The sequence below is a fragment of the Leptosomus discolor genome, chromosome Z (assembly GCF_034619465.1).
Source record: "Leptosomus discolor isolate bLepDis1 chromosome Z, bLepDis1.hap2, whole genome shotgun sequence".
Classification (NCBI taxonomy): Eukaryota; Metazoa; Chordata; class Aves; order Leptosomiformes; family Leptosomidae; genus Leptosomus; species Leptosomus discolor.
This window is the reverse complement of record NC_141419.1, coordinates 766,856-905,631: the sequence shown is the minus strand read 5'-3', so window position 1 is coordinate 905,631 and position 138,776 is coordinate 766,856. Positions and strand designations below refer to the sequence as shown.

The window sequence follows — 138,776 nt, the reverse complement described above, 5'->3', positions numbered from 1 at the left end:
CTTGCCGTTTCCCACCAGCTGTCTGGCTGTGCCTGGCTTAGGGCACGCCCGTGGTGGGGACCCAGAGCCCTTCCCTTCAGCCCTTTCCTCCTGCAGAGACGCAGGCTCCAGGCGGAACTGGCCATCCGTCCGTACTCACCCGCTGAGATCCCCTGTCCAGGCATCCTCGTTATCTGACTTGCTTCATTTCTCAACGTCTGCATGCCAACATCCAAACCTTGGGTAGAGCCCAATTCGTGTCCACCCCAGCCCATTTAAGAGACACCAAACCAAATCACGGCAGTTCAATCTGAGGTTACCATCAGGACCAAATTATCTTTTTTCACTCGTTAGCAAAACAAACTCTAAACTCGCCTCCCCTGTTTCTGGCTGGTAGAGCAATCTGACTGTGATCAAGGCTATCTGTAGCACTTGTGCTCCCATCTATGCCCTGGAAGATAAGTCCTCCCATATCCACAGTTCCCAGGATTGCTCATTCCTCCTGGATGAGGCCTTCTAATTCTTCCATTTTATTACTCATGTTCCTGGCATCAGTACAGAAATACTTGAACTGTTTCTGCCTGGTCTTATCTGAGCTCTCAGCCGAGGAGGTGCCGTCCGTTTGCTGGCTGGAAGGCCGGCCTGACGTCGGCTCTTGGCAAGGTAAGCGCTCTCCCGCTCCTTGCTGCTCTCCGCTCTTCCTTTCTTGGTTGCCCTGCTCCTACTGACGTGGTCATCTTCCCGCCGTGTGTATTCCAGGCAGGGTGCAACCAAGGCCAAGAAAGGAAACACTCACTGAGACAGTCGCAAGACCCATCCACAGGGAACATCACTACTTATCTTCCTTCCTCCTGATAACCTGCTTTTAATATTATCTGCTGCAGACTCACCCTTCGCAAGTTCTTTATCCACTTTAATTCTGTGATCCCATCTTCTCGAGGTTAGCTAATAATTTCCCATGGGCGCTTTATCCGATAGTTGTTTAAATCTACACAGACACAACGCAGTGCCTTGTCTTTGTGCAGAAAAGCCGTGGCTTGCTCAGTCTCTGACAAACTACCTTTGGAAAACCCATGCTGCGTTTTATTCCATTTTTCCATACATGTCAGCGACTTTAACTGTTGTCCCATTTAACATAACCTCAAAAAACCACATACATAACAGTGCCCAGATTATCTATCCTGCATTTACACATTAAGAGACACGCTTTACAGTCTTCAGTATGGTGGCAACGCCTTGGATTGACTCCTTGCTACCAGTTCTGCTCCTTCATGAGCCATTTCTTCCAGGACTCTGAGGCGGAGGTGAGCTGGCTCCCCCCCAAATTCAGTGCATTAAAGTGTTGCATCTTCCTTCCCACCAAGTCAGCGGTCACTTCCATTTCCAGACCGTCAGTCCTATGTCCAAAAAGAGCACCCTCACCAAGGCCAGTGCAGAGTGTTCAGGCAATGTGAAGGCATGGCAGCAGCATTTTCCCCACATCCTCCCGTACTTATCCAAGACTTCTGTTGTCGTAAAGCCCACTTAGTGGTTCTGCCAACTTCAGCCCCAGAAGAGTAGTTCCCAAAGTTACTCGGGAAAACCCCACATTTAAGAACAACTTTTTTTCCACTAATACTTTCCAGTGGCAAATCTTCCTTCATGATCTCAGATCACCTCCACTGTGCTCACTCCTTGCCCTTCTCAAAAAGGCAACCACAGAAGTCCTCTGGAGTCTTTCTGCTCTTTGCTCATCTTCCCCACCCTGGCCTACACATCCCTGACATGTGAAAGCAGAAACCTGCCCACTCCTTGTCCCTGCTGGGAGGCCCGCACACCTTCACCTGCTCTGTCCCCTACCAGTCTTCTCTGCGTGCCCCCTTCAACCTCTGTTTCTCGGTTAACGCTGTTATCTCCACCTTTATTCTTTTAGGACTAGCTGCTATTTTATCTTTTATGGCCTGCCCTCTGTTTCTCCTCCCTGACCTCTGGTCCACCAAACCTAGGTCTCTGTTCCATTTTCTGGTCTACTACCTGCCTCCTCCTTGTGCCTTTCGTTTCTAACCCTGTCTCTGAGGGTGTCATTCCTTGTTCAGATTGCCTTTCAGGTCTTTTCACGCAGCAGGTATCTGCAGTTCTTGGGTTTTCTTACAGTTCCTCCTTTCTTCTTCCCTATATTGTTTCAGATCTCCCATTTCACGCCACCATGGTATCCAGCTGTCCCTGTACTTTCGGGCCTTCCTTCCACAATGCTCTCTGGACACAGCCCCACTTCTCTTGCAAGCACTGGGAGGACGAGGCGGTGGGCAGCACTGGGGTCAGAATAAGGGTATTCTCTTCTAGCTTAGATCGGCCTCACCCCCTGTACCTCACCTCTGTTCTTCCTTTTCTGCGTGGCTGCAAGTGAGAGGGGAATCGGGCCATGTAATACACACAGCAAAGGCCACACCACTCTGACCCTGCACCACAAGCAGCCCACTTAGAAAAGAAAGACACTGCAGGACATGTGCAACCACACAACAGCTGGGACACTGAAGTATGAGATATCCATCCCATTAAAAAGCTGAAAGATAAAAATCCTCCTCTAGCAGCATTGTTGTTTTCAGGAACACCTTAAAGACACTTTGATTTTTCATTTCTCATGTCCTTGTTATACAAAAGCAACAGAACAGCTCTCCACACAAGCACCATTAGCTACTTAACACGCCAGGCCGGAAGGAATAAAACCTGGTTTTATGGCTACCCTTTGGGCCCAGCTCATCCAGCTATGCAGAGACACGCCAAAACCCGTTATGTATCATCACCCCCGTAACCATTTCCACAGAAGGGGCTGTTGTGAGATGATTGTATCATTCAGGACCCCCACGATCACTTGTGGATGTGGAAATCATCCGATTCCATCCTTCTCTTGAGGAAAACAGAATAAATGAAGAGCGAGCTCCAGGCTCATTACAGACAGGGTTCAGCAGGCTCAGCCTTCCTGAGCCACCCAGATGTACAACAGCGTAATTTGCTCTCTATTTTGTGACATAACCACAAGAAACCCTGTCTACAAGCCAGATATCATCAGATGGAGGATTTGCTCGCCTACAGACAAGTACATCAAACTCAGGATAAGCCAGACCCAGACGCCAGACCCAAAAACACAGCGCAAGACATTCAGTGTTTCCCAGCAGTTGTTCATGTTGCCATTTCTCTGCTCCTTGCCTCCTGGCCCCTAGGCTGCTTCATAAAAAAGTTCCACAGTGAAACCAGCCAAAGTCGAGAATTTCCAAGAGATGTGAAAATAGCAGAATGTAAATTTTGTGGAGGCTTGAAATTTCAAGTGATTTACCGGTGTCAAACCCGTAAAATCAATTTGGCAGGTGTTCACTAGTTAAAATTAGTTTTAACTGAAAGCTGGAGGCACTATTGTGGGTGTCTTTGAGCATTGTTTTGGATGCGCAGGGCGTAAGCATGACTGTGTGCACACAGCGCATGTACGCACGCTGTCGAGTGTAATCCTGCCTTGCGCCTTGTAAGGCTTTGGGCGGATGCTCGCAGCTCTCTGCGGGCTGGAGCCGTGCGGCTGCTTACTGCAAAACAGCATTTGCAAAGGTTTTCTGGCGTTTAAAACCCCCTGCTTTGCCGCGGGCCTGGGGTGGTCAGCGTGCGGTCAGCAGAGCGACGGGGGCAGGTCCCTGCCCTGGTGCAGCGACAGTGCCTGCAGGGCTGGTCCCAGGATAAGCCCAGCCGGGACAGTTGGGATCAGGGGGGCAGCAAGAGCGAGAGAGACCTGAGGAACTCATGGCATATAAAGGCAAACGGGTTCTACTCGCCCTGGCCAAGGCAGCACTGGCCCGTGCTGCTTTCCGGTGGCGGAGCTGCCCTCCCAGCAGAGAGGTACGAAGAAGCAGCCTTCAGAAAGCAGGTGTGGAGTCCTTCAGGACATTTTGCAAGAGAAACATTGTGAACTCCATTGCCCCCCCTCAAATCCTCCTGTCATGTTCGTGTCTGACCTCCTCCCTGCCCTCTGGGCTTGTGGCTGGAACGAGAACCCTTCCCACCTCTCCTGCTGCTGCTCTGTCGTGGGGCTGGAGCCATGGGACGCTCTGACAGTGGCTCTGTCTCTAGGCTAGGAACCACATCCCCAGGCAGGCTGACATTCGGGACTCCTTTTGGGGGTTTCCAGGGTCCTTTGCTCCCGCAGTCCACTCTCATGTTGGCAAAGGCTCACCAGACCCCTGAGCAACCCATGCTCTCCTCTGCTCCACGCCTCCAGCATGGACTTCCAGTCTCCATCCACTCCTCTCCAAACACAGCATCTCTGCCCGGCTCCTCATTCATGCTGGGGCTCCTCTTCTGCCTGGCAGTTCCCAGGCAGGACCCATTCCCAAATGCTTCCTGGGGATGAGAAGCCGCTCCAGGACCCCAGGCCCAAGGGAGAGGGGTCGGAAGAGCAAGACGTGCCCAAGTCCAGGGCTCTGGGCTGGCTCCGTCACAAGTGGCAGCAGGGCTGGACCAACATCACTCCCATCCTTGCTCCAGGGTCAGCAATGGGTCCAGAGGGAAGGGCAGGGAGCCCTTTATCTCCCCTTTTGGAAATCAAAAAAGAAGCAGAAATGGTTTGGTTTTCATTAATATTTTTCTTCAAAAGTTTTCTGGCTTCCCTTCCCTTCCCTGTCTTCTGCCAATATTTCTTCGAGGGGGCGGGTGAGCGAGGAGCAGGGAACGTCTGGCAGGTTTTTGTTTTCAATTTGCACAAACCGATTTTTTGTGTGTGTTTTTTCTCTTTCTGGAAATTCACCGCAGACAGGCGCTTCCTGCAGAAATCATCATTTTCAAGGGGAAAATATCTCGCAAACACGTTTCGTCCCTTTTGGTTTGCCCCAGGCCTGCAAAACCCTGGGCTGGGCTGCTTCACGCTCCTGGTTCTGCCATGCACCAGCCACCAGCAACGACCAGCACCATGTTCCCACACCAGCCCTGCCTGCCCAGTGCCTGCCGCCTGCCCCTTTGCTGCCCAGCACACCGCTCCCCGTGCTGTCCCACCGCTCCCCGTGCTGTCCCACCGCTCCCGTGTGGCTCAGGCTGGGTTCGCCCGGCTCCCGTGAAGCCAAAGACACAGAGGGAAGCTCCAAGCCTGGGTGATGGACAAGACTTTTGGGTTTGGCCAAGAGAGGGGTCATGCTGGTAGAGCCCCACTCGGCACCCTGTCTTGCTGGGGCAGAGATGCCCTGCCTCGGCAGAAGGCCACCCCAGATGTTTCACCGGCTGTTCCCCTCGGGTTTTCTCCCTGCTTGCAGCGGCACTGCTGCCTCCCCAGCGCTCTCGAGGACGGGCAGGCGGAGGAGGCTGCAGCTGGGCAGGGACACCTCGGAGGAGCGGGTCCATCTGCCGCTTGCAGACCCAGCATCGGCTTTGGCCTCTCCCCACCTGGGTCCCCAGTGAGCCCCGCACCACGTGCCGAGCAGCACCGGTCAGACGTTGGCCCATCTGGACCTGGGCTTCCTTAGATGAAGTTCTCCGGTCCTGGAGTCTGCGCTGGAGGGCAGGCAGAGGGGTAGCCAGGAGTGTGAGGTTAAATAATTCATTCCTCATAAATCTTTCCTAGAAACAATTTTTTTCTTCCCAGGGAGACACATTACCACCTTGCACACGCAAACCTGACCAGGAATTATAAGAGCAGGTTTCTGCAGCAGCGAACAGGGCAGGGAGAAAGGGAGAGAGGGGAAGGAATAAAATATAGATTCTTGAACTCAGACCTGGGAAGCGGCAAAGCATCAATCTTGTTAAAGGACTAGTGTGGACTCTCCAGCCAGCCCACTTCATCCTGACTCCTGACAGGCCCCGATGATTTGTGCCTGCTCAGCAGAGGAGAAGGCCCATAACTCACCCGCCGAGACGGCGTGGGATGGAAGCGCGACCCGGCGAGCGGGGAGTGACTCACCGTCCTGCCGCGGCACCGGGGCTCCCCGCGTGCCCACCGCCCCGGCCAGCCCGCCGGCTCCCGGGACAGGCGTGGGGTCCGTCCCCATCCTGTACCCCCAGGGTGGCACAAACGCCTTGCAGAGCGTGGCAGGGTTTGCTCAAAGATCTATGGAGCTCGTGGCGGTTTTAGCCATCGCGTGGTCCGGGTTATAAGGGGCGGGGGGGGGAGGTGGTGAAATTCCTGGGTCATCCCAATTTACTCTGCTGCTTGCCCAGAAAACAGGCACAGCGGCTGTCCCCCATCTTGCAAGATAGAAAGATTTGCACTTTACACCCAGCCCTCGCTAAACCGGAGGAATCCTGCCATCGCTTCTGACGGTGGCAGGTCGAGCCCGCAGGGCTCTGCGGAGATGTGCTGAGCATGGTTATCATCTCCGAGATGGACGGTACCTCTGCTCTGAGCTCTGCCCGCCAGTACCGGGACTGAATGGTTGATTAGTGCAGAATCCCGAGCAAGGAGAGGAAATTCTCCCTGGAGCCCTGCCAGGCCAAGACCGCATCCAAAAATACATCCTGCCATCCTGCTCGGAGCCCAAAGGTTTTTGGAAGGGAAGCTGCAGCTGCTTCGCATGCGAAAAATAATAGCATGCCTGAGATCCCTGCATCCTTGCGAGCAGCGCTGGAGTCACTTTCAAATCACAGCGTTTATTCCAAAAGAGAGATGGGGAGACGAAAAAGAAAAAGACACACATGCACCACCACGGATCTGGCAGGCAAACACAGCTCCAGGGCTTCTGTTTGCCCATCACAGGAAGATTTAGTAGGGGAAAAATATAGGCTGATTAATTATGCAGCCGGTTTGGTCCATTATATCATAAAACCCAGCTGTGTAGGACAACCTTGGAGATGCTACCTCTCCAGCATTATCTCAGCCCGGAACCAGGCGCCTGGAGCCAGAAGAAGCCGTCTCGGCACTGAATCCTCGCCGCCGCGCAGAGCGATAGCATCTTCCGAAACCCACCTTTTCCGTTGGAGATTAGGAGTGCAGTGAACTTTGATATTGTACCACTGCTAATTTCAATCGGCAGGCCCCTCACTGGTGTCACCGGAGGCCTCGGGTTCATTCAGAGAGCTGCGGCAGCTCGCGAGGGGAGGAGGGAAAACAGCCAAAGACTCTCCTTGAATATTAATGAAGCATCAAAGCTTTTAGCTGCATGGCCGTGTCTGAGCGCGACTGCTCTCCAGGGCTCTGCTATGCTTGGCACAATAAAGCCTTGGTAATTATTTCCAATAACTAATTTAGATTATCATTAGCCCCACATTGGAGGCACAGAGAATGCTGCCCTTTCAAACACTTGAACCACTGAGCCTCAAAAATAAAACGTTCGCTCTCTGCAAAGAGATCTTTGCCAGCTCCAATAAATTAGAATATATTTGTGTGCGTTAGCGCCTGTGGTGGCTCAGGATAATGAGAGCAGGTTGTGTCTGGGAACGGAGGAGAAGGCGGCACCTCCCCTGCCCCCCCCTCCCCCCCCCCCCGCCTCCCCCTGCTCCGCACGGTGCACATTCCTTCGGGCCCCAATTTGTCCCCATTATCCTCCCGCACCCCCCAACCCCAAATCACCCAGGCCTGGCAGCCGACCCTGTCACAGCCAGTAATAGCCCATTAATCACTCCGTGCCTCAAAAGAAAATGTCTGTGCGGTGTTAGCAGCCTCTGCCCCAGCCCTCCCTGCCAGCCCCGCGCCAAGCCGGGCTCTGCACCCCACGGCGGACGCTCTGCCCTGACCCTGCTGCCTCCTGCAGCCCGGGGAGCTCCAGCAGCTCTGCCCACACCTCCCCTGAAAAGCCCAGGCAAAGCTCCCCAGCTCCTCGGCCGTCTGTGCTGCCATCGTGTCCAGCCCTGGGCACACCCAGGAGGGTCCCAGCACTGTGGTCCCCAGCACTGTGGGACTCTTCCAGCCACTGTCGGGCTCATGGAGCAGCACACGCTGCCTGCTCGCCTGCCTGCTCACCCGCTGCCACCCACTCTGCCTGCATGGAGCAATCCCCGGGCAGCAGGGATGTCCCGGGGAGGAGGTGGGAATGCGGCACACCTCCAACCCACAGCCGGCCAGCTGACCTCCAACTTCCCCACGGCGAAGGCGAAGCTCTCGGTGCCCCCCCTGAGCCCAGAGCTGCCCTGCACCCCCTGCCTGCGCCGAGGAGACCTGCCTGTGACTCCTGCCTCTGCCACCGCAGGGGCCTTGGGACCTTGGGTGAATCACTTCAGCTTTCACAGCCTCCGTTTCATCAACCGTGTCATTAGGCTAATGGTAATTAATGCCTGCAAAAGGCTTTATGCTCTTCAGCTGGAAGGTGATAGTGAAGGGTAAATTATTGTTATTACCATAAACACAGGGTACCTACCACTTACCGTGGGTGGGACCTCCCTTCTGACTTGCCTCAGCTCTTCTTGGACTGGGACCAGGGTCAGGTGTGAGCTTCGCCTCCTCCGTCATTTCCAAGTGAACCTGCGTTTGAGGCAGGCATGGCTGGGTTCTGATCCTGTTTTCATGCAAAGACTCAAAAAATAAGCGTTGAGCTCATCTCATGGAAGCGGGCACGCTGCAGCGCCGCCGGGGTAGGGTGTGAGAGCTTCCTCCACCATCTCCACGCCCGTTCTCCAAGGGGGTGGTCACCTTCCTCTCACGGCCTTTGGTACCTACCCTTTTAGGGGTGAAACCGGCTGAGCTGCCCCCTACTCCAGTACGAAACACGGATGTGCGGGGATGCGTGCGTGCGACGGGGAGCACCTTGTGCGCTCCTGGCAGGGATGCAGCGGGCAGCGTCCGGCAGACGCGCAGGCAACCCGCACTGCTGACCTGCCACGCGCTGAAGCGGCCCAGCACAGCCACTGTCCCTGGAGCTGCGGACACCCAGTGTCCCCACGCGCCTCTCGCGACCAGACGGGACAGCAGCTGGCAATGGGATGTCAGCAAACCCTTCAACCCCCGGGGACCACAGTTCTGCGCATCCCAAATCTTCCTGGCTGCCACTTGTCCACCCCTTTCTCCATCACGGCCCCACATCCCGACGCCCTTCCCATTGTTGTCACACCACTTCTTCCCACTTTCTTGTTAAACTTGTTTGTGGCTCAGATTTGGTTGGAAGGTTGATTGACTTCATTATTTACTTTTTTTTTTAAGCTTCTATTCCCTATGGACAGTTTCAGTTTTCATTAAAAATCTTTCATCAGAATGAGCCAAAATTGTCAAAGCCTGATTTTCTGGTTTTTGATTAAATCTGAAATCTGCGGTGGAAAAAAAATAATAGATATTTCCCTCTGACCCTTCTCCCCCCCCAACTCCCCATTTTTATTGAAATCCTTAAAACAGAAAATTCCTGTGGCTGATCCATGGGCTTGCCTGCTGCATGGGATGGAGTGGGGACTCATTCCTCCCAGGCAGAGAGAGCAGGAGCATCGCCTGGCCACGCTGGCTCCTCGCTGACCCCACAAGCCCTCCCGAAGGCTAAAGAGCAAGTTCAGATCAGGGACGTTGCGCTCGCTGCCACCCCGGCTCATTCCAGGGGTGAACGGCTGGTTCATTCGCCTGGCTGTTGTGTCCCAGCTGGGGCAGGAGCAGCATGGCCCGAGCAGGCACGCTGGCAGCACCAGGCGCCCGCTGGCGGGCTCTCCCCAGGCTGCACAGCTCACCCGCTCCGTCCGTCCAACCGCTCCCTGTCTTTGCGGGGTCACAGCAGTGACGGTGGTGGGGACACCTGGAGGTCCCAGTCCACCCTCCCTCTCGGAGCAGGACTGCCACCAGCACCAGGTCGGGGTGGCCGTGGCTTTGCCTGTGTCTCTGTGACCCTTCTCTGGGCTGCACCACCCTCCTGGGGAAAACGGTTTTCCTCACATCCAACCCGAACCTCGCAAGCCGCGACCCGTGGCCGCTGCTCCTTGTCACGGTGGCTGCCACAGCCAGGAAGAGTTTGGCTCCACCATCTTTGTATCTGCCCTTCAGGCAGCTGCTCCTTCAGGAGCTGTCGCCAGCTCACCTTTCCCCAAACTAACCCAGCCCAGCTCCCTCCCACTGTCTTTGCAGGTCGTGTGCCCCAGGCACCTCACCATCCCTTCGCTCCAGTTTCCCCACGTCCCTGTTGAACTGGGAGCCTGGCACTGGACACAGCACTGGAAATGCAGCCTCACCGACGTTGCACGGAGGGGATAACTGCCCCCATGTGCTGGCTGAGGCTGTCCTAGCACGGCGTGGTGTGTTTGCCTCACGGGCTGCAAGCGTGCGCTGTTGGCTAGTGCTCAGTCCGGACTCCTCCAGGTCCTCCATAGCTTGCTGCTCAGCCAGTTGCATCCCAGTCTGGACCAGCACATGGGGCTAATCCGCCATGGATGCACTACTGTGTACTCCTCATTGCCCTCAAGAGAAATCAAGCAGCTCTGGTTGAACCACTTTTCACCAGCAGCTGAACCAGCTGGTGTGCACCAGAGCTCGCAGCCCCCGATTCCTTTCCATACTTGGCCTGAAGCTGTTCCCCAGATCAACCTCCAGTTGAACGCATCGTTCCCACCTCGTGCTGCGGACGCACACGTGGCACCATGAGCGTGGCACCTTCAAAGACCTTCACAACCCCCGTCGTTCATAGGTGGGCCGGGAGCACTTGCCACGGCGTGTCGCTCCGAGGGAAGCCCCGCAGCCCCGCCGCTGTCCGTGCACCCCTCCTGCCTCCTGACCGCGGGGCCTGGGTACGTGGTCTCGGTTCACGCCATCTAAATCGTTAGCTACGAAATGTAATTACCTTTCCTCCTTCCCCCTCCCACCCCGGTTCCTCTCCCTCAATCCCAAAGAGATTTCTTCCAGCCCATGTTAATGTTCTTGGAGGAAATGGGTTATCTTTCCTGTCTTTCCATATGTGCAAAATAGCAGCTCCTACCCCCCTGGCTCGGCACTGCATACTAATAGGGAGGAGGCTGAGATTGAAATGTATCAAAATGAAAGAACTCAGCTTTGCTTTTGCATCCTCAGAAGCCTTATTTTGCTTTTTGGGCCAAACATATTGTGCATTTTCTATAACAATGAACTTATCGCACTTAAAATGATAAACTGAGAAGGCACTTTCCACAGTAGACTAAAATCCTGCAGATTGACTTCAACTCTCAAATATTTTTGGATACACGTACATTTTTCCATGTATCCTGCCTGCAGCTAGTCTTTGTGTGAGCGCAGCAGCTAAGCCCCGAACGATGGGACCTCTCACCGCTCCCCCGCCGTGTCCTTGCTTCTTGGGCAGTGCCAGGGCATTAGTTACCCTGCACAGGACTCATCTAGGATTACTGGAAAATGTTTATTTTGCCACTCTAGGGTAACTCCAGTCCCAGCCCTGTGCCCACCCAAGGCACAGGGGCTTTTCAGCCCCCCACCTGCCAGGACATCCCACCCAGCCTGTGCAACCACCCGCTGAACCGCACTGCAGAAATCATCCCCCTCTTGAACACCATCCCTCGGGTTCCCAATGAGCAGGAGGCATGGGAGAACCTCTGGAATACTAAGCCAGGCAGAGATCCCTGTAGCTTGGCTCTCTTGCTAAGCAGGATGAGACAAGAAGTCTCATTTGCCTAATGCCCCACCACAGCTAAGCCGCCACTGCAAAATCCCAAGCTAAGCAAACATCTGGCAATTGCAGCTGGAGCATTTCCCTGTGTGACAATCAGTGAGGACAGCAAACACACCCCCTTGTATCCCACACTGGCCAGCTACATCCCAAAGCCTCTGCATCTCCTCTGCACTCACCCGGTGCCACCTCGACCTCCTGCAATCACCTTTTGCAGACACTTGGCTGCACATTTCTCCAGACACCAGAGGTCCTCCATCACCTGCATCCACCACAGCCCCACCAAGCAGCATCCAACCACCTGTCTCCAGGGACCGTAAGCAGAAATATGCCTAAAACCACACCAGATATGGTAAACCAGAGTTGTCCTTCTTCCCACAGACTGGCCAAACGTGGCAGGATGCTGCGTGGGGAGAAACCCTCAGGACGCAGCAACCCACAGGCAGTTTGTCAGCCAGTCCCTTTAAGCACGTTTGGTGGCACGGAGAAATAACCACCCTGTAAAACTCTCCGGAGTTAATTCCTGGGAAACGAGAGTGCCACGCCGTGGCGAGCGCCCGGCAAGCACAGTGAGCTCGCCCCACGGATCACCCCGGGGCGGCCACCCCAGCCCACGGCCTCCAGCGAGGGCGAGAGCCAGGGCGGCGGGAATCTGTATTTTGGCACATAACCTCCATCCTTCACCCTCAGAAATGAAGCGTGCAGGAGATGAGAGCAGAAATGCCTTCGCTGACAGGTTCGAATTAAGAGATTCCAGCTTTTTATAAACAGCCTTTGGATTTCCTGAAAGTTGCAGAGCCGAGCATCATTGGTATGCAGGATGTGTTCTGGCTCAAAGGTACCAGAACTAATGCTGTCCTGTTAATGAACTGAGTGAGTAATAGCCATGGGTATAGAAAGCTTATGTCTGAAACTAATCCTAGTTAATGAATCTATTGTTACAGGTATTAAATGGTGACAGGGGGTTTCATCCATCAGCCCTCCATTAATCACAGCGTCCCCGCCTATGCTTATTATTTAGAAGCCAGCAAAGGGATCTTAATGATATTAGTAATAGACCGGTTGTGGTACGTGACCTAGGACAAGCTGGGGATTTAAGGTGATAAGTGTCTGATCGCATAAGGCATTTTAGAGGTGATCCAAGTGGCTTTGGTCCCCATGGTGTGTTATCTTGTCTCTGCCAGCTCGCGCTGCTCAGACAGCGCGCTGCTCCGAGAGCACCAGTGTGCAGAGCCATGGTGGCCGCGCCGAGAGCCTCCCCTCGGCGGCTGCTGCCTGCGAGGAAACCCGGCGATGGCACAGGCGTCTGCCCGCGTTCCCCAGCAACCCCCCCTGCAGACACACACCGGGTGCCCAAGCATGCAGGGGCACAACGTGGTTCCTGATACGCTCACAGGGTGCACGCACGGGCACGGGATGAATTTGCCTGCACAAGTAGCCAGGTGTGAGCCCACGTGCATGAGCACAACAAACACCCACACACCCACGCAGCCTCGGAGCAAATGACTCAAAGGTTTCTCTGGAAAGACGCAAGGAGCATCTGATATTCTACGCTAATTCTCCATCTGGACACTCTCGGCATCTATGTCGGGGTGGGATTCATCTCACTGTGGTCCCCTAAAGTCAGAGATGTTTCAGCCCCAGCAAAGGGACACCGTCATCTCCAGGGCAAGGCAGGCTCTCTGAGAGGGCCAGGACAGTGTCTAAGGTCAAACAAGCCACCACCTTCAGGGACGGTCCTTTGCTGCCTGCCCGCCCGGCAGCCTGCACGACCGCCTCCGACGGCACGCCCCGCTTCGGGTCGCTGATGGCAGGAACGAGCCCCAGCTCTGCACGCCTTGGCCCCAAGTGGGCTCTCAACGGGGCCATGGATGGCTAGGTTCGGGAGAAGGTCCTGCTCTGGAGGGTTAAATAGCTCCTGTCCATTCTTCCCCAGAAGACTACTGTACCCTGAAGGTTACTTCTCCTGAAGAACACCGTGGTGGCCCTGGCTGAGGGACGTATCCAGAGCCACTGCAGCCAGGCTCACGGGACACCACGGCAGCAGGGCCAGAAGGTCATCCTGGCGAGGTGGGCAGGGACGCTGTGTAAGCCAGGGGCCTGCCCTCGGGATCCGAGTGCAAAATCACAGCTATAAAAGCCTGCCATAAACGAACAACCCAGAGGTCCCCACGTCTCTGCACAGCTTTCACCTTCAGCCACCACTGCAGTTCCTGATCTCTGTTCGAGAGAGAAAGCTCCCCAGTTAGGTGGGTGCCATAACTGCAGCAACCCTGCTGATCTGCTGCAGCTGATGGAAACAGAGGGATGCCCAGACACCACACAGGCAGTGTGGCACTGGAAGAGCAATGGTCCCACAGTTTGGTTCTCGGGCACCCAGAGTGCCCCTGAGGTGCTGCCAGAGCATCTCCCTGCCAGGCCAAGGCTGTAGGGAACAAGATGTACTGATCTGATGACCAAGTGCAATGACTTCAGAGGTGGCCACTGATTCACCTGCTCAGGGAACACCACAAGCGGCTGAAGAACACTCCAGCAGAGACCAGCTCTGGTAGGAAGCTGGGGGTGAACCCATTCCTCTCTCCCAGCAGATTGAAAAGATGAGGTGAGTACTCAGCACCTGCCACCACGAGAAGCTGTTGGGGGAGCTGTGCTGTCAGGACATCTTGGGGCCACTTAGGAGGTCAAACTGCATGGTCCAGCCGCCCTGGAAATCGGTGACCCTCCCCTCTTTTGTGGGAAGCCAGAAACTCAGATGGGCGCTGAGATCATTTGCAGAAGAGGAGGTGCTGAGGACTTCTGTCCCCAGCAGGGAAACCTGCTCTGGCAGCGGCTGTGGGAGACCTGTGTGATACCCACTGTCCTGTTCTGGGGGAAGAGCCCAGCTGTGATAAACACTGTGCATCCAGACACCGACTGGGTATCCTCGGCGTTTCTTCCCACCATGCCCATTTCGCAGGGTCATCCTGTGCTGCCTTGGCGCCAGCAAGCTGGGCACGGACCGGCTCTGGAGACCTGCAGGGTTGATCAGTCCTTTCCTATTCTCTGCAAGGACTCAGAGCCCTGAATTTCCATTAAAAAAAAAAACAAGAAAGATAATCTGCCACTTGGTTATATTTTTAGGTTAATAACAGATGTGTAAACAGAAATATGTCTCATCTTCACAGGTATTCAGAGCCAGGAGCTCACCACTTGCCAGCGTTTAAAACAAGCCCAGATCTAACCCGATAAGCTGAGTGTAAACCCAGATCTAACCAGACACCTTGCCTTGCCAGCCACACAAACATCACCCTGTTGTGCTGCCATTTGCACAACACAGCCCCACATGGCTGGAGCCCAGCAGCCAGACTTGGGAGCCTGCTGCTCCGCAGGAGCCAGCCCCAGCCCCAGCCCCAGCCCTGCTAGCTCCCCACAGCCTGCCCTGTGCCCCGGGTGGCGGCTGCAGAGCTTGCCAGGGCAGCTGATACCAAAACTGCCCGCCAGCAGGAGGGTGATCCCTGCAGCTGAGCACTCACCCAAACCCACCTGCCACAAGAACGATGTGGTTTGGGGGTTTTGTTTTCTTGCAGTGTTGAGAAATTGTCCTCGCTTCCCTGTCTGCTCCAGAGGGAGATGAATGATGGCTCCAAGGGCTACACTACCACCATCAGGACCCAAAAATCCAGGGGACTGCCTGGAAATCTCTTTAAAAAAGGGAAAGAAATGTTGGTGCCTTTTCTTTGTCAGTCGGTACTCACAGCTTTCTTCCCCATCAAGAAGGAAACTGCCTTTATCCAGCAAGGAAAGCTGAGATCCTCCCATCACCTGCTTCCAAGAGCTGGAGTTTTCAACAAAATCCCCAAGACTGCAGGGTCTGGCAAGCAAGGATAAACCGTGGCCAAGGCTGGCCAGAAAAAAGAAGCAGGGGCTCGGTCTCCCCATGCTGCGTGAGCCCCGGCACCAAGCAGGTGGATACCTGGTCTCCCGTAGTTCCATGCTGCACTAGGACAGCAGCCAGCAGAGGAGGAAAAAGGAAGAGGAGAGATAATTATTAGTGATTGAAACTGATTGCATGAAAGAAGGACAGATGTTTCTTGTTGTGCTTGTGTGCCTGAGGCTACAGAGCCATGCAAGGGACCGGGGAAAACTCCTTCTCAGCCTGGGAATGCTGTGGCACTGAGCTGCATTCAAACGAGGACTGAAATCTGCACACACTTTCCCTCTGACTCTTGCAAATTCACACAAGGTCTGGTTAAAACGCCAGTCTCCTCATTTCCCCCCTGCAGGTAGGAGATGTCCGTATAGGCACCCTCTGGCCATGGACCACAAGGCTCTGCAGAGATCCCTCAGCTTCCCTCCATGCCCCCAGACATGCAGCCATGCCAGTAAAGACAGGGCACTGGGAGATGATGGGACCGGAGACAGTGCAGCCAGGTCTGGCAAAGCAGGCAGAGGGTAGAAATTTTGAGGGCAGCATCGTATAAAGGCACAGGACAGAAGGCAGGGAAAGCTCCTGGTCATCCTGCTGCTAAAGCAAAACAGACCTTTCTGTGAGCGCAGGAGGGTTTACCAGTCATCATCCTCCCTGGTAGCACCCAGGATGGGGGATCCTGCTGCTGCTTTCCTTCAGAAAGGACGGGTCACCCAGGGGGAGAGCCAGCTGGTGTCCCCACCACGCAGAGGAGTTGCTGTTGAGGGGACACAGAGCCCCCGCGGTGTGTCGTGGGCTGCAGAGCATGTTTAATGCTATAAAATATGTAAATAGAGGGCTTGTTTTAGCAATGTGACTGATGGTGGTGATGTGCTTTTGGCACCAGTTCAGACGGCCTCAGTGCCAAGGCAGGATGGCGCTGGAGACGCATTCAAGGAGCCGAGAAGGGGACTTGCCCCACCGTGAGAGGAACCAGCCGCCTCCAGCATGGCGTGGCTCCCCTGGGAGGACCTGAGCTCCTCCCCTGGGACCCACTGGAGGGACCATCCGGACCCAGACCCGCATCGGTTTCCCCTGAAACAACCGAGCCCCTTAGTTTAAAGGGAGGCTTGAGGGAAGGTCCACGGGCGGCAGCGGGGCTCAAACCGGTGTGGGCCTCCCTTCGGAAGGAGTGAAAGGGGGGTGAGACGGACTGGGAGAAGGTGCCAGAATCTCCACCCTGGAGGTGCCAACACCTGCGCCTGCCACCGGCGGAACCGGGGGACCCTCAAGGAGAGGAGGGCCACCACCCCGGGGGACCCGCAAGGAGAGGACGGCCACCACCCCAGCAGTCCCACGGCCCCGGGCTGCCCCCAGGGCTCCCCGGGGTCACCGCAGAGCACGGCACCGGGTGCCCCGGGGGTGAGCGGGGTCCGCGCCCCCCGCCCCCCGGGGGTGCCGGCATCCCCCGCCCGGCGGCCCCTTCCCCGGCCACGGGCTGCGGAGGCCTCGGGCGCGCAGGGGGGAGGGCTGGGACCCCCTCCGGGGCCCCCGGGCTGGCGGCAGGGCCGGTGCGCCCCCCGCCCGGCCCCTCCCCGGGGCAGCGGCGCATCCGCGGGCGCCCACCGCCCTCTGCCGGGGACGCTCCCGCGGCCGGGAGGCGCTCGGTTGCCACGGAAACGGGATGTTCCGCTCCTCGGCGCCCACCCAGCGATGCCTTCGGCGCTGCCGGCCCCGGGGCGGGGAGGGGGGCAGCGCCCACCCGGGGCTTCGTGTCACGGGCGGGCGGGGGAGGCACCGGGCTGGGCGAGGGCACGGCCGCCCGTCCCCTCTACACCCCCCCCCGTCCCCTCTCCCACCATGAGCACACACAGCCCCCCACAGCCACCCCCACCTTAACCCCTCCGACAGCGCCGCGTGGGCCTTTCCCTGCACAAACCCCCGGCCCTGCGTGTCCCAGTCCCTCCCCAGCGGTCCCCTGGTCTGGCACGGCGCAGGAGGAGGTCGAACCCTTGCCTCTGCAGTTTGGGGGAAAGGCACCCGATCTGCTGGGCTTCGGTCCTTCTAGGCCTTTCCTGCTCGTTTCGGGAACACCCAGGGACATACGGCCTTTGGGTGGGTTCGCAGGGGCCTGGTGGCAGCCAGGGACCAGCCCCTGGGGCTTCTCCAGCCGCTGTCTGCCCTGCACTGCCATACCAAGGCAGTGCTGTGTCCCTCCCGCCACCAAAAATTCCCCTTCTTCTAGCAAGAAAGGGCACCGAGGAAAGCGTTGTTCCCCCCGCACTGCAGATAGCCCCTGGCTATCCCGTGTCGCACTCCCAGGTTGGGCTGGTGGCTCCGTGCCTTAAGGTGCAAGCAGTGAGCTCTCCCTGCCCGTCCACAGCTTTCCTCTGCCCACGGAGCAGCTTCCCCAGCCCCGCAGGACTGCCTGCCCGGGTCTCCTCTCCACACCAAGCGAGAGCCAAGCACAGCCCCCAGGGCCCCCCTGGGTCTGGCTGCTGGCCTGGGTTCGCTGGTGAGGAGCAGCCTGTGGGACAGAGAAGAGGACAGCAGCCAGGGCTTGGAGCTGCCCCAGAGAATCCCCAGGGCATTCACCTCCCCTGCGGCTCCGCCACAGCGGCCAGGCCAGGACAAGCCACCACCCGCCTCTGGACGCCAGCAGCGCTGAGCCCATGGCGCACACAGCGCCGGGGAGGTCTCAGCGCGGACGCCCCACGCACTCGGCAGGAAGGTGAAGCACTGCAGTCCGCCAGCCACACTCTCTGCCATCCCACCCCAGGCTCAGAGCCCTGCTCCATGCAGCCGGTGGGATGGCTGGACTGGTCCTGGCTGTACAGCGCCACTCCAGGACCACAGGTCCTGCCCAGGACAGCCGTGGAATACGACCTATTCAGAGGCTCAGCTCATCCCACCACACCCCCCTGCAGCCTGACGCTGCAGCGGGAGCCCAGGCTGGGCCGTGTGTGCAGCTGCCAGTTTTGCTGAATCTCCGTGCCTTTCCTCAAAGGATTAAACCACTCACGGAGTGACAGAAGAGCTGAGGCTGGAAGGAAACTCTGGAAACGGGCCGCTGCAAGCCCTGCTCAGAGCATCTGCACACGTGTGTGTCACCAGGTGCATGCCTGCGCACGCATGTCTGGCCATGGCACGCGTGTGTGTCCATGTGAGCATCTCTCCCCCTGCAGCTCTCTGCCTGGGATTACAGCTCTCAGCACAATGCAGGCAGGCAGAGAAGTTCTGTAATTTGAAGGAGCTGCTTCTCCAGGCGTCAGTGCTGCCTTTGAAAGCACATGAAAGGCACGCAGCTCGTGAGCAACCAAAGCCCAGCTCAGGGAGACAAACGTCCTTCTACGCACCCCCTGCCTTTTCCTGCGACATGTGTGATCTTCCCCGCTCTCCTGGGCACCGGCGTTTGAAACGCTGCTATTGTACGGGGGCTGCGGGGGTTTGAGAGGATTAGTGCGCCTGGGAAGGGCCTGGCTTGGGTCGGGAGCTGCCGGAGACATGTGCCTCACGCCCTGTGCCGTGGGGAGAGCAGCCACGCGCCAGCACTGGCCCAGGGGCCTCGTGTGTGGGGACACGGGGAAGAACACAGGCCCCCCGGCACTGCCCCCACACCTCCTGCCCCTCTTCTGGCCTTTTGCGGGGACCAGCAGTTGCAGCCCCAGCTCCCCCCGCAGCAGGCAAGGGCAGGGCTGTGCACCCTACCCAGGGCTTGCCGCGTCCCCCCACGGTGCCAGGCTGGCACCGATGCAGACGTGGACCATCCTCCGGCAGGGCAGTTGAGCCCTCAGACCTATGGGGGGCTGTGCCAACTCTCACCCCTGAGGGTCTGATGCTCCCACTAGACCCTACCTCTACTTTGCAAACCTGCTTTGGCTGCACTGACCACGCTCCAGGAGACCTGTGGCGTGGTGCAACCTTCTCCTTCCGCTCCCCAGCCCAGTGCCCGAGCACAGTTCTGCTTCCTGAACCTCCAGGAGATGAGACCATGCACGGCCCTAGCGTCTCCCACCCGTGGCATCCCCCAGCCCCTGCAAACTACCAAGTATCCACCAGCTCCTGCTCCAACCTTGGCTGACCTCCTCTGCAGTCTCCCAGGACCAGAAATCAGGCCCTGGGCCAGAGCGAAGCTCCTGACAACGGTTTAATCACAACCAAAACCTTTCTGCAGGAAGTTTGGGGTTTGGGAAACCACTGCTCAACTTTTGTCCTGCTGTAACTTGGTGTTCCCGACTCGTCTCAAAAAGCCTCTTGTTCTTTCATCACTTCTCCCCTCACACTGGAGAATAATATTTTCTCTCACACACTGAAATTAGATCCTGATGTTTCTGCCAGCAAGGCTTTTCAATAACTTGCTTATGTTCCTGGATGTAATTGCCTGGCAGACGTTCGGCCCCTGTGCATTCGGGGGCGAGGGCGTGTGTGAAAGGAGACCCATTAATCCCCCACACCAGAGCCGAGCCCATTTCGGCTGCATGGCTGGAGCCCAGAGGAAGGAAGGGCAGAGGAGATCAGAGGGTGAGCATGGGGCTGGGACAACCCCTCAGTCCGGCACCGCGACGATGGAGGAGCTCTGGAGGAGGCAGGATCCCCAGGCTCAGTGGGGCAGGCTCAGCGTGCAGCTCCCCAATGCCCATCAGCAGGTCGGTGCAGAGCTCAGACCCCTCCCCAGCAGCTCACGGGGGGCCTGACCCGCGTCCCAGCCTGGAGGGCTCTGACAGTGGACGAGGGATGCCAGCAAGTGGGGACAGCAGTGTCCCTGCCTCCATGGCACCCTGCTAGATGCAGCAGCAGAGGAACGCCCCCAAAGCACTACAGTCCCAGAGATGGGATTAGTTTCTGGGGCTCCCCAAAACCACAGCTTTCCCGCTGGTGGCCGGGCAGGCACCGGGAAGCCCTGACGGTCCCAGTTGCTGAGCATCCTTCCAGGTTGCCGCAGCGTCGGACCAAGGTGCCCCGGGGAGCGGGCTAGCCTGGGTTGCCGACAGCCTGCCAAGCAGGCAGCAAGGAGCAGACAATTCCTGCCAACCTGGTGGTCCATCTGGCAAGCTGTGGAGCAGTTTGGCAATCCCCGCTCGGCAGCAACCTGTGTGGCAAGCTGCTGAGGACTCAGTGAGCCTGGAAGCCACGGGTGCCCATCTGCCAGCCTGGCAAGCGCTGGGCAGTGGAGGATCCCCAGCTCCCAGCGCCAGTGGGGTGGAGCTGGGAGGCAGGCAGGGCATCCCACAGGTCACTGCCAGGGATTTCAGCAAGTCTGGCAGGGGCTGGAGAGCCCCAAACACTGTGTGAGCCACTCTCGTATCTTGGGAAATCACCCAAGGGAGGAGCCTCCTTTGCCCGCAGGAAATCACAATTCCCCAGGCTGCAGTTGCAAAGTTGCCCTTGACCCACAGCTCCAGCCAGGCCACTGCAGCTCTGTACCAAACGGCTGCTGCATCTTGCGGGTTCCTGGCCATGCAACCATCTTCTGAGGCTCTGGAGAGCTGCTGCACCCGTGGCACCGCCTGCACCTTCCCACACCCTCCCTGGGCACGGGTCACCCATGCCGCCTGCCTGGCCCCAGTGCTCAAGACCACCGCTCCCCACAATTTCCCATTTCAAAGCTTGGTGACCCATCCAAACCGTGATCTCCAGTACGAGGGCTTGGCGCTGGAGCTGCTGTGCGCACCGAGCCCCCTGTCAGCGCAGCCCCCCGTGGTGGGGACCGCATCACTGCTGAACATCACATCTCGCCGTGGGCTCTTCCAGCTGTAGAGCTGAAAGTTTTGAAGGCACAAGAAGTTGTTTATAAACAATAGGGAAATAATATCTGTCTGCTCATATCCTCAGAAGTATCAGGGTAATTTTCCTTTGGTTTTTCCAAAACAGCTCATCCTCTGGCGCAGACAGCATGTGGGAATCTCAGCTGGATGTTTCAGACAATTACGAACATCTAAAAAAATGGATGTAAGTGGTCTCTGGCATCAGCTGCAGCGGATTCTTAAACTGCTGGTGGCTTACTAATAAGCATCAGGATGGTCACAGCTATAGCCCAGATCCTGGAGACTTTCTGCACATGATGAATGTCGAGTTGGAGTGTGCTCCTTTGGGAGCGGAGGTGCTGCCTGGCCCGGAGGTAGTGGGGTGCAGCGTTACCCCTGAGCAACCCTTGCAGATGAAGATGGAGCCTGAGCCAGCGGGTCCCACACTGCTGGTGTCGCTGCTGACCTCCTCCCAGCACGAGGCTGTCGCAGACCCCCAACGCCTGCCCCGCAGGTCGCTTCCTGACCTGGGCTCAAACCAGCTCCCGCTCTGCTGCTCTTGTTCAGAGGAGGCTTTCAATGACTTCAGAGGAGGTTTGCAGGACTGGGGCTGGTAACTTCTGGCTCAAGCCCTCCCAGATACCGCACAACCCAGCTGCCCCGGACAGCCCGCATCCCCAGCCCAGTCATACACCACCCCCCAGTGAGCAGAGCATCCCAGGGCACGGGGCGGGAGACCCGTGTGCACTGGAGAGAGCCGGGCCCCACGCACCTGAGCGCCCCTGCAGCCCCTGACAGGGAGGTCAGGCTTTTTCCAGCCCTGTCCCCTCTGCTCAGGAGATGCTGCTGCTCAGCCTGGGCACCGCAGCAGGACTGGGCGGTGAAGCCTCCTCAGACCTCGGGGCCAGAGGACCAAACAGAATCTGTCACAGAGGCACAGAAGGAGGCTGCGCTGTGCAGTGCGCAGTAAAGGACAAAGCTGGCACGGTGGTTAGTCCTTCCTTTGCTTGGTTTCGAAAGAACACACATTGCAAGCTTTTTCTTTTTTTTTTTTTTTTTTTTTAATCAGCTCTTGGAAACTGTGTCTCTTTCTACCTCCAACAGCCTGAATTCCTGCCCGCACTTCTTGTGGTTTCAGCTGGCTGTAAAAATGCCTACACCGGGGAGAAGAAAGACCGTTCGCTCCTCTCGCCTGAACCACACTTTCCAACAGTCGCTAATAATTCATGCCGTGATCAAGTGTGTGTAATTTGGAGGTATTTCACCTTGCGAGCGCACTGCCACCGGGAGCGGGGGCTCCCACGGACAGCCGGGTGGCAGGAGCCCACCTCTCCCCTTGGTCCAAGCAGGAGCTGCCTGGGAAAGGTCTGGCAGGATTTATTGCCTCCTAGCAAGGGGCAGCAGGCGGATGCTCGCTGTTATTAGGGGCTGTATTTCTCTTCTGCAGCAACCTGCAGCTTTTACCCCCTGCAGGAGGGCGCTGCTGCCATCCCTGGCTAGAGCCCAAGAGGGCAGAAAGAGCTCCGCTCGGGCTCACACAGCTCCAGCCTCAGCCCCCTGCTCGGACACGGGGACCTGCTGCGCGGGGAGGGCACAGCACCGCGGAGCTGCAGCCCGGTGTGTGCGGGGGCACCGGGTGGCCACAGGACCGAACCCCCCTGGGGCAGCTGTGTCCTCCTGTTCTTGCTGCCAACCTGCCTGTCCCCTTGGAGGGCAGAAGCACAGCAAACAGGACCACACTGTGGTCCAAGCGCTCTGATATGGGGAGAGCTGCGGTAGCACAGCCTGATCCTGGATCCCTTCTCTGACTTCTAGGTCGGGGATTACAATAAATGAACCGTCCATATTAAAAGAGACACCATCCATGCCACACCTTTGGCTGTTGTAGGGCCAAACCAGCCAACTTGCAGCCTTTCTTGAGTCAAAGAGCGGAAACTGAAGGCTTTGCATCACAAATGTCTGTTCTGGATGTTCCCAACAGGCCTTTCTGCAACACGATGTGTAAATCAAGAAGAAAATGACAGGACAGTGCAGAGCCTGGAGTGGATCCGGAGAGTCTGGTCATTTGGTGTGAGTGATGAGAAATGTAGCAGGCAGCTCCCCAAATCCTCGTGCTGGCTCTGTTTCCCCCTCTTGGGCACTAAAAATTGTCCAGCACCAAAGACTCAAATAAACTACTTTATTTCCTAAAAAGCATCCCTATGCCCATCTGAGAAGAAGCTCTCCAACCCCTCAGTGGTCTTTTAATACGGCCATGCCCTAGGCTCTTCAAAAATCAGCCTCACCTTAACCCGCCTCTCATGGCCAGCCCAGACCTTTTTCCAGGCTGTTGCACCCGATGATGGATGCAATCAAGGGTCCTTTTGGAAGAAAGCAGAGGAGGCAGCTGGGGGCCGTTTGGGTCAGCAACCAGGTCTTTGGGATGTGAAATCTGCTGAAGGCAGCACCGCAGCTTCCCACCTCCAGAGCACTGCGGTCCCCATGGAGAGCCCTTCCTCCCCCGGCGGCGGCCACGGCACGAGGGGTTACCGCTGCATGGGGCAGTGTGTCTAGCTGAGGTGGCTAAAATGAAGCCAAAGGGAAATGTCGCTTTAAGGAAAGTCATCAGCACATGAAGAGGCTAGAGTGCACCTTGAAAAATATAACAAGAGGTGGGTTTGGGTTTTTTTCCCCCCAAAATGGAGAGAAATGGTCTCCTGAAGTATTGCCATAAGCGCCAGCCTCCTCTTCAAGTGGAGGACCCTGTGCACCGCGTCACACCGTGCTGGGCCCAGGGGAGCTCCCACCAGGCGCGGGGCCGGGGACACGGCACGGGGCTCTGCCTGGCACACGCGGTGTGAAAGAGCTCCAGGTTTCAGGGGGACTTGAGAAATCTGCCGCTGGCGTCACTAATATAATGAGCTCACTGCAAACCGGGCTGGCTCCGCTCAGTGCTGGGGGCTGGAGCCTCACGCTAGCGTGCCCCAGCAGCGATTCAGAGCCGCGAGGGCTCCTCGCCACGACCTGACGAACGGAGCCGGCCCCGAAAGCAAAGGAACAGCCCGAGCCCAGGCGAGGTCTCTGCGCACCAAGAAATGCAGAGGCTGGGGTCCCCCGCGGCACCACCTCCGTCCTGCTCCCTCCCGGTGAAGCACCCATGCCACCAGCTCTGCAGCACGGCGGCAGCTTGGGCAGGGGAACTTTTAGAGGCAGAAAAGAGATTAACAGGCTGTGGTTAAGTTTTAAGCCTCTTAGCCATGCTGAGTCAGTCTTGGACTGGGTTTTAGCACACTGGCCAGGGTTAGTTCCAACTGGGTGTGTTAGAGCATCCTCTCAGACGGAGGAGCTAGAGGCGGGGATGGCAGTGATGCTCACAAGAGCTTTACTACTTTTGCCAGAGCTTCAAAAGTGTCTTTCTCTCTGCTTGGCCTGAAAAAAATGCCCTCAGCTCCAACAGTGCTTCATCTCAGACCAGCTCCAAGAAGCAAAGACCTCTCTGGTTTTGCAGAAGGATCATCTCTCCGCTGCCCTGGGCGCCAAGTGAGCCCAAGATGGAGCTGCCTCAGCCTCTACCTTACCATCTGGCACAGAAGAGCTGAGGAACATAAACCTCCCCCAACCCCAATGCAGCAGCACGAGCAGAGCTTTCTGGTTTCCCAAGGGAGGCTCGTGGATGACCATGGCACCCTAAAGCCTCTCCTGGCTCCCGGGTGCCCCCACGCAGCCCCAGCTTGTCCCACAGCTGCCCAGGCACCGCAGGAGACCATCTGTGTGGGGCTCTGCTGGGCAGCTGATCACAGAGCCACAGCTCTGGGTGCCACCCCGAGAAGACCCACCAGGAGACCCCGCGCCAACTGGGCAGCTCGACACGGGTCACCCAGGCGCTGGGACAGAGCGTGTGGAGAGGTCTGGGTGCAAGGGCTCTGCTGGCTCAAACACGGCGGGGGCTGGGGCTGGGGCTGGGGATGCATTAATGCTGGAAGTGGGGTTGTTTTAACTCCTTCCCTTCTGAGGATGGCTTCCCCCCAAGGGGCTCAGTCAGGCAGTCACAGCCCATGCCAACGGGCACGGGGGCGAAGGCGGAAAGCAAGACCCGCTCCTCCCATGGCAGCTTCCACTCCGTGCTTCCCAAACTTGCTAAACTCTGTTCAAACTGCCAGGCTTCAGGGCAGGTTTACCAAGATTTTCCCACCCTCAGATTAAAGCCAGTCTCCCGCAGGAACACCTTCTTCCCCGACCGGCCTCGTTTCACGTCGCAGAAGGCAACGCAGCTCCGATGGCAGCACAGCACACAGCACAGCACCACTGCATCGGGTCTGGATGGGGATGCAACGCCTTTGAGCACCAAGTGCTGCCTCGGACCATCTCACAAGCCCTCGGGGAGATGGGCACAAGCTGGTCATGGCCAGCCATAAGGGCACGCAGGAGCAGTGCTTGCTGTCTTGCTGTACCCCCGTCTCTCTCACATCCCCTTCAGTACTCACAGCCTGTTTTTCACAGCTTCACCTACTTATTTCCTTCTCCGGGACTAAGAGGAGAGTCAAGTCCAAGCCTTTGAAGACTGCTTTAGCTGGAAGGGAGAACAGCAATCCTTTTTAAAACCTTGATATCATTAATTCCATCAGTTTCAAAAAATAAGTTTTTTCCTACCCTGTTTCATGTGTTGTTTTCCTTTTCTCTTCTAAGCATTTTCTCCCCCCTTTTCTCTATCCTGCGCCCTGCCACTGAAACTCTGTACACTGGGAAGGATGAAAGCAAGACCCCAAAACTGTCTTTTCTTCATTTCCAATTTTGTCAAAATGGAAATGTGAAAAATAGTCTTCTCCAGGCTTTTTTTCCTTTCCCTTATTTAACAAAAGGCACTGTTGCAAGGGAAACATAACTCTGAGCAGCTGTGCTTCCAAGCTGCTTGGCACCACCGGCGTGGCTCCTACCTACGAAAGCAGATGGAGAACCGCAGTACCTGTGAGGTTTTTGTCTCCTATCTGTTTTTCTCTTTCTCTCTCATGGGTATCATGCGCTTCTTTCATCTTTCAGACTCATAAGCCCCACTGGAGTTGTCCCATGCATTGCTGTACTTTGGCTCTGCCTCCTCAGACATTTTTCCCATACGCCGTCAGTATCCTGATGTGAACTTACACATCGGCAGATCACTTTTTCTAGGACACTTTTGGGCTTGTTGCTTCTCCCTTGCTAAAATTCCCCCAGGTTTTTTCCTCCTCGTTGCTCAGGCACACTCTTGTATCTCTTCCCATGCTTAAATTGCCATGGCCACTGACAGATACAGTCTCTCAGAAAACACTTGATCTCCCCTGAGCCCCTCCTGGAGCCCATCTCGCGCTGCCCTTGCCACGCAGACACGTCACTCTCCTCGGGATCATCAGTGGGAAACCACTGCCGGCCGTGCTCGACAATGCCACCAGCAGCCACCAGCTGAGCCCAGCAGTATTTTGCCCCTAAAATAAGAGACGCTCCCTAAGGGGGAGGCAGAGCTCTTAAAAAAGAGCCATTTTGTGATTTTCAACCATTGTGTGACCACTACTGTAGTGGCTTCTCCACCACAAGATCTGGGTCAAGAGGGACCTGCCCTTCCCTGCTCTGCCAAGGACCCGTGGGATTTTCGCTTCCTTTACATCAGGAGCACTCCTCACCTCTACTCCTCTGGCTGATTTTACCTAACTGTTGGAAAGCAGGATCAGGAGCTCGAGGCACTGGCAATGTCCATCCTCTTGTCTCCTGCAGGCCACCACAGGCTACGAGGCTCCGTGTCCAGCACCCTGCAGACCTCATGCCTGTTGCACTGCTGGTGACGCTGTAATAAACAGTGAATCCAATAGCAGGTATTGGTGAGCCGCGTTTTGTTCTCTGCAAAATGTTAACACAGAAAAATCTGCAGCACTGTGCCAGGAAATCTTTTTATATCTTATTTCCAGAATGCTCTAATATCAGTTTATATCTGCAATTCAATTAGTGTTCCGAGAGGCAGATTAGCATCCCCAGGTCCCTCCGTTCTCAGCAAAGCAAGTTCCCATGAAGGGGGCATCCTGCACGGCCTTTCTCAATGGCTCCAAGTGGATCAAGGCAAGACCCCAAAGACACAGAGAGCCCCTAAATAACCAGGGGGAGACTTTAGACGTGCCTTGAAACACTCTTTGTATCATAAAACAGCACTTAACTCCTCCTGAAACCAGTAGTGGGGTGCAGCATGCTGCTTCACCTGTAAATCTGCCTGCTGTTTAGTGCGTGGTGTTCGGGCTCTATAGATTTCAAAATATTAATCAAATCAACGTCATTGCTCCGTTGTACATGTGGCTTTGGACTTCATGCTCACAGAAGCGGTAGGATCCTGCAATTAAAGAGCGTAACAAGGGAGCTGGTCTTAAAAGACACCCAGAGCCCTGTGGCAGAGAGGAGCCTTCCACTCCCGTTGTGCTCAGCTGACACTTGCCAGCACCAGGGAACTCCTGTCCCTCAGCCTTTCAGAAACAGCCAGCCTGGTAAGGAGTGCCGGGAGCCAGGAAGGAGCCTAATATCAGCCTTCAGGACCACTTACCCCACTGACGTCCCCGTCTACCCCAGCCTGCAGCCAAAGCAGCACAACTGGAGCTGGAAGAACAGCTCCATGTGGGATATACCCAGTGGACTCTCCCTTTATTCGAATAAAGTTTATTTTACAGGACTCCTCTGTCTCCATTGTGAACACTGACCACTGGTGCCAGGATTTTCTGCTCCGTGCCGTGCTGCAGGGTGCAATGAGGCAGCAGCTCAGGGCAGCTGTCGCAGCGCTGGCAGCCTGGCCACGTTTGGGGTGCCCGTGGATGGCCAAACTCCTTCCCACAGCGAGCGGTCCCAGCGAGCCCATCGCCACACGCCCACCCGCCTGGCCCTTCTTCCACACTCGCGCGTGGCTCCCCGTCTCCTGCACGCTGCGGCGCTCGCCCCTTCTCCCCACCCCGCTGCGCCTCCCCGTGCTCAGCCGCGCAGCACCCCTCGGGGCGGCAGAGCGGTGCTGCCAGCCTTGCTGCAGCCTGCAGCTCCCCTGCAGCGAGGGAGCGTGGCCCAGGCTCTGGGCTCTGCAGGTGCTGCACCGCAGGGCAGGGCAGCTCGCGGCGCCGCAAGGGGTGCGCGGTGCAAAGCAGAGCAATGCTCCAGGCAACGGGCGGTGCAGGCAGCAGGCAGTGCAACCTCCCACAGCGCTACAGGCAGCGCGTGGCGCAGGCACTGCCTGATGCAAGGCTGCGCGCCCCGCTGCAGAGCAGCGCACAGCGCGAAGCACTGCGCGGCGTTGCAGGCAGGCGGTGCAGGGTGCAGGCAGGGCAGGGTGCAGGCAGGGCAGGGTGCAGGCAGGCGGTGCAGGGTGCAGGCAGGGCAGGGTGCAGGCGGTGCAGGGTGCAGGCAGGCGGTGCAGGGTGCAGGCAGGGCAGGGTGCAGGCGATGCAGGGTGCAGGAGATGCAGGGTGCAGGCAGGGCAGGGTGCAGGCAGGCGGTGCAGGGTGCAGGCGGTGCAGGGTGCAGGCAGGGCAGGGTGCAGGCAGGCGGTGCAGGGTGCAGGCAGGCGGTGCAGGGTGCAAGCAGGGCAGGGTGCAGGCAGGCGGTGCAGGGTGCAGGCAGGGCAGGGTGCAGGCAGGCAGGGCAGGGTGCAGGCAGGCGGTGCAGGCAGCGCACAGGGCTGGCAGCGTGTGGCGCTGCAGGCACGAGCAGCGCTGGCAGAGCGGCGTGGTACGGGCAGCGCAGGGCGCTGCAGGCAGCGCGGGCACGGGAGGTGCAGGCAGCAGGCAGGGCGGGTGCAGGGCGGGTGCAGGGCGGGTGCAGGGCGGGTGCAGGGCGCTGCCAGCAGCGCACAAGGCCGGCAGTGCATGGCGGAGGTGGCACAGGGCGCTGCGGGTGCTGGCAGTGCCCAGCGCTGCAGGCAGGGCAGGTGCAGGCAGTGCCAGTGCAGGCAGCGCCCAGGACTGCAGGCAGAGGAGGTGCAGGCAGTACCTGGTGCTGCAGGCAGTGCCGGTGGAGGCCGGGCCGGTGCAGGCAGCGCCCAAGACTGTAGGCAGTGCCCGGTGCTGCAGGCAGGGGAGGTGCAGGCAGTGCCCGGTGCTGCAGGCAGTGCCCGGTGCTGCAGGCAGGGGAGGTGCAGGCAGCGCCCGATGCTGCAGGCAGTGCCCGGTGCTGCAGGCAGTGCCCGGTGCTGCAGGCAGTACCCAGTGCTGCAGGCAGGGCCGGTGCAGGCAGTGCCCGGTGCTGCAGGCAGTGCCCGGTGCTGCAGGCAGTACCCGGTGCTGCAGGCCTCCTTCTGCCCCTCCACTGCCCTCAGCCCCCGAGCCGAGAGGTTTCGCCCCACGTCGAGGCGTTGCATCGGCAGCGCTCCGCCCCAGGCCCCCCGAAGGCTGACCCCCGAGATCCTCGAGCCGCGGCTCGGCACAGGGGCCCCAAAACCTGAAGCCGGAGCGCAGGCGGCGGGCACCGAGCGCCTGTCCCACCCCCAGGCCCCGCACAGCCCTCGGGGGCAGGTTGGGGTCCTCTGGTGCGCGGTTTGGGCGGACGCAAACCCTGCGTGAGCCCTGGAAAAGAGAGAAATTCTCCCGTGAGTCTCCTAATGGTGCTGGCAGGGGCTGAAAGCAGCGTCCCGAGGAGACCTAGGACATGAGGTAGGAAAAGTACTTTTGAAAGCAGAGACAGCTCCATTTCCGTATTGAACAGCCTCATTTCCACGCCCGTGTGAACCAGCTGGTAAACCAGCCCTGTAAGCCGTTTACCAGCAGGACTGCACAGGAACACCTGCCCTTTCTTTAACGCAGTCCCTGTGTTCTTGTACGTACAGATGGGCGGAAAGTCAGCAAGTGGCACACCCGTAGGAAAACGAAGTGATGCCCTGGAAAACCCTCCCACAAGCCCAACCGCAGGAGCTCCCCGCGGCCCCCGGTGCCCGCCCGCGCTGGGAGCTGCATCCCCACAGAGCCCAGCCGCCCGTCAGTAATCGGAATGAACAACCCGCACAAATTAATTCACCAAAACGATTTTTCCAACCAGCTTTCAGCAGAGCGCGCACTCAAGGATCTGCTGCAAGGGGTGACAAGAAGGCGGCGAATGCAGGCTAGAAATGGTTGCCAACTGTGGATTCAGCAAGCCAGCGAGCTTGGCGGGGGGCAGTGCCCACAGCAGGCAGCTGTGTGGCACCACGGCTGATGCTGCTGGAGCAAGGAGCTTGCAGCGAGGGCTTCCCTGAAGCAGGGGAGCCCAGAGCACTGCCAGCTGCACGGCAGGGACCAGGGCTGGCCCCTGCTTTCCCACCATCACCAGTTACAGGAGTCACCCCCACCGGGCCAGGGCACCGCAGCAGCCAGGCACGGGGCGAATGAGAGTGGCTGAGATCTGTCGGCCTGGGAGAGGCTTTTCACACGCAAACAGCAAATGGTTTTATTTAATTTGGAAGAGATGAATGGGCCGAGCAGCTACTTATACCCACGGAGGGGCTGCAAAAATTAAAGCCAAAAGTAACCACTAGAGACCATTTATTGCAACTTTCATCTGTCATAGGTCAGTCTTGCCCAAATACTCTCTACTGAGCCCGGAGGCTGTACCGAGGCCAAATGTTCCAATCCTGCCAGACCCAGCTGCCAGCAGAAAGGGACCAGCAGGGCCACCGGATCAGGTGGGATCTACCATGATCCCCCCAGGTGAACGTGGCAAACCAGGCGCTTCGGCTTCTTGCTGAAACCCCTCAGGTCTCTACCAGCCTGACGAACAGACTCCGCCCGGGGTTCGCGATTGATTGAAGGACATCGGTCAGGGCCAGCAGAGACTCTATCATAGGTGAAAGCAGGGTCCACCGTGCTCCTTCTCCAGGTGGGACAGTCCTGCAATAATTTGGAGAAAGGCAAACCCAGAAAGGCACGACAAGTCTTTCTGCAGATGAAAACAGAAGCTCAGTATGTAATATTTAAACATAATCACTGCTTCAGTGCAGGAATTCCCCAGGGTCAGCAGGGAAGGGGTAAAGCCCAAAACCATGACTGAGAGCACTGCCCGTAGGGAGCTGTGCTGTTTCTCTGGCCCTGGTCAGGCCGCCCCAGGCACTGGCAGCTCTTCCCGCTCTGCATCACCCCCGTTCCCATTCCCAGCCCCTCCATCTCACTGCACCATCCAGCTTCTTCCCCGCAAGATGCGCATGCCAGGGTGAAGATCTTTCAGCTTTCTGTGCCGAGCGTGAAGAGCTACTTGACCTCAAGTCAAGGATGTGTTCCAGCCCCCAGAAGACTTTTGTAGCTTTTCTTCCAACCCTCTTTTGTGCTTCTCCAGGCCTCATAGGAGGCTGACAGCAGAGCTGCCGCAGTGTTCCCATAATAGCTTTTCCAATGCCGTGTGAAGGATCTAGGTCACTCCTGCCTTCTTGCTATTCCCCTTTAATAAACCCGATGTCAGGCGGATGCACAGAATGACTCTGAAGCCGCCCTGAATGATGCTTTGTGAGACAGTCTCTCATCCTGGGGAATGTGTTTTCCTGGCTCTCAAGTGTGGTTTTGTGGATGGCTCGTCAAACACAGCAGCTGAACGGGGACTATTTAATGGTCCTGATGGTTTTGTAGCAGTAACCTGTCCTGCTCCGTCTTTTTGTCATCTGCAAACTTTACTGTAGATTTTATGGTTGTCATCTGCGTCTTTAATAAAACGACTCCATAGCTGTCTTTCTAATTTCTAGTCCCAGTAGGAACAGTATCTCTCTCTCATCTCAAGGTGCCGGTGTCAGTAGGGCACTCTGCCTTGAACCCAGAGAGAGCTAACATTTAACGTTTCTAGTTTAGAGCATTTAATTATTTCCTTGGTGGTACCATTTCACTTAGTGTCAGGAGGATGGAGCCGGGCTCTTCTTGGTGATGGCCAGTGACAGGACAGGGGGCAACGGGTGCCAGCTGGAGCACAGGAGGTTCCACATGAACATCAGGAAAAACTTTTTCCCTGTGAGGGTGGCAGAGCCCTGGAACAGGCTGCCCAGGGAGGTGTTGGAGTCTCCTTCTCTGGAGACATTCAAAACCCGCCTGGACGCGTTCCTGGGTGACCTGCTGTGGGTGGACCTGCGCTGGCCGGGGGGTTGGACTAGGTGATCTCTCGAGGTCCCTTCCAACCCCTGACAGCCTGTGATTGTGTGATTCTATGATTTCCACACTGTCTTGTATTCAGTCTCCCCATCTCATGGTGCTGCCAAAGTGCCTCCTTAAAACTGCTCCAACATGGCCTGGACCAGCGTGGCTGTTTTCACCAGCCCCAGCCTCACACAGCAAAGACCATGAGTTTGTCTGGCCAGACCTACTTTCCACGCCAAAAGCCGTTAATTACGTTGTTTAGCCAATGCTTAACTGTAGAAACTCAGTTATCCTTCCCACCGTTTGATCTGGGTTCGTGGCTTCCTTTCTCAAACCATCATGACAGTTTTGTAATCCCCCAGTCCCCTGGGATTTTTCAAGTTTCCAGGGTCTGCTAAATCTCACCCTTCACAACTCAAACAGCTTCCCGGCCAACTCCCTTGCAAGTCCCGGGTTTGGCCTTTCCAGAGCGTCAACTTGCAAACATTCAGTGCCACTGCGCGTGCACCCTCCTCTGTGCAAGATGACAGACCTTCCAAGGACAACCAGCCAAGCTCGAGCCGTACTTAGGTGAACTCGTAGCAGATTCAGAAAAAGAAAACGTCCAAAAAGATATGTAAGACCTTCATTCACTTGTGGACTCTTTGTTTTGGTTTGTTGATTATGTCTTCTTCAAATTAGCATAAAGTAATCAATATATTTTGTACTCTAAAGGGATATTCTGTTCTGAATATACTAGAAAGGTGCTGTGCTTACTGGGAGGGTGATCCCAGCCAGCAGTCTGTGAATTTCTTGCTTTGAAGGAGCTGCAAGCTATTGGTCAGATTTGGGGGAGCAAAAATTTGGTCAGAAAAATGGAATAGAGATTGGGACTTCCTGGAGACACTTTTTTTGGATAAAAAGTGGTCACAAGACTGGGGGGACAGCAACAGCTGGCATCTCATCCTGTTCACTGGAAAAGGAGGGGGGAAAAAACAGTAAATCGAAGATCCCAAATTGATATGTACGTGTTGAAGAGCAGCAAGGGCAAACAAACAGCAAGACATATAAATAATAACATTTTATATTGATCCAAGTTCAATGAGTTCAACATGACCCTGAATGTAAGCAACGCCAGAAATGCAAGAGGCGGTTCAAGAAAAGGTGAATCAAATGGAATCAATAACCTAAGCTGTTTCCTCATTCCAATAGTTTATTATGGTTACGGAAAGAAAAATCTTTTGCTTGAAATTATCTACAATTATCTACAAAAAGCAGGTGTTGTGTTGGGAAAAACAGTGAAAAGGAAAGAAGGGAGAAAGTGCCAGAGGAGGATGGAACACGAGAACTTTCCCTACTAAATTAAATACAGGAAACAATCGGTTTGAAAGTTTGGATGGGGAGAAAAATCCCTTTTTTTCTTTTTCTTTTTTTCGTGCAAGAGAAAATTTTCATCCAGTTCCGACCTGCTTAGTGCTACCCCTGCGTGCCAGGCGTCGGCGGGCAGGACTTAGAGGCGTGATTTCTGTTCTCCCACACCCAGCCGCGTCTGCAAGCACTGGGAAGCATCCCTCCGCTCTCCTGGCATGAGGCAGAGCACGGCCACAGGCCACCGAGCAGCAGGCCACCGTGCCCCGGCTCTGTCCTGCCCCGCGGCTCGCTCCCCGGGCGCGAGGCGGCTCACCCCTGCCCCTTCCCGCCGACCGAAGGACGGACTGTCCCGCAGCGCCCGGCTGGGAGCCGGCGAGCCAGCGGTGACGGCGCTAATGACCGGCCGCAGCCGCGGGTTACGGCCCGGGGAACCGGGGAGCGGCGTTTGTGCCGGAGAGTGGATCAAAGAGGCCTCTGGAGCCGCGAATCCCTGCGGGAGGAGGAGAGGTCGGCTCGGATTAGGACGTGCAGTAATTTGTGAAGGGTACGAACAGAAGAAACAAGCTATTAGGGAAAGTATTCGTGGCTGGCGGGATTAAAGAGCAACAGTGGGAAATGTTTAGGATAAGCCAGGAACAAAGGATATTCAAACCTGTGTGAGTCCCTTCATAGACACAGGGAGTTCGTTAACAGCGGTAACAAATCAGGTGTTCGATAACTTCCCAAGTTCTGCTTTTGCCGAGAAACTGGATCACTTTTCCTGTAACACGGAAGGCGGATAAGGCACTTGCACGACTGCTCTTAGCCAAGGAATTTAAGCAACGTACACCCAAAATAAACTTGTTTTTTGCACCTGGGCCTCGATAACCCAAACAGAAGCATCCTTAAAGAGTCGACAGAGGTATATAGCAGGGTTTTGAAATACCAGACATCTGCTGAGACAGGAACAGTGCTGGTATAGAGCTGTTTTGAAAGCCTGAAATCAGGTAATTATGGGCTGGCTAGTTTGATATTAGAATAACAGAAGGATGATATATGTGTACCCAGGCTTGGTGGGGTGCTAAGCTACAAAGGTGGGGTGGGTGGGATAGGCAATCGTGCTCAGGAAAGCAGCAGCTCTGGGAAGAAGTTAGGGGTGAGCAAAGCAGACCTAAACTGCAGGAGTGACTCAACAGAGGGGTTTTAGTTTAATTTGGGTGCATATACTGGAGAGGAGGGAGCATGGTGAGCAAGGGGGGTGTGAGCCCTGAACACAGCACAGTGACACCCTGGCACTTTGCACCCAGGCTTGGCATCCACAGTGGGTGCGGAAAAGATAGAAATAGTTGAAAAGAGCCACCAGAAACAGGAGAGAGATGTGTTATAATGAGAAAATATGTTCCTTCGCCTCCCAAGGAGACTGCAGGGGTTTGCATGGGTTTGCAGTGTGCAGCCTTGCTGTGGAGGATCGCTCTGCGATCTGGCAGGGAAAGGAAAACCTGCCTGCAAACATTTGGGACACCAAGCCAGACAATTTCACGCCACCAAAAGAGATGACTGCCCATGAAGTCTTCAGAATCAAAATGGGCCCTTTGGGGAAGACATGCCCCAGCTAAATTCAACAGCTGGTCTCAATATGAGCCTGCTTTGGGAAAGGGAACGTACGGGAGGTCCTGCAAGGTGATCTGCTGCTTGTCAGGGCTTTAAACTCTGTAAATAACCTTTCCTCCTGCATTTTCAAGGCACAGGGAGGAAATTCCCACTTCCCCTCTGCAAGGGAGATGTCGGGTCAAAAAATGTATCAATGAGAGCGCCAGGATTACTGTGTACACATGTTCCTTTAGATCATCCTCCTCTGCATCCACCCATCCACCCATCCACCTTTTTATTAAAAATCAGGTCCAGGATAAGAAGGTCGTGAACCACGGGACGGTAGGCTTTTGTCTGTCAGCACACGGTCTATATTTATATCATCCATGCCAGATTCAGGATCAGTTTCTGGCAGAAAACAAAGTCAACGATATAAAGGGAACACTGCAAATAGCGGGAACCAGCCTAGGAGGAAGTTTGGTCCCGGACTGCTGAGAGGCACTAACAAGGGAGGAACAGGGAGGGGTGAAGAACAGCCAGCAGGAGGTTTCCTTCCCAGTCACATCGCCTTACGTTTGCCTCCACCCTCTCCTTCTGAAGGCCCCGCTCCAGCCTGCCTGACACCCCATGCATCAGGGTATCGGTGCCCTTTGGTAGGCGTCAGCTCCCGGCCGTTTATCGCGCTGGCACTCTCCAAGGGCTGGCCCAAACCAGGCTGCGAATGCGCTTCGGCTTTTTTGGCAACACTTCATAATAAATGGCAAACCATTTCTGCGGCTCGTTTCCATTGTAACATTAATCAAACTGAATTCCTGCGGTGCTCATATGGATGTCATATGTAAATCCTTCTGAACTCGGCTGCTGCTAACTCCAAATTGAAGTGAATGGGGAAATTTCTCTCCTGTTTCCATCTTGCAGCTCTTAGCTCTCGCACATTTATTCCATTCCCGAAATCCTGATTACTGTGGAAATGAGGAAATACCAGAGTTGATGAAACCCATGAGGAGCATTGATAAGACTTCTGAATTTATAGGGAAGGTTCTCAGATGCCGTGTTGATAGGCAGCAGTATGAAGCTCTGGAAGTACCATAACTGAGTGCTCCACATATTAAAAGCCCTCACCAGCGTTTCTGGCTGGTCGTCCCCTCATTGTGAGTATCTTAGGGACAAGAGGTTTTCCAGGCCAGTGCTCGTCTTCAGCAGTGCTCAGTACCACCGTTCAGAAAAAGACATGAGAAACCTCCAAACAGTAGTTCTGGAACAGCTCTCTCTCCCAAAGAGTTTTCTCCCCAGACCTTAGAAATCCCACCCCGTTCAATGAGGTGTATGTCTTTATTCTTCTTTTTTTTTTTTTTTTTTTTTGTGGAGAGACACAGGCAAATAGAGGTTGTATTTTGCTCTGAGAGTACTGATCCCTTTTTTTTCCTGACAAGGGAGTCAAAGAGCTGTGGATGAACTGCTGCACCCCAGAAGTTAGCTACTGGCCAGGCAGAAGCTCGTTTGGCCTTGGGCAGGATCTTAAGCCTTGCCTAGGCTGGACCGAGCCCAGCATTTGAACCAGGACAGCGTCAGCAGCAGCTGAAGACCTCTTGCCTTCAGTAGTTGGAGGCCACTGATCCATTTCTGTTCCTTGGAAACCCTCCTGCAGCCTTCAGGCCAACACTGGAAATGGTATTAACTTCCCCGAAGGGAAAGGGAAGAGCACAGGAACGGGCTGAGGTGGCTTCAGACCCTCCTGAAAGGTTGCTCCATGGGCAGTGGTGGGAAGGTTCCCCCTCTTAGTGCACTACTAGAGCCCTTGCTCGCCATGTGCCTCCCTGCTCAGCATCAGCACAGGGTCTTGGCCAGGACCAGGAGGTACCACAGACTTGGCAGCAAGCAGCGAACAGATGAATCACGGCTTTACCTTCCCTCCATCGCCTCTAACAAAGCTCCTTACTGTAGGAAGCCCTGTATTTGGCAGAGCTTTCTCAGGCACAATCTTTCCAAACTCAACCAAGACCTGTCTGCACCAGGGATGCTTCCTTCTGATCTTTTGCTTCGGTTTTGACCTGAAACACACAAGTTTCCATGTAATCCCTGAGAACAAGAAATCAACCAGGGAGAGGCTCAGATGTTGGCCATGTCACCCCATGCACTTTGGAAAGCGTTTAGGTGTTTCTCCCTGAGAAGTCTTGTCATATGTCTGTGAGTCACTCCAAAATGATGTCTCCATTGTCCCAGTGAAATATCTGGGTCATGAGAAGTCACTGTTACCCAGCAGGGCTCCCTTAGACCCACTGACCATTCACATGAGCAGCTTAGAAGATGAGAAATGGATCTCCAGAACCCCTTTTTTTTTTATTTTTTTTTCTCCAGGCAATCCAGCAAGCAGAGAGGACATGATGTGAGGGCCTGCTCTGTCCCCGGTGTGTCCCAGACGGGCATGGGGATCTGTCCCCAAGCTGGGGCTCACAGCGAGGGTCTGCCCTGTCCCCAGTATGTCCCAGACAAGCACGTGGGGGGTCTGTCCCCAGGCTGGGGCTCACAGCGAGGGTCTGCCCTGTCCCCAGTGTGTCCCAGACGGCCACAGGGGGGTCTGTCCCCAGGCTGGGACTCACAGTGACGGTCTGCCCTGACCCAGATATGTCCCAGACGGGCACGGGGGGGTCTGTCCCCAGGCTGGGGCTCACAGCGCGGGTCTGCCCTGTCCTCAGTGTGTCCCAGACAAGCACGGGGGGGTCTGTCCCCAAGCTGGGGCTCACAGTGGGGGACCACCCCGTGCCCAGAGGGTCCTGGGTGGGCATGGGGAGGGGGTCAGCCCCATGGTCAGAGCGCGGGGTGAGGACGGGGGGGTCTACCCCGCGGCGCTGCGGGGGCAGTTCGGGAGGGCCGAGGCGGGCCGAGACCAGCCGAGCCGAGCGAGCTCGGCTCGGCTGGTCTCGGCCCACCTCGGCCCTCCCGAACTGCCCCCGCAGCGTCGCGCCGCGGCGCCGTCCCGGGCGGCAGGGGGCGGCGCGGGGCCGGGCCGGGCCGGGCCGGGTCTGTCCGCGCTCCCTCCCCCGCTCCCCGCCTTCACTGCGCATCGGAAACATGGCGGCGGCGAGGGACTGAGCAGCCCCAGCGCTCGGCGGCCGCGCAGGTGAGGGGGGTCGGGGCGGGGAAGGGACGGTGGGCTACGGCCTGGCCGGGGCATGGAGAGGCGTCTGCCGGAGGCCGGTCGGAGCGGAGGGGGGGGGTCGGGGCGGGTAGGCCCCGCGGCAGGCCCGGCGCGGAGCCCGCCTGTCAGCGCGGCCCGGCCGCCGCCTCACCCGCGGGGCCGGGGCCGCGGTGGCTTCGGGCGGGAGGACGGTCTGTCACCGCCCGCACCTGTTGGTGTCCGCCCCGCACCGCCCCGGGGCCTCCCCGCGACCCCCGCCGGCAGCGGGGCAGAGGCCCCGGGGGGTGGGGGGCTGCGCCGGCCTCCCACGCCTGCCCGTGGGTCGCCTGCCTCTTCCCGGGAGTGTCGTAGATCCCGGTAAAGCACCTTGGAGGGGCTTTGTTGTTCTTTCAGGTGTCTCCGGGCAGGGCTCGACCGGGACTGCCCTGTTGGTGCGGGGGGACGGGGCGCAGCGGCAGCTCCTCCGGCAGCACCGGGCCACGGTAACCGTGTTCACCCGAAGGCCTCGGAGCGGGTTTTGCGGAGCGCCTGAGCCTGCCCCCCCACACACACCCCGGCGCCGTTTATTATCTGCCGGACACTCCTTGCATGAAAAGGGAAGCCAGACCGAGCTGCCGGAGGATTTACAGGAGGTGGCCCCTGCCCGCGGGTTGTGCCCGGGGAAGGTTTGTGCCCGGGGAAGGTTTGTGCCCTTCCCTCCCCACGAGCCCTTTAGGATGTCGGTGAAACCCCCCCCCCCCGTAACCGCGGTGTGCTCTGGAGGTGGACAACGGTGCTCTGAGCAGGACCCGCCGGCAGGTCCCTGCCGCTGGAGGTGTCGAGGGTGACCCCGGGGACCGTACGGAGAAACCCGGTGACCACCGTCCCTGGGGAAACGCCTGCGCCTCCTTCACAGCCCCCCCGAGCCGAGCGCTTGAGTAGCGCTGGGAGTAAGACAAGGTTTGAGCTTTTCGTGCACAGTAAGATGTTTAAAAATGAATACGGTGTCAGGCTGGCTCCTGCCACACGTCGTTCAGGTTTAATCCGCGGGCCCTTTGAAGCTCCCGTGTAAAACCGTGGCAGCAGTTCGGAGTCGCGGCGGCTAAAGGTAGAGATAGCGAATCCGAACAGGCAGGCTGAGTTTCGGGTGCGCCGAGCAACTTGGCTCGCTTTGGCCTCGGGTGTTTTAGGTTCAGCGACTGAGTGCTAAACTGATTATTTCCATGGCTGAAGTAAGGATGTGGAGACCCAGCTCCGGGGTGCCCAGCTGTGATTTTGGGCTGTTTCTGTTTACTGTTGTTGTTTATAGTAAACACCGTGCACTGAGTGGCTGAGGAGAGCCATGTGGTAGCTCCTCTTCCAGCAGCCAGTAATATTGGGGGAAAATATTCTCCCACCTCACTTCAATTGCCTGAGCGACGGCGTGCGGCAGGTTGTACCGAGGCTGCTGGCAGAGGGACGGCCGCCTCTCCTCCTCCTCTCTGCCTTCTTCTTCTCTTACCCTCACACTTGAGCTGGCCGGGCTGTGGTGTCCCCATGCGCCTGCTGGAAGTATTTGGAGTATGGGATGGTGGTTTCGTACCTCCCTTGCGCTTCATAGCAAGCGCCAGCTTGTGGCTTGGCGCTGATGTGGGGAGTAAAAGTTGGCTCGTGGGGGGCTCAGCTCGGGACAAACTGCTGTGGTCTGCAGCCTTGCAGGGCCCACGCTGTGCGGTTGGGTAGTTCAGGATCTGCCCAGTAGATGGTATGAAAATGCAGACAGAAATAGGGGAGTCCTTTACAGTGGGTAAGAGGGAAATAGAGGTATTTCAGTGCTATTTAAAGTATTTATTTTATTAAAGTTTAAAGTGTGTTTTGTTTGAGAGAGATATGCTGGCCCTCGGTCCTCCTGTTTCAGTATTTACATCTTAGGAAATGATAAATCTATATCTTGATAATCTCCTTTTTAGTCAAATACTTGGTATTAAGTAAATCAGGTGATTAGCCCATTAAAAGAAAGCAAATGAAGAGTTTAGAACCTGAGCCCAAGTGGCATCCCCTGCACGTTGTGAGCCTTTGGCCTCTGGTTTTCCTGTGCCTAAAATTTTAATAATGTTTAACTTTTGAGTCGTTTCTCTGGGAACTTGGTGAATTTTGCAGCACAGTTTGGTGTCTTTCAATGAAAGATGCTGTTAGGGTATAAAATGATGATGTTATTCACCAAGTAGTTGTGTTTCAGGCTAGGATGCGAGTGGTCTGGGGGTTGTGCCCTTGCCGGACAGTTGACTTGAAGGAGTCTCTGAAGCTTTCTTTCATAGCTGCAGCACAGTGTGTCTAGAGAGGACCTCCAGAGATGTCCTCGTCGTTTCCCCAACGCGGGATAAGGTCAGGTACACATCTAAACCCTTCCTGAGTAATGTTTTTTCTTTTAAGGCTCTTCCTGCTGGCAATTTCACATCCTGTGCCGATGATGCACACCAACACTCAGGCCTCCTCACCATTAGAGATATTTTTGTGGTGTTTAAGCTACATCTTTGTGTTGCACTTTAAGCCCGTTCGTTCTTCTCTGATCTCCAGGGCACGTGGAGAACACTTTGCTCTGTACATCTCTGCAGCTAAATTTGAAGCATTTGAAGACTTTTTTTTTCCCTCTTCCTAAGCTGAACGAGCTCTGTTTCTCAGCTCTTTTCGCTCGGGCTTGTTGTCTGCACGGCTGATCTCTGTCCCTCTCTGGACTCCGCTGCCGATCCGCGCGTTCCTTAGAGGGCTGTGGCCAGGCTGGGCTCGGTAGGACTGCGTTAGCTGAGCTGCTCTGGGCCGGTCGTGGGCCCACATGGCCCCGTCTTGGGTGTGTTTGAGCGCTGTCGTGTGAAGAAGAGCACAGGCCCGATGGTTGTGTGTGTGCGTGTGGAACTGCGTTTGTGGCAAAGGACCTGGCGTGCTCGGTGAGCTCCTGCTTGCGAACCCCGGAGCGGCGTGCTGGCGGTGGGGGCGCCGAGCTGGTGCAAGCTAAAGCTTGGCGTGTTGGGGTCTGTTACGGCCATATGTTTGCATCTCGCCCCTGTCTTTTTCCTTTTCTTCATGTTGACTACAACAGAAATTCAGTTGTGATGAGACAAGCAGATTTTGAGTCATTTACTCGTCCCTTTATGTTTGAAAAGTTTCCTAACAAGATGGCCAGGAGGGGTCCGTGAGAAATGAAGCAAGATGCATTGAGGACAGAGCAGCAGCTTCACTGCTAGCTTTTTTTGCAAAGCGGTCAATCTCCTGCATGTGTGTATGTTTTATATAAATCAGAAACGTGCCGAGGTAGAAATCACCCCCACTATGAAACTGTCAGTGTAATGGAACTATAATTCTGACCCCCTCCTTCACCCCAGCGGTACAGCCATGTGCACTCCAAGCTGCCTGACATGAACAACGTTTCGTCCCACTTTATTTGCAGGATGGCAGGGTCTAGTCCTAAAGGAAAATGACTTTTTTTTTTTAGATGCACTTCTGAAGAACTCTTTTCTTAACAAGCTTAAATATCTGACACTTTTATAAAACGCTTGCTCAGTGTTTGAAGTGTTAATGCCGATCTGAAAGTAGCAGGAAGCCCATGAAATCTCCTGTCTGTATCACCAGGTCTCACTGGGCAGGGGCTTGGAGCAAACAAGACTCATCTCTGTGTAGTGGCCTGAGCTGGTGGTGTCAAACCAGTATCTGGTGGGGGCACCTGCGCACTGGAGATCACCGCTGCCTCTCGTTTGCGAAGCTGTGCTCCTTGCCGGTTGCCCTGCTTAGCCGTCTCCGTAATAGGGAATTTTGGAGGTAGCTTCAGTTGTGAGCTCTCACCAAGCGGGAGCACAGGGACGTCACTGCAGCCTGGCTGGTGCTGAAAACTTTAATTCCCAGAGAGCTCCACCTGCATAAAATTTCCTTTAAAAACTAGACTAATACTTAGCTCTTTTGCAAAGGTTTCAGACAGACAACCACTCGCAGCTTTAGGCGCTGTGATACATGGTATTGCAGTCTGCAGGGTTCACTCGGGCGCCGGCCAGATCTTCCTGCCGCTGTAGCAGGGATTTAAGCAGAATTTGTGTCTGTGCCTCTGCTCTCCCTGTGCACAGTCTTCTGGTTTTATGCAGACTCATCCTGAGCAAAAATCCAAGAATTTGTCTGTGACCTGAAGGAAAAGGTGAATGTCCGTTTTGCTGCCTCTGCTGTTTGCACAGCAGCCTCGTCCAACTGCCCAGATGGACAGGGTGGCGTTTCGAGCTGCTCTGGAGGAGTCCACCAGCACTTCTCTTCCCGAGATCTGCCTTTATCAGCAGCTGTAAGTCCCCCTTACAGCTCCACTGGCGGGCTGGGAACTGGACATTGGAGATAAGCAAACAAGAGCACAGATGAGTCGATACAGCCATTACCGACACGAGGGAGCTGGCAGGAGAGTTCAGCACAGGACTGATTTTTTAATTTTTTTTTCCCTGGGACAAGCTTGTGCGTCTGAAATGCATACATCCCTCTGCCCTTCTGGCTCAGAAGTTTTCTGTATATGTTGTAAATCGAATGGCATTAGCACCAGCCAGAAGCCTACCTCCTTCTGGAGGTGCCTCCTCCCAGCCGATGGGCTCAGAGTTACCCAACTCCACTTGGCTCTTAGGCTTTCCAGACTGAGACAGCGTGAACAGTCCAGAAACCTCCCTGTGGCTCCGTTTTGTTTTTAACAGCGGAAACCATAGGAGTAGATGCCAGTGGAAATTTTTGAAGCTCCGTCTTTGCCCATTGAGAAATACGCAATTCCTCCCTTCTCCCGGCCCTTCCAGCTCCGGACACTGCGTCGGGTCCCTTCTCCAGCACATGGTGGTGTGGGAACGAGTTTGGTTCACACATTGCTGGAGCGGCATCTGCTGCGGTTAGCTTGGCGTGTTGGGGGTAGGCGCACCCTTCTGCGCTCCCCCGGGGTGCTGCTCGTGGTTGGCTCCGGGCAGAGGTCCTGCTGGGAAAAGCGGTTGCTTTCCAGCAAGGAATTTGTGTCTTGGAGGGGGGAGCTGGAGGAAGCTTGTGCTGTTTCTTCCAGTTCAGCGTTGGCGGAGTGCTGTGCAGGGGGAGAAGCCCAGCCTCGCTTCGACCCGCGGCTGGTTTGCACCGAGGGAGCCGCCGTCCCTTGGGGAGCCGTCTGCCGTCGCCTTGCCCGCCTGGGAGAGGCCGTGCCGCGACCCCTCCTGCGGGCCAGAGCCCAGCGCCGGCTTCTGGCCGCCCTGACCCCCCCTGGTGCGACGGCCTCTTGGGCCTCTCGGGCCTCTTGTTCCCTTCCCTGTTGCGGGTGACCCCCTGCCTCCTCCCCCTGCGCTCAGCCCCCTCCGCCTGCGTGTGGAGCGGGGGGACACGCGTCCGGCTGCTCTCCGGCGAGCGGGGGTGGCTTGGGCGCCCTCCTGGCTGTTGGCAGTCGAGAGCCTGCCTGGGCCGCTTGCCAGCGGCTGCCTGCCCTCCCCGTGTCCCCTGCCGCCGGCGGGCAGAGCCCTTAGGAGGCCGGGCTGGGCTGCAGGGGGACGGGGACGGGGACAAGCAGCACTTCTCCAAGGCGAGAGCCTGGGCTCGGCTCCAGCTCCCGGCGGCACAAAGCGCCATCCGCGCCGTGCTGCCTTGTGTCCTGGCGTCGGCCGCTCCACAGAGGTCACGCTTTGGGGTGAGGTGGGCTCCCCGAGCTCGGGCTGGACGCGCTGGGTGGGCTCTGCAGCACGTTCTTTCCTCCCCCGGCGGCACACGGGAGGTGGGAGAAGTTTCTGCCCCGCGCGCACGGAGCGTTGTTTCAGCGAAGGCGCGGCGGGCAGGCAGAAGAGCTGATGAAGCCTGATGGGGGTCGAGGAGGAAGTTGCACCAATTCCACTTTCTAAAAATAAGTCGAGTGAATGTTCCCGCAGCCCAGAGGCTGCCGCTCTCTGTACGCTGAGTTTGTTGTTCTTTTTTGTCTTGTTCCGGTAAATTTTGAAAAAAAGATGCTACAGTCCATCGAAATACTGCAGTGATCAGATAGATGCTTATAAAGAAAGTCTCAGTGTTTCTAGAAGTGACCTTGAAGGATTACGTACGCTTAGTGTTTCCTAGAGGTTTGTCTAAGCTGTTCTTAAAGATTTCCAATGATGATGATTCAGACTTTCCTCGGCAATCTACTCCAGTGCCTGATTTATCGGCTGATTCAGGAGCTTTGCTTGATTTCAGGCCAGTGTTGCTGTCCTTTAACCCTGTCATTTTGACATTTAACCTTCTCTCTGGCAGGCTACCAAAGAGAAGAAAAATTCTGTAAATGCAAAAGCAATCGTTTGTATAGATTTTGATCTTCCTTTCTGCCTTTCCCTCCTGTGTTCAGAGTCTCTGCTGGCTCTCGTGCACTGCTGTATATTGAATTACACGTGTGTGGCAGCTGGGAAGCCCTAGACCCGACTCCTCGTGTTGTATTGGCCATAACTAACAGTGCTTGATCTGTGCTGGTGTCGGTGAAAATGTGGTGCTTGAGGTGATGTGCCTTTTATTAAAATTATATATCATGAATTCCCCAGTTGTCTCGTGCTTCTCCAGCACAATGCACGTCTGAAACGTCTTACAGAGGTTTTGGTTCATGATGCATTTTACAAAAATCAGCAAGATGACATTAAAAGTCAAAACATCATATAGAGACACTGCTGATAAAACTATTGCTGACTAGGAAGGAGGAGAATATTTGTCACAGGGGGGTTTGTCTCCTTTGCCTGTGGTTGAACATTTGATGAAACGTGCGTTTGCTTGGAACTTCACAATCTGCAGCTCATTTCCCATCCCTTTCTGTGCTACAACGAGTCTTCTAGTGGCTTCAAGGCGTTACCATAACGTTTCTTCCTTTTCAGTCATTGATAAAATTGTTAGGAGGCATTTCAGGGAGAGATCTACAGGTGAAATAGGCTGTGATTGATTTTTTTTCAGAAAGGGAGGGAGGGGGGAAAGGGATGAGGCACTCTCAAATTCTTCCCTGGGATGAGAGTTACTGCCTTGCAAAGCCCAGATGGGCTGGGGTGGACTCCTAGCTGTAAAGCAGCAACAATTCTGAAGCTCTCTGCACTGCATGAAGATTTCTGGAACACAGTTCTCCTGCTCCATTGCTGTATTTTCTAGCCATTAGGATCGGCTAATTGTTATCTCTGGGGCTCCTGTGTCTTCCTGGACTGTGGTTTTGTGCTGGCAGCGTGTGACTCTTCCTGCAGCCCCGCAAGGAGAGACTGCAGCAGCAAGTGTGCACGATGCCTGGACGGTGCCCCTGCCCTCCTGTCTGCCCAGCTCCTGGAAGCTGTTGCCACTGGAGTTTTTAGTCTCATTGTGTGTTAAACCTCATCATTTTATTTCCATTTTGCTTCTGCAGAAGTGCTTGGTGAAACTCTTCACTGTCGTGCGTACCTGGAGCCCGCTGGCGTTGTCAGGCAGTTGTTGGGACGCTTGTGGTGGCTGGATGGCTCCACAGCCTGGTGAGAGATGCCCTTCTGCGGGACCGTGGGCCTGGTCTCCAGGCCTGCAGGGCTGGCGGAGGGTCCCTGCCAGGTGGAAGGCGATCCTCCCTGCTTTTTGCGGGGAGCAAGCCCAGTGCCCGGCAGCCCTGAACTGGGAGCCTTGTGGCAGCGTGATGCCGCGGCTGGGCTGGGCAGCGGCGTGCTGGTTGCAGTTGCACGGTTCCAGCTCAGAGCTGCTCCTGCCTGCAAAAGGACTGTGGAGACATCCTCATCATCGGCTCGTGTCCCGAGTTGTTCGTCAGACTCTGTAAGGAAAACAGCTCGAGGCAGTGCAGCATCATCACAGAATGTTTGAAAACTCTCCTGGCCTAGTGATGTGCTGTCAGCCCCCAAATGTTAGGATTGTTTCTAATTTACATCTGTGTTAGCAGTTCTCGCTATGCGGTAGCAGTGTAGTGCGTAGTTCCCGCGGTGCTCCCTGGGTGGTGGAAGGTTACATCTTCCAGGTTTGGGTGCTAGTAGTATTTCTGTCCTTGGGTGCAGGTTACTCAGTACAACGTGTTCTTCTGTAGCAGAATGTCTGCTGTGCCTCGTTACATACGGTTGACATGACATCATCCAGAGGATATGGGTGACTGATTTGCAACAGGTATCACCTCTAACCAGCGAGGCCACTGCCTCACTGCTCACCTGGAGCCCTTGGCCCTCACCACAAGGGAAATAACCCGTGGCAGACGGCCAATCCTCCTGGCCTGCCGTATGTCTCCAGAGATGGAGTCAAGGTTGTCATTTCCACAGTCCCAAAATGCAGGTTTTTGAGTGACTGTAGGACGCCACGTGGCTCCCAGCATGGCAGGAGGTAGCAGCTTGCTTGACAGTGAAGTGCCTGTGCCCCAGCCGGGGCAGGAGGAACTGACTCCGCTTGGGCATTATCCGAGCCCCTGCGCTGTAAGTCTGGGCCGTCCCGCTGTGGTTCCAGCAGCACGGGGAGGCTGAGGGATGGCTTCCTTATCTCGGCTCGTTCGCCAGCACCGTCAGCTTTGCCCTCGCCCTGTGCGTTGCCGGCCCAGTTTCTGGTTGTGCATGTGGCAGTTCAGCGTTACCCGCGGTGCCTGCCCAGAGGACCCGGGCTGCTCAGTTGTTTCATATTGTTGTCAGCTGGAAAATCTGTAAATGCCCTGTGATATTTTATGGCTTTGTAAGCTGTACAAAATGTCCAGCAGGTAGTTTAATGCCTAGCAGATACAGTCTGTAAGAGCGCATTTTTTTCATTAGCTCTTTGGCAGACACTGAACATACTTTCGTAGCTGCAGGATGGACTTTTGGTTGCTTGTGGTCATGGTCTTTTTTTTTATGTTGGCGTCTGCCGTATGTACATGTTGTTGCCAAAATAAGAGATTTCGTAGTGTCTTGTACAGACTACAGCGGAGGGCCTCACAATATATTTTTTAGTTTTCCAAACTCTTGGCCCTTCAGGAATGTAAAGCAGCCTAACAACTTTTTCTTTACGTAATTAAAAGCAATCTGTTCAGGGTTTCTTGCAGGAACTGGCTAGTGATTTTTTCCTTCCTGGGAATAATTCTCTTGAGATAATATTTCTGTGTACTGCTAGATTGCTCTTTCTTTTTGTATTAAAATTTACCGAAGTTTTGATGGGCACTTGTTAGAATTTCTTTGTATCCCGACTTTGTAGCCTGTAGAGGATATTTCACCTATTGCAGTAGATTTACAGTTTTGACTCCTGGGATTTTAGCTCCTTAAGTCACAGATGAGACCAGGGTTATACGCAGGATAAAAATAGAAAGCAGTAATTAATACCCATCCTCGGCAAGCCTGGCTCTTCTGGTCTCTCTTGACATGTTGCACTGCTGCAATTTCCTTTGCTTTTCCTAAGAAATAGATGAATTAATATCTCTCTACATGAGTGAGACAATAAAACAAAGATGCGTGCTTCCTGCCCTGGCACGCCGCTCCCCTCGGGGCACAGCGAGTTTCTGGGAGCTCTCTTCTCCGGCAGGCTGCTGCTGGGCTGGGGGAGGCCAGGCAGCAGCAGTAACGGCCCAGCCTCTCCCTGCACCCTCCTGGACATCGCTCTTGCCCTCTCTCAGGGACTGGATTATCTCTGTCTCCGTGCCCCGAGCAGCAGAGACCGACTTCTTTTCAGCTCTAGCAGGGGTACATCCAGCTTTCTGTGGCTCTGCTTCATACCGTGAGGGTTTGGGGTTTGGGTTTTTTTTTCATTTCTTTTGCAGATGGGGCAGATCAGTAAGAACTTTTTCTCATCTGTCCTCTGTACAAGAAGAATCAGCTGCTGGGAGTGTTGGAGGGAAGAGCTTGACTGAATCTGGCTGTACCGCTTGGCAGGGGAGACCCTGAGTTCTGTCACCCTAAGGGTATATACACTAAAGGGATCAGCTTGCCTTCTCTTCTCTGAGAAAGCAGGTTGAGGAGGGCAGAGGGTTGTGTGTGGCAGGTCTGGGAAGACTGGCTGTATGGATGTTGAGTCAGGGACAGGCTTTTGTGTACGGATCTATGAAGAATTCACCCTTGAGTGTAATTGGAGTCACCCCCCACATTGCTGCTTGCCAGTAAGGGGGTGACTGTCATGGTGCTGGACCCCAGGACGTTAAGAAATCCTTAACTCCAGTGAAGGTCACTACTTTGTGCTGGACGAGGGCAGAGAGCACCTTGCGTGCCCTAGGTACCGCGCTTAGCGATTGCTTTGGTGCCACATGAGGCTTAAGGATGGCAGTTTCGCCCGGTTTATTTTCCCAAGGGGTGTTGCTGAGCCTTCAATTTAATTGTTAGGATCAGTTATAGAGGGGAAGCAGAAGACAGGAAAATGCAATTCAAGGTGTGCATAACGGTCGTCATCCCCGCACGTCTCTAGTATGTTAGCTCGTTAGCGAGTGGTGATTTTTGTCCCCTGCCTTTTCTTCAGGGCTGGTTTGCTCTTGTCTGCTCCCTGGGCTCTCGTCTCCCTTCCTGTGGAAAGACCTTGCTCTCGGCGTCTGTCCGGGGGGACCACACTCCTCCCTGGTGCTGGAGTGCTTGCAAGATTCTGGGTAGGGTAAGGGACCGGGTCGTCTCCTTCCCCTCTCTTTCCGAGGCTCTCCTCATTTACATTTCTGTTGAGTCCCCTAATTACCATCCCTTTGGTATTTTTATTCCCCCTCAAGCTGCCTTTTCCTGCTTGTGGTCTCCTGAGGATGTTATGCTGACACTTTATCAAACTTACATTACTAGAAATAGTTAATGCAGAATCTTTTTTCAGGAATTCTGACATCCAGTTGGCAGCATCCGATGCTGCACAGGCTGTGGTGACATTTCCAATAGAGACACAACTGGAAGTCAGGCCTTTCTTTCTGGATTACCTCCTGTTCCCCTTGCTAGGGACATGGGTATATATTGTCCTCCTGGAGTTAAGGTACATTCGTCAGGTAGTATTACAAATCATGTATATATTTATCCACCTGATACTTCCTTCCCATATCTCCCATCCCATAAAGAGCTTAGTTTTTACTAAGATACAGTCTAGCAGAGCATGAGTAAAAGGTTGATTAAACATTATTTTTTTTGTAGAATACATGTACTGGGTGTTGAGCAGAGACCTGTGAAGAGTTTACATGCTGGGGCACTTTTCTGGGGCTGCACACAGTGTGTGTGTGACTGCTGTCTGGAAAAGCAGTGATGATTTACTGTGGGAGGGGTGCTGTGTTAGCTTGTGTGGCTGGAAGAGAAAGTTGTGCCTCTCTTACAGCCTGGTGATGATATGGAAACCATGCACTGTTGGTTGGTTTGGGGTTTTTTTATGTACTCCTGTTTAAATTCTTATTTAAAGACTTTGAAGCATCCTATTGTGTGCTTTTGTATGGGGTGACTTTGTAACTGTCATGGGCAGAATCCCGTCTCAAGGTGTTCTGTAAGCCGTCTGCTTTCCTTGATAGCTGTTGGATTTGGCGTGTGGCTCAGCGCAGATTAAAATAGCCGCGTTGCTGCAAAAGTGTCTTTTGCCTCCTGCGCCAGCTCGGCCTTCCCGTCGAGCCTCCGCAGGCAGGGGGTGCCCCGACGGGAGAGGGTGCTCCGCGTTGCAGGAGTGCCCTCCGGCGCGTCCCGGGTGATGGGGGTGCGGGAGCCAGCGCAGGGGCGCGTTGGGGCGCGCCGTGTCTCTGCACCTCTCTGCTCCTGGGGTTACTTTGAAAGGAAACCCAGGTACGTGCCCGTGGCCTGGCTCCCAGCCGTCGGGGTGTCGGGCCGTGGTCAGACTGTGCTGGGGTCAGGGCTGCAGAGTGCCGCAGGTGGGATAAATGTTCTCCTCTGCTTCAAGGTGACCCCTGGGTGGGGTGTTGGGTGCGCTGGCATGGCACTCTGGGTGGCCTCCACTTCTGTAGCCCACACCATTCCTCTTCTAAGGCAGAAAACTTTGACTTTTGACTGTGCGAGTCCCGCTGACACCGAATCGTGGTGACGTGGATGGGTCAGTGGCGGAAACATCAGCCGGGGGCACACAGGTTCCTTGCTTTGGCACGTTCTTCCTGTGCCGCGCTTGGGAAGGTCTTGGTTTCCTGCATGTGGAAGGGGCCTCACCTGCCCAAACGGTCAGTCCTCTGCGCTGGCTTCGCTTACAGTGCCTTTGGGAGAGCTCCACTGGCGATACAGCAGTGGTGTGGGTCAGAAATATCTCTGCTGAACACCCAGAAACAGAGACCTGCTGCTTTTCCCAAAGCTCTTTCAGAACATTGTGGTAAGCCATGGTCTCGGTGGCCTCCTTCGCAGTGGGGTGTGGTGCGTGGGCATCGCTCGCCCGAGGGGAAACAGCGGTGACGCAGAGCCTTGAAGGCAGTTCAGCAGCAGGACCAGCACTGAAGGGATCTGCTGGAATATTTGCAGAGCCTGAGGAAGCTTCCTTAACCCCAGCTCTGATGACAGGGGCTTGGTTTTGTGTGATTAGCGCAAATCCACGCCAGCGAGGCTTTGTGGTGGACCCTTCCCTATCTCCCTGGCGATGGGAGGCAGCCCAGGTCTTCGCTTCAAGCCTTGAATGCGTTACTGCCTCGGGGAGGAGCAGCATAGGATCCTCTGCTTGATGGTAATCCCTGCCCGTGGCGGGGAGGTTGGAACTAGGCGGTCTCTAAGGTCCCTTCCAACCCAAACTGCTGGGTGATTCTGTGTTCCCCCGCATGGGGAGGGGTTGGGTTTTGCACTGCTTCCTTTCTGTTTGTGCGGGGCTTTTTTAAGAGGCAAAGCAACACCAGTCTTAAAACAAAAGCAGTTCTGATTTTTCATCAATATGTGAATTTCTTTCCAAAGAGGGTTTGAAGGGCCAGAGTGCTCACTCCCACCACTACAGAAACGGCAGATGTGGAACAGGCCACCTTTAATTCCCAGCTCATCGGGAGAAAAGTCTGTATTGAGAAGATTCAGCACGTTAAGGGGCTTCCTCTTAGCAGACCCAAGGCAGACTATCTCACCTGGCTTTTGTTTTTAAAGCCCTTTCCCCTCTCCGTTCCTCTCCGCCTGGGTATCCTGTTCCCGGAGCATGCCAGACATGTTTATTGCAGCCTCCTGGATCTTCACGGAGAGCAAGGTCTGCTCACGGTGGCACATGGCAGGATGTTTCTATTTTGAGCCAAGGCCCATGCTGTTGGGGTTTTTTTTTGAGAGAGAAGGAAACCTTTATTGGAATCCTGCAAGGTTTTATTTCATTTCCTCTGCAGTCACGAGAGGTGGTAACCACTGCAGCCTCCCTCGCAGTGGTGAGTGATTCCTTCCAGTGGTCCCTGGTTTTCACTCTCGTCCTGAGCCGTTGGCTTTCCCTTGAGCTCGACTCAGCAGTGTCTGATGATCCGGCTGTCATTTGCTAGGAGGCTGACCCATCTCCTCTTCCCTCCAACCTAGAGGTGTTCAAAAGGAAGTCATAAGCTGATATTTTCATTGTAGAGACATGGTCTGTCCAAGGTTTTTTACCTGTTTCTGTCTCTCTTAAAGAGTGTTCTTCCCTGAGATTTGGCTCAGGGGCTAAGGAAGTGTGTTGCTCACGATCACATCTTCGAGACACCCCAGTGTCTTCACATCTTTCACAAGAATGTGTTTCTGAGGAGCCAGTCATGACGTCTGGAGTTTATCAGCCCACTTCTTACATGGTAGAAAGATAAAATTAGTTCCAGAGAGAGAGAGATGTTGGAAATGACACAAAATCCGCCTGGTAGAAAGCGGAGTAATGGTTTGCAGCTATCAGGTATTTCAGATCACACAAGGGGATCAGGACTCCAGATGGAAATACGAACATTCGTTGTTACAGGGTTTCATTGAAAAATTTCCTAGTATGAACGTAAGGACCCTCGAGACCTAATGAAGGGAGATGCTTTCAGAGGTGCTGTAGCTTCATCAGCCTTTGTTTGGAGCTGTGGTTTTGCACAGACAAGGAGAAATAAAACTCCAGTCTTGCCCAGGAGGATGACAACAGGGAGGAGATGAACCTGTTGGTCAAGATAAATTCTGACTCACCTCTTCGAGCTTCACAGCTGCTTGCTCTGGAGTTTCCTTCAGGTCCCATGCGAGCGTTTGTTTGTCACTTCATTTCAGTGCTCCTTGTTGGTTGTGGCTGGCTCCGAGGAGGCTGATGTTCAGGGTGGTGCTGGGGACTGTCTGCTGGTCCTTGGCTTGTACCCAGAAGAGGGGTCAGTCAGCTGGCTCACCAGAGCATGCTTTGAGGGGGAAACCCATGATTTTAGACCAGCAAAAGTTATGATGCCCGCAGGTCAGGCAGAAATCAGAGGAGCCCGGTCTGGTGTGAAAACCAAAAGAGGTAAGAAGTGTTTCAGATCACATGCTCTGATTTCTCAAGTGGGCTGAAAGTGCCTTTCTCCACCATAGACATTAAAAATGGCAAAAAAAGATGTTAAATGAGCGGGCTGAGGTGGTGATGTGCATCTGCTCATCATCTCTCTGTGCCTGGATTTCCGATCGCGTCGGGATGCACCTGGGCACTCCCAGGTGTCCCGTGGTGCACGGACAGGCTTCCAGAACGGTGCTGAAACAGGACCTGCAGCCTCCAGCTGGGGGGCTGGAATGGCAGCACCGCCCTTAACCTTCAACGGACAGGGACTTACAAGGCTGCCCTCACACTTCCCAAGGGAATGTGTAAGGGATGGCTCTTCGTTATTGGAAACATTGGTAGGGTTTGATGGAAAGATACTTGTGAAGAAGATCTCAGTTGAAGCAGAGGTTACGTGGAAGGGATTTTTGCTAGCTGGACTGGTCGTGGTGCTCAAGGCCCATACTTTTGTGGGGAAAAAAAATCAATGACTGCTTGCAGTTTGCATTATGAAAACCCATCAGGAGTCTTGATGCTGTCCCATGGGATTTCCAAGAAGCGTCATTCTCACAGTCCCCTGGCAATATGCAGAGTTTTCTTTTTTTTTTTTTTCCACAATCCTAATCTGTGGGGTGTGTATCCGACCTAATAAAACCATTTCTCAGCTTCGCTGTTGGTAGTTTTCTTCCTCTTCTTTCTGAAAACATCTTGCCTGCTGGCAGCGGCATTGTCCAAAAAGGTTTGAAGCTTGGCACGCTGTCAACAAACCTTCAGTTACCCTTTCAGTCACACATGGTAGTGCTGTGAACTGACTTGGCCTCCATCCCAAGGTTCACCATAATCTTCCTCACATAATAGGAAGTCCAAACAACCCCAGGAAATAATTCAGATGCGACTGGTGCCTGTAGTGGCATAAAGAAGTGCCTAGAAGAGACATTAAGAACCTCAGCTTTAACTCTTTTCATAATTATGCGCTCCGAAGGAGCAGAGGCTTTGTAGATAAAGAGATTACATGCATCTTACGAGGTCTGTCTAGATGTGGCGGTATCTTCCACCCACATTTTCTCACTTTTTGTTTTACTGACATTGCAGTTGCAACATTTAGTGGGAGGATATTGCAGAGCAGGCTGCCCTGTAACCCTGAAGGTCCATTCCAGTCTGGCACAGGTAAATTGAATCTCTCTCCCTTAGGGGTGATAAGGATGAGCTTTTGGAAGAGCCTGTCGGTAAGAGCAGTGGAGGGGGAGAGCTTAATTAGATTAAGATGCATTTCGGCAGCGTTTGTGCTGAGGGTTGTGCAGTGAGGCTGCCGGAGAGAGCAGCCGCCTGCGCTGGGCATGCCCTGGGATGCTCCTCCCAGCCCTGCCTGCCTCTGTGCTGCCTTTGTTTTTTGGACAAGAAAAAGGAAGATTGATCCAAGGTGTAAATCTCAGGGTAAAGCCACGCAGGGGGCCACGGCGGTGCTAACGAAACCCCGTCTGAGGCTGGTGTCCTGCCTCTGGCCGCAGCCCGGCGCTGGCAGCCTGGCAGGACGGCAAGTGCTCGGCATTCCCTTGCCAAGACGCAGCAGCTCACGTGGTGGGCAGGGTTCAGGCGGGCGCCCACCGTGCAGTCAGCTTTGGCTCGAGGTGTGAGCTCCAGCGGCCTCTGCGTTTCACGCTGCGGGGCAGTTACAGGTGCTGGTTTGCTCTCGGATGTCTTTTTTAGTGCTGCTTGTTTGCTTGTCTTGGTAACAGCCTCCACGAGGGAGTTGCATGTCTGTTGCTTTCCAGTAAACTTAAGTTTCCTTCTCCCTGGTACATCCGTGGGTTTTTTAGTATCAGGTTTGCCCTGCTGCATTGTGGAAGAGATGATTTGGAGTCCCCAGTTCACTCCCTTCACGCTGTTCATTATTTTATATGCCTCTCCTGTGGTCTCTCTTCTTTTTTGTTACTAACCAGGTCTAGTCTTTTAAATCTTTCTTTGTGTGATAGTCTCATTTTACAAAAGCTGAACTAGTTTATATCAACTCAGTTGATGTGATCTTACTTGTATCAAAGGCGTTTAACAGCTGCGGTCCCGTGTACTGATCGCGAGCTGAGCTTAAATTGTGTCAAGTTCTGCGCTGCTTTGCTATGGCAGGTGGGGATGTTTGTTGCAGCTGTCTTTAAATTTGGATGTTTTAAATGAATTAAATATGAACATGAATAATGCAACTGGTAACCTAGCCTTTCTGCAATTAAATGAAAACTTTTTCATTTTGTCTCAATGCTTTCAGATTTTGATATGCCGCAGTATTTGTACTGACTTTGCTGTCTTGTAGGAATGATGGGGAACTAGAGCCCATGACAGTTCAGTGGAGCCGTTGGCACTTTTGATATCTCGGTGAGTGGAAGTTGTTTGAAACGGTGGGAAAGGCATTTTATCTGCTACAAACGGCAGCAAACCGGTTGGCCTTTTTAGATTTTAGGGTAGCGTCCTGCTGAAATGAATTTGCACATCGATCTGTCCTTTCAGGGTGTAAATTCTGGAAAAGCACCACGCAAAGCTGTGGTCCACGCTTGCAAGATTATCTTGATATCCACAAGTAGGAGAAACACAGCTTTTGAAAAACAGGGGAGGTTTAACTCTGGTGCGCAGCTTTGTACAGTGTTGGGTTCTGGAGGTGGAGTATCGCAGCGTGTACGGGGCTAGGCACATCTCGGGTGCTTCGTTTGGTGCAAAAGTGAGGTTGTCTCGGTCGTGTGGTTGACCCAGCCGACAGGTTCCCCTTCAGGAGCGGGTTGGTGCCTGAGGTCCTTCCGAAAGATCTGTCTCTGTGGATAGCCCGTTTTTCCCCCTTGGACACTGAACTGTAGCTCCTGCTATTTCTTACTTTAAGATTATTTTTTTTAGTCTTCAGTCCCCGAACAGTGTAGAGACCCCACAGATCCGTACGGCGTGTGTCCCTGTCCAGCTCCCCTCTTCTGCCGTTCGCTTTCTTCTCTCTAGACTGAAGTCCGGCTTCTTCCCTGGGGGGTTTCAGGCTTGCTGAAGCCTATAGAGCGATTCCACTTGCCTTCCCTCAGTGAAATCGTGCGATATTGCAGGTGGGAAGGAACCTTGGGAGGTTGTCTGGGCCAGCCCTGCACGCAGAGCTCGGCTGGCTTTGGAGTCAGACTCAACTTCAAGGTTGGATCAGGCTGCTCAGGGTGGTACCTGGTGACGCGTTGGGTATCTCCAAGGACGGAGATTTTGCAGCTTCTCTGGGCCACTATGGAGTGAAATTACAGCCCGTGGGCATTGCCAGTTCCCAAGCCCTGCGTTACTAAAGCCCACCTCACACCAGGTGCAGGAGGGCTGGGCTACACGGGCTGTGTCTCCGTGTGTAAAGAAGAGCGGGCTGGGGCCGTCCCGGTCCCTGGGTGTAGTGAGGCCGGTGGCACTGGTGGCTCTGGTGGCGCTGGTGGCTCGCGTCTGCGCTGCGCAGGGCTAGCTGCTGCCGGGCAGGCAGGCTGAAGCCGTGCATCGTGGGGCTTGGCTCTGGCTCTTCTCTGCCGTTACGTGGCCCTGAAGCACACTTAAGAATTTTGCATGTTGTTTTTTTTCTTTTTTGAGTTAGGATTTTGCAGGCTGAAACCACGTGTTGCTGTCCTGTGGTGTGAGAACCTGCAGGAGAGCTGGACGGTGCAAAGCAGCGGTAGGGGACGGCGAAGGGTGGCAGGAGTCAGGCTGTGGCCATCTCACATGGACAGTTTCTGGGAAGCATATTTTGGAGCACTCTGTCTCCAGGCTGGCACCCACGTGGCTCTCAGCAGACGGGGAGTCCCTGTGCAGCCTAAGCCTTCTCCTTTGTTTTTTCTTTTTTTTTTTTAAATAGGAGCAACATTTACAATGTCTGATCCTTTTCCACAACAGGAGCTCTTGCTGGGAGCCCGCTTCAGCGTTGGCTGGGGGACCCCCGCAGTCCTTGTGCACTTCACAAGTAGTTAGAGTGACTCCCATCGCTGTCAGCGCCAGGACGGAGGGTGCAGCAGCGTCACCTCTCCTCCTGAGCTGCAGCCTTCACGAATCGCGTCTGCCCACCTCGGACACGGTCACGGATTTTTCCTCCAAGTCCTGCTGCAGGGAAGGGTTACGCGTCCCTGCCGGGTCGGGCTCTGGAGCGCTCAGGCTGAAGCAGCTTTTCAATAGGAGGCCCAGGAGCCCCCGTCCCGCACCCAGCGCGTGAGGTTTGTGACCAGCATTGAGGTCCTGCAGAAGGTCCCATGTCTGGGGGGGCCGAGGCGACAGCGGAGGTGCAGAGCCAGCCATGGTGAATGCTTGTCTGGTGCTCTCATAGAACACCTTTCACCCTGGGTTTTATGGCTGGGGGACTTCTCCTTCCGTGACTGCTGGCTTTTAATAAAAATGACTGAAGAAAATCATGAAAAGAAGCATTAGAAGTTGTAAATGAGCTTTCACGTGTAGATTACCTTCCGCTATTGAAAGGAAAAGAAAGTTTACTCTTTTCACAAGTATGCACAAACAAACATGCTATTTATGAGAGGGGCAATAAGAGACTAGTGTGTACCTTTGGAGTTGGATTAAGAAGCACCAGCGTTTTTTTTTTTCCTTTAGTATTTAATATTCCTTTAGTGTTTTCCTTCTCAGACTATTGCTCAGTGTTGCAAGCACTGTCTATAAAGGCTGTAGTTTGTGGCGTTTTTATAGAAAATTAAACTCCATTTCTCTTAGGTTTGGAAGAAAGCTGGTTTTCAAAATCAAAACTTCTCGCCAAGTTGGATCTGTAAATAACCCTTTAAGCAGAAACTCAGCGTTGCGTCCCGAGACAGCTTCCTCTTACGTCCTCCAGCCTGACTGCCCCACTGTGAACAAAATGAAGTTCTATTGACACAATTAATCTTTCATTAGTTAGTGTAGTGTCAAAACATGCCTTTACTAGCTTTCCTCAGGGCTTGTTTGCAGCTCGGCCGTTCATTTAGGTGTTTTCTGTCAGGGCTTGGCAAGGCTCGGTGCGTGCAGTAGGCGCTGCCCCGCGAGAGCAGCCGGGCGGGAGCGCCGGTCCCCCTGTACGTGTCCAGCACGCCTCTCCCCAGAGCTCTGACTTTCATAGTCTTTGCTTATAAGAAGAGTGCAAATGCTTTTTCTTGCTGGGGACAGTCCAGCCAGTTTTCCTCCAGCCGGGAGAAAAAAATGCAGCACAACTGGGACACTCGTTGCAGCGCTAATAGCAAAAATATTTCCTGGGTCATTGTCCAATTTCTCATCCTTATTACCCAGAACTGCTGCGAGCAATTTGAATTGCAAGTGGTGAGCTGGGGATTGCGGTGCAGCTTTGCCAGAGTTAATGTTATGTTTCCATGTGTTTTCTTTCATAAATTTCAGCTCTGCCTCCCTTTGTTAGTGAGCAAGAGCAGCCCCCTCTTCCACGCACAGGCTCGGGACCCGCTGTAGGGTTTGCACGGAGACTGGCACACGCTCCCCTCGCTTATTTGTGTCGCTCCTGCTGCCATAAATTTGGAGTTGTCCACATACTGGAGAAAGACTCGTAGTTTCAGGGGGGTTGAAGTGAATTGTCTGTGTTCAGTAGGAGATGTTCTGTGCGACCCAGGGTGAAAGAGCATCTATTTTCTCCCCGCTGTGTGATTAGTTAATGTTGCAGATGACTGTGCTCCAGAATGGGGAATTTTCTCATGTTTGTTTCTTTTGTCCTAGACATCTCCAGTTATCTAAAAGCGAGCCGGTCCCAGGATAAGGACAGCAGCGGGTGATATAATGCGGAAACCAGGCCCTCAGAAAGGTGAGCAGGGGGGCTGGGCACGGCCAGAGGCCTGGTATGAGCTGAAGGACCAAGCGCCCTGGGAGGCGGGCAGTGGGGCGGGAGCGCGGGGGAAGCGTGGCTGCAGGCGCCCAACGGAGCCTCTCGTTTCTCCAGCAGCGTGCAGAGAGCACTTCACCATCCACCCCGAGGTGGGCGGAGGAGGAGTCCCTGGCCGGGTGCCCCCCTGCAGCTGGCGGGGCGCTCTGCGGAGCCGGCCCGCGGCACACGCCATCTGCGAGAGCTCCCAGCGTGAGGCAAACTGCTCCTCCGCTGGCGCGAGCCTCCCCCTTCTGATGAGGCGTGAAGCCAGAGAGCAGCCCACCTCGTGGAGACGAGCTCTGTGACGGACGCTCACCTCTCGCCGCCCGAGCCCCCCGTCCCGGGGCGCACCGGGGCGGCCGCACGCGTGCGACCCGCGTCCTGCCGGCCCCCGCCCGGAGGGCGAAGCCGAGCGGGCTGCCTGCAGCGGGGCTGCCTGCAGCGGGGCTGCTCGGGCTGCTCGGCCCTCACCAAAATATCAGTTTCCTTCAGCGTTGTGCCGTGCCTGGGCGTTCGACTGGAGTGATCTCATCCCGGGCGGTTCGGAGGGTGGGGGAAGGGAGCGGCGCGGAGGATGGAGCATCCTCCGCAGTCCTTTGTTCACATCTGCCGCACGCTCCCGAGGTTTATTGCAGGAGAGCTCTACGCTCCATTTCTCTCCTCCCTTTATTTTTTTTTGAACGTCTCCTTTGCTTCTCTGGTGGTTCATCTTACAGAAGCATTATCCTCTTCCGAGCGCCGCTTGTCCTTTAATGAAGTGAAAATAAATGAAGGAAAGCAGCGAATGGGGAGAGCCTGCTGCGAGGCAGCTGGAGGGCTCGGTCATAAAAGAGGCAGGTTGATTAGTCAGCAGCGTGGCTGCAGACCGGGCTGGCTGCATTTAGCCTCGCACACAGCTTGTCCTCTCCGCCTCGTGGAGCAGGGTGCCTCCAGCCAGCGTGGCTGCGTGACCTGTGCTGTGAACGCCGTGCCGCGGGTTGCAGAAGCAACACCTGCGTTGTGCGCACGTGGGTTTCTGTCCTACTTACCTGCTTTTTTAATAATGCATTGAACTTTCGCTTTTTCTTTATTTGCCTGCAGAAATTCTTGTGTTTCTTTCCCTCTCTGCTGTTTTTGCAGCCTGCTTAATGAGGATTTTTGCATGTTAAAGGTTACGAATAAAATGTGACTTTACCTGCAGAGGATGGTGAGAGGATACTTTGAGTGCAGGGATGCTATTAGGGAGGTATCCTGCGACACTGAGAGGAATGTTATCCGTCCTGGGGAGCTTTTTTACTTCTGACTTAAATACTTCGTCCTTTATTCTTGCTTTCTTAAGGAGATGGCAGAATACTTGGGAACACATTTATAGGAAGGGTGTCCTTCCATCCTTTTCATTCATTTGTGTCTCTCCAAGGAGGCTTTTTGTCTGGTCCTTGTCTAGCGATGCTGTGGCCACGCTCCATATGTCCTTCGTGTTCATTTAAGGGATAAAACCTACATGCTGTCCTCCTGTCCATTGTACTGAAAAGAATATGTCAGGAAGGGAAGATTGCAAAAATAATGCTCCAAAAGCCATTTCAGACATCTTAAGACCCACCAGGCCACTCTAGCAGCAGCTCACGGCCTGGCTCTTTCAGGTACCTGTCAGGAGATTTCAAAACTTTTCCTGTTTTCTTTTTTCTTCCTTTTGCAAGGAACTGCTTTTTGTGGGGGCAAGGTGTGTTTCGTAGAGCAGTACCGAGCTGTTGTTTGTAATAGCCCTGCAAATGCTTTGTAAAGTGAACGAGCTGGACCGCAGCAGCGCTCCCGGGGCGCGTCGGTCAGGCCGCAGCGTGTGGAGGGGCTCGCGCAGGGTGAGCTCTGCTGGGCCACGCTGCTCTGGCCTCCCTCCGTTGGGCTGGGGGCTGCTGGAGGCTGGGGTGGGCAGCCCCCACTTCTTGCTCTGTTGCTTTCCAGAGCTGTCTTGGGAGCTTTGGGTTTTTTGTAACTCTGAGGCCCGGAGCTGTTGTGGGCAAAGACAACTTGGGTGAGATGCTCTTCAGAACTGGTGCTGCTCTGCTGTGCTCTCCTACGAGCTGGGCAGGACACGGGGTGGTAAGCTGGTGGTGTGCAGGGAAAGGGCAGTGGTGCAGGTTTTCGGAGAAGTCCTCTCCCCGTCGCCAGAGAGGGTCAAGCCTGTTTGTGTGAGTAAGGCCAGCTGCCAAACCCTGGAGGTGATAAACCAGGGGCGGTTCAGGGTCTGCTTCTCAGGATGCAAGACCCACGTGAGCCATTTTTAGTGGCTTTCATGTTTGTTCCTCTCGAGCCTTGCCACCTCTTCACCTGGCTAAAATGATGAAGCTCTAGCAGTTTGCTGCTTTTTACGTTATTGCTTGCCATTGAGGGAGAACACTAGTTGGTGAGGACTAGGCAGAGGCTAAGAACCTGCAAATGCGGGAGCCTTATGTCAGGTCCTCTCTTGAGCTGTGTGGAGGAAGGGGGCATACCCCGTAGATTTAGAGAAATGATCCATGTTACCTGGGGGCATGACAGGGAGGACAAGGAGGTCACCCCTCTCCTCTGAAGTGCCTGTAAAGCAGGTGACCTGAGCAGATAACGTTAAGGAGTGTGTTAGTGGCTTCTCTCGCTGACACAAATGCTTTGTTTCTTGTCTCAGCCATAGACTGGAAAGATGGTAAAAAGCACAAGTACAGCCGCCCGTCAGAGTCTCCGTCCCAGTACCAAGGTAAGACAGCTCCCTCCCTTCTTTCTCCCTTCTCCCTTCACTTCTTTTTTCACTAAAAGCTTTTTGAGTTGCTTGGATGTGGGAAACGGCAGCATGTGGAATCAGTTTGCAGATAAAACCTGCTTTTGGACAGTCCTTGTGTGTTAATTCTGACCACAGTCGAAAATGGCTGAGGGGGCACCGGGGTAAGCACACAGCCGAGCTGGCTCGGGTTAGGTCCGAGAGGACTGAGCAGATCTGTTCGTGACTGCCCGGCCGCGAGCCCCCAGGGGCGACTGGCCGCGTTTTCACGTGTGTCCTGGCCGTGAGGAGCCTCTTGCTCCTCCGTGAGCTCCTCTCCCGCGTTCCTCCTTGCTGCAGGAGAGACACGGTGTGACCCGCGCCCCCTCCTCCCCAGCGGCGGGAGCGCGGCCCTTGCCCAGCAGAGCGGGGCCGGCCGGCTCGGCGGGGCGCCGGGCGGGGGCACAGGGGCTGGTGGCTTCTTGCCCTCTTTGGAGACGAGGTGGGCCGTGCTCGGGCAGGGCGGGCTGTGGCCCTGCGCCCAGCGCCTGCAGGTGGAGCTCCTAGAACCGGGAGCTCCTGCTGTCTTTCGGGAGGGGTATGCAGGTGACTTCCAACCTCGGGAAGTTTATGTAAGGCTTGTATAACTTAGTGAAAGATTTTAGGGCCTGTATTTTACTTACAGCGTAGGAAGGCGATGTCCTTCTTTCCTTATGTTCTCCCCATCCTTATATTAAGAAGGTGATGTCCATGCTTCCCACCAGTACAGAGTGAAGAGAAACTAAATGATGGCCTGAGTTAAGCTGTTTCTAACAGGAAACAAGTGTTTGCCTTCACGAAAGGCTCTCCTGTGTTTCTTAGAACCCCTGGAAGAGTTGAAGTGGCTGCTGTGCCTCGGGGACTCGGTTATCCTGAGGCCTGAGGTGAGACTCAGGGTGGTGGTTCTCGGGCACGTTGGACTGTGGGCCACCATCAGCCCTCACTGTTCTCTCTTGGGGCATCTCGTCTGTCCCGTCTGCTCGTACATGGAAGTACTGTGCATCATGGGTTGGGAAGGGCCTTCTCCAAGAGGAGGAAGTTCATTAGCACCTCTGATAAAGTCCTGGGTCCTCTGCCACCCTGTGCTGAGCTCCCCATGACACTGTGGGCACCGCCGCAGCTCACGTGGCCTGTACATAGCCAGCCTTCGGGGTATTGGGGGTTCCATGGCAGTTTCCCCTCTGCTCCCCACGCTGCCCCGCTGGCAGATGCCGGGGGCCTGGCTGGCCTTCAGCGGCACCACCGACCTGAAGTGGAGCTGTCTATGGAATTCCGGGGTGTGCTGTCCCGCGAGCCCACCAGCCTCCGCACCTCACTGCATCCCCGGGCGTGCTGGCCTGGGCGGGAAACCCTGCTGACAGGCTGGTGGGCGTGTGGCTGCTCAGCGGGCGCGTGGTGGAGCCGCCAGGATTGGGCATCATCTCCCTGCAGGAAACTCCGAGCAGCTCTTCACTGCCCAAAGCTTGGCTACCCAGTGAGGGGGTGAAACTGCAGCAGCTTTCTGGCACAGAGCACCCCGTAACCCAGGCTGAAAGGATTTCTGCTCAAAGCTAATGCTGAATTGGGATACCTCGGGGAAGAAGCAAAGCAGGCAGCGTCCTGGTGTTGGAAACCTGTTAGTTTGGGCTCACACATTCTCACGTTTCTTCTGAGCAAAACAGTGACCAAGTAGGATGGTGTTATCGGTTGTAGCCGTTTCCGACGGAGAACGTGCAGCCAGACCGATGCCTGAGCGCGGCGCCTGGCAGTTGTAACGGGCAGGATGTGTGGGAGCTGTGCTGCCGTGGTGGGAGAGCTGCCCCCAGACGTCGGCGAAGGCCACCGTCGCCTTTGGGTCTGCGAGCAGAGATGATGCTCTGCTCATTTTCATACTGAGCCGGCTCAGAGCTGCTGCTTTCATGTGCTGCCTTGGTGCTCGTTAACAGACGCACATATGGGCTGCAGACTTTAATGGGGTGCCTTGATCTGGGTAGGGCACGTTCTCCTTCACAGATGTGACCTGAAACGCACATGTATCGTTTCAGTTGGATTGATGACCCCTCGGGAGCTGAAATGCTAATGGAGCCCAAACCAGACTTCACTTAAAGATATAAACAGAAACTCTGTCTTCATTTAAATTCTGGGCAAAAGATCAACATTAAATGCAACATGATGAGAATCCAAACACAAGGGTGCAGAGCTGCATTGTTCACAACTACTGTAGTTTGACCCCTTGGGTGTAAGGAGTGTTGTGTTTGTAGTAAATATTTTTGAAGGTTAAGACATCAGAGCCCAAATCTGACACGCTGCCTGCAAGTAATGCCTCCCGTTGGCACAAGCGCAGGGTAAGGAGCTTTCCCCAGGCAAGCAAACGGGACAGGCAGTCACCCTGGGCCGGCGTTTTCACAGCCGGGTTACAGGGAGTCATACAGGTTTACAGCCCTGGGCTTTTGTTTGGCTCACGGATGTAATTACAAAACCACCGTGTTTCTCGTTAAGCGTCCTTCTCCCGTTTCTGCCTGTGAAGGAGGTCTGATGTACGGTATAGAGAGGAACCCAGTCCCTTCAAACGGTGACCCTTCCAGTCTGGGGGAGTGTGGTGTGCTCTGCAAGGCGGGGGAGGGAACACTAAAGAGAAGGCAGGGACCAGGCAAAGCAGAGGGTGATTTTAGGGTATTTTGCATATTGTTCTGGAAGTCAGCAGCAGAGCCCTTTGCCTTTCGGGGCCAGAGAGGATTTCAGTCCCTACGGTCAGCTCCGTCCTTGGACTGTCTCGCTTCATCACCAGTAAAAGGGACACTTTAGGACTGGCTGAAGTGCTGTTTTGTCCTAAAGCAGAGGATTCACTGGCAATGGGAGAAAAGCCACCAGGTTTTTTTGACCGGCACTCAGAAAGCATTCTCCCGCGTAAGAGATAGGCCTGGGCCAGGTGAGAAACAAGCATCTCGCGGGCTAAAACATCCTGCCCCTCTGCAGTGAGGCATCCAATTTATTAATATGCATAAGAATATTAGAGAAGGTGAAATACAAGATAGTTGGTCTGTGCTAACGAGAAAGCCAAGCAAGATAGTCTCAGTGTTCCCCCCTGGCCTGACTACCCCATCCACAGCGAGCCTGTAAACGGCATCGGCCGGCACCCGGCTGCTTTGGTGGCCTGGCCAGCAGCCCCCTGGCCTGGGGGCCCCCGAGTAGATCCCTCCGGAGCTGCGTGGTGGGAGTGAGGGGGATCGGTGAGGCGGGCGGGATTTGGGGACAGTCCAGGGGAGCTGAGGTGGAGAGGGCCAAGTGGGACGTGTCCGTCTTCAGCCACACGCGTCCCTTCTCAAGCGCAGAGCTCAGGGCTTGGCCTCTGCTCCCTGGTTGGAAAAGCCCTAAGTGACTCCTGCTTTTTTCTGGTTTATTGGCAGCTCTCCCCTTGCTGTTAAAAACCACATCTTTTGTGTTATACCATTTTCTTCTGATTCTTTCTGCAGTTTTTAGGTTGAAGCTGATCATATTTGGCTAAATTTAAGTGTACTTTGAAATTCCTGCTGGAAAACCATTGTATCCTGAGCTAAATCCTGTTACTGAATTCCTTTAAAACCATTCCCTGCCCTCTAAGCAGGGCTTCCCCTCGCGCTCAGGCAGTGGTGGCAGCCTCCAGTCTCAGCCTCCAGTGTCCTGAGTCATCCTGAAAAAGAAGCGAGTCTTTCATTGTGCTCCTCACGCCGGCTTTGTGTGCAGAAACGGCCGGAGGTGAGCAGAGGAGGAGGGCAGGCTGCACTCCGCGGGGTCGGCTCTGTCCCCTCCAAAGAGCTGAGGTGTCTTTCCGCTGCTCCTGCTTCTCTTTGCGAAACAAGGCGCCAGAACCGCGCGTCCCGAGTAGCGGCAGCTCTGGGGCGGTGTGTGCCTTCATGTGCTGGCTGGGTCCCAGCGGGCTCTAGGGTTGATCTCCAGTAAGTTCCGTGTCCGAGCGCTGGGTTCAGGGGCGCGCGGAGGTTTGCGGCTCCTGCTGGGGCGGTGGGCGTCGGGCTGGGCTGCGGCGGGGAGCGAGCGGCCTGGCGTGGGGCGGGTGAGACGTGGAAGGGTTAAAACCATGACTGCTTTTAGTGGCGAGGGCTGGAGACCCGCTGAGGGGGGGGGTTCGTTTTTGAAGTCAAATTGTCAGGCACAGCTGATCCTTCTCAAGATGCTGGCGCAGGCCCTGGGGCTGGGGCTTGCGGTGCTGTCACCGTGAGCATCCTCTGTGCTCCGTGGGCAAGGGCCACCCCCAGTCAGCACCCAGGGTTACGGGGTGGGGTGCACAAGGCGTTGCCATGCCAGGAGTGTCTGGGTTTGCTTTGCCTGGGGATTGATTGCACGTTATTCATACACAGAGTTTCACTGGTGTAACAGAATGTAAAATTTTGTCTTCGATTAAAGCGAAAGAAATCTGTTTTATTCAGGGCATCGTTGCAGTAAATCCCTGAATTTCTTCACTCACCCTGGGATGAGACCGTTGGCTGAAAAGAAAATATGTGCCAATGGATGGAAACACGTACTGTGAGGCCTGGAGAGCTGCTGTCAGCCTCCAGAGTAAACAGAAATGTATTCAGCCAGTGTGGCAACAAAACTATTTTTTTCTGTTCATTTCCACTATATTGAACAGTGTACTAGTCATCTGCATGGGAGGGGGCAAGACTGCAGCAGCTCTTTTATTTGTGTGAAGCTGGTAGGTTATCAAGCCCTTAAGGCTGCTCTGTGCACGTGAGGCAGAACCAAAGTCGTGTGCTGACCTTAACGCCTGGGTTTTTAGAGGTGCGGGGTGCACCGCAGCAGCTAAAATGGCTCTTAATGTAGCTTTTGTTTTGAAAATAGACTGATTAAAAACTTATCGTGACTGGGGGAAGCGGTAGCTGACCCTTTAATTGTGCTGCCACCAATGCTCTTGAAATGACTTGAAACCAGCGGTCTCCTGGGTGCCGTTCAGCTGAATACAAGCTGATGTCGTGCTGGAAGGATCCTGTCCCAGCTGCTCGGTTTAAATGGCAAAAGTCTTGATTTGCTCGGGTCGCAGGAGCTTTTAATTCCTCATTTAATAACAGGTTTCCCTGGATGGCATATTGCTTTTACCCTTCCTGCTGTACATGGGAAAGGTGCCAGCAGGGATCAAACACGCTTCCCCCGGCAGCAGCGCTCAGCGGAAGGGGCTTTGGTGGTGGATGTGAGCTGCTGTGTGCGGTAAATCCCCTCTGGAGGATCCCTGCTTCCATCCTGCCCAGCCTGTGGACAGGAAATTAATTGCTGACCTGTCCACTAATTGCTGGGCACGGGCTGATACCTGCTCCGAGCTGCTGGCTGGTGGGGCAGGCTGTGTGCACGCTGGGCCAGGGCAACCCTGAAGTCAGCACAGTGCAGTTCCCTATTGATTTGGGCTGCGTTTAGCCCGCAGTGACTGTTCTTAATCCCCAGACTGAGCGATGTGTTTAACACATGGTTTTTAAGGGGCAGTTGTCTGGAAGACTCCACAGATTCCCATCTGCTCTGGGTATTTTATGTTAAGTTGTAGGTTGTTATCCTCACTTTTTGCAGACCCTTCTCAGCAGCACGGAGGCAGTAGGGTGCCGTAGGCAGCATCATGCTTTGTTCTGCCTGTCAGCTGCAGTTGTAAATCTTCTGTGGTCACAAACATCAGAGGATCTTGATGAAAACATGTTACCTGTGAGCACCTCCTCTGTGAGAAGTGAGGACTGCCGGCATTAGGAGTCCAGCCGTCTTGTTCTGAGATTTTTTGCTCGTCGGTTCCTATTTGAATCCTTTTGTTTTCTCAGGTCACTTCACCTGGGAGAAATACCTGAAAGAGACATGTGCCATCCCAGCTCCTGCCCATTGCTTCAAGCAGGTAAGAGGGTGAAAATGAGAAAGGTCAAGGGCGATGGTCCGTTGGTGGCCCAGGAGTTCTGTGCCTGGGATAGGCCCCTTTTTTGGCAAGGAAGATGCTTAAGGATATGGGAGACTTAATAGAAATCTAAGTGTGCTGAAGCAAAGATAAAAAAAGATACGTTTAGGCGCTGCAGATGTTAGAGTAGCGCAGGAGATTTTACTCTCAGATGTGCCCGGGTGGGAACACGAGAATGTTTTTACTCTACCAAGCACAGGCCCTTGGAGAAAATGCTCTGAGCAGCCTGTGTCCCAGCTTCTGGTGGATCCTGCCCAGCAGGGAGGTTTTCTGCAGAATTCACCCGATCTTTGTGAGTGGAATAGCAGCCCCCTGGGTGTCAGGCACTTGAGCACGGAGGTGGTCGTGTTGAGTACGGGGGATACAGGAGTGAATCGGCACGGTGCCCCTGGGCCCGGGTGGAGGGCCAGCAGCCCAGAGCAGTATGGGTGTGGGCTGGTTCTGCTGAGAGGAGGGCTGAGAGAAGAGGCTGGGCCTGGTTGTCTGGATGATGCAGTACCAAAAGGCTGTGGTCTGGGTTACAGATCTGCCAGGGCTCGCCAAAAACTTTCTTTACTGCTCTGTGGTGTCTGCCCCCGGGCTGTGCTTGGAGGATGCTGTCAGTCTTGGGTAGAATCGGTTTTGATGCTCTTGGGGCTGAAGCTGTATGACTGAGGCGATGCATACATTGGAAGACCTGGCTCTCACTGGGTCCTTGTTTTTCCCTTTGCAGTCGTACACTCCACCTGCAAACGAATTCAAGATCAGCATGAAACTCGAAGCCCAGGACCCCAGGAACACCACCTCCACCTGCATTGCCACGGTGGTCGGTCTGACGGGCGCACGGCTCCGCCTGCGCCTCGATGGCAGCGACAACAAGAACGACTTCTGGCGGCTGGTGGACTCTGCTGAGATCCAGCCGATCGGGAACTGTGAGAAGAACGGCGGCATGCTGCAGCCTCCCCTGGGTGAGCCGGAGGCCAGCTGTCCAGCGAGCGCCTGCGTTACCTGGGGGGGAAAGCCCTGGGGTTTTTGTATTGCTGTGCTTGGGACAGACCCGTGCACTGCCCGTGCCCACCACGAAGGTGTAGAGCAGTCCTGTTAGCTTGGGCTGTCAAACAGGTGTATCCCCCACCCAGGTCTGTGTTTCCATGGGTACCTCGTGGCATGGGTGGGGAGGTGCTTTAGAGCGTAGATCAAGGAGGTCTGTGCACCCAGGTGAGCTGCCCGCACTCTTGGCAGCGGGAGCTCGGCACATGCTGACCGTGCTCTTACGCCTTCTGAACTTGCCCCTGCGCTCCTCAAAGGAAGAGCACGTTCGTGTGAAGGCCTGCCAGGGCCGCTCCGTTTCCCAGCGGGCACACAAGCCGTCGAGGGGCACCCCGAAGGCCTGGTGAGCGGGGGTGTGGGCAGCAGCGCTGAAGGCAGGGCGCCTGTGAGGGCCTCTCCTGGGGGAGTGCCTGTCCAAGGACCGAAGGAATTGAGCTTCTCTTTGCCGGGAGGCACCACCCCGTCGCCCAGGCAGTGCTGGCCCGTAGCTGTGGCAACGGCTTGATCTGTGGCCCTTGCCCGCTGCTCTGGGCTTCTGGTCCCGCCGGCGAGCGCTGGCGTCCCGAAGGTGTGCGTGACATGAAACAGCGCCTTCCGCTGCCTCCCCGCGCCGAGCACAGGGCTGGTGCCTGGCCGAGGGGCTTTGCTGGGGAGCTGTGGAACTTGAGGTAGGGAATAACCGAGAGAGCCCTTAGGGCTGAGGCATCTGCTGTCTCACCGCTGATCCTGACCCTGCCGTTTCAAAAGCGTTTCAGTTGTCAGTCGTGCTGCCTGAGTGTGTTTGTGCCCCAGTGTCTTTGGGGCGGCAGCCGTTGGCTGCAGAGCACCTGATGGGGAACCGTAACGTCTGAAAATGTTCCCAGTGATGTCAGTCCTGTCTCACGTGAAGGGATGCTTGCGATATTTCATCTGTTTGTTTATTTAATGTTGCCTGGCTACAGCTTTATAAATAACCTGGACAGTCAAACCCTTCTTCCAGTCTTGTCTTCAGTTATCTTCAGTTAAACACGCTTTTTTTTTGATACTGGCCAAATGATGAGCCAATTTGCTGGTTTTTTCCTGATGAAGCAGCGAGATTAACCTGCTTTTGGGTTCTGCTGCCCATTATTTTTGGGGTGTCTTCATAAATCTCTCTCAATTAGCACATCCCCAAATAATACCAAGCCGATCTATAGTGATGAAGAAACCTTCAAGAGGGTACCTTGAGTTAGGAATATTTTTATTCGTGGGGTTTTTTTGGAGCACCATTTGTGAGCTTTGGTGGAAGTACAGTCTAAATCGCAGTGGGACACTTGGGCCTGACCTTTCTGAAGAAGGAAGAAACATCAGCAGGTGCATGTTTTGGCACCCCACACCGCACAAAGCTGTGTGTTTGCAGGTCAAATGATACCCTTTCCCTTCATAATCGCTACAGACAAAACCTGCTGCAGCTATTAACATTAGAGCTGCCAGTTTTTAATGTGACCTTCCTGCATGCTGCTGTCCGTTTGCAGGCGTCTGGTTAAACCCTTGGTCCCAGGGGGCAGCTCCCAGCTGTGGTGCCGGCTGCCCAGGAGCCGTGGGTACCCATCCTCGCTGGCAGTGGTGGTTCCTCCGGCGCCTTGTCTGGGTTTTGCCAGCAGATGGCAATAGGTGTAATCGAGTGGCACGGCAAAACTCATTTCTGGCTCTGATCTGTACCGCCTGCTCAACCTAAAGACAGGTAACAAAGAGCCCAGCCGGGGTTTTCCACGTGCTGCTGCTCCCCTTCTTCACGTAAAAGGTTGTGTTTGCCCCTCTGGGTAGCTGGCTTGGTTTCCAAGCTGCTCTGACAGGGCTGGCAGGGTGGCCAGTACTGAGCAGGTTGTGTTCGGGCATTTCAACCCTGGTTGATCCTCACAGGGTGCTCTCTGTCTCGGTCCCAGAAGGTGCAGTGCCATGAGCAGGTGTGCGCTCAGCGGAGGTGGTGTGTTCTGATGTCCGGAGACTTCGGTCCGTTGTGCAGGTGTACTCAGTGCTGTGGGCCCAGAGCATGTGGATTTGCTTTCTTCTTCCCATAAGCCCTTTCCTGTTACTTCTCTGCTTTTTTTCACAGAAGGTGTCGAGCCCAAAACTGCCGTCCTTTCCTGTAATGGTTAAATCTGTTTCCCAGCCAAGTCACAGCCTCTTTATTTCTTCAGGTTAGCTTGCCTGCAGCTCACTCTAAAAGGTGGAGCAGGCCACCCAGAAGCCGAGATTCCCTGTTGAGGAAGAAATTTCATAGCCTGAGTGTGCCCTTGCTGATTCGTGTCTCTCCTGCAGCAGGATCACTGAAGCTGCCAGCACCAGTGCTGCACACGGTGCTCTGCCTGTATGGCCAACATGCAGACTCCTGTTACGAGAAGCGAGTATTGCAGTCAGCCATCCATTTCCAGATGTTTCTTTTCAACCACATAATGTTCTGCATTCAGAGTCTCTGGAAAAGGTCAAACCTGACCAGCATGAGGAGGAGGGTGGTGTGGGATCACAATGTGTGACCGCTGTAAAGCTCCCATCAGAGCAGGCATGTGCTGCTGCATCCAGTGGCCCCCACAGCCTCTAAGTCTCCATCTCTGCTTCCTTCTCTGCAGGCTTTCGGCTGAATGCCTCCTCTTGGCCCATGTTCCTTCTGAAGACTCTGAATGGAGCAGAGATGGCTCCTGTCCGGATTTTTCACAAGGTATTTCACTGTGCTGTTTGTGACGACATCCTTCTGGCGTGTCCCCTCTCCTGCCGAGCACCAAAGCCACAGCTGGCGTCTCACGTGAGACCTGCTGATCTCGGAGGAGGTGGACGTTGCCCCGCTTCACCACGCGGCTGCTCCTCCAGGGCGGACCCGTCCTGCCTGCGGCTGTGTCGCGGCAGTGTCGGGACGCAGACAGAGGTCTGCTAAGGAAGCGGCTTGGGCTTGAGGGATGTGCTCGTTGTTCACGTGGGCTGCAGGGGCTGCTCAAAGTCAGGAATGCAGTAGGCGAAAGGTGGCACCTCTCTGGAGCTTTTTAACCTGCCAGAGCTTGGAAGGAGAGCGAATATTGCTGTGAGGCAACACTGCGACTGTGATGTTGTAGTTTGTATTCTCCCACCCTTACTGAAGTCGGGGAGAGACAGAAGCGAGTCTAGAGGCGTGTGCTGTGGTATGGGGTGGCTGGGGTGGCTTCAGTGCGTCTCAAGTGTAAGAGAAGGAAGAGCGAGCCCCCATAAGGGTGGATGGCGGATCTCCCTCCTGTCTGGCAAAGCTCGGTGTGGGGGAAGAATGGTGGAGAGAGACTGTCTTGTCTCGGGTTTGGCTGCTCCAAGATAACACAGTGACAGTGTCCCATAGAGGCTCTTTGGAGCTTTGTGTTCTGCCTGTGTGGCGTGAGAGTTGTCACAGGGTGCAGTGTTAACGTAGCACCGTCTGGATTTGGCCCGGCAGCCAGGCGATGGCAGAGCAGTCAGTAGTGGACTTCGCTGCCCCTCGACTCAAAGGGCCTGTGGTTGGGTAGCCAGGCCAGCATGTGCGCCCCTAATCGGGGTTCACATCCAGCCCGCTAGCTCCCTTCTTCATCTGCTCGTGGAGGTGAGTTTGCGAATGGAGGGGACAGCCCTGGTCTGGGAAGGCACTGGCCTATCCTCTTTGAGCGCATTTTCAACTTCTCCTTGTAGGAACCACCATCTCCATCCCAAAACTTCTTCAAGACAGGTATGAAGCTGGAGGCAGTGGACAGGAAGAACCCTCACTTCATCTGCCCGGCCACCATTGGGGAGGTGAGAGGTTCTGAGGTCCTCATAACATTTGATGGCTGGAGAGGTGCCTTCGATTACTGGTGCCGATATGATTCCCGGGACATCTTTCCCGTAGGCTGGTGCTCGCTGACTGGAGATAATCTGCAGCCCCCTGGAACAAAAGGTAAGGCCCACGTTGTTGCTTAGCAGCCTTCCTCCTCCACTCAGCTCTCAAAGAGCAGCAAAACAGGCAGAGGCTAGCGGCAAGGACATCTTGGTGCCGGGTCTGGCTTTCTTACGCTGCTTCGTGCGTGGTGAAGGTACAGACGATCATCCCTGTTGGCAGCGTAACAGCCTGGCGTCAGAGTGCTCAGGGCGGGATGGTGGCTCTCTGGAGGGATGGTGACGCTGTGCAACACTGCTGAGGTCTGCTCCTCTTCAGGAGTTCCCTTGGAGTCTTCCCTGCGTCTTTGGAACACACATTCCTAGGGACTTGTTCACAGGGGGGCCGGGCCGTTAGCGGGTATTATAAAGGAATAATGAGAACGGTGAAGTTGCCGGACTGCGCCTGTTTGTACTTCTGACCGTTGTCTTGCTCTGCCTTGTGCTGTGATCTTCACTGTGAACGTGGAAAAAGCGGCTCTGACTCAAGTTGTACTTGCCTCGTTGCTAGAACCATGGTGGTTGGTTGGGGAACTTGCCGCCTTGCAAAGGTCTGAGCACTGGCTGTTGAGGTTTTCAGTGTGTCTCTAGCTTGTGAGCATTGCCGTTGTGTTTAGGACCAGGGAAGCTGTCATTGTCCCCATGCACATCCCTCTGGCGTTGGCTGGCTGGCAAGTCCCTCACGTGCCTGTCGATGAAACGAGAAGCAGGAGAGCACCCTCTCTACCGGAGCTGAAAGATGACTTAGGAGAGGCATTTCTCTGATGAGGCTGTTGGTCTTGAAAATCCAGGGTCATCTTGTGCTAACCCGTCAGGCTGGGGCTTTCCTGCTGTCCCTTGGTGTGAGCCAGTTCCGTCCTCCGTGCTGCAGGGCTGGGCGCGGGGTGGATTGCCGTGGGTAGTCGCGCGTGGCCTGCGTGCAAGCCGAGCCCTGGCTCCCCTCGCATGGAGATGATTTCTGTTGTGACTGGGAGCTGAAAGGCGCTCTTGCTGTTTATCTTGGATTTCTGCATCTGGCCTTGATGTTCCCAGCCTCTCCCTTGCTTCCTGCTGTTTGTTTGTGTCCTGCCCGCTGCAGACCTGCTGGGGACCTCCCAGCCGGTGGCTGACCTCTCCAGCGCTGCCCTGGAGTCAGGGGCTCTTGCCCAGTGTCTTCAGGGTGCTTCTCAGGGACTGCACGAGTGGCTAAAGACGTGTTTGTGTGGGGTGAGAGCTTTCCTGGCAGTAAACTGGGGGTGGAAGGTTTCAGCAGCACGGTGACAGCCACCTTGCCAGGAGAAGTGGGAACCTCCATCCGATCTGCGGCACCCGGCACAGGCGGCTCTGTTCCGCTCCAGCCTCTCTGTGCCTGGGGCTGGAGCTGGGGGCAAGCAGGGCATCCAGAAATAACCCCCCATCCCAGGGGCAACACCGCGGTAACCTGGAGCCATGGAGAGAAGCATTTGCTGCCCCCCTTGGCAGGCAGCAGCAACAGGCTCTCCCTCTTGCCTGTCTCCATCACAGCAACTCTGCACTTCTTGCTCACGTACAAAACCAGTGAGCTCCGAAAGTCCCATCTCCTCACTCCCAGGCAGAGGCAGCCCTTGCTCCCAGGCAGAATTCTGCTCTCTCTGCCGTGTTTTTCCAGCACTGGGGCAAGAGCAGGGACTGGCAGAGGCTGCACGAGCCATGCAGCAATGCCATGGAGTCGAGATCAGCCTTATCTTTGTGGTGTTTTACTTTCCTTTCTGTGGCTACCCCCTCCCTTTCCTGCCCAGGACTTTCCCGTTTCCACTTTGTGGGATTAGACTAAAAGAAGGGAGCGCTGGGAACTTCCCTCATCTATGGTTAAATTCCTCCCTTATTCCTTTACTCCTCAGCCCTGCTTTGGAGGAGGGTTGAGCACAGTCCTCCCAGGACCTGAGAGCGCTGCTCTTGGCGGGGTTGGAGGATGCTTCACCGCAGGGGGATCTCCCTTTCCTTCAGCTCCAGTGAAGCTTCCCTGTGTGCCAGCCCCGGGGCCCGCAGGGCTGACAGTGCAGTCCCGCAGGTTCCCTTTCCTGGTGGGAATTGCCCTTAAATCAGAGCGACCCCGGGAGACATGCAGGAGGTCTGTGCTAAGGGTGGCTGTACCGGGCTCTGCTCACATGCCAGACTGACCTGAGCCCTGGGTGCGGGCAGGGTGAGGCGCCTGGGGGAGCTGAGGAGTCCTGTGAAGAGTTAACTCCATCGAGACTGGTGGCTTCCTGGGGCTGAGCGAAAAGAGGCCTCGTGAAATGAGCTCATGTTCAAGGGAAGCAGAACTTCAAAGAGGCCAGGCATGTTTATTTAATGCTGGTAACTTAATTCAGCTCTAATCTGTCCCTTCTGCCGGTTGCCAGCAGAGGTGGAGGAGTGCGCGGCTTCTCCCAGGCACATCCCCTCTCCGGCTCCAGGGCCTCCCGCTCCCACCAGTGTTTGCTTAGCTGGGGCGGCTGGGCAGGGTGCTGGTGGAGCTGGGGCCCTGCCAGCCACGCCGAGGGGAGCTTTCCGGAGGGCCCGTGTGCCTGTGGAGGGAGGAAAGGGAGGTCAGACGGCGAGGAGGAACAGCTCGGCGCGCCAGGTTGGTAACGGCCTCGCTGTCAGGAGGCGCTGTCTGCGCGGTGGCCCGCTGGGAGAGCTGGGGGAGCTGCTGGTGGCTCCCAGGCGGCTCCTGGAGCTCCTCTCGGTGCGGCACGGCTGGGAGCTGGGGGTTCCAGCAGACGTAGCGCCGGGGGTGCCTGCGCACACGGTCAGCCCAGCTCTCCCTGCTCCGCGCCGGCCCCTGGGCTGGGGCTGGAGGTTGGCTCTGCTGGGCTGCAGAGGAGGCGAAACGCGGCAGAGCTCGTTCTGTGCACCCTCGGCTTCTCCGCGCCAGCGGGCAGCATCGGGGAAGGCAGGTCCTCCCCAAAGCGAGGGGGTTTCTGCGGGGGCGCAGCAAGCTTCCTCCAGCTCCCCACCCGTGCAGCAGGGTGCTCCCGGGGTTGTCTCTTGGTCAGGAGTCCCCGCTCCCCTCCTCACATGTAGTGTACAGCATCTTGCATGTCTTGACGTGCTTTTTTACCCTTAAACACATGTCCTGGGCTTTTAGGAGTGTAAGGTGAGGTGGACTTCCCATCAGCCTAAGCGCTGGATGGCGGCTTTGAGCTCTGCTCGAAGGGCAGCCTGTGCTAATGGTAGTTTCTGCGGTTACCTTGCACGGGAGGTGCTTGTGACTTGCGGGTTCACTTCAGAGTTTTAGAAATCGGCTTTTTTTGACTGTTTCTGGAAGAGCTGTTTGTACATCCATTGTTACTGAGTCAAGCAGTCATCCTAGAGAATTACTGATGGAGAAATACTGATCCGTCGCGGTGCATATAGATAAAATAGCTGAATTAAGGTTGCGTGGGGCATCAAACCCAAACTTACTGCGAAGGTTTTGGACTTTCCTGTTGCATGCTGGGGTCAGAGTTTCAGAATTGGAGCAAAACAGAGGAGAATGGTGTTTCCCTGTCTTTAGATACTGCAGCACACAAGAGCAAACACAAAACACACCGTGCACATTACTGACAACGTGGATTTTTTTAACAGAAGCCTCTGAAGGTGTGTTGGGCAGGGCAGGAATTGCCCACGTCTGCCGGCCTGCGTGCTTTCCCTTCGTGTCACGCAGTGACTCAGCTGACGCTGCAGCAGGAGGTGGCTGAGAGCCTTGAGGTTTGGATTCAGTTGTGACACACGTAAGGAGCGTACGAGTCTGGGCACTGTAGCAATGTTAGGTAGAAACGTAAATTGGGCGGAAAGCAGAGATTGAAGGAGTAAAATACGTAGGTCAGGTGTTGTGGGGCGCCCCGGTGGGCCGCTGAGCCTCCCCCAGCCCCTCGCTCACCCCCAGTGGGACAGGGGAGAGGATGGGAAGGGTAAAGGGGCAGAAACTGGTGGGCTGAGGTGCAGCCGGTGGAACAGGCAGAGCCAAGCGGCGTGCGGAGGGCAAAGCCGGGCGTTCAGCCGCCGCCTCCCCTCGCAGGCGGGGGTGCCGCCGTCCCCAGGGCGCGGGGCTCCCTCACGCCCGGCGGTGACTCGAGGGGACAGAGGCCATCGCTCTGCCCGCCCGCCCTTCCTCCTCCTTTCCCCAGCTCGCCCTGCCGAGCACGGGGCCGGGCGGTGTGGAACACCCCTGTGGGCAGGGGGGGTCGGCTGTCCCAGCTGTGCCCCCTCCCAGCTTCTTGCGCGCCCCCCGCCTGCTCGCTGGTGGGGCGGCGTGGGAGAAGGAGAAGACCTCGGCGCTGTGCACGCCCGGCTCGGCCGTGGCTGAGCCATGGGGTGTTACCAACACGGTTTTGGTCACAAATCCAAAACACAGCACCCTACGAGCTCCTGTCACAGAAAGGGAACTCTAGCCCAGCCAAAACCATTACAGTACTTTTTCAAAACTTTTTGCAAGTGTTTTGCTTTTTCTAGACCCGCTCCCTGGTCAGTCTGTGGGCAACTCGAGCGTTCATGGCCCTCAAACAGGACAGAAAGAGTCCTGCTCTCAGGTCGCTGACGTAAGTGGCACGTACGTTTGGAAAGCTGCTTGCAGAGTCCCTCTTCATTGTAAGCAGTACAGAAAATCAATATTAGGATCGACCTAAAGAATAAGGATTGTTGCCTAGTTACTTTAGATCATGTCTGGGAGAAAGAAGAGCGAGAGATGCACATACAAATGCTGCTGCTAAGGTTCAGGGCAAAACAGATTGAAGACAGAAGTACAAGACTGTGATAAAAATCACTGAGAATAAAGAAGAAAGAGATAAGAGGCTGGTTAATGATTGTAGTTTCCGGGGCCACCTGCCCTCGGCAGAGAGGTGGGATGGGGGAAATCCCCCGTCAGCCGAGGCATGGTCTTGTAGAGAGGAGATGTATCTGCTTCTGTTATCCGTGGGAAACGTGGGCTTTCCCAGCCCATCAGGCTAGGGGAAAGTTCAGTTCCCTGTAGTCAGGGAAGCACACGTTGGAAAAGGATCCAGGAGAAGTTATTTTCCTTTCTGAAGTGGTTTGTGGGATGGAGAGCTGTGAGCCCCTGGAGGAGAAGAAACCAGCCTGGGGTCTTCTCAGGTACCTCTGCAAGGCGGCTTCCAGCTCTGAGCTGTTCAGCCGAGGTGATGCACCGCAGAGTGTCTGCACCAGGCAGAGGGACACAGGCTGGGGACAAGGGGCTGAGCAGACAGGATGAGGGCTTTCTGCCTGTACACGCTGATTGTGGGCACAGGAAGCTGCAAGATCTGGGGCTTTTCACAACAAAGCATCTCTTATTTAAACATTAGCTTTAAATTTCAAAGAAACGCGTGCATTTTTCTGGTGTTTGTGCTACAGCATCAAGAACTTTAGCTGTGATTTGCCTCAAAACGTGTGAGGCATTTACAGGACCCCCCAGGAGGGCTGAGCACTGGTGGCTCTGTGCATGATCCCAGCAGTACTGCTGCTGGAAGATGCTGTGGCAGGGGCAGTCTTCCCCGGCCTCTTGAAAAGCAGCTCGTTTTCCAGGTCCTGAGAAATCCGGATTTAATCCATACCTGCACCGAGGACCTTCCCCCCACACGCGTGCACACACACACCCCCCCTTCCACTGTAACGCATCCCTTAAGTTGCTCCACCACATTTAGTACCTCGCTGCTGGAGGGCAGGGAAATGCTGGAACCTTCAAGCGCGGGGTGCAGGGACACGGGCAGCCTGCAGCAGCCTGCCCGCAGCCACCAGTGTCGCCGCCAAAGCCTGTAACTCCAGGTCCTCGCACCAGTTCCCAGTTGGGGCTGTGCCTCCGGCTCACGCCGAGTTCCTCTGGAGTTCCCTGGTGGGCTCCTTACGCCTTTTCCCACCTTTCTGGCTGCGCCGTAACGGAGAGAGGGGTGATGCGGCGCTGGGTGCGGGAGAGGGGCAGCAGTGAAAGCGTTAAGGCTGGACGGGCAGAGCTGGAAGCAGCTCCAGCACTGGAATTCGGAGGAGTTGCTGCCTTGGCACCAGCCCAGCTGGCAGAGAGGCCCCGAGAGCTCCCGGGGGGCACCCCGTGTGCCGCGGCTGGTGGGAGCTGCGGCGAGGGCGCTGGAGCCCCTGGTGCTCGGTGGGGTTCGAGAGCGGCGCTGGCGGCGTGCCTTCGGCCCGCTGTGCTGCAGCTGGCCCCGCTGCTGCCCCTGCCCGGGCTCCGCTGCCCGGAGAGCCTTCCCCTCGGCTTGGAGCACCAGTTAATCGCTTCAGATAGTTGCCGTGGGGATAGGTTGAAGCGGAGCCCACAGCCCCTCCTGGACCCGGCTGCTGTGCCGGGAGCGGTAACCCCGGGTTGGGGGACACAGAGGCACAAAATGCCTGACCCTGGGTAGAAAGTTCATCAAGTTCTTCCATCGCTCGCCACCGTTGCTGCCGCTGGTTTATCGGTTAACTGCTCGGTGTCTTCAAGTGCAGCTGATGATCAGATGCTAGGTGTTCTGCCATGGGCAAAGGTAACGTGTGTTTTATGACTCTATTTTCGATGTTGCTTGGTTTCTCTTCCTCCTCCGGGGCGAGAGCACAGCAGTGGGTGGAGGAGCCTCATCAGGAGTAGCTGGCAGGGTAACCCTCAGGTGAGCTCCTGTGTTTTACTGCTTGGAGGAGATGGAAAAGTATTAATTACTGTCCCTTCAGGACTGAGCTGGGGTTTGGAGCGCGTACATCAAGCTGGGTGTTGTTTGTTTGTGTCGAGGTGGCTGGGTTTGGGACCGCCCAGGTAGGGCACGTGTACCAGCGGCGGGAGAAGGTGACACAGAGAAGTTGGGCATTTTCTGTTTTACCTGCGAGCCTAATGCACGCGCGGCCACGGTACCTGGTGTCGCTGCCTTTGAGGCCGCTGTCGGGAGATGCCAAGAAAAATCTCCTGAGCTGTTGGGAGCCCAGGGCCAAGGCGCTTAGCGGTGGTCCTGCCTCAGCTCAGCTGGGGGTCCTGGAAGGTCCGGGGGCTTGGGCGAGAGCAGCCCAGCAGTGCAGCAGGGCGTGCTGCTCCCCCAGCCCTCTGGGTGCTGACAGTGCCCACGGCTCCGCAGACAGCAAATCCGTGGCTTAGCGGGAACGGTGGATGTGGTGTGTCAGAGACCTGATGTTACTGTGGGATGTCTTGGGGCTGGCAAGAGCCGCTCAGAAGAGGAGCTGACCTGGGAAAGGTAGAGTTTCCACTGTACCCCAGCCTGTCCTTAATATCAGTGTCTAGGCCTTCCTCTCAGCTTGACGTTTCCTCGTGTGTTTTATTCTAAAATATTTCATACCCCAGAGAGGCTGGGTTGTGCTGAGGATGTTTCCTTCCCTTTTCCGTCCTACGTCCTGGCCCAAAACAGGGTTTCAGAATCCCAGGGCGTTACTGAGCCTTGGCAGGACATTTCTACAGGAGCCTCGCTGTTGAGACCTTCCTCGCTTTGGGTGGATAGCGCTGGGGTCGCTGCTCCGTTTTGGCAAGATCTCTGACCGGTAACCACGCCGCTGCTGATGGGATGTGGCGCGGGGCTGTGCTGGTGGAGGCTGGAGGTCCGAGAGCTTTCAGGATGGAACTGGACAAAGCCAAGGAGGAGCAGCGGTCCAGGGCTTTTATTTCTGGTGGTCTGAAAGCGTCTTGACTCGGGATGTCCTGAGCTGCTGGTTACAAGCAGGGCTGCTAACCTAGCCTGCTAACCATCCTCTGCTGTTTGGAAGCAGGCTTAAATAAGCTTAAAGCATGCCCAGTGTATCTTTAGGGTGCATTTGTTTGTGTACCTGGAGGAGAGCCTTTCCCATCCACGTGAAGTGGTTTGAACAGCATTAGGAGGTGCTGCATCGAGGTCTTAGGGCGATGTTTCTGCCTGTCACCAGCGCGCAGCCGTCGGTGAGAGGAGCTTGGTCCCGTGTAGGGATGCTGCTTCTGGTGCGGGCAGGCGCTGGGGGAACCAGGGTGATCAGCCGGACTCGTCTCTCCAAGGTCTGTAGAGGCTGCGCACGGTTAACGGGGTGGTTGTGACCTGAGCAGCCTGCGCCCGTGTGGGAGAAAGGGGCCCATTTCGGTGGGATTTTTCACAGTGACTCTGTGGGAGCAAGAACATCATCTTCTCGTGACCTACTGGGTGGTTTATTCATTGTTTTGTTTCCTCCCCATTTTTTGGAGGGGGGGAAGCAAATGCTGTTGAGCCCAGCTCTGACCCTGGCTTTGGCAAACAGGTACATGTTGCACGCATTTTTGTTGAATCTGAGAACTTTGTACTGAACATACAGCCCCACTTGTTATAAAGATCGGACCTTTTGCGACTTGTCATGGTTCCCCTCTTGATCTTCGGTATTTTTATAACTTCTGAGCAGCTTTAAAAAAGAACAAAAGGTGGAATAAACTGCACCCACCTAGCACTCTCCTTGTTCTTTTTGCACTGATATGTTGAAGGTGTTCTGCTAATATTTAACCAGGAAGCCAAAGCTAAAAAAAGAGCTTCAGGGAATTTCAGAACAAGCAGAAACCCCAGGAACGGTCCTGAATAGCCTGAACACGGCAAGAGTACAGAACCATTCTCAACATGGGGTTTTGGAAGCCCACTGGTGATTAAGTCCCCAGGGCAGAAGATGGGATCAATCATAGGTTGACTGTGGTGGCCTCTCAAGCCACGTATTTCCACTGGGTGTATGTCCTTGAGCTCGCTGGACATAAATAGCAGTAGAGCCATGCCCTTGCAGACTTCCTGCAGGCCGTAAATCTGTGGAGAAACTTAATGGCCTGTGTCCTGCTGCAGGTGTCGTCCGGGTTGGCTTGGGCGTGTTTGCACAAGCTGAACTCTCACCCGGCCCACAGCTTGGTTGCTTCCTAAGACCCTGACTCCGGGATTTTCTTGAGGACTGCTGTGTGGACCAGACATCCCGGGTGCTTTTGGCCGCCCTCTGCGGCTGCCTGCTTTGCTGATGGCCTCTCCTGAAGCACCAAGCCTTGAAGAGCTGCGTACGGTGGTTCTCCCGAGGTGTGGAAATGAGTTTATTTAGGTTGCCAGTGTCTGTGGCAGGACCAAAGGTGCCAGTTCTGCTTGTGTGCCACCTACTGAGCAGCTCCAGGGGCTCACAGGTAGGCTCTTGCCGTTGCTGCTCCAGTACTCGCCATGGCCGTGGGCACTGTCATGCAGGAGACAATCTCAGCCTGGCTTTGGGGTCATCAAATTAAGCTTGAGCGTCGAAGTTCAGATTTTTACTTGATTTTGTTCTGACTTTGCCAATAAATAGTGGCATTGCCATTTCTCTTGGAGCTCCCTAATTGCCCCTGAGTGTCATCTCTCCCCTCCTAGTGCATCCCCTCGGTCAGCAGCTTCAGTTTCAGCTCTGCTGGTGAGTTTCTCATGCTGGAGCCACCCAGCTCAGTTCTCGTCTCCTTTTTGTAGTTCAGAATTTCTCTGGTTTAATTCCATAGCTGCTTCACAGCTGATTAAAACAACACGCTGTTACAACAGCTTTTATTTTTGCAGTGGACTGGAGAAGATGAGATGAATAGGGGGATCACAGCAAGCAAGAGCCCAGGTTGTGTTGCAGCCAGTTTGTTTGGAGGTAGTGGGATGGGGACAGGAGAAAAACTGCTGATTTGGGTTGTGGAGAGGGAGATTATAGACAGTTTTGGCATCTGCTTGTCCTCTGCATTTGAACCGTCTGCCCCGGTAGGCTCACTGCAGCTCCCTGTCGTCTCGGCGGGTAGCGGGGCTGGCGGGAGGAGCTGTGCTCCGGACGGGCTCGGGGAGCTGGTAGCCCCTGTGCTCTTGGCTGCCCCTGCAGAAGAGCATCTGGCTGGCCCTGCCCAGCTGGACCCGGGGTCAAGTTGTCTGAGCACTGGAGAGGTCACGAGCGATGCTGGCACAGAGTGCACGCCAAGGCCACCAGCTGGGTGAAATGGGGCTGCAAAGGCTGCTGGACGCTGGGGACGCTGGCTCGTACAAGCGGGTGTTTCTGCGGGGGTGAGGAAGACCCTCTGCACGGAACAAACAGCAGTAGGGGCTGTAACGCTGTGGAGGGCTCCCTGTGCCATCCAGGCCTGCGAGCCAAATCCCTGCAGCCAGCCCCGCTGTCCAAACGGCCGGTTTTCCCTGCGGTGTAAGTGCCTGTGCCGGGGCCATTCCCAGCGGGGTCTTTCTGCTCCTTCGCTTTGCCTTTTGGGAGCTGGAGAGGGGGTGGCAGGGAAAGGAAGGGCTGAAGAAGCAGGAGGTGCTGCTCCTCCAGGCTCCAGCCGTGTAAATGAGCCAGCGTTTATGGCCGGTTGCGCAGGTGTTCCACAGCAGACGTGCTGGGAGGTGAGGGGCCTGTGAGCTGCTGCTCGGGGAGAAGCTTGCCTGCTCCAGTGGTGGCGGGCGTGATGCTGCTTCCCCTTATCCAAATGCTGGTCTTTGCAGTGTTTTATAAAGAAGATGCATAACTCAGTTTACCCATCCGTTTTATAATGCTGCCCAGTGGATACAAAGCAGTTAAGTTCTTTCCTGTATGGGAGAGAAATTAAGACTTGTTTTTTGGGACTAAGTAAATCTGTGTGCTCAGCACCGAACTGAAAATGACTTTTGCTGAGGACAACAGTTTGGGCATCCTTGCTCTTCCCAGCGCTGTGGCTGTCTTTGTCTGTGATCCTGAGCCAGTCCCTTATCTCTGTTGATGTTGTCAGCAGCAGAAGGGAGGCTGGGCTGACCCCCAGGGCATTCTGATGAATGGGTCTGTTGTGTCACGGCCCTAACACTTGTTGTGCCGGGTGGGGAATAGCTGCACAGCGTCAGTAACTGCCAAGCAACAGTAAGAGTTACTGTCTCGGAGATGATGCTGGAAGCTGGTTGACAGCACTGTAAGGTGTTTGACGTGGCACGCTAGGCAGAAGAGCCAAAGCAGTGTGAAGGAACTCTTAAAAATGCTCCATCTGATCAAAGAATTTTCTTAATAGGATCAGTGAAGGGCAGACTGGGGGCGGCTCTTGGCAGGCAGCGGGGCAAGGCAGAGCTTAGCCCTTGCTGAAGGTGTCCCCGGAAAAGCTGGAACTCTATGGAAAGGAGAATCCAGGGATCAGCTGCAGGTTTGGGGGCTTTTTCCTTGATTTTTAACCAGTGTGATGAGGATTTCTGTTCAGTTGGTTTCTCCGTGATGTCCAACGTCCCGATCTCTCATTTTTCCAAAGTGGAATTTTGTTCTTTGTTCCCTGGCTCTTTCTGGCCATGGCTGTGCTTTGAGCTGCTGTTCTTGTGCAGTGAACGTTACAGCCCACGTTCTCCCTCCTGAAGGAGCACCAGGCAGCTCAGAGCCCATCATTTCATGCCTGGAGGTGGGATGCTTTCCTCCACGCTCACTGCTTTGTGTTGATCGGCGTGAGGCATCTGCTGTTTTCTTGCCCTGAGACTCAGCGGTCTCCTGGCTTCTCTCTGGAGCTGCTCATGGGCTGCCACCGTCCTGTCTGCCCTGGGAAGTGTGAATCATCAGAAAACTTCCTCACTGCACGGATCCCCCCGCCAGGTCACTCGTGAATATCTTGAGCAGTGCAGATCTGTGTCCTCCACGTAGGTGTCTCTCCTCTGCAAGAATGACTGTTTGCCCCTGGATTTATCCCTACAGAAACTTTTCCTCTTATCCCATGGCTCTGTAGTTTTTATAAAAGCCTTGTGTGAGGGTCTCAGCGTGGTTGTGGGCAGGCAGGTAGGCTGTGTCGCATCCGTCCACACGGTCACTGACCAGTCCAGACCCCTCCAGGGTCACAAGGCCAGGTTTCTGTTACAGGAGCTGTATCGGCACTGCCCAGGGAGCTCGGATTCCTCTTGGGGACCTTGTTATTGGATAAAGCCTCGGTTTTGTTTCGGAAGTACTTTAGCCAGATGCACTTTGTGCTGGGGTAAAATCAGCTGCTTGGGTTTAGCAGGTGACTGGGTGAAGGGGGTGGACGGTGATGACGGAAGGGCGGCCTTGGTGATGGAGAGGTCTCTCTGACCTGGGATTTGATTCATGTAAGCGGCCCTGCAGGTCCAGAATAGAGTTTTTCTGGTCCTCAGCTCCACTCTTCAGTTGCTCTTTTTCACGTGTCCGTATGTGGTTGTGATTCGGGTAGGACACGGGGGGCGTTTGCAGTGCTGTTACTGGCCTGGCACTTCGGGCGAGTCACTGACCCTCCGGCTGTCCCTGTGCTGCCCAGCGTCTCGGAGATGTGCTGCGAGGTGCGGTGGGCGCCCGGGAAGGGTTTTCAGATCCCTGGCTGCGCTGCCAGCCCTTCGGAAAGGGCTGGGTGTAACAACCAGTACAGTTTAGGGCACGCTGGAGTGCTGCCTTGAGAGCTGAGTGTGAGACTTTGCAAAAAGCGAATGGCAGTTGCTGGTATCACTGTGGCTCTTGAGACTTTTTTTTTTTTTTAGCTGTTTTTTTTCTTTTGTAAGTAAAACAACCATAAAAATGCCACAGCTTGTGCCAGCGGGATGGATGTACAGTGGCATCTGCAGTGCACAGAGCTCATCGAAGCGCTTGCAAACAATTAGAAAAAGCAAATTGCTGCTCCAGACTCTGCAGATTTCGAAGCCGTTAAGAAGTGGGACATTCACGATGAGTGTTCAGAGCCCTTCGCAGGTTCAACGGAAGCCCAAGGCCTTGCTTTAGGTTTAAGTAACGACTCTTCTTCGTGTGCCTGTGGAAGTTCTTCCCCCAAACCAGACACTGGAACGCAGCCTGCTCGTCAGGACGGAGGCAGTTGTGGGGATCACGGTTGTGCATTTCTGTGGGTGTTGCCGTGCAGCCGCTGGGCAGTGAGGTCTGGGAGGGGATCGGTGAACAAAGCACCTCATGGCTGCCAGCAAGGGCAACGGCAAGTTTCAGCAGTCGAAAGCTGAAACCGGACAAATCTTGTGTAAAAAAAGAAAATGCATCTTTGGGGGTTCAGATCACCGATCGTGAGACCACCTGGAACATGCAGGATCCTGCAGCGCTTGGGTCCTCTTGCTGTGTTAGATATATCTTCTGATCGCCCAGCCTTGGCTCCAGCAGATGGTTTAGGCTGGAGAGTAGGAATCCCTGCAGGAGATAGTGAATTACCAGAATAATTGCATTCTGGCCTCTGAATTCCAGGATCTGGAGGATTCTTCTTAATCCCTGTCCTTGCAAGGAGCCCATGCCTCCCACCCATGCTCTGATCTTTTCTCCTGTGTTACGTCTGCCTGGCCTGCTGAGGGCTCAGCACATAGCAAGTCTTGAGCCTTCCCAGAGCCTGTATTGGTCATGCTCGTGGTGACAGATGGTGCTCTCTGCTTTGGGGAGAATCGCAGAGGTTTGAAGCTTTCACATCTTGCTCTTGGACAGGCACTGAGCTCTTGTTCCTGTCGGCTCCAGCCTTCAGGATGTCTTGGTTTGAACTGCTGCATCCAGGGAAGGATTCAGCCGGGTCTCCACAAGAGTTCTGTTTCCTGGCGGATTTGCTTATGTCACCTGTGTCTCTCTGACCCACTTGGAGTCACGCTTCTGACCCTGCCGTGCTGCGCAGGGGACGAGGGGCAGCTGGAGTACCAGTGAGCCACTGGATGGGTGGCCTACGGGGCGTTCTTCACAGGGGCTTTAAAATGGATCTGAACGGTGTGTTTGGCCTCCTCAGAAGCCACCCTGTGTTTCGGCATGCTGTAATGTCATTGCAGGTGTCCCCAGAGAGAAGGGCTGTGGGCTACGGCTGCAGCTGTGGGTACAGTAGCCCTGAGCACGTGACGTGGACTTTGCAGGTCTTGTGGTCCAGCAGCTGTTAGTAAATAGCTGGTGCATCAGAGAGAAAGGTGGGAAGCCGTTCTCCGTCTTCAGCTTTGCTGTTCCATATTTTCCTACATGTTTTGGCTTTTTATTCCTATCCCAAGGGCATAATTTTGTCTTCTTCAAGCTGTGACAAGCCTGAGATAAGCTGATGAGTGACAAATGCTGCTTTCTAGTATTGGCTAACCCTCAAGGTGTGGATGGCAGCTTTACAGAGTCTTCTGTAAGTAACAGTTTGAATCCTAGTGCGGTGGGCAGCTGCAGGTTGTGCCAGTGCCGTGTGTCAACCGGCGAGGGATAGTTTGTCGTGAAGAAATAGAGCCTGAAGTCTTGAATTCTCTGTCGAGTCTCTTTGTTTCTGCAGGCAGCTCAGAACTGTTGTTTAAACTAATCCTTCAGTGATTAATAGCCCGGTCAGTGGTGCCCGTCCTTTCATCGGCTCGAAGTTCAGCAGTGTTTGGTCCTGCATCTTCAGGGTGATGTTCCTCACCGCAGCCCAGCTGATCCGATGCCAGCCTGGCCCATTCCTCTGTGCCCACCCGCGTGCTGGCTGCCCCTGTGACCCAAAACGTTTGTTGATCGGTTTTCTGCTCTGTTAATGGGCTGCAGTGAAGAACCACGAGTTCAGATCACGGAGTAATTCAGGTCAGAAGGTGTCTCTGGACGTTGCATGGCCCAGCTCCTTGCGTCAAGGCAAGGCCAGCTCTGGAGTTGCGTTAGGTGGCTCAGGGCTCGTGTAAGCACCGGAGCTGGGAGGCAGAGACGCTGCTTTTCTCAGCCACAGCGAACTGTTGAGTTTTCAAGTAAGAGAGCCCCACTTGATTTTTCTGAAAATTTGGCTCCTCTCCGTGGCTCGCCGTGGGGTGAAGACAGCGGTACGAGGAAGAAGGTGGGGCTGTCCCTGGCATCTGCTCCCGGTTGGGCTGGCACCGTCACCAGCTGAACGAGATGCAGTGAATCGAAGCTTTTGGCAGGTAAAGGACGCGTGGGCAGTGGTTTACAGCTGCGAGGTGAGCCGGCTTGCTGGGCCCAGCTCTCACCACCGCTGGAGCTCGGCCGGTGCCGGGGCCGGGGCGAGCAGGGCGGAGCGCTTTGCGCTGCTCCTTGCTGCGGCCATCCTGTGCTTCTTGACCGTGTCCTTGTCACAGCGGGGGCTGAAACGCTGAAGGAGAATTAACAGGCACCTGGCAGAAGCTTCAGGCTCCTTCAGGAGGCGTCTGGCCACTGGAAGGGGTTATAAACGCCTCGGTGAGGAGAGCGCAGCGCGGCCAGCCATGACTCCGCGGTTTGGGGCTGCGCTGCTGCTGCAGGGTGCAGCTGGTGGGGCGCCGCCGCTCTGCGGGGGCTGGTGCCTCCTCATCACTCCGGCGGCATGCCGCTCGCCGCGACTGGTGAGGGCAAGGGAGGTGGGTTAGCACGGGCTGGTGTTTTCTGGGGTTCTGGTTAAAATCCAGTAAAAACCAGGCAAGCCTGCTGGGTGGTGTTGGCTCGGGGGGGTGTAACACCCCGTGTCGTGAAATCGCTCTGGGTCAGAAAACTGCCTGTGCATTGGGTCAGTCTCATGGAAGCAGCCGCAGGCGGAAGGATGAGTGTGCATTCAGCGGTGCATTCGTTCAGCAGTGCTGCTAGGCGCAGAGCAGCAATCTGGGTCATCTTCGGTGTATCCGTGCCCTGAGCTGGCTGCGCATTTAGATGTAACTGAGCCCGACTAGCTGAACAGCCCCTGAGCTGTAGCAGCTCCCCCAGCCCTGCGGGACCGGGGCTGTGGCAGGGACGTGCTGCCAGCGGCGGCAGGCGCAGTGGAAACTCCTTTGGCCTGGCTGAACGAAGGTTTCCTGTGGTGTGGTCTGCCCACACCGAGGGACGGGCTTTTATTGCCCTGCAGCCAAGCTGGATTCTTTAAGCCTGGCAGATTTAATGTTACCTGCAGTGTCTTTATGGCTGAAGTGGACAATAGATCTTTCTAGCATTTATTGCACCAAAAGATGAAATAATTTTTTATTGTAAGATGACACAGGGAAAGCTTGGAAACCACGAGCCCACCTGACATCAGTCTCCTTTTCCCTCGCACTGGGATTTCTCTGTGACGTGGTTCCAGCCTGGGAGCCAAGGGTGCAGTTCAGCTGCTCTGCCTGCTGCATCCCGACTTCCCAAGCGCACCATTTCTGTGGGTTTTCCTCTGGTAGAGCTGAGATTGTGTGTTGGCTTCGCAGCTTGTCTGTAGAACCCTCCATTTTTCTTCCAGCTTAGAGCAACCTCGTTGCGGCGCAGCTTGGTTTAGACACTGAGCGTCGGTGCAGGTTGCAAACTGAGCGCCCCCCGCGTTGGTTTACATATGCCTTTGTTGTTTAAGAGTTTCTTTGAAGTACGGAGCGTTTTGCCTGTGTTTATCCTTGTTCTGTCAACTTGTGGCGTTCTAGTAAACCCTTTAATACAAATATTTCTCTGTTGAGATCAGCTGTGCCCACGTAAGGCTGGAGGAGGCACAGCAGTTCAGTGATCAGTGCCTGTCCCGGCTGTGCCGTTGCTGTCTGCTAGCACAGCTCGGTGACAGATGTCACCTGTAGCAGGTGACACTCACTGTCCTGGAAAACCATCAACGGTGGGAAGCACTTGAGCTGTTGTATTCCTTTTCTTGCCAGCACAGTAGTCTTGCCGTTCACATTAACATCTCCAACAAGGAGCAGTAAAACCCTGTTTCTGCCGCGACTCTGTGTCTGCCCGACACAAAAAAGAGACGTGACTTGGGAAGTTGGGCAGATCCCCGAAGGACTGTGTGCTGCTCCCCGACAGCTGACGCAGAACGCTGGTGCGCAAAAAGCAAGGAAATAAAATTTGAACTAAATGAAAAAATTGGGGGCGCCAGAACTCTTACCCTGCCGGCGTGACGAGCAGAGCGGGGCCGGTTCCTGGATGCAGGATGCACCGTGTTGTTTGCAGCGGTGCAGAGTGAGGTTGGGGCTGGTGTAGAGCACCCGCAGGCGCTGCGGGACATTCCGCGCTTCCCTCTTCGTGCAGGTTCCTCGTAGCAGCCCCCAGGAGCCCGGCGGGGCGGGGCGGGGGCAGCGGAGCTCGTCCTCTCGCAGCGTGTGCGGGTTTGCCGGTGGCAGCGGTTGGTGCTGGCGGCAGCAGGGGTGCTGCCCCGTGCTCCGGGCGGGTCTCGCTGTGACACCGAGCTGGCAGCTGGGGCTCAGCCCTGCCCCGCTGCCCCCTGCGCGGCCGTCTGTGGCACTGCCCACGCGGCAGAAAGGCCCGCGTGGCTGGAGGCTGGGAGTGCTGACGGCCGCTCGGCCCTGGACGAGCGCCTGGCCCGTGCATCCGCCCGCAGGAGGTCCGCTGGTCCTGCTGTGTCCTGGTTTCGAGCTGCCCGAAGGAACCATTCGCTCAGGTTTTCTCAGACCTGGCAGCCAGGTTCATGCCCAGTCTGCCCACGGAGAGCAGAGGGCACCCAAGAGTCAAAGCTGGTGATGGAGTCAGACCAGAAGAGCAAAGCAGGATCCACCACCTCCAGTGGCTCACTCACATAAGGCCAAGATAAGCTGCCGCTGGTGGGACCTTGTACACATCTCCCCATACCAGCCGTGCCAGATGGTCAGGCCCAGTCAGCACGGGTTTACGAAGGGCAGGTCCTGCTTGACTAGCCTGGTCTCCTTCTATGACAAGGTGACCCGCTTAGTGGATGAGGGAAAGGCTGTGGGTGTTGTCTCCCTGGGCTTTAGTAAAGCCTTTGACACCATTTCCCGCAGCATTCTCCTGGAGAGACTGGCTGCTCCTGGCTTGGATGGTCATCCTTTTTGCTGGGTAGAAACCTGGCTGGGTGGCCAGGCCCAAAGAGTGGTGGTGAATGGAGCACAGACCAGTTGGTGGCCGGTCACAAGTGGCGTTCCCCAGGGCTCAGTGTTGGGACCAGTTCTGTTTAATACCTTTATCAATGATCTGGGTGAGGGGATCGATGCACCCTCAGTAAGTCTGCAGATGACACCAGGTCAGGTGGGAGTGTTGATCTGCTTGAGGGAGGCTCTGCAGGGGGACCCGGACAGGCTGGATCGATGGGCCGAGGCCAATTGTAGGAGGTTCAACAAGACCAAGTGCTGGGTCCTGCCCTTGGGTCACAACAGCCCTGTGCAAAGCTAGAGGTTTGGGGAGGAGCGGCTGGAAAGTGCCCGGCAGGAAAAGGCCCTGGGGGTGCTGGTCGGCAGCCGGCTGGACGTGAGCCGGCAGCGTGCCCAGGTGGGCAAGGTGGCCAACAGCATCCTGGCCTGTGTCAGCCATGGGATGGCCAGCAGGAGCAGGGAGGGGATCGTGCCCCTGGACTGGGCACTGGTGAGGCCACCCCTCGAATGGTGGGTGCAGTTTTGGGCCCCTCCCTGCAAGAAGGACATGGAGGTGCTGGAGCGTGTCCAGAGAAGGGCAACGAAGCTGGTGAGGGGTCTGGAGCACAGGTCTGGTGAGGAGCGGCTGAGGGAACTGGGGGTGTTCAGCCTGGAGAAGAGGAGGCTGAGGGGGGACCTCATCGCTCTCTGCAGCTGCCTGAGAGGAGGCTGGAGTGAGGTGGGGGTCGGTCTCTTCTCCCAAGTAACAAGCGATAGGATGAGAGGAAATGGCCTCAGGTTGCTCCAGGGGAGGGTTAGATGGACATTAGGAGAAATTTCTGTACTGGAGGGGTTGTCAAGCCCTGGAACAGGCTGCCCAGGGAAGTGGTGGAGTCACCGTCCCCGGAGGTATTTAAAAGACGTGTAGATGTGGTGCTGAGGGACGTGGGTTAGTGGTGGGCTTGGCAGTGCCAGGTTAATGGTTGGACTTAATGGTCTTAAAGGTCTTCTCCAACCTAAACGAGTCAGTGGTTTCACGCTGTTCACTCGGTCTGCGCTTTGGTTAGCGGTGAAGTAGCTCACAGGGCTGTCACCTCCCTGCCCCGACTCAGGGCTTTTGCTGCTGTCACCTCGCAGCCCACTGATCTTCTCCAGACCCCAGAAAGCTGGACCCAGCTCACTTCACTGCTTCTGTCGGCACGAAACGGTGTCTTTGCGCGAAGGGAATGAGTCCTTGCTCGCAGTAACTGCTCACAAAACCCTCGTTGAAAAAACTTTTACAATCTCTTTATATACCCACAGTTGTGCCACTCTTAGGGCTGCGTGCCATCCTGCTGTCAGTCTTTCAGTGCACCCTGTTTCCTTGGCCAAGATTTTCTCCTTAAACGATAAAGCCCTCACTTCAAGAGCGTGGGGGTTTTTTTAACTGGGAGCCCCCATGCTGAGTACACAGTCAGGTTTCCAGGGCTGAGACACAAGGCGTCCTAAAGATCGGTGTGCACTTTTTCAAAATCTAGGAGGGTTTTGGGTTGTTCCTTTTTAGCAGACGTTTAAATGAAAAGGAAGTACTGGTCTGCTGGGCTGGGCCAGCTCATCTCTAGCCCTTAGCAGGACTTGGGGAAGACGAATGACCAAATTGAGGGGATCTGTGGGCAAACACTCCAGAAACCTGGTTTTGTCATGGAGCGTGTGAGAAGATGAGGAGGCATGGACTGTGTGCTGGCACCTCGCTGCCCCCGGCAGTGCGTGAGAGGGGCAGGACGGCTGATCCAGCTGAGATGAGCCGTGGCTCGGGGCCAGGAGCTACAGTCCTCGCAGGCCCCACGGGTGGAGCTGGTGCCTTCCACTGCATTTCCCTGGTAGTTTAGGGACAGAGCAAATTTGACTGCTGCCTTGAGAGAGGGAATTTCCAGCCCAGCGCTGGTTCTGTGACTGTCAGGCAGGTCTTGACTGATCCTTCCCCTAGGAATGCTTCCCGTGCGTTTTGTGGGATCGCCGGCAGGTCACCACTCGCAGAAGGAAGAGGTGTAGGTGCCAGTTACTTTCAGGAAGAAAGGTACGGCTGAAAGCGTGATCCTTCTGGAGTTCAGCCCGTTCAGGCTAAGCCACAGTGTCTCGTAGCTCGAGTGCTGGAACCAAGGATCAGTGCGTTTGGTTTTTATTCTGGCATGGAGAGCAGCAGCCTCCGTTCAGGGGCTGTGGATACTCCAGGTTTTCCCATGTGACACTGTATAACGATGGAGGCTGCTCTTGTTTTGATTCTCGCCTGATTTAATTACATTTGCTTTTTCTCTTTTTATTTCAGTTGTGATTCCAAAGAGCCCTTTACCTGCCTCCGAAGTAAACTCGGAGAAACCTAGCATGCACAGTAGCACAAAGACTGTTTTGGGGCATCAACAAGGGCAAAGGCGTCGCAAAACAGGGAAGAAGCGTGGTCGAACGACCAAAGCGCTAATCCATCACCCCATGCCTACACCCTCCAAGTCAGTGGAGCCTTTGAAATTCCCCAGAAAGAGAGGCCCCAAGCCTGGCAGTAAGGTAAAAGCTGATGCTGATGCAGGCGGGTGAAAAGCAGGTGCTGCAAGTTCTGCCATGGGATGGTGCATGCGTGTGTTTGTGCACGTTTGTCTCAGCCTCTGGCTGTGTGACTGCAGCAAGTAGGAGACCGAAGGGGCGCGTGGGCTGGGAATATCCCTCAGAGTCCAGCCCCAGAGCGGTAGAGAATGTCTGTGTCCTAAAGATCATTTCCATCAAGAGACTGTGTCTTTGGAGCTGCGAAGCTTCGTTAGCTGTGAAGTAGCATGGCAGATGCTGTGATCACGACAGGATGGCCAAACGGTGGAATTAGCTCTTCCGTCCATCGTGGGTAGCTGGTCTAAGTCAAGTAGAGGTGGCAGATCTCAGGCTTGTTATTTTTTCAGGATTGTGGTTTATAAAACGCACACGTACTGATTACTAGGTTCTTGAGACTCCCCGTCATCACCATCAGAAGTGTGTCATGTTCCACAGTGCCTTGTCTGTTGGATGCAGAGGAGAGAGTGTAGTGATCATGGATGGTAAAGGAGAGCAGGGATAAAAGGAGAAATATCTCCTCTTTTTCTGCAGAGGAAACCTAGGACATTGCTGAACCCAGCACCCACCTCTCCAACAACCAGTACCCCAGAACCAGACACAAGCACTGTGCCCCAGGACGCTGCTACAATCCCCAGCTCTGCCATGCAGGCTCCCACAGGTAAGGGTCTCGAAATGCTTTCTTGGCAAGATTGCACAGTTAGGAGCTGCGTCCGTCAGAAAGCGACACGCCGAGATACTCCCGTTTCTTCCTAAGCCCCTGAACCAGCCAGCGTTACAGCTCCAGAAAGGCTGGCTGACAGAGGGAGCCTCGGGAGGGAAAGAGGCACGCGAGCCCGCGCCAGCCGGTCGGTTCTCTCTCTGTCCCTGTTGGAAGTAATGAAGTCATGGGAAGATGGCAGGGCCACCTGTCCAGTGCAGGGACCCCTTTCCCGGCGTTACCGCCTGCATGCTAAGGACTCCGCAGCTCTCGAAGCGCACCTCTCGCGGCCCAGTGTTCCCAGTACAGCGTGCAGCACCTCGTGCGGCTCCGGAGCGCGAGCTCTCCCGAGCAGCAAGGTGCAGAGCCACTGCTGAACGACAGGGGCAACGATTGTTCGGCCTCAGCCAGGATATCAGGGCGAACAGGGAGGAGAGGGAGCAGGGGAGGGGTAGGAGCAGCAGTGCAGAGCGTGGGGTCTGCTGCGGCTGTGAGGCGTAGGGCAGGAAAGTCTAATGCAAAGCTGCTTTTGGTGTGTTCGGTCAAGCACTGGATATGGGCTGAGCCCGCTGTTTCCCTAGATGGTAACTGGCCAGTTTTCAGAGGAACCTAAAGAACCCAGTTTCCCTAAAAAGCCGGGGCTGCGTTCCTTCATCTCCTCTGAATGTCGCAGCCGCCTTACCTGGCTGGCAGGGGAGCCGTTTCGCAGCCCGCCTGTGGGAGCCTGAGTGCTGGGGGAAGCGTGGGAGCAACAGCAGCAGCTTGGAAGGCGAGTGTGAGGCAGGGAGATTCTGGAGGTGATTGCCCTCTGTAAGTGGCTCCGCTGTTAGGATGCAGACGGGCAGTCGTGGTGGATTCCCGTTTGTGAGTGGTTTGACAGTCGTAAAATCTCAGCATCTCTCAGGCTGGATTTTAGGCATCTGTTTCTTGCTTTCTTGAGTGGGTTAATGGCAAACACATTTCTCATCTTGGCAGTTTGTATTTACTTGAACAAGAACGGCAGCACTGGGCCCCACCTAGACAAGAAGAAAGTTCAGCAGCTGCCAGACCATTTTGGACCAGCTCGAGCTTCTGTTGTCCTGCAGCAAGCTGTACAGGCCTGCATTGATTGCGCTTATCATCAGAAAACAGTCTTCTCCTTCTTAAAACAAGGCCACGGGGGAGAGGTCATCTCAGGTGAGAACTGGCCAGCAGCACTTTGCCTTCGGAGCTGTCATTGCAAGGATTCGCTCGTTGGCAGATGCCTCTCCTGAAGCTTGGTGCAGTCCCGGGCCAGAGGCAGACAGAAGATTTCTGTCTTCTCTTTCTTGCCAAACATCTGTGTCAGTGAAGCAACAGCTGGCGGCTGACTCAGAGCCCAGCAGGAGCGTGGCCTGCAGGCACAGCTGCTGGGGAAGGCAGCCTGCAGCCCTGGTGGCAGCCTGGGCAGCGTTAACGCTTCGCCTTCCAGCCCCCGCGCTGCCCGAGCCCCCAGGAGGAGGCAGAACGGGTGGGCTTTTCGGAACTCCTGGCGGGAAGACGAGAGACACCCCCGTTTGCAGTTTTGCTTGTAAGCCCCCGGTTACCTGGATGCCGGGAGCGCAGGGCCCTCCTTGAACGCCTCGCGTTCCCTCCGAGGCAGCTTCTGGGGCGCTGCAGCCCCGTGCCGCAGGCTGGGCGCAGCAGGCTGGTTGCAGCCTGTCCCGGGAGGCGAGCTCGCCAGCGCCCAGCCAGCGGGAGGCAGTGGCTTTTGTCTGTTCTAGTCCAGACCAGTGATGCTGAGGTACAGAAGCTGGCTGTGCAGCCCTGGGCGTAGGCTCCTGCCTTTGCTGGGGGTTTACGTGTCGGGCTCTGTTTGTTTCTGTCTCCAGCTGTGTTTGATCGGGAACAGCACACTCTGAACCTGCCAGCAGTAAACAGTATCACCTACGTCCTCCGCTTCCTGGAGAAGCTCTGCCACAATCTTCGCAGTGACAACCTCTTTGGGAACCAGCCTTTCACTCAGAACAGCCACATGCAGCGCTCACACGAGTACGACCACGACAGGTATCTACCAGGTAGGAGCTGGGGCGGGGGTGGCGTTGTAGGGACCCCCGGTGCTCCGTGTCCTAACCCAGATTTTACCTTTATCTCAGGAGGCAGGCGTGCGTTTCAGAGCCCTCTCTGCAGGGTTCGTTGCATCGCACCTAGCCGTCATGCATATGCCCACGGGGCTCTTTTTGCTTCGAGTTGCTGTATTTTCTGCCTGTCGGTCTGATTTCCATCGCTGCCTGTAGGATTCCGCTCATCCGTGCTGTCTCCCTGTCTTCCCTCCTCTCCTTGTCCTCCAGTCCTTCCCGCTTCCTGTAACCTGACTGTAGTGACTTCATCCAGCTAGGAATTAAGGTGAAAGGCTGCCCAAGAAGTAGGAGAGTGGTAGCAGGCAGCAGGTAAACTGCCCTTAGAAATGGAGGCCAGACCTAGCGGGGCGGTTTCCACGCTGGCCCTGAATCTGCTGCCGACAGCCAGCACCCCCAGCCCTCGGTGGAGGCGTGAGCCCGCTGAGGGGGGTGCAGGCTGCAGCCGTCTGAGGCATGGGTGGCTTTTGTTTTTCTTGGCACGGCTAACGCGCCGGCTTGCGCTGAAGCAGCACAGCCCTGGCAAGACAGTTCATGCCACGGTGCGAATCGTCAGGCTGCAAAATGGCTCTGAAGCAAAAGTGGCGGAAAACAAGAGCAGCAGCGGTTTTCCCCCCAGTGCTGGGTGGTAGCAGCAGCCCCTGGGGTAACGACTGCTGTAGGAATGCCAGTCTTGGAGAGGATAGAGGCCATCTGCACCTTCTTCAGGTAGCTGACAAGTGTCTTGTGCTGATCTGCTCTCCTGTCTTGCTTCCTCCGCTAGCTTTCTGCCCCTTGACTCAGCGCATTGCTGTTGTACTGCTGGAGGCCTTTCAGAAGTTAATCCTTTGGATGATTATGGCTCTGGCGAGAAAAGGAAGAATTTCTAATGTACAAGGACGAGCACTTAGGAAGAACTGTTTAAGGAAAAGTTGCTGAGTGGGAAGCTTAGGGGCAACAGCCTAATGCCACAGTGCTTCATTGCGCCCCGTGAAGCACCCCTGCACGCAGGGGAAGGGATTAGCCAGAGTCTGAAGAGCGGGAGGACCTCAGAGTGACGCTCTTCTGCTTCCTCCATGGCTCATCAGCTGCCTGCAGGCTGGGGCTGGGTAGAGCCCCGCTGGAGCCAGCAATGCCAGGAGCAGGCAGCCGTGCTGGGCTGTGAGGAATGGAGCTGTGGAAGTGGGTGGGCTGCCATGGCAAGTACAGGAGCAGCACGTCTAGTTAGTGGGACTAGAGGTTACCCCCTGGGGAACCCTCAGTTAGGATAAAACCCCACATTTCAGTGTGGAATTACCCTGTCGTCATGAGGTAGAGCAAAACCAGCGTAGGAGGAAGAGGACCCAGGGTCTGGGCATGGGATCAGGCTTGGACAGAGAGGGTCCTGTAGCTCACGCCTGGTTTCTAGCCACCGTGAGATGTCAGTGGTGTCTGTGCTAAGAGCTGGGCTGCCTGGCAGCAGGGGGAAGTATAAAAAGCAAAGTCAGAATTCAGGGAGACTCAGGCAGAGGCCAGATATGACACAGTGCTGAAACCTGCCCATCCTGAGCTCTTCTTTAGAGTGTTTGCAGGGATTAAAGAAAGATTGACCACAGTCCAGAGAAGTGATAACACCTAGTCCTGTAGTTCATACTGGTGTCTCAGGGATTGCTGGGCATCTGGTCATCTGAGACCTTCCTCAAGCACCTGAAAGATGGTAAACATTGTTGTCTACACATTATAGTGGCTTCTGGTGAGGGCAAGGAAACAGTGCCGGCGATTTTGAGAGGTTCGGTCTGGTCATGGAAGAATGAGGATGCGTTTGTACATCAGCTTACATCACACCGAGCGTCGGGGCTGCCATGGTCTCCCCTTCAGCTCTGTGTCCTGCCTTGTTCCCTCTATAGTACAGGGGCTTGTGTGCCTGAGTGGGGCTGGTTCTTCCAGAAAACGATCACTGGTTAGGACTGGGAGCTGGTCTCAATTCCCAGAACAAACTCACTTTCCAGGAGCACCACTGTGGATGCTGTGGGGAGTGTGTGCGTGAGCCTGGGGCAGAGGAAGGAAGGTCTGCAGCAGCCCTTGGGTCAGCTGCATCCTGGCATTCTTGCTAAGTAAGGCATAATCATGGAAATAAGGGGAAATAGATCAAGTTGTACATGGGGAAACAGTGCACGTGCAAGGAAATGGGCAGTTGATCGCTGTTACTAGGAACAGGGGTGGGCTGTGAGGTGTTGTGAACACGTGGATCTGATCTGGAGCCGTCTGAAAATAGAGGACTGGAGGGACCTTCTGGCCCACTGAGCCTTGGGTCCTGTTGTCACAGCACCACAGCGTACGGTGTTCCTTTCATTGACTCTGGAGTTGGGGATCTTGCTTTTCCACTGGAGGCTGCTCCAAGGTTTTTTGCTGAATTTTTAGAAAATAAGTTGTAGTTTCTGGCCCATGTTTATTCCTGGGCCACTTGGTATCCGTGTCTCCTTGTGCTAACATTGTCTTTTAGCTTAACTTAGTTCTTCTCCTTCTGGAAGTAGTTAGAGAGCAGTGATATCGTTCAGGGCAGCTCGCCTTTCGGTTGGTCCGGTGAGAGGGGCTCTCTGCTCGCCTTATCGAGTGTTGGTTTGAATTAAACTTCAGGAGGTGACCAGAGTGCCACCCAGCACTCTGGGGAAGAGCTGGTGGGGACCTGGTGCCACAGCACTGGCACCACCGTGTTCACAAGAAGCGTCTCTGGAAGCTCCTTTTCTTTGCTGTCTCCTTGGAGCAGGGGATGACCGGCCCGTCCTGGTCGCCTACCTGGTTATTCTCATCCGTTATTGTCACCTGCAAGTTCCCAGCTCATGGGAGAGTCCTTCAAGTGCACATCTGCATTGCGCTGCTGGACTTACCTCCTTTCTGGTGCTCTGTTCTAGATGTACTTCTTCTGCATGGTTTCAAATGCTGCGTTATCTGGCCTGACGTGGGACGACATCAGCAGGTTTCATCGGTGAATCTCGAAAATTTGTGCCAAAGTTATTCATAAAAATATTAAATGACTCTGGGCTCAGGAACGGTCCTCAAGAAAATCCTTTAGCAACTGCTCTCCAGCCTCATGTTCCGCTCGGGGCTCTGCCAGATGCTTTGCCCCTCAGATCAGGTGTTGGTGCATATAACGAGGCTTCTGGTGATGCTCCTGTTGTCCGTCGCAGCTGGTGGTTCTGTGCCAAGTGCCTTGCTGAATTCCGGGTAGATGAGATTGACCACTCTTCCTTTGTGGGACAGATCAGTTATTTTCCTGTGATAGGGAAGCTGTTGGGTGAGTCTGCTCTGGTGAGTGACAGAGCGGCTTTGGTGGGCGCCTGGCATCTGGCCAGGGCCGACCCACCACAAGCGCCTCCCGCAGTACGTGCCATGTGCATTGCCGTATTTTCCCTGTCCTTTCCTTCAGAACCTTTTATTCCAAGCCTTGAGGTACTGCTGAGGTCAGACCTGAGCGTTTTGTGGCCAAAACTGTTTTTCCACGGCCTGTTCTAAATGCTGGCGCCATGTTTCCAGTCCCTCCGAGCAGCGCGTCGCGGAGTGTTGTAGAGTTTGCCGCAGCAGGGTCTCACGGGCGCAGTTCTGTCTTAAGTTGCGTTTTGGCTTCCCCTGCACCCGCACGTCCCCACTTGGAGCACGTTCCGTTATTTAACTTCCACTTCTTCGCCAGCGGTGTACGTTTTCCTTTCTGTCCCGTTTCTTTTGTCCTCTGAGCTTTGCCCCGGTGCTCAGCGCGGCTGCGGCTGGAAGCGAAGGGTGGGACTGGCTTGGCTGAGCGCAGGGGCTGGCCCGCGGCACCGACACCCGGGCTGGGTGTGCAGGCACGCTCCGCAGGCGGGAGGAGGTACCAGGGCAGCCGGTGCAAGTCGCAGCATCCTGAAGTAGCAGCCTTGACTTCGACTTGACAAGGTGAGGTGAGCAGGCTCTAACTGGCTGTAAGGGCGTCCGTCCTGCCTGCCTGGGGGTGGCCAGGCACGGGCAGGTCTGCTTCGCTTCCTCCGCCCGAGCCTCCCAAGCTGGGTGAGGTGAAGTACCCCTCAAAGCTGCCCCGTCATTTGCAGGCAAGGACAACCTTTTTTGCCTTTTTCTCAGCCTTTCCCTTTCTGCACGCTGTCCTCTCGCTCCGTTCCCGCGCACTCGGTACTGCTGGAGCTGGAAGCGCAGCCCTGTCTTTTCCTTTGCGCGGTGGCAAAAGTCAGGGTGAGTTGAAAAGGTCGCTTCACCCCTGTACTCGCCGCCGTCTGAGGTACACAAGTCCGTGGTGAGCAGGCCCTCTTCATCTCCAGTGAATGATCTGCTTGTTCTCAGCATCCTTCTCAAAGTGAATGTTTATCCACTTAGATTTGGGGTCCTTTCCTCTCAGGTTCCCTCACTGATGATACACATTCATGAAGTTTATGGCATCTTTTGAACTGAAGGTATTTTCTTTTTTTCCTGATCATCTGCGTCGTGACTGCAGAGGGCAGCTCTATGTATCACTCCATTTCTTTACTTTCTTAAAATTTGTCTTTTAAAATCAGAGACCCTGACTACAGACCTACTTTTGGTTTGTCCTTCCGTTAATTTACGCTGACCTAACTTCTGATTCACGCGAGTTACCTTCTAAAACCTGACCGCCTGGGTTTGCATTACTTTTAAAATCAACCAATTTAAAAAATAACCCAAAACAAACCCGGGTAAAACCTTTAAAAAGCATCACCTTTTGTGGTGGTTCTGTGACTGTTTGGTGAAGGTCAAGCAGTTTTGCATGTAGAGATACCCAGAGACATTACTGAGAGTGGTTGTTTCCCGTCTCTGTCAGGGCAATGAATGTTTCTCACAGGGACTTGTCCTGAGGACAGTATTTGTCTTTCTGATGATGTCACAGTGATTTTTGATCATACCTGGAGCCCCAGGGCCCCAGTACAAGCAGCTTATCTTTCGTTTCACCGAAGGATTTTGACAGAATGGATACTTTACCTTTGTACATATATCTCTTCAGTCAGCTGAATTCTGCCCATCCGATGCTTCCCACCCGTGTGTACCTTCGTCTCTGTTTGGCGTGACGCATCCCCCCTGGTGTCCGGTCCCAGTCGCTCCCCCCGTGTTGCTGTCACCCCTCCGCTCCCGTTCCTGCCCTGCACCAGCCGCTGGGGCTGCCCCGTGCTGGTGCCCAGCTCCCGGCATCTGTCTGCGAGCATTTCACCCCCCTCTCCCCGCGCACCGGGCTCGCTGCAGGCTCACCCGTGTCGCCCACGCCCGGCCAGCCGGCGGGGGCCAGCGGGAGCGCCGGGGGGTCGCCCCGTCATTGCTGCTGAGCTGGCCATGCCCCGCCTGGACAAGGCATGGCCTGCCACCCCTCATCGCTTGCCTGGCCGCTGTCCCCCCCCCCGTGTCAGCACTCCATTCTCTGTGTTCATCCCCCCCGACACGCTGTGCAGCCTTACCCTCTGCAAAGGGACGTCCGGCAGCCCGGCCCGATGTCGCGTCTGCCGCGGCCAAACTGGAGAAGCCGTCGCTGGGAAGCGGTCGGAGAAGAGCAGCGACAGCTGGGGCGCTGGAGGGATGGGTTTGGGGGAAGGTGGACAGTTTGAGCGCGGTTTAATCAAGCACTGTGGGTGGCACAGCGCGTTTGCAAATCATCCAGGGTCGATGGCAAATCGTCCGGGGGTGACGTGCGTGCGGCTGGAAGGTGCAGAGTGGGGAGGAGCCCGAATCGTGTGGGGTGAGCCGAGGGGCAGAACGCGGAGAAGTGGAATGAAGTCCATCAGAGGTGGTGTTTGGGGTGAAAACCGGCAAAATGTGGCTAAGATTCTCCATTAGGTTTCTTGCCACCCTTTTTCTCTGATAAAACTTGCAGAGCGAAGCGCAAGATGTTGAGCACTGGCAGATGTGCTGGATTGCAGCTCTAACAGGCTGCTCCCAGGCTGGCGGTGCACCCGAGTCTCGAGTGGCTCTGGCAAGACTGAACTTCCCAGAAAGTCTCCACTCCTAAATAGGGCTTGTTCTCTTTTCCTAGACAGAAGCAGTTCGTTAGACGGCACTCTGCAGGGACCAGGCCGGGGTACAAAGCGATATTCCCAAGATTCCCCTCCATACAGTGCTCCTCTCTCCCCCAAGTTACCAAAGAATGACCGTCACCCTTTGGAAGGTGAGCACAGCGTCTCTTCCCGAAGCTGGCGGTTTACAGCGACATGTGGCGGCTGCAGCAGGGTTAGCTTTGCCGTGCCAAACCAAGCCGGGGCTGCAGGAAGTCTGCTTTGCTTTGCCTCTGGCGTGGGTCGGTGCTTGGCGTTTCAGAGAGAGGCGAAGAAACCACTCTGTGCCAAGGCAGGATCCCCGAGCAGTTGTGTAAGGCATGTGGAACGCAGAGAGAATTCCTCCTGACCCTGATAATCATCCTCTAATACCGGAGAATCTGGGATCTGATTACCCCTGTGTTGGCTTCCACTGCTGTGCATGGCATTAACGGTCATAAAACTGCTCAGTTGCTTCAGTCAATCTTCCCCAGAATTTTTCCGTGATGGTTTGCTGCAGTCTGTTGTACAGACGCTGGTGTGCAGCTGTACAGCCAGGAACATGCTGCCCTTTCCCAGGATCCCACCTTGTTCCTCACGATCCTCCCTAAAGAGCAGGGAGGGTCTCACTAGCGCGTGCTCCACCCGCTCGACCCGACCGAATCACACCCTGCAGGGTCCGTCGGGTAGCGCTGGTGCAGATGTGCTGTGCCTCCTTCCCAAAAGCAATGGCAGAAGTGTCCTCTCTGGCGTGTGGTCCCTCGGTGTCCCTTGCATGTGCAGGTGGGAGGTGTCCAGGGGGCCCAGGTAGCTGGGGGACTACCTGGGCAGGGGTCTTCAATAGATATAATCCCACCTTCCCTTTTGTTTTGGACTGCAAGCCCTCCGTAATGCAGACTGGAGATTTCACCTCACTGGCGCCTTTCAGTTAATTGGTGGTGAGATCTGCCAAGGTGTTGGTCTCAATTCTTTGTAATACGTCCCTGAAAAATTGCTGGAGGCTCTTGGCTGGGCTCATAGCTCAGCAGCTTTGTGCTCTGTTGCTGTCCCTTTCGGGTCACCATTCCCCTGGTCCTTGCTGAGTTTGCTGGGCTTGGGCTGCTGGTCCCCAGTTGGAGGGTGCACAGCCTCCCACACGCCGTGGTGCCCGTTTAGTCGCCGTCAGTCACTGTGCCCTGTGCTCCTCCGGACTGCTGGCCCGTACCTAAACACAGCTGATGGGAACTTGCACCCCAGGGTGGACAGTTTCCAGTGGCCTTGGTATCGCCGTGGGTTAAAGCTGTAGGTCTGTCACGTAGCTGAAGCGAAGGACGAGGTGACGTGTGGGGCTGTAGCTTCTGTTCCACCGTCAGAAACGGTTCCCCGGGTCCCAGTCAGTTTCTCACCTCTAGACACGTGTCCCTGCGGGTCTCCTTGACGTTCTTCCCTAAGGCAGCAGCCGCTGCGCGTAGGTGACCGTCAGCCAAGCCTGCCCGCGCCTCCCCTGCCAGCCGGTGGGACAGGCGGTGTTCAGGCTGGTCTTGAAGCTTGGCGGCACGCTCTGAAGGTGAAGGTGCCTTGGTGAGCACTCTGTGTTGTCAGTGAAGGGAGAAGGCTTCCCTAGTGGGTGATGCCGAGGAGGAACCTATGTCAGGTTGTCTACAAACTGATTCTTGGTCTGCTTCGAAGTCTGTTCAGTTACCTCTTGGCCTTTGGCTGGGTCACGCCGTCTGGATGCCCAGAATACTCCAGCCTCTTCTGTAGCAGGAGAGACAAGCAGGCAGAAAGCGTGCCTTGACATGAGCGGGATGATCCTGTTGGTGTGTGAACTTCTACAGCGACTTGGGCCTGCTCGGTGCTTGGTCCGAGCAGCGGGTGTGCAGGGCAGGGGGGAATGAGGTGCAGTTCCCAAGTCCACCGAGAAGTTCATTTTCATCCCACAGCTAGAAGCCTGTTCATCCTCTTCCACCTTGAAATTTAAGTACATGCAGGGATGTTTGTATTTCAGAGGATGTATTTTGAGAACACAAGCGTGAAGCACTCGGATATTGGGTATTTCTCGAGCAAGAAGGTGCATCTTCTCACCATGATGCGCTGCCCCAGCAGAGCACGTTCTGGCTTCAGCAGGGTGACAGACAACAACAGTACCCAACAGTTTCCAGTTTGCCAGACTGAAGACAGTGAGCAGCAGTGGGAAGTCTTGGTTCATCGTGCCTTTGGCAAGAAGTTAGGATCCCGCTTCATTGTTTTGCCTCTTGCATCCGGTGGCATTTGTGTGGCTTTTTGCTAAAAAGCCGCAGCTCCAGCACAGTGGGGACCTGCTTTTCAAAAACTATCATTTGTTGGAAACAGTGGGTGTTTAGTAGTGCTGCAGATCGGATTTGTGCTTGTGGCCAAACCCCATGTTTTAGCAGTAAAACTCCACTCTTGAATCTATAGCCCTATTCGTTTAATTAAACTTTCATTATCTGCTCCCTGCCCCTCTGCCACTGATCGTGGCAAGTTTTCCTACGGTGCTCTAAACGCAAGCCTTATTTAAAACTACCAGCTTGTGTAAGAAAATCTGCCTAAGACTTAACCACCTCCTCCTCCTCACTCTGAAGCTCGTTATGGAGGGCGAAAGGATTCTGGATAGTGCGTATGCCTGATCGCAGTCTGTGCCTTGCTGCTGGCAGAAGTACTTTGTCTTCTGCTCCTGATGATTCAGAGGGCTAGTCATCATTCCCCTCTTGCCTCGTTTCCCTCTCCCCTTCCTGGAGGTATCATTCTTCTGAGAAGTTCTCTGTGTGTTTGTATTTTTAAGAAAATCCTAACCCTCCCTTGCACTGGCCCTGCCAAGAAGCTTCAGCGCTGCTGCAGTATTTACAGCGCAGCCAAGCACTCCGCAGGGCAGAGGCGGGTACCTGAGGGTGGGCCTCAGCTTCAGTCCTGCCTCTTGGGCGAGCCGAAGGAGTGCTCCCCGGCTGCATGGCCTCATCCTCCTCGTACCTGGGATGTGTCATCGTGAGCACGTGCGAGAACACGGTCCCGTGTTTGCAGGATGCGTCACAGTGCGTTCCCTTCGGAATAACGACAAGGTGTTGATCGTGGAGTGAAATGTTTTCTGAGGGTGAGTTGTGAATCCTTAGCGTGGCGCTGACAGGAACCCGAGCAGTGGTCTCCCAGCCTCCCAAGCTGTGCTCTCCGTTAAGGTCCTTCTGCTGCCCCCCGTCCCCGCCGTGGGAGCCCTGGGGGCTTCACAAGCAGTTAGGTGTGCAGCGTCGCCCCGCGGGGGCTGCCGGCTTTCCTGGGAGGGCGGGGGGGAGCAGCACCGGCCTGTTCCCCCGGCCACGGCCCCGCCACAGAGCCCCCAGAGCAGCGCAGGGGGCTGTGCCCGCCGACCCCTCGCACCTCGGCGCTTCCCGGCGGGTCAGACAGCACCCGCTTGCACGGGTGTTGAGTGGGAAGGGGGTTGGGGTTTACGCCAGACTGCCCTGCTGGAGAGGACACCAAGTGTCCCTGCTGTGGGGCAGCTCCAACGGAGTGCCACTGGTGGGGGTCACATCCACCGTGGGCGTCTGTCTGGGCCTGGGCCAGAGCAGCCAGCTCAGGGCTGGGTTTGCATCCAGCTGTGCTGAAACGGGGCGGAGGGAAGGCGGTGCGGGAGTGAAGGGGGGGTCCAGAGTCACTCAGGAGTAGTCATGTGTCAGAAAGCCGCCTTTCGTGCCCAGAGAGCAGGTGAAAACACATCAGCCCCGTGGGAAGCTAGTGACACGCGGGCCAGCACGCAGCACAGGTCACTGGGGGGGTAAGTCTTCGCACCAGTACTGTTTCTACATGAGATTTTAAGGGTGGGCTGCTGGTTTCTGAGAGCTTCCCAGAGACCTAAAAGCAAAGGAAGGCAGAAAGTGCAGGGTCACAAACCCCAAAAGCTGGGGGGTTGCAGTTACATAGAGGATTGCCTCCCATCTGCTTCACTGAGTCGCCCAACAGCTGGACAAGGGGGATGTTTCTGCTTTGTAGCCTTACGAGGTGAAGCCAGGGAAGGTGTGGGCTGGCTGCCTCCGGCTGAACTCGCCTCTGAGGTCTCTGCTCAGACACAGGCAGCAGAAGCACTGAAACCAGAGGATCCCAGTTCACAGAATAGTCCTGTAATTCATAGAAACCAGAGAAAGTAACGTGCCTCCAAGAGAGGTCGCCCCAGTTGGTGGGACCCGGCCGCTGCAACACTCAGGTACCGCTTCGGGCTTTGGCAAGCGACGTCTCCCTTCACTGGAGCGTGGCAGCATCAGCTTAGCAGGGGAGTTTGGGGAGATCTCCACAGCTTTTGGGTCTCACGGGCTGCACCCTCACTGCCATCCCAGTTCAGCACAAACTCACTGGTGCTGGCTTCTCATCTGCTGCTCCTGTGGTCTGGGAAGTCCCAGGGAAGAAACCCAGGGCCTGGCTGGGGCAGTTGTTCAGATTTCTTCATCCTTGTCCCCTACCCCGGTGTTTGAGTGGCAGCAGCTCAGGGCTGTGAGCTGCCCCCGGGGTCTCTACGGATGTGGCGGAAGAGCTCCAGCTGCCAGCCAGATGTGGTGGCCCGGCCTGGAGCGCACAGGCAGTGCCCCTTGTTGCAGGGGCTGCTTTCCTCTTCGGCTGTTCGAACTCGCCAGCTATTTCATAACCAAGAACGCGGGTATTTGAGGGTGACTCGTGAGGCATCGCACCCACCTGGACTGAGAGTAGGTTTTATGTGCCGTAGTAAAATCTGCAGCCACGTGGTCTTAGGAGGGAGCTGTCAGGGCCCAGCAGCAGAAGGAGATCTTGCTGGCTCGGCCAAGGCAATGTCTCCCCCTGAGCGTTTCCTCAGCCCCTCCCTCTCGATACTGCCACTGACAGCTGACAATTAAATGTGGTTCTGGGAGAAGGTGAGGGAGCCAGTCTCGCCCCGGGACCCCTGCCCGGGGCGAGCCCTCTGCCCTGTCCCTCCTGTGCACGTCCCAGTACGGCTGTTGGTCACCGCCTCGGTTAGGCGATGGACCCGGGCCCAGCAGGAGGCCAGGGGCGGGGAGCAGCCGGTCACCGGCGCCTTGCCTTTGGGGCCGGAGGGTGAGCGCGGTGCGAGAGCGTAGCCTGGCCGTGACGGTGCAGAGCAGCCTGCTGCTCCCTGCTGCTGCATGCGAGCTGCTGCCCGGGCTGCAGCGCGGGCCTCGCTCCGCGTCCCCCGCAGCCCCACCCTTGCACGCTGACGCCGCGTGGCGCTCGGCCCCTCGAGGACCCTCCTGCCCCCGCTGGGGGCTGCTGTGGGAGTCCCCTGTCCGCTGGCATCCAGAGCGGGCAGCCTGTGCCGCTGGGACCGGCAGGGACGCGGGACTGGAAGCCGGAGCTGGTGGTGGCGTTAACAGAGTAGCTGTGGGTGCAGTCTGGGCCCCAGCCGGGATCGCTGCTGACCAGTCGGGCTGGCGTTTGCCGGGCCAACACCGGGCTGCAGCGCTTCGGCAGTGCCCGGTTTCGTGTCGGGGCTTCTGCGGGCGCCGCCGGGCTGGCGGCGGTTCGACCTGCTCCCGCGGCCGCTGCGGTTCGGCTCTTTCGGGCTGCGTGGTGTTCGGGTGCACTGACTGCAGCTTGGTGCGTTCCAGGTGAAACCTTTGTCCTGGGAGATGGCCTCCCGGGGCCCTTGGAGCCTCGCCTGGACCCCATGGACTCTGCCTTGAACTCTGTCAATTCATCCAGCCACAGCAGGAGCTCCAGAGACTATCGCCTGCAAGGATACAGGCACCTGCACCAACCCTCTAGCCTCACCCAGGGCGGTACCTCTGCCTTGCGTAGGCTTAGCTCTGGGGGTAAGAGAGTTAAGAAGCCGGCCCTCCGATTGCAAATTTGGCAATAAAGGGCTTTTCTAACTCCAGTTACACCTTTCTAACTCCAGCAAGTACCAGAGACTGGCCTCCACACTGTTACACAGGTAGTCTGTTAGGCTGAACGGTAGCTCTAGAGACGTGGCAGATGGGCGGGTGGAAGGACGGAGAGGTGATGCTTGCGGGGTCCCTTAGGTGGTGTGGTGACAAGGCGGACCTGGAGGTCAGCGCAGAGGAAGGAGTAGGCAGGAGCTGAACTGGCAAGCACGGGCAGGGGGCTGTCAGGGCGGTAGACGGGCGTCTGAGTCCGTGAGGATGGATCGGGAATGGCCAAGGAGCCGAGAGCTGCCTGCGGGGGCTGGGAGCTGGGGCGGGCGGCCCGGACGGGCCAAGGGCACTTGTCTGTCTGCAGGAACGGGGGCAGGAGAGCTGTTCACCGCAGGAAATCGGCTCGTGTCAGATCCGGGGCTTTGCAAAAAAAAGTTGTCCTTCTCGGTGCACCGCGTCACTGAAAGGCTGTCAAAAGTGCAGGCTGCTGCTGCCTTGGTCCGTCTGCCTCCCCCGCCGCTGTGCATGCAGCAGGGAGCTGAACCGAGGGGCTGTGCCGGTGCCGGCGTGGTGGGAGCAGGAGTTTGTTAGCTCGGGCGGTGCTTCGGGCCAGCAGAATGTCACATGCGGGCTCAGTCGGTCAGAGGATGCAGCGGATGGAAACACAGAACGGCTTTGCCGTGTTAAATGTGCCGCAGGCGGCGCTTGGAGCCGGGGAGCGAGGGGAGAAACGGGGCGTGGGGAGAGAAATGGGAGCGGAGGGTTGTTTTCTGCAAAGGGTGGGCAAGGGAGGGTGGGAACAGGGGGGGCCAAACTCCGCTGAAGGGGGGCAAGGGGAACTGGCGTTTGGAGCGAGGAAGAGGGCTCGGTAGAGAAGGCTGCCCCGAAAAGTAAGGGCTGAGGAGGGAGGCTAAGGCCTCGGTGCTGGCCGTGTGCCGCGGGGATGTCCGGGGCACAGCTGGGACGTGCCGGTTGTGGCCTCTGCTCTTGCTCTGGGAGGAGGCTGAGTGGTGCCTGCGGGCGAGCGGCGGCTGGAGCGGTGCTGCGGGGGCGCGGGCAGTAACGGCCGCTCTGGCGGTTCCTCCCCAGGCTCGGAGCGATACCTCGGGTCGCGAGACGTCGCGCGGCTCAGCGGCCGCGACCCCTCGTCCTGGACGGTGGAGGAGGTGATGCAGTTCATCCGGGAGTCGGATCCACAGCTGGGACCCCACGCTGACCTCTTCCGAAAGCACGTACGTGTGTCTGCAGGGGGGGGGGTGTGTGTGACCGGGCGTGGGGTACACGGGACGGGGCAGATCATCCTGCGAGGGGGATCTCGGGGAGCCGGGGGAACAGCAGCCCTTTGTACCAGCTGGAGTCTGGTGTGAAGAAAAGCGTCCTCCTAAATCCTGCCCGTACCACGTCCAGGCTTGGGATCCTCTTACTGGGAAGCGGTCGAGGGGAAGGCGTTGCAGCCCAGCTAAACCTCGGGGCCCCGCTGCCTTCGGGCGCACGGGGAGCTCAGCTCTGAGCTGGGTTTGAACCCTAGCACTGGAAGCACAAAGCCCTGCTCATCCTGGAGTCTCAATGTTCGCCTCGTAGCACATTTCTCCTGGCAAGAAGCGTGCTCCACGCGGAATTCATGGAGCGTGTTGCTGCTGAGCTCCTCTCCTCTAACAAGGAGGCTGCTGCGGCTCTGATTCTTGTGCGTGCCTTGAAGTGTGCAGGGGCTGCAGACAGACAGTCCGTACAGTTGAAGCTACAAAGGTCTTGGCAGCTCCACATCCGGATTCCTGCCAGGCAGTTTGTCCTCCCTCTGCTTTTTGATGGGGGCCGTGTCATACCTGGTGGTGCTCGTGAGGGCAGAAGAGCGGTAGGAGGGAGCACCCACCTTCCCCAGGCCGGAGAGGGGGACGGGGTGCTTCCTGCCCTGGGCTGGGCCGAGTCAACGCTCTGGGGGTTTATTATTATTAATTAGTTCTATTTTAGAACCACCAGTAATTGAAAAATGTTTTAATTATGCAAGAGAGTGCTCAGCTCTGCTAAGGGATGAAAGTCCTGTATTGGCAATCCTGAGGAAGAACTGCACTTCCATCTCACGAAGGGAAAAGCAGGACAAACCTGATGCTGGAGAGTACTGGAGATGTTGCCAAGCGTGAGACCTAACTGGGCATCGACACGGGACAGGGTTGTCTGTTGTTCAAGGCTGTGATTTTTGGGTTTGATTTATAAGGAAGTCCATGAACGTTTTTCATGGAAGCCTGTCCGCTGCAAAGCTCTGGGCCAAGCTGCAAGGGACTGGAGAAGTTCCACTCACAGATGTGAAGTGCAAAGCTGTTCTCTGGTTAATTCAAGCCTTGTGATCCCCCCACTGCTGAGCCTCGGGGAGGGACACGTCGGATGATGCAGTCATAAAAGATACTTTTGAAAGCTGTGAAGTCGGTCGCCATCAGCCCTCCCGGAGATGAGATGCTCCCCCATTGCTCTGCCGGCTGCTGGGACTTTGCTGAGGGACTCCAGAAGTTTGCTTTGCACGCGGTGACACTCGTTGGGTTTACAGGGTTCGGTCCCTGCCTCCTCCTTCAGCCTGGATTTCGGGGGGGGGTGTGTCACGGCAGGGCTGCCGTCGGGGCCGGCGCACCCTCTGCCAGGAGATTGCTGCTGCCGTGGCGTGACGGTGCCCTTGAGCAAGAGGCTGCTCCCCTGCCCTGATCGCTCCCCTGTCAGGGAAACCCCCTTTTCCTTCCTCCCGCCTCCCTTCGGGCTCTGCTGACCCGCTGGACGCGGCTCCTGGGTGTTACCGCCGTGCGGGGTGCGGGGCTGGGAGGCAGGGGTGCTGGCGCTGGGGGGCTCCAGCTGCCTGCAGCCCCCCCGGCTCTGGAGCCGTGCGCTCGCCCCCGGCCGTGCTGCTCCGGCCGTCGTCACGCCGGGCTCGGCGGGCAGGGCTGGGCCTCGCCGGGGTGGTCCCCAGCGCTGTCGTTTTCCCCTCCTTGCAGGAGATCGACGGGAAAGCCCTGCTCTTGCTGCGGAGCGACATGATGATGAAGTACATGGGGCTGAAGCTGGGCCCGGCCCTGAAGCTCACTTACCACATCGACAAGCTAAAGCAAGGCAAGTTCTGAGCGGGCGCTCGGCAGGACGGATCCCGGACGCTCCGCTCCTGGCCGCCCGCCCTGCGCTCGCCTGCCGACAGGTACGCATGCACACGCACCCCTCACGCCGCAGACGGACACCTCGCCGACGCCCCGGCCCCGCGGCGGGGCTCCAGCCGCCCGCCGGGCCCCGCTGGGCGCTGGGGAGGAGGCCGGCGCGCCCTCGGCCCCGCGGCTTCGCGCTGGACTTGAGCCGGGGGGCGTCCTGCTGGAAGCGGGGGGGGTCTCTCCTGCCGCCCCCCCAGCGCTGCTCCGCCGGCTCCCGGCCCCGCGCCCTGGGCTGGAGCAGCGGCGCCGGGCAGAGCCCGTGGGCACCGGGTGCCGGCGCCGCCGGCTCCTCGCCCTCTCGCCGTGGCTTGGGCGCTCCCGGCCTCGCCCGCTCGGGGCAGCCCTTGGCCCCCATCCCCTCGGAGGGGCGGGGGGCTGGGAGGGCTGGACGCTTGTGGCTTCCCCGGGCAGCCTCGCTGCGAGGGGACGGTGCCCCCGACCCGCGCTCGGCCCCCGCAGCGCCATGCTGAGCTCAGCGCAGCGACCGCCCCCGTCCCTGTCTTCCACGGCTCAGGGGAGCCCGGCCGCCCATCCCGGGGACCCCTCACCGCCCGGCATGCCCCCAGCGGGGGACACTGGGCTGGGGATGGAGGCCTTGTATTTATTTCGGACTGGGGGCGCCGCTTGGGAGCGTGGAGCGAGCTGTGGGGGAGCCGAGGAGCGTGGCTGGGCCTGGCGTACCCATGGCAAGGACGAGCCTGGGTCGGCGTTGGAGGCTGGCTGGATGCTGCAGGACTCGACTGATCCTTCTCTCCTTTTCTTTTTTGACTTGGGTTTTTTTGGTTTGTTTTTTTTGGGGGGTTATTTTTTGTTGGGTTTTTTTTCTTTTTTTTACGAGGAGCTGTGTGTTTAAAATGTTGAAATGATTTTTCTACCTGTTGTTGAACTCACAACTCTTGGAGATTTTTAACCAGAGATGCAAAGGTTCGTCTTCCCAGGGGCCCTCCCGGTCCTCTGGTGTTTCGGTCCGTCCCAGCTCAGCGTGTGCAAGAGGGTGTTGGGTCTGGCGAGCCGGAGGACCCCGGCGCCGTGACCTGTCCTTGCGTCGCTCCTCCCGCGCGGCCTCTGCCCTACCCGGGGGCACCTGTTTGCTTCAGACGGTCTGATGTATTTATTTGTGATGGCACTTGAGCGGTGACCCCCTGTCCCGGGCACGGTCCTGCAGCGGCAGGAGGGGTGTCGGAGCAGAGGCCCCCCCGGGCTGGGACGAGCTGCGGGAGGGCTGACGGGGAGAGGCGCGGCGGTGGCGAGGGCTGGCCCAGGCGAGTGCCCACAGCGCGCTCCCGCATGCTCCCGCACGCTCCCGCGCGCTCCCCTGCTGCCGCGGCCGAGGGGCTGGGATGGGGATCGCCGCGGCGAGCACTTCTGTCCCCTCCCGCCTCCCGCTCGCCCGCTGCCCACCCGGAGCAACGGCTCGCACCCTCTGCCCTGCCACCCGCGGGGGCCCTGCCCGAGCGGCAGAAGGGCCCCCCTGGTGACACCCCTCCAGTCTCTTGCACTGGGTCAGGTTTGCCCCTAAGGGGAAAAGTTGCAAAACAAAGAAAACAAAACAAAAAAAACCCCAACCTAAACCCCAAAGTGATAAAAAGGCTTTTTGTTGTCCAGCGCAGCCGGGGCCGCAGTCCCCGCCGCCGCACCAGCGTGGTCGGAGGGAGGTGGCGCTCCGGCCGCTCGCCCCCCACCGCTCACAGCATCGGCCCCAGGACACCCCTCGTTTGTACCTGACGCTGACCCCGCTGGCCCGCTGCACACCGGTCCCCGCGCGGGGTCAGCCAGCGCTTTCCTCTGCACTTATTTTACATCGATTTGTTTATAAATAAAAGGATAACTAAGTTCCTCCCCACTGGCTGTGTGTGCACTGATGGGAAGCGCTTGGCTGGGCCCCCGGCAGCGTCTCCCCACGGGCGGGGGGGCAGCAGGGGGACCGGGAGCGGGGTGTTGCTTCAGGTCAACCCCCAGCTGCTCCTGCCCTGCTCCTGCCCTGCTCCTGCCCCGCTCTCGTGGGAGTGCCGGGCCAGGCCTGGCTGAGGAGCAGAAGGACAGACCCGCCTGGTGACCTGAGCGAGGGCTGGTGAGTGAGGGCCGCGAGGCCCATCGGCCCCTGCCCCGCCACCGCTCAGCCCCTCCGACGTGCCCTCCGGCATCGCCAGCTCCTGGCCCAGGAGCGCGGGTGCCCGCGGGATGGGCAGGACGGGCAGCGGCGCGGGCAGAGGCTCCCGCAGCTCGGGGGGGCGTTGGGGCAGGGAGCAGCCCCCGCTGGAGGCCCGGAGCCCCTCACTCCGCGAACGCCTCAGGTCCGCACGGCTGCCCTGAGGAGGTGACGGCGAGCGGGCAGCCACCCCCTGCAGCCAGATGGCACGAGGTGGGGGGACAGCCGAGCCCTGAGCCCTCCCTTTGCTCGCCAACACAGACCACGGCCGTGACCGTGGACCCCACATCTGGGCAGCTGCAGGTCGGCCGGGAGCCCCTGTGAGCTGTCGGGGGCTGCTCCACCCCACAGGGAGGGGGCTGGAGGCATGGGCTGGGCAACCCACGGGGGGCTGGAGACCAAGGGGGCCCCGCCAGGCCCCACACCATGCTTGGGGCACCAGCCCCTGCAGCACACGCTGGGGGGCTCTGCGTGTGCCCCGGGCCCCGCAGGGCTGGTCCGTCAGCGGCACCACGACGAGGGGCTGATGATGCCAAGGTGGGTCTCGCCTTCACGTGCGGGGAGCCTGGGGTGTGTGTCCCGGCCCGAGAGGCGCCTGGAGCACCGTGTGACACCTGCCGAGGGGCTGGTGGCGAAGGGACCGCGCTGGAGGTTGGAGAAGGCAGGTGAGAGGCCTCAGCCCCAGGGCGGGCAGCAAGGTGGTGCGGCTGGGACGGAGGGGTTCTGGCTGGTCCTGGAGGTCCTCCAGCACCGGGTGAGGTGGGAGAAGCACCCCCAGTCTGTGCTGCAGCCTCAGCTCCACTGCCTGCGTGCTGCCTGGGGAACCCAGGACCTCTGTTCAGGTGCCCGTGGCCCAGACGGGGGGACCACAGACGGCTTGTCAGCAGGGTGCCAGCCTGGGCTAGTGGGGACCTGGGGCTCTACCGTGCCAGCACCCAGCCCTGTCCCTCCCCACAGCCCACATCTCCGCCCGGGACAGCGGTGGGAGTGAGCGTGTCCCTGCCCACCGCCCCACGGCAGCAGGGTCCGGCTGGCGCTGGATCCATCCGCCTTTTGGGCTGGAAGGGGCCGAGCTGTGGAGGCACAGCGGAGCCTTAGCCAGCTCCCAGAGCCGCCCTGCTCCCACCCCCCAGTGATGGGCCACACCGAGGCCCATTTTATTTGTAAAATTTTACTGCATCTTCCTTTCTTTAACTTCAGATGCTCGGTTCTGTTGCAGCCCCAGCCAAGGAGCTAAAATGCTGCAGCCAAGGACAAGCATCGAAGCAGAAATCACACGGGTGCCCCCGGGGTGCACTGCCCCAACCCAGGGCTGCCGGGGGGGGGGGGGGGGGGGGGGGCTCCTCCCTGTCCCACCGCTCGGGGGGGGGCGAGGGCCCGGGGGAGGTTTTACCAACACGCCCCGAGTGCGGCTGCAGCACCAGCCAGGGCCTCCCTGAGGGCGAGGGGAGCGCTGGGCTGGCACCGGGGTGCAGGGAGGGCTGCGGGGTTGGTCCTGGGGGGAGCCGAGCGCTCCCCCCCGAGCAGCTCCCCCCTCCCCGGGAGCAGCCCCAGCTCGGGGCAATCCTCGGGCTGAGCAGGTAACGAACAGCGACCGGGGGAGAAGAGCAGAGCGGAGCGCCCAGGTGCCAGCAGGCTGCAGGGCCGGGGGCTTCCCCCTCCTTCCCAGAGCCCGACGCTGCTGCCCAAGGGGGGGTCAGCAGCCCCCAGGGTGCTACCGCAGGCCCCAGGCGAGGGGGGCCCTGGGACACTTTGTCCCAGGGTGGCTTTCAGGAGGGCATGGGGGGAGCGAGGCTGGAGGGGGGCAGCGGCAGCCCCCCGTGACCCCGCAGCCCAAAGCCAGGCTCTGGCCATGGGTGCGTTCCTGCCACCCCCAGGGGGCACCGGGTGAGCAGCATGGGCAGGTGGGGAGGAAGAAGGAGGAACACCCCCCCCCTCGGGCAGCTTCCAGCACAATTCAGCTGAAAACTGACATTTTTGTGCCCTGGCCTTAGGCTCCCCCCATCTCTCCACTGGAGAAGCAGGGAAGCTCCATCATTTCAGCCAGGCTTTGGAAACCCGTGTGTACACCCCACTGCAAAGGCCGCTACCGCCCCGTTTCTGGCTCCCACGGGTGTGAACTTCAGCCCTTTTCCTCCCCCTGCACTAGGGCAGTAACAGAGCAAGCTCGGGGCCAGTTACTCCTTTTATTACAAAGAAGCATTTAATGACCGAGTCACTCGCACAGTTTTGGCCAAAAGAAACACGTTTCAGGAGACAGAAAACAAAGTTGTGCTACAGAAAAGGAACGATCTCGCACGGCAGCAGCGCGAGGTGTGTTCAGGCCGGGGAGCACCTCGACTCGGGTCATCATTTTACAGAACTGTTACAGCTGGCACACACGAGGAATGCTCCAAGCCTTACAGCGTGTATTTATCATAATCGAGGGGTAAAGCAAGAGGGGCTGGGGAGAAGATCACTTCAGGTGAGAGAGGACAGTGTTTAGTATTTAGCATCAGACAGCACAGGAGTCAGTACCAGGCTCGAGCTGTACAGCTTCCTCCAAACCTTAATGAACTGCAGGTTCAGAACACACGACGCCTCAGACAACTGCAGACGCCTCCTTCCTTTCTTCCGAATTACCAAAGACCACACCCTGGGTTGCTTACACTGCAGCAAGAGGCAGGAGGGGGAAAAAAAAGCCAACAGCGAGTGCATCCCCCACCCCAGAACGGCAAAGCTGCGCTCGTCATCACAGGACGGCGCTCGCTGCGACCCGAGCCCAGCCAGTGACACAGGCCCCCCCAGTGACACTGCCCCCCCCCAGTGACACTGCCCCCCCCCCAGTGACACTGCCCCCCCCCCAGTGACACTGCCCCCCCAGCACCAGCCGCTCCATCCTGCAGCGAGCAGGGGACGCACGGCCCCGCCGCAGGGAAAGGCAGCGGAGGCTCCGCTCGCAGCCGCCGGGGAAAGCACCGTGACCTGCTGAAGGCAGAGGGGGACGGGGGCTCTTCAAGGCAGCGGCGGGAAGCAGGTCACCCGCCTGCACCTCCCCTTGATGCAAGGCGTTGAGGCTTCCCAGCCCAGGCAGCAGCACAGCGACGCTGGCAGGGACGGGGCTACAGCGACGCCTCCGTTCAGGCACCCCGGGCGCTCCCGGCGGTTTGGCTTTTTGGCTGGGATCCGAGTTCACCGCATCCCTGCGGAGCGACTGTCCCGGCCAGAGCTGGTCGCGTTCCGCATCGGCTCTGTGCCAGGAAGGGTTTCCCGGGTAGAAGTTCATTGCCGGCAGTGAATGCGCCAAGAGCATCAGGGCCCGAAGTTTTTAAATACTACTGAAAACAACAAAAAAAGAACAAAACATCTCCCCCCCACAGGTCGGACTGCACAAGGCTGAGCAGACCCATCCTCTGCGGCGCAGCAACAGCTCGAGAACCGAGCGACCCCCAGCGCCCAGTGTCCCCCGCGTCGTTCTACCCGTCCCAGCTGAGGGGGCACAACGGGGCTGCTGGAAGGAACTCAGGCAGCCGTGTCCAAGGCAGGAGCTGGTGCCGGCGTTGCCGTGCGTTAGGAAGGACGGGCACAGCTGGGCTCTCCCCAGCACACCCACTCCCGTACCCCAGTTTGCTTTGGATCTCTAAGACGGTGCTAACGGAAAAAAGTCTAGAGGGGCTCGTGCTGCGGTGAGCTCTGCTCCAGAAATAAACAGAATCTACCCCAGAAAATAAAGGGCAGAAGAGCTGAGGAAATGGAAGGACAGGATTTCATAACAAAAATTGTAAAACCATAACTTAAGAAAGCCCAAAGCTGACAGAGTTCATGCTATTGCTGTAAGAGCGCCTGGGAAAATCTAACGGAGACTCTTCTCTTCAGCAGAGACACATCTGGAGGAAGAGAGACAGAAAAGGAGCAGAATTACTGACAGGGAGGGTCGCAGGCTGGCACTGCACAGCGCGCCGCAGTCCGAGCCCGACATCCGTCACCCCAGCCCAGCACCACGCACGGGACCCGGCAGCGCTCCTCTTCCCGGGGTAAGGGACGCCCGCGTGTCACAGGGCCGCTACAGCAGCGCCAAGACCCGCGTATGAGGCCCCCGGGAGAGGAAACTCCTCCTAGAGGGCAGCTTCCATAACCCGCGGGGCGTGAGCACGGCCAGGCCCGGTTAACCCCCTGCCCTTCCCAGCGCGGCCGTGGCCGGTGTCATGAGGAGGCAGGAGGGCCGAGCTGAGCTGCCACCAGCAGGGCAGCCAGGGCACACGCCACATGCGCCCCTGTCACCTTCCTCACAATTCCTGCGTTTGGGGACAGCCTCCACGCCGCCGGCAACGGCCTGGTTCGGGCTGGAACAGAAGTAGTTCGAGGGACGGGGCTAACAGAGCCCGTCTGCCGTGGGTTAGCGGCTGCCCCAGCCCGTGACAGACCCCCCCGCGGCACCGGACCTGGCACGCTGGGCGGCACGCTGGGCGCTGTCAGCGAGCCAAAGGCCCAGAACATCTTCAGGGGGGTAAGAATTTACGGAGAGGATCCTTCAGCTCTTAGTTTGCTCCGGTACCAGACCCGGAGACCCCACCCCCAGCGATCCCAGCCGCCTGCAGCACCGCAGGGGCCCCGTCCCGTGACCAGCGATGAGGATGTACTGGTGCTGGACTGGGGCTACTCCTCGCTTTCACTCTGCCTATAGCTTTGGAAGCATCTGTTCTATGGGGGAAAGGGAGGGAGGGAGGAGCTGGTCCCCTTGGTCCCCTGGCGTTCAGCAACAACCCCCTGCTCTCACTCGACACGCGTGTGCCCAAATGCTGCTGAACTTCCCCCAAACCACCACACAAAACCAGAGCAGCGGGAAAAAGCGTTACGGCCACAATCACCTGCCACACAAAGGGAGAACTCACCTAAAAACCGAGCCTAGCTCTCCTGCTGGCCAAGCCCGAACGCTGGGTTTTAGTGCCCCCCCAACCGGACTGTGCCCACCCCATTTTCGCACCCACGTAACGTCCCCAGCAGCTGCTGCAACTCAGAGCTCAAGGCCGCTGGTCTGACAGAGAAACCCGCGGACTCAAGAGACGGGGAGAGCGGCCATTTCAGAAGTGTTCTTTGGCAAAGGTGAGAGATTGCTCCCCAAAATACCCAACTCCCTCACTGCAGTAACCCCTGGCTCAGCCTTGCCTCCCCTCTCAGCAGCGTGCGCTGTATTTGCGCTTTGTTTCTCCATCCCCCACAGGGATTTCTGTACTGTATTGCTGTCAGTTTGCTACGGAAATGCCCACCCACACCTGTCACAGGGGCACGAGGCATTGCACGTCCCTCGGCACGGCTGGAACACGTGTAAGCACCAGCGCTCTTCCTGCTGTGCCACTTTCCTGGCAGCTGACGGGAAGCTTTCGGGTGCCAGGGGGAAAAGACTGGGCAAGGAGACTTTTCCGTAAGGAAAGAGGGTGAGGTCATTACAAGTTACCAGGAATCAGTCGTGATTTACTGACGGGAACTTCAGCTCCGTTATCTCCAGGTCAGGCGAGCTGCTGCCGCTCCTGTCGCTGTAGGTGTCCCTGCAGAATTCGGGAAGGTTCGGTTTGAGGGGGCACAAGCGTTTTACAGACAGAGATCTGCAGCAGCGACGAGCGGAGCTGGGAGCAAGCGCTGCCAGCGGAGGCTGGACGGCAGAGCCCACAACATGCCCAGCGCAGCTCTCCCGCTGGAAACAGGGCTGAGTCATTCACAAGCCGTAGGACGGCTGGTGAAAGTGATTACACACGGCAGCGGCAGTTTATACGGCAGTTACTCGAAACGAAATGAATTGAATCAGAAGTGGGGGGCTGGTTAACCACCACCCGTACGCCATTCTACTCCAGCTTCCCAGGAACAGCCGGTCGCCTTTTATCCATTGAACAGCGTTTCCAGAACCACAGAAGAACTGGGCTCGGAAGGGACGGCAGGACGGTCCCGCCGCAGGGACAGCCACGGCACCAGGCACGGCTGCTGGGGCTGTACCCGGCCACGCTCCGAAACTCTCTGAGGACGGAGACCGCGCGGCCTTTCTGGGCAACCCGCACCGACGTGCGACTGCTCTCACGGTGGAGCAGGTTTTCCTTCTATCCCGCCAGAGCCCCTCTTGTTTCAGCTTATGCCCACTGTGTCTCATCCTCCCGCCGTGTAAAGGTCCTGGTTTCAAACACCCCCGAGTTACCCCACAGTAACTCTGTGCCAGCAGGATTCTCCGGTCTGTCCTGCAGGAGGAAGCACCACGCCGAGAGGTCTGACTGGTGCCTGCTCCAACCCACCTGGGCGAGAGCCTGCAGCCCTTCTGGAGGTAATGCGGGAGTCTGCCGGCAGAGGCCAAGAGGAGGCCGAAGTACGGGGGCGACGGCTTGATGGGTCTGGAGAGGAACTCGGGGTGGTACTGAACCCCCACGAAGAAAGGATGCTCTGCGAGGAAGAAACGGAAGATACCAGCGCTGAGCCTCTGCAGCCGGCGGCGCTGCCCGCGCGGAAGCCCTGCAGATGGGAGGACGGGCCGTTCCTGTCCTGCCTTCTGTCCCTCACTGGGCAGGCCACGGGGTTCTTTTGTTAAGTGTCATTTTATGGACAGAATCATTCCGAGAGAGTCTGGACTGGTCCCACCCAAAAACCCGCTCCAGTACCCTCCAACACCTTCCCCTGTGAACGCCTACAAACCAACGGCTTCAGCGCTCACCTTCCAACTCCACCACTTCCATCCGCTCGCCCTCCTCGTCCTGGCCTACGAACTTCAGCCCTTGCTCTTCAAAACACTTCTTCAACTCTGGATTGACCTGGAAGAGCAGAAGCAGGAACACCCGTGATCGCCCGTGCCTGGGTCACACAGGAGAGCTCAATGCCTGCAGCAGCACCGTTACCTCAAACCGGTGCCTGTGCCTCTCCTCCAAGAAATCGTGATCTCCGTACAGCTTCCCTGCACCAAGAGGAAGACAGGTCTGAGAGCAAATGCCAAGCAGCCTGCACGATGCCAAGCTCCTACGGACAGCAGGCGCCCGGCTGCCACGCCTGGAGGGGACCCAGCTCACTGATCCCCACGTCACGACCGGAGCACAGCCTGCACGCACCCGCCACGCAGCGACGCTGCCCCATTCCCTACACACACACACACACACACGTCGTTCCCAGGAAACACTCCCCAAAGAGGTAGGAAACAACTTACTCATGATTGAATTCTTGGTTTGGAAGAGCGTCCTTCTCTTGCCAAGCCTCATGGTCCCACCCATTTGCCCGGGGTTATGCTCCGGCATGTCTATGACCTGCACAAAGCATTCGGGGAGGAAGGTGAGCCTGAGGGAGGACGGGCAGCCCCAGGCAGGCTCTGAAACGTCAGCGAGGGGAAAAGCCAACATCCACGCAGGAAGCAGGCAAACCACCGCGAGGAGCACTGTCCTGAGGAGGCAGACCAGCAGAACCGGAGCAGTTAGCTGGGTTAGACTGGTACAGGCTGTGCAAAACACGGCAGGTTTGCGGGGATTCAGGAAGCTTTAGCGCGGCAAACGGTCTCAGTCAAAGCCCACGTAGATGCCACGCACTAATGCTGCGCCATTTACTGACCTGAGCGTTAAACAAACAAGCAAATTTACAGGAACAAAAACCCCAAATCGGCATCACTTCCACTCGGATAAATAACTTCCTAAGCTGGTTTTTTGAAAACGTTTTCCTTTTGAGTAGCACTTTAAATGACAGCAGAGGCCAGCCCTCATGGTGGACCCTGGACGAGGCACAGAGCCTGCAGTCCGAGACAGGCACCTTCAGAGACCTGTCCCCAAGTGTTCCAAGGAATTCAGGGCTGGCTGTGGTCGCTTCTGAGCTCTCGGAAGTTATTATGCAGGGGAACCTGGGAGCAAACCTTCAACGTTTACTCTGTGAAATCAGCCAGCTTTCAAACTGTCCTGAAGAACCTTTTACCTCTCGGAAAACACCTTGTTCTATGAAAAAGTGCGGTCAAAAAATAAAATAAATCAGCGCGGCACCTACAATAAGCGCTGCGACCTCCTATGAAGCAGCGACTGCCACAGTTAACTGGGCACAGACCCTTTCTTGTCAGGTCAGCCCCTGAGGGCAGACGGGCTCAAAAGCCACGAGACGCAGCAGCCCGAGCTGTTCCCTGCACCGACCGGAGCGGGCCGAGGAGCCCAGCGCAGGGAGGGCAGCGCAAGCAAGCTGCCATCAACTCACCACGGGATGAGCGGTTTTGGGGTCAAATTCTGTCGAGTTCGCATCTGCAACGGAACGTCCCCCAGTTAGAGCCACCGAGTCCCTCGCCCCAGGACGCGCACCCACAGGACGTCCCGCAGGGGCAGCTGCCTCTCACCCCGCGCCTCGGGCAGCGGCCGCCTCGGGGCGCCGGGGCACTCGCCTGCAGAGCCGCCGGCCCCAGGGCGCAGAGGCGGGACCGTCTGACCCGGGTTTCGGAGGCTGCAAGCTCAGGGCGGGCAGCCCAGTGCAGTGGGTGAGGAGAGCGAGGGCTGCTCAGGGAAGGCACGTCCTCGAGAGCTTAGAGCGCCGTGACTCAGGCCAGGGAGGGGGACGGGAGCAGAAAGGCTGCGAGAAACACGTTTCCCCCTCCCTTCAGCACCCGTGAGACGCGGGATCAGGCTGAGAAGCTGCACTCAGCGCTCTGTACAGGCAGGTCTGGTGACAGGGGCCTCCTCAGTTCAAGCAGGGGGGCCCAGAAAGCAATTCAGCTCAGTGAAGTGGGTGCAACTGCCCGGTCACCCTTCCCACTGGATGGGATGGGAAGTGAGGATGTCCAGCACACACAGGCACAACTCCACTGAGGTGTTTTGTCCAGGAGCTGAACCTCACTCCGAGCAATAGAAACGTTTCTGTCATGCCTTACTCCATTGATTTTTATTTGAATAGGATAAGGAAATAGGTCATTTTCCTTTGAATTTGCAAAGGAGATGGGGAATTTTACAGGCCTAGGGAAAAAAAAAAGTTTACCTACCAATGAAAAATCAGGAATTACAGGTATTAAAAAAGTTATAGGCATTGCTCAAGCATTCAAAGCAATGCCCCAAAGCCAGGAAGGGTTCTGCACCATTACCTTGCCAGCCGAGGATGCTGCGTGCAAACTCCACGACGGCCAACTGCATTCCCAGGCAGACCCCTGAGGGGCAAAGCAGAGCCAGGTCAAGTCAGGACACGGGCCGCTGAGCCTGCAGCGCCAAGCACGGCACCGGCACAGAGCAGCCCCGCGGCAGTGGACAACCTGGATGAGGCAGAGCTTTGACTTGGATTCAGGGGCCTGTTCCCTCTGTACCAGCAGGTTCTGACCAGTGGTACCCACCCCTCCCTCCCCATCCGCTCTGCTCCCGTTTCCAGTCTCTCACTACATTCATTCTGTTTAGCTGCAGCCACGGATTTCCTCACGCCAGGGTCACCCCAGCCTCCTCTGAGGCTTCCCGTGCGACTCCTACCCCCTCACTACAGATTCCTCATCTCCACACCCCAGGCTGGGTTACCCGGCTGGCCTCCCTCGGCCAGTCCCCTTCAGAATTGGACCTTCTACAGACACTGAATCATAGAACCAGAGTACCATTTTGGCTGGAAAAGACCTTTAAGATCATCCAGTCCAACCACTAAAAGGACAATCAGCGAAGCTCTTCCTGCAGACCACGTAGGCTGTCACTCAACCTCCTCCTCCTTATGGATGAAACAGTTTCTCACCTAAGAAGGGTTTTTTCTGTTTTCTTGCCCAGGAAATAGCTTGAATTTTGCCTTCTGTCCCTCGAACACCAAATCCACCAGGAACCAGAACTCCGCTGCACGAGGATGAAGAGATTCCGTTCACATGGGGCTCACCAGCGCGGCTCCCCCCAGCCACGTACCGTCTCTCTCCCATAAAAATCTCGGACTTGCAAGACCCCGCTCCTGCAGAGGGCTTTGGCGTGCCCTACGCGGCAAGCCCTGCCTGCAGCACCGTCTCCACAGGACTTCCCGTGAGCCGCCACCTCAAGCGACACAGAATTTTCAGGGGAAATGTCCTAAACGCAGGCTGTACCCTCCCAAGAACTCCCAGCGCCGGTGACAGCACCGGAACGGTCACCCCGCAGGACGCGTGTGCCCCCAGCCAGGCCCAGCCGAGGACGCCGCTGGCTGCAGGGTCTGCCCCAACAGCAGCCACGGGGACACCGAGTCCTGCAGGAGGTCCTTCGTTCTCCTGCTGCCCCCCAATTCTGCCTCCCCGCGGGCGAACGAGCCCCGCGTGTTCTCTGGGCGCTCCTCTGCACCCCAATTTCTTCCTAAAGAACTCCCTACCACAGGTTCACCCGTGTCCTCTCGCTCTGGCGTTCCGAGCCCCTGCAGGACCCACCTTCCCCCTCGCTTCCTCTCGCCCTGTTCCCCCACTAAGCCTCTGCACATCCCCATCCGCACGATCATCGCCCCTACTGCTGCTTTTCATGGACTTATTTCACAATTCTCCATTTTACACCTTATCCTAAATTTCCCCAAGTCTTTGGGGCAACGTCAGAGTGTGCTGGCACGGTGTGCAGGACAACAGCCTCCAGTGAGGCTCCCGACTCCAAAGCTGTCAACAGCAGCAGCTTTGTCAGACACGCTCCAAAGAAAGGGCCAGAGCCCAAGAGCCTTACTCAGCCCCGCACAGCTTCTGCCACGCTTCGTGGTACCGGACAGGTTCTTCCCGCAGAGTGTCTGGCTCCAAGTCAGCAGAGTCGATGTACTGGGAAGAAACCCAAACAAAGGAAAATGAGATACTGCCGCCAGAGTGCACAGGGTCTCCTTAATTCTCACTGAATTAAGAGATCATCGTCATTCCTCCAGGATAGCTCGGGAGTTGCTTCCTCTGGATACCTCTGGGTTTTCTGGGCCGATTCCTGGCTGCCAGTCACCAGAACCGCTTTCCCCCACCATCCTACCACCAGCACACAAACAGAAGCCACGTTTTTTTTCTGCCTTCCCCTCTCTGCAGCTCTGCTGCGACACACACGAAGCCCCCGAGAGCCAGACTCGTTACGTGCGGAGTCTCAGCAGAGCAAGCGAGGTGGGAACACAGGGCTGGGCCGACAGAAACAACTGCAGAGCGAGAAAGAACCGAATCGCTCTCTCATCAACCCTGCATCACTTAACCTCCGAGAGGGACCGAAGAACAAACAGGGTACGGTGCAACGCAGGCTGCTGGAATTAAAGGACGTTATGACCAGTGCTACACATGGAAAAAATCTGCCCATTTTCCAGTTTCTCCTCTCCAGTATCTGTGAACTTGTGAGTGCTCTGGCAGCCTTTGCTAACCCTTTTGAACCACCTTTTTTGTTTGTTTGTTTTTTGTAAATTTAAGGTTGGAGTACCGCTAAACAGTTCTTTACCCCAACGTAAGATCTGCAGAGGGCTGGCAGAACCCCCTCCCTCCCGAAGCCCGCACACACAGAGCGGTGTCAGGAACGACCCGCAGATGCACGCACGGCGTTTACCCTTCACCAGTCTTTCTCGTTTTGCTTCTTTTCTCCTCTAGTGATTTACCAGTGGAAAGGCGACCCAAACGTAGCACAGCGCTGCAATAAAGCAAGCGCCCATTCCCATGGCTCACTGGCAGCGTGAAACCACTGGACATTTAAAAAGTGTATTTAAATGAAAGTGAGATTTCTGAGAACAGATGCACATTACACCTCTTCAGAGCACCGAGCTGCAACCAAGACTCTTAAAAGCACCTGTGGAGCCAAACCAGCATCACAGCCTTAGTAAAGCCTGAGGCAGAAGCACAAGGTGAACAGCAACAACCCCAAGCAAGGATCCCTCTCAACAACCGTCAGAGCAGTTACAGCGAGGAGCGCCCTCCCCACACGCATCCACCGCTCCGTCCCAGCTCAGCCCGCAGCACTGAGCGGGTCCCACCAGCGCCACAGACACCGCGTGCATCGGTCGGGACGGGCGGCTGCTCTGCTCCGAAGCTGGGCTGTGCCTGAGCACGGACGTTCCGATGCCGGAATCCCAAGGGAATTTCAACGTTCCCTGGCTGAATCGGCTCTCCCTTACTGCCTGCGGCTTTGGGAAACCCTAACTGACAAGGGCAGCCCTGGAGCTGGGAGGAGCAGGGGGGGATTTCACACGCACGCGCCCACCCCTACCTTAATGTCGAGTTTGTGGTTGATGGCCAGCGCCGAGTGCTCCAGCGCCTTGATGACGGAGGCGTAGGAGTCTGAGAACTTGGTGTATTTGCCCACCAGCGCGATGGAGCACGTCTCGAGGAGACGGTCGTACCTACGTGGAATCCAAGACCAGCGTTATTTCGCCATGGACAGGAAATGGAGGCAAAAATCACTTACTTCTGCTCAGCTTTTCAAGGGACAAACAGTTGGGCTCTTGAAAGTCTGTCCAGCTAGAGACGACGACCTCGGAAGAGGTGACCTTTTATAATAATTATGATTTAAAAACATCAAAGCAAGATTAAAAGAAGAAAAAACAACCCCACAGTGACAGAGAAAAACAGTTGCAGAAAGTCATGTATAAACGAACTCATCCACCCTCACGCTAAAGAGCCATTCTGAGTCGATCCAAAGTGCCTTTCTCAGGAAGCTGTACTGCATCCAAAGTCTGCGGCACTATTAGGAGAGCGGATCAAAGCACATGTTTACACTGCACAGCATCCTCCCCCGCTGCTTCTGACCGAGTTCCCTTCAGCAGCCAGAAACAAAGGACTCGAGAGGCCCGAGGCTGTGCTGCCCGCACGTCCAGCCCCAGCACCTGCCAGCGGGGGATTCACGCGGCGTTCCTGGCCGCGGCTACGGCACGGTGCAAAGTTTATTTCAGAATTGCCCAGTACCTTCACCCAAGCTGCTCACTGAGGGCCTTCCCCATCAAAGGGAAGTGCTCTGGACAGCGGTGGCTTGCGTTAGGCATATAGATAAAGGGAAACATCTAGATCTTGAAAATTAATTTCGATAAGGACAAACGTATTTAAGGCTTTAGAAAGGGCCTGAATGCCGACTGAAAAGACTCAATTCACTATTTCACCAAAAATACGGAGTTTATTCCCCACAAGAAAAAAAAAAATCACTGTGCCCTGGGAGTCTCGGACAGAACCGTTACAAAGCAGTTGTTCCACCTCAGACGGTGGGTTTTCCTCGACACTCCCGACAGCTCCTCCGTGTGCCTACGGAAGGAGTTCACCACTTCGTAACGTCACCGGGGCTTTTGTATAAGGGAAGGCAGAGCCGTCCACCTTTTAATTACTTCAGGCTGGCTCTGACATAGACAGTACCAAGACAATAAGGAACTCGGTAACATCACCTGACAGGATTGTCAGAAGACAGGCTGAGAGGTGGGGCTGTTCAGCCTGGAGCAGAGAAGGCTCCGGGGAGACCTTACAGCTCCTCCCAGTGCTGGAAGGGGCTGCAGGGAAGACGGGGACAAACTTCTTGGTAGGGGCTGTAGCGACAGGACAAGGAGCAATGGTTTTAAACTGAAAGAGGGGAGATTTAGACTAGATACGAGGAACAATTTTTTTTACGATGAGGGTGGAGAAACATGTTGCCCAGAGAGGTGGTAGAAGCCCCATCCCTGGAAACATTCAAGGCCAGGCTGGACGGGGCTCTGAGCAACCTGATGGAGCTAAAGATGTCCCTGCCCATGGCAGGGGGGTGGAACTAGATGACCTTTAAGGTTCCTTCCAATCCAAACCATTCTGTGGTCCTCATGTTGAAGACTTTTTTTTTTTTAAAAAAAAAACAGTTAAACATCTAGGAAGAAAATGCATTTTTGTAGGAAAATAAAACAAGAAAAAAACCTTGAGCACGTAAGAACACTTGAGGAACCCGAAGTAACACCCGCCACTTCATACCCAAGGACCAAGCAGAGAAACTAAGCTGGAGCGTGAACTCCACCTCCGCCCGGCGGAGCAGCTCACCTGTCGGCCATCTCCTTCCACTTCATGAGCATCCTCCTGGGCTGCCTCTCGATGGGCAGGTCAAGCCTGTGTCTGAAGTAGTCAACGACTCCCTGCTCCTCTAACAGCAGAGGGACCCGATAGATGGACGAGACGTCATGAACACAGATGACCTGTTCACACAGACGAAGGCCGTGACAAGAGGGCCTGGGCAGGCGTTTCGGACAGGCATTCAGAGCGCTCCCGCCTCCAGCGGACACCCGCACGCCCACCTACGCTCCCAGGGAACATCATCTGTGGAACGACGTAAGGACTTACGAACGGCTTCATACCGGTTCCCACATTCTGGACCAGGCCATCCTTCGACACCGCCCAGGCCCTGGAGCTCCTCAGGAAGCGCTGCCGCACGGCCGCCGAGCAGCAGGGCAGGCAGCCACGCGAGCGCACGGCCAGGCTCACAGAACGCTTCACAGCGACTTCTGTGCCACAGCCCTTTGGGACCCCCAACCAGAAGCACTGCTGCACTGCCCACAGGGCCGGCTGCCCCGTTCCCCACCACTGCCGTCCTTAACCAGGGCTCCCAGTTTGATTAAAGCCCAGAGAAATCGGTGCTCTCAATACAGGAGTAAATTTCAGAGAGGACCCTTCATCAAACTTTGGATTAAACAACGAGGAGCAAAGAATTCTTAGGTCAGTGAGGAAGATCTGCAGCAACGGTTCTAGCTCACTGAAACGGGCTTCCTCAGAAAAGGAACGACAGCTCCGGACAACTGCCACCTGCCCGTCAGGAATGAGACTGTCCTTTAAGGATCAAAAGCGTACTGGCACAACTATTTTTAAATCCTTATTTCTCCCGACTCAAAGGAAAGCAGAGTTCAACAGTGCACCAGCAAACCCCCCTAGCCTGCAAATTTTCCTCCTTCGAGTCAACAGCATTTACTTCTCAACTCAAGTGCAACTGCAGTCAGAGAAACAACTGCGTAAAATTGCATTAAACTTCCTGGAAAGGGACTGACAAGAGCCAACTTTCCTTCGGTTCCTGGCCAACAAGCGATAGATATCGCGCTGCTGACACATCAGCATCGTTGCCAGATAATTCTGAATGTAATGCTTGAAACTGCAAGACTCAGTTTGATCTCGTTGATTAAGAAATAAATAAAAATGACTTGCGAAAGCCTGGAATTGTGAAGCGATACTCAGTCAACAAGATTTTTCAAGCTCTAGCTTGACTGGAACATGCTAATATTTAGCCTACAGACTGCTTGATTATTTTCCAAGGTCTGCACCAGACTACGCTATGCAGAGCAGTCTCAGCCTGAAAAGAACCATGCTAACGTGGAATTTCTGCACATCACGGAACGCTCAAGTGAGGCAACGCTTCTCTCAAGCACCATTTCAACTCCTCTGTGCAATCTCTCCTCGTGGAACCTTGGGCAGAAGCATGATGTTGTGAAAAGAGCAGTGTATGAAATAGACTCATGTATCCTTTAAACCTAGTTTTGGGCAACTGTTCTTTGGCCTCTAAATACTGAAAAATCTCATTCCTCTGTATTCACAGAGGGAATGTGGAGGGATAACTGAGGTCAAAACCCACCTATTCAGAAAATACCTGGGATGCCACAGAGTTCTCTAAGCCCACACCAGCTACCTTACAAGGAAACCTGGGCGTTGGCATAAAAAGGACTCTTTCTGCCACGGTGCCACGCGTAACCAACGTGGGTAAGACACGGCAGCAGATGAATTACGCAGCCAAGCAAAGCCCCAGCTAGAACACAACAACGCTACGCGCAGGTAAAACTCCACTCAGCGTTTGACAAACAGCTACAATATTTATTGCAGACGGCAATCTTTACCTGTTCTGGTTCAACATGACAGAACATGGAAATCTTTTCCTTTACTGAGGTATCCAACGGAGTGGAGCACCTGCAAACAATCTAACAGAACAGCAACGTCAAGGGTGAGAAGCAGAACAGAAGTACTCCGGCACTCGTACCCCAAACCTCTAAAAAAGCTCTTTCTGCAGGCTCTGTAACTTGGGGGGGAAGCCCCAACTCGGTTGCTTTTCCTTGTTCATTACCAAGGTACAAAAGCTCTGGGCCTAAGCGTTATTCAGAGGAGGATGTTGTTGCAACACGCCAGTACTGCACCGCTAAATCCGAAGCCAGGCAGCAAGCAGCAAGCCTTACCAGATCTGGTGAGAGACCAAGGCCTCGGAGTTCACGGACGCTGTTTTGGGTGGGTTTAGTCTTCTGCTCTCCTGTAGAGCTTGGCTGGTCAGAGAAGAGCAGAAGTTGGTACATCACACTATGACACGCAGCAACAACTGCTCAGGCTAATCAGGACTCCCCACACTATTGCTCTTGTGGAAACTTTGACCCAGTCCTTAGACAATTCACCTGAGCTCTAAATACCCCTGTACACCACCGTTTTGCACAAGAACAATCGGCCATTGGAATAATCTCCCCAGGGAAGGGCCAAATTCCCCAACATCGGACATTTTTAAGATTTGCCTGGACAGGGTGCTGGGCCATCTTGTCTAGATGGTGCTTTTGCCCAGAAAGGTTGGACCAGCTGATCCTTGAGGCCCCTTCCAACCTGGCATTCTACGATTTCAATCTCACAGCAAAAAGCAGAGTTCGAGTCTGTACAGCAAGCAGGTAAGCATTACAGTGAGGGAAGGAGAGAGCAGAGTCCTGAGGTTTTATCCATTGCTCCCTCCCAATATCTAATATTTTGTATTTCTTTCTCCATGAATCACCTGGCCTGGACAGAAGGGGAAAGAGCGGAAGACGAGAGCAAAGACTGATCTGCACTCCAGTCACTACCAAGCTGCTCTGCCCAGCCCAGTCCCAAGACACAGAATACTCAGGCTCCCCAGTACCACTACTATAACCACGGAAGAATTCATTTCAGCAGTGCCTCCTGCAGTGGAGAGAGACGCTTTGGATTGTTAAGGCCACAGATCGTCTCCAAAAGCAGGGCAGATAATACAGATGAGGGTACGTGAGGCACTAGATGGAACAAAACGCCTTCATGTGCTTCTGACACCAACTGGAGCTCAGCCCATCTCCTTGGCACATGTTTGGTTTTGTTTGTCTTTGTGATTCCTAATTAACTGACCCTTATCACAGCGCCACTTCATAAAACCTTTCCTTACTGAATCTCTGAACCAAGGGCAACTGCCACTCAGATGGTTCCGGCTGACAGAGCAGGCAGATGGGAGAGTCTATGAAATTACTGTTCAAGCTCAAAACACATATTAAAAATATAGTCGGGGGGTGGGGAAGAACAGATTATGTTCCAAACACAGTATTATGTTTTGAAATTACAGAAGTAACCCAACCTATTGCATGCACTACAGCTAATGTAAATCTCGGCAGGGACGGAGGGGAAGCACACAGCAACAGAAATACTAGAGAGCCCAGGAAGAGCTCGGAGCCTGAGCTTATTAATGACCCCCAACGGCTGCGAAGGCTGCCTGTGTCACTGGAGGCTACAGTCGCTTTGCAGAAATGAAAGGTTATGCAAGCGAAGGGAAACTGGAAGTTTTCTGTCCTAGAAAGCAAGTTTACCTGCAAAAGCTGGGAGTCAACTCCATAGAGAAAACCAGCAGGTAAAGATGCAAAACCGCGTTTCCTGCAACTCCCAACTATCTACCACACGTTTACAGACTTTGCTGAGTTTCTGTTTACTTCTAGCAAACCTTTTCCACTGTGTAACCATTTATTCTCTGCATTTCTTCCAGAAGTTTCTATATACAGAAATACAAATACCAGAGTGCCTATAGATACAGCATTTCAGAAACACATACGTAGCAAGCAAGTTTTGGATTGTGGAAGCCTCTGACCACCAGAAGACTTTAGGTCCTTACCTGGGGAACTAGACTGACATGAATGTTACAAAAATTCTCTCTTTTGGCTTTGAACTGGAACTGGCGGAAAGCTTCGATGAAAGGCATGCTTTCAATATCGCCCACCGTCCCACCGAGCTAAAAAAGACAGATGCAGGATTCAAGTTAGTACCAAAACATCACCTACGGAATTTGTGCGGTAAAGCGTGCTAAAACGTAAACAAAAGGACACCAAAACATCTCCCCAAACCTCCCTCCTAAAGGGGCACATGAAAGGCACCAGCATTTGCCAGTTGCATGTACCACTTCCACAGCCTCCAATCTGCCCCAACTGTTATTTTACCTTCATGGTTCCCCCCAAAATCAAAAAGCCTCAAGAAAAACAGCTTCTCACATGGGCAGCACCTCTCCAGGGACGTCAGCTTTACCCCTACTCTCTCTTCAGGGAAAAGATCTAGATGTTAAGATGATCATTTACAAACGTGAGGTGGCACCGAGAAGCAAACTTCCCGTGGGGTTTCAGTAACTACACGGAGCGGTTCTGGCCACAAGCAGGAACAGACCAGGCGCTGCCTGGAGCACAGGCAGCCTCCCGGGCGCTGCCAGACGCTGCCTCCCCAGCACTGCAGGATCCCGGCTCAGGATCCCCGCACAGAACCCGGCCCTCGGGCTGCAGGAGCCCCGAGTCACCATGGCCCAGCCCCGCTGACGAGCTCCCTCGCTCCTGTACCAGCGTGTCCCGCAGCCAGCTCAGCGCCCCCGGAGCCCTCGCCCCACTCCAGCTCCTCCAGCTGCAGGACGTCCCCCGCGAGGCACGGGGCACTGCCCTGGGGCTGTCACCGCTGGCTCGTGTCGCTCCCTTTCCCAGAGCCGGGCCTGAACTGCCCACACCGAGGCTGCCCTTCCTGCTGAGGAGGAAGGACAAAGCTTCCAGAGGGGATTTACCTGCTCTCCCCCTACCCACCGAGGAGGAGGAGGGCACAGCACGCTAACTCGGACTGGGGCATACAAAGCTACACGCGCTGAAGTTCATGCTACAGCCCGAGTCACATCACACCAGAGCAGAGCATCTCACAAATCCAACTGTCCAAGACCCAAGCCCTTCCACGTGCAGATTCAGACATAGGGCATTCAAAACATCAGACCAAGTAAGCAAAGGTAACAAGGGGAACTTTTAACCAAGGGGGACTTTTAACCAACTCAACAAAGTTGCACGTTGCTGTAAAAAAAAAATAAATTACCATGTAAGATATCCATATAGCTCAGTTTACTGCATACAACAGGCAAAACCTTTTTTTTTTTTTTTTTTTTTTTTAGAGCTACAAACCTCAATCACACAAACTTGGGGCTCAACGCCATCTTCATCTACAGGAATCTGTGCCTGCCTCATCACCCATTCCTGTATCGCATCTGTGATGTGGGGAACAACTGAAAGAGAAACCCAGGCACGGGTTAAAGCCACGACCCACGCACGTTTCTCCCTCTAACTCACTGCAGAGCACGTTATTGGAAATCAGCAGCCAGCGCTTCCCACACGAGTGCAGCAAGGGCTTGTGCCTTGAAAGAGGGATGCGTTTCTGAAGTGATTGCTCTGGGCTGTGATTCTCCAGAGAAGTGCCGTGGCAGGAAGCGTAACCCCGCCTCGGTTTAAACCCATGGAAGCAACGGTGCCTTTGAGCTGGAAGGTTCAAGTACAAACAGTTCTTTGCTTTAAGCAGAGACAGTTCCTCTGCTTCACACTGTCTGTGAAAGCCCTTATCCAAACCAGCTGTGGAGGATGCTTAAGACAGGGAGGGGACTGATGTGGTCCTCAAAGATCCCTTGGGTTTTCTAACGACATATAGCAGTTACCAAAAGCAATAACCGTTTTAACCAGCCAACAAATACTCCCCAGCTGTATCAGCCTGAAGTCTGCTCACATTTAGCACTGGCTACGCCAGACAGCAGGACCCAAGCCCAGCACACAGCCCAAACAACAGGCAGCACGTTGCTGAGCGCTGGGAAGTTTTGAGGGGCTCACAAGTAACCTGATGCATATGGCACACACCAGCCCACCTGCACTGTGCGTCTTCTACTTCCCCTTTCAAAAAAACAAACAAAAGCCATCACAAGGACAGCGTCTAACGAAGACTTCAAGTTAAAATGAAACATAAAAGCACCCAACCCGGGCGGAAATATCGAATATATTTGTCAGCACCAGAAGTGACGCCCCGCATCACCTTGGACAGTCTTGCCGAGATAGTCTCCCTTCCTCTCCTTGTTGATGACATACTGGTAGATCTTCCCAGTAGTGAGGTTGTTGTCTTTGGTGAGTCGGATATCAAGGAAGCGCTCGTAGTTACCGAGGTCCAGGTCCACCTCCCCTCCATCGTCTAGCACAAACACCTCCCCTGGGGCACACAGAAAAGGCACCAGCACACACGTGTCAGGGTGAAACGCTCCGCAGCTGCCATTGCTTGGGTCTGCCTGCACAGCTGAGGAATTCAGGGCGAGGGAACACCCAGAGAGGTCACGACTGGCGAGCAGAACTCACAGCCGTACGGAACAGAGCGCGCTACCGCTCCGAGGGCCGAGCCCCGCAGCCACACCAGACCAGACAGCGCGTCCCCGCTGCTGGCCGGCGGCAGGATCGGTCCCACCAGTCAGCCCAGTGCAGCCTGCAGCGTCCCGCAAACTCTGCGGCCACGCCAAGGAGATGGCTCCTTCCCTCCAGGCCAGGCCGGCGCCGGGATCCACCCGGGAGAGCCCAGCGCCCGGCTCGGCCCGGCGGGGCCACTCACCGTGCTCGTACGGCGAGAAGGTGCCCGCGTCGATGTTGATGTAGGGGTCGATCTTGATGGAGGTGACGTGCAGCCCGCAGGACTTGAGGATGGTGCCGATGCTGCTGGCGATGATCCCCTTGCCGATGCCCGAGATCACCCCGCCCGTCACCAGGATGTACTTCATCGGCCTCGCTGCCGGACACCGACACCGCCTCAGCGGGGACGCCCCGGCCGCGAGCAGGAGCCCCGGGCCCCGCCATTCCCCTCAGCGACCCCCCGCCGGTCCCGCCGGTCCCTGAGGGCCGGGCCGCCCCGCTCCCCCTCCCCTCCCCTCCCTCCCGCCAGAAGTTCCCGCCGCGGCCCCCGCGGAGCCCTCAGCGCCCGCCACCCGGGTGTCCCTCCCCATCCCCCCGCCGGGGTCCGCGTGGTCCCGTCCGCTCCCCGCCCCCCCCGCGCCTGCCCACGTGGTCCCGTCCGCTGCCGCCCCCCCCCGCCCCTCACCTGTGCCCGCCGGGGTCCCCCCGGGGCGGCGCGCGGACGCTGCGTGGCGGGCGGGCGGGATGACGGACGGAGCGCGCGCCGCGCGGCTGCCGGCCGGCTCGGCGGGGAAGGGCATGAGGCTACCGCGCGGCGGCGCGCAGGCGCAGTCCCCCCGCGGCGCCTGCGCAGTAAGGGGAAGAGGGCCGGCTGCCGCGCTTCGGAGCGCGCGGCGGGGCGGGGCGCGGCCCTGCTGACGGCCGCCCCGCCCCGCCCCGCCCCGCCCCGCCGCACGCAGGGCACCGCGGCCCGCGCCGGGAGCGCGGGGAGGGCGGGGCCAGCGCGGGCCCCGGGCCTGGCGGGTGGCCCGGGGGTCGCCACCCTGCCCGTCCCTGAGGGAGGCGGCGGCGGCGCCGGGGGCGGGGGCAGCAGCTCGGTGGGAGGGTGGCGGGCGACGTCCAGCCCCGCAGCCCTCGGCCGTGGCCCGGGAGACCTTGCGGTGGCTCCCGCGGGCGGGCCGGGCAGCGCCGGAGGGGGAGCCTGGGGAGGTCTGGCCCGGTGGGGAGGAGGGCGCGGCCTCCCCTCCGCCTGGGGGCTGGCAGGCGCCCGTTGGGAGCGAGGGGAGCAGGAACGAACGAACCCGGAGTCCCGGAGAAGGGTCTCTCGGAGCACTTCGGTGGTGTTTGGCCAGGCGGCTGGGGAGGGGGACCCGGGCAGCCGGGTCCTGAGGGAAAGGAACCCGGGCGAGCAAACGGACGGGAGGATCGAGGGACACCCTCGCCCCGTTCGGCCCAGAAGAGGTTCTGCCGTGACCTCGGTCAGCCCGTGCCGCCGGCGCGTTGGGTGGCCGCTCGCAGGAAGGGCTGTCCCTTGGCCGTTGGGCACACCCGCCCGTTTCCCTGGCAGGGTGCTGCTCTGCGTGCACCGCCCGCGTTTCCCTCCCTCCTCAGTTACACCGGGTCGCGAATGCTCGATCTGGGATGTTCTCGCAGATCGTTAACTGGAGCGCTGGGTTGCTCTCTGTGTGCCTCAGTCAGCCCGCTTGTCTGTGACAAACTCCGTTGCTTACATGGAAGTACAGTCTTCAGAAATTAATCACGCAGTCTCTTGGTTTCATGATATTATTACTTCATGCTGCCTCAAGCTGTTTATCTCCTGTTTTTTCCTGCTCTCCTTTCTCTGTCGTGCACTGCCCTTGCAGTGAGGCCCCTGCGGCTTGGAAAGCATCGCTTCTCCCTTTGCTGGCTGTCGCTGTGCTCCTCTTCCTCAGCGCTGCAGCCTTTCTGGCTGTCCTGTCACAAGTGGTGCTGTCCTGTCACAAGTGGTGCTGTCCTGTCACAAGTGGTGCTCCTGCATCTTTCTGAAAAGTATGATCCCTCCTGCGCGGGTGATGTGACAGCCTCTGCAGCCAGAGGAGTGGCCTGACTATGCACAAGGCCTATCCCAACGATTTAAGAAGTTAAGAATACTGCTGCCTGGCCCAAATACTCAGAGGTTTTGCCTCTGAAGAGCTTGTTGACGTTTTGGTGGGTGTCGTGCCGCTGGAGAAGCAGCCCGTGTGTATTCACAGGGAATGGGTTACGGGTGAAATGCGTTGCTGTTGATTGCAGCTCCTGTGCCCGCGTTACACCCCCGGGATGTGTTCGGGTGGGATCCCCGGGATGTGTTGGGATGGGGTCACTGGGATGTGTTCAGATGGGATCCCCGGGATGTGTTCCCCCCGCTGGCTGTTCGTGCTCCTCGTGCGGGCGGCGGAGGCCTGCGCCTCTCGGGGACGTCTGCTGCTCCGGTGAGGGTGAACACAGTTACTGCAGTCGGGGCTTTGCAGCCTGCTCTTGGTGTGGCCATCCTGAGGATGGAAACGGGACCTGTGCAACAGGATTTTGAGAATGGGCCGTCAGTTCAGGCCAGTAACTCTTCCTCCCTGTGACCGGCGACAGAAGCCGCTAAAGACAGCCCTGCGCCGGTGGGTTTCTGACGGCAGTGGCACATCCAGGAGCTGGGCTGAGACCCTGTGGAGAAATCCGGCAGCTGTGTGGGCTGGCTGCCACCCCACCGCCGAAAACATTTTGTCTTCGTCGTTACCGCCTGTCGCCACACACGGCTGGCATTTACATTTAGCGCCCGTCGCAGCCGTAGCGCGTTGGGTGCGTTTGAGCTCGTACTCTGCTGACTGCTGCCTGCTCCGAGGGCCCTCCACGTGCCCCAAATGGGTTCAAATCCTTTACTGAGTCTACGCTTTTGCCCTGAACTTGATCAGGTTTTCACCAAAACGCAAAGCAAACGCGTCCGTCGCCCTGAGTAGCCGGGGGGTTGGGGCAGATCTGGCACAAGGTGCAGAACGATGTAGGAGCAAGGGCTGCTCGAGGAAGGTGTCGCGGCCGGTCCCGGGAGAGCGCTCGTCCCCTCTCCTGGCCGAGCGGGTGCCGCGCTGGGTCTGCTCCAGAAATATCCACTAGATGGTGGGGTTGAACAGCAAATGGAGCAGCAAAGGGACGCGGCCGGGCAGTGGCGACACGCGTGGGGACCCCAGAGCTGCTGCCGGGCCCCAGCCCTGCAGCGCCCTTGGGGTCGGTCTGTGCGGTGCCGTCCCGAACGAGCTGTGCTCGGTCCCACGGGGGCTGCGGGACTGTGATCCCTCCTGGCAGGTCGGGGTTCTCGCAGGCGGGGTGTCTTCGCCTTCAGGCTTTTCCCCGTCTAAGTCTCTTTCTCCACGAAGAGGAGCCTCTCCTGGGAGCCAAGGAGGGAGCCCGCTGAGGTGCTGCGCAGCTCCTCCGTGCGGGGAAGGGGATGTTTGGTCGGAGGACTGTGACCCAACAAGAAGACAGCAGGGAGCGGGGCTGGCTCAGACAGGGGAGCACATCGCCAGAAAGGGACGTGGGCAGGAAGAAAAAGTTTTGCAAATGCAGAAGGCGGCGTATGCTGGGAGTTAAAGCTCTCAACTCTGCTGAAGCCTGTGCTGCCCTTGGACAGCGTGCTGGACTGGGACCAGCTCTCCATCCTCACCCCTGGGAGGTCATGTCGCAGTTCTGTGCCTCAGTTTCTCCTGTATAAGGTGGAGTCAAGGAGTTTGACCCTTTTGGGGCATATCTACAGTGAAAAGGGGGTTAGAGCTCTGTGTTTTCATTACCAGCTCTGCTGGTGACTGATGAGCCTGTGTCCTCCCTACCTGGAGTCACAGAGATGAGGCTTTAGGTCCGCTCATGAGACTGGCCAGCTGGGAAGGATGAACCTGCGCTGTCTTGTTTCCCTCATTGCAATTAGCGTTGCATCTCCTGCATGAAGTGAAGCAAGATCTGCCAGAGGCAGCTGCTGTTCGAGGGACGACGGATGCTGCCGGAGCTGCCGGTGGCTCTTTGGCCAGCCGGGAGAGGGTGCAGTCTGCAGGCTCTTGTGTCTGCAGCAAGGCTCCTGCAGGCTTTACGCATGGAGAAGTTGCAGACGCAGAATGAGATGCTGTGATGGGACCTTCTACCTGGGCCCTAGAAGGTCGTTGCCAGCCACAGAAGAGAGGGGCTGGGTGCTGTACAAGATAATGCAATCGCCCAGCGAAGGGTGAGGTCTAGGAAAGCCGAAGCATGACCTCTGTGGAGCAGGGCAGGAACATTCAGCAAAGCAGCGAGGTGCCAAGAAGCAAAACAGAGTTTGGTGTCGTTATTTGCCAAGTACAATACATAAACAGAGTGTGACCAAGGTTTATTTTAATATCTGCTGTTTGTGCCAGCCAGGTGTGCCGAGGCCGGAGGAGGATGGGAGGCACTGTGCAGGCACACGTTGAGAGGCCACCTCTCCCCAAAACAGTTCGGATCCTCAACGGAAGGGTCAGAGAAAAGACTAAGTGTGATTCTCTGCAACATTCTTCCTTGAATTAAAATACACACCAGGCTCATTGTTCCCCCAGCGGCTTTCTGGCTCCTGTCATGTCCAAACCTTGATCCAAGTGGGGCATTTTCAGGTACACGCTTGTCAAAAGCGGGTTTGTCCGTGTGTGTATTTATACACAGCATGTTCCGTACCGCGTGACAAAGTCAAGGCCAGAAGCTGAGCCCTCTCCTCACACTGGGTCTGTGTGCCGTCTGGTCAGGACCAGGCTGCCACACACAAAGGCCGTCCCCGCTGTTAAATTAGGTGGGACCGGTCCATAGGAGACTTGCGTGCCACAGGAAGCCTCTGCGAGGGAACGCCAGAATCCCAGAGGAGGTTTGGGGACGTGAAGTTGTACTTGTCCCTAATTCAGGATGGTTTTGTGGATGTGCCAGAGGCTGGAATTTTATTTAAATACCGCTTCTCCACCGCATCGCTGTGTAAGCGTCCCAACAGCTCACTGACCACAGGAAACAACCCATCTGGAGCTCATGTAAAGGTCTGTTAGCACGCTTCATCAGTTCTGTACTTGTCTTCAAACCTACGCTGGCAATATTTGTGTTGTAATGATTGAACTCTCTGCTTTCACCTCAACATTCGCCTGGGTAGCAAAGGTGATGTCTGGGTAAGTGGAGTGCACTGAGCCTTCCCGTTCCTCTGGTGCAGGATTCAGCCCTGTGCAAGGTATAAGGGGGCTGCTCCTTCCCAACCGTGCAGGGGAAGGTTTAGAGCTGCAAACAGGTGCTGAGGTGCAAGAAATACCTTTTGGGGACTAGCGTCAGCCAGGCAGCTCTGGGAGAAACTCAGGCTCTCCCACAAGTTTGCAGGTGCCTCTCTGAAGATGGTGATCTAAGGATGAAGGCCCTCGGTGTTTTGCTGAAGGTCGCGTTTCTGGCAGAGTTAGTGCAATCAGATCTCCGTGTTTCACTGCGCAGCATAAAGCTGACAAGATCGTGCGCTCCTGCAGAGAACAGGGGACACAGACTCTCACCCAGGTGTCGCTTTCCCTCGGGTTCTTTTGCCTGTAAAAAGGTAGCGCCCTCCTTCCCTTGTAGGAGCAGAGCATATGTGGTCGTCAGCAGGAGGGCGCACTACTAGCACCGCAGTGTGCCTGAGCCGTGGGGACCTGACCTTGGCAGAGGACAGCTCAGCACAGCCCAGCACCTGCAGAAGGAGCTCCGCCGACAAAGTGCAAAGCAAGCGGAGGAGCTGGTGTGAGAGGACACCAGCGTGAGCAGAGGGAGTGGGCAATCAAATGAGCAAAGGTACAGGCAGACGAGTTTTCAGGCTAGCGTGGCTAGCTGGGGAAGACCAGGTCCCACAGGGACGCTCTTGTGAGTCTCTTCCTGGCCAGCCGGGCGAGGAAAGGCATAAAGGCTCCAGAGAGAGGGTGGAGGAAATTCAGGTTGACACGCTGTGAACCCTGAGAGGGGAAGACTGCCCTGGGGGGATTCTTGGATGGATTCTGTAGAGGTAAAGCTGAGCTAGCAAGGAGACCTCACAGAGGCGTCTGAGTTCATGCTCTGCCCAAATCATCTGCGGGTCTGCTGTCCCACACCGAGAGGTGGCAGCTCTGTGGGTGCATCCAGGGGGCCAGCATCTGGTGGGGTATTTTTGATCAATGCCCAAAGTCAAGGAAATCCAACAAAAGGCTTTGCCTCTAACCACCAGCCTCACTGGCTGCAGCAGGCAGCAGGAATAGAGTATCAGGAGAACTGGTAGGGTTGTTTCAGGAGCTGGATGGGCTCTGGGCCACCTGATATAAAATCCTGAGTCCCTGCAAAACCTTTGGCCGTGTGAATAGCAGGGGTAGTGCAACACACGTTATGGCTGAGCAGAAGCCCCCGTGAAGAGCTGGTCACCACCAGTGACACCCCTGTATCCACCCTGAAGGGTGACAGCAGCTCCACAATGCAGTCATTTAAGGGACACCCCCAGTCTGACACTTCACTCTCTTACACTGATTTTTGTGGACTCCTGCACTTCGAACCTGACTCTGCAGGTGGCCCTTCCTCCTCCTCTGCCATTTAGTTTCTAATTTTGAAGAGGCAAAAAAGTCGAGGGTTTTAAATTCCTCCCTGAATGCACATGCGCCAGCTTTGTCGGCTGGTAATGAGTGTATCCCATAAACAGTGTGGGATGGC

The 138,776-nt window shown here is 56.2% G+C and overlaps 2 protein-coding genes across 2 annotated transcripts; one reads left to right on the top strand and one right to left on the bottom strand.

The window, feature by feature from the left end:
• Window positions 1-58,151: 58,151 nt before the first annotated feature.
• SCMH1 (Scm polycomb group protein homolog 1) lies at window positions 58,152-109,612 on the top strand. Its single transcript, XM_086479066.1, has 14 exons — window positions 58,152-58,212; window positions 60,911-60,979; window positions 66,787-66,857; window positions 67,627-67,861; window positions 70,532-70,620; window positions 71,586-71,829; window positions 91,629-91,861; window positions 92,429-92,555; window positions 93,570-93,770; window positions 94,445-94,630; window positions 100,665-100,796; window positions 106,245-106,448; window positions 107,601-107,743; window positions 109,487-109,612. The coding sequence occupies exons 1-14, from the start codon at window positions 58,188-58,190 to the stop codon at window positions 109,610-109,612; spliced, it is 2,085 nt and encodes a 694-aa protein (XP_086335192.1). The 5' UTR covers window positions 58,152-58,187.
• A 7,648-nt stretch (window positions 109,613-117,260) lies between these two features.
• Window positions 117,261-132,475, bottom strand: CTPS1 (CTP synthase 1). The gene is made up of 17 exons (XM_086479148.1): window positions 132,310-132,475; window positions 131,749-131,919; window positions 130,857-130,957; window positions 129,551-129,667; window positions 127,866-127,949; window positions 127,533-127,613; window positions 125,701-125,852; window positions 123,923-124,055; window positions 122,432-122,520; window positions 121,506-121,600; window positions 120,883-120,945; window positions 120,012-120,055; window positions 118,993-119,089; window positions 118,691-118,746; window positions 118,510-118,606; window positions 118,097-118,241; window positions 117,261-117,364 (listed from the first exon to the last, which is right to left on the bottom strand). Exons 1-17 carry the CDS (start codon window positions 132,473-132,475, stop codon window positions 117,280-117,282), a joined length of 1,776 nt encoding a protein of 591 aa, XP_086335274.1. The 3' UTR covers window positions 117,261-117,279.
• Window positions 132,476-138,776: the final 6,301 nt, after the last annotated feature.

Coding starts and splice junctions, on each gene's coding strand:
- SCMH1 (XM_086479066.1), top strand. CDS start 58,188: ATGCGGAAACCAGGCCCTCAGAAAG. Junction 67,862..70,531: donor CATGCTGCAGCCTCCCCTGG/GTGAGCCGGAGG, acceptor CCTTCTCTGCAG/GCTTTCGGCTGAATGCCTCC. Junction 100,797..106,244: donor TGACCGTCACCCTTTGGAAG/GTGAGCACAGCG, acceptor GGTGCGTTCCAG/GTGAAACCTTTGTCCTGGGA.
- CTPS1 (XM_086479148.1), bottom strand. CDS start 132,475: ATGAAGTACATCCTGGTGACGGGCGGGGTGATCTCGGGCATCGGCAAG. Junction 122,521..123,922: donor ACCACAAACTCGACATTAAG/GTAGGGGTGGGC, acceptor GTTTCTTCCCAG/TACATCGACTCTGCTGACTT. Junction 121,601..122,431: donor CAGAAGCTGTGCGGGGCTGA/GTAAGGCTCTTG, acceptor ATCCTCGTGCAG/CGGAGTTCTGGTTCCTGGTG.